The sequence below is a fragment of the Sitophilus oryzae genome, unplaced genomic scaffold (genome assembly GCF_002938485.1).
Source record: "Sitophilus oryzae breed Bouriz unplaced genomic scaffold, Soryzae_2.0 scaffold_576_pilon_pilon, whole genome shotgun sequence".
Classification (NCBI taxonomy): domain Eukaryota; kingdom Metazoa; phylum Arthropoda; class Insecta; order Coleoptera; family Curculionidae; genus Sitophilus; species Sitophilus oryzae.
The window spans coordinates 972866-1117044 of record NW_022147169.1 but is presented as its reverse complement, the minus strand read 5'-3'; the positions used below and the strand labels follow the sequence as shown (position 1 = coordinate 1117044).

The 144179-nt window shown below is 31.5% G+C and overlaps 7 protein-coding genes and 1 long non-coding RNA gene across 11 annotated transcripts in view; 4 read left to right on the top strand and 4 right to left on the bottom strand.

Annotated features, from left to right (window-relative positions):
* The first annotated feature begins 2887 nt into the window (after positions 1–2887).
* LOC115887515 (glucose dehydrogenase [FAD, quinone]-like) lies at positions 2888–28694 on the top strand. The gene is made up of 9 exons (XM_030906980.1): positions 2888–3175; positions 7521–7736; positions 14304–14413; positions 16007–16144; positions 16815–17112; positions 18021–18168; positions 20714–20914; positions 21445–21778; positions 28400–28694. Exons 1-9 carry the CDS (start codon positions 2992–2994, stop codon positions 28607–28609), a joined length of 1839 nt encoding a protein of 612 aa, XP_030762840.1. The 5' UTR covers positions 2888–2991; the 3' UTR covers positions 28610–28694.
* A 14066-nt stretch (positions 28695–42760) lies between these two features.
* On the top strand, positions 42761–126929 carry LOC115887537 (glucose dehydrogenase [FAD, quinone]-like). 3 transcript variants are annotated; one of them, XM_030906997.1, is made up of 8 exons: positions 42761–43082; positions 51332–51547; positions 53592–53701; positions 55891–56043; positions 58389–58686; positions 59800–59947; positions 61286–61486; positions 124218–126929. In XM_030906997.1, the coding sequence occupies exons 1-8, from the start codon at positions 42896–42898 to the stop codon at positions 126916–126918; spliced, it is 4014 nt and encodes a 1337-aa protein (XP_030762857.1). In that variant the 5' UTR covers positions 42761–42895; the 3' UTR covers positions 126919–126929. The 3 variants fall into 3 exon arrangements, with proteins under 3 accessions (XP_030762857.1, XP_030762859.1, XP_030762858.1); XM_030906999.1 differs by lacking the exon at positions 124218–126929 and adding an exon at positions 114808–115040; XM_030906998.1 differs by lacking the exon at positions 51332–51547.
* Positions 69697–103885, bottom strand: LOC115887539 (glucose dehydrogenase [FAD, quinone]-like). Of its 2 annotated transcripts, none has more exons than XM_030907001.1 (9): positions 103737–103885; positions 90663–90878; positions 89433–89542; positions 85921–86073; positions 82980–83277; positions 80145–80292; positions 78018–78218; positions 72949–73282; positions 69697–70008 (listed from the first exon to the last, which is right to left on the bottom strand). In XM_030907001.1, the coding sequence occupies exons 1-9, from the start codon at positions 103786–103788 to the stop codon at positions 69799–69801; spliced, it is 1722 nt and encodes a 573-aa protein (XP_030762861.1). In that variant the 5' UTR covers positions 103789–103885; the 3' UTR covers positions 69697–69798. The 2 variants fall into 2 exon arrangements, with proteins under 2 accessions (XP_030762861.1, XP_030762860.1); XM_030907000.1 differs by lacking the exon at positions 103737–103885 and adding an exon at positions 96099–96390.
* LOC115887540 lies at positions 92749–95085 on the bottom strand. The gene is made up of 2 exons (XR_004051105.1): positions 94721–95085; positions 92749–93107 (listed from the first exon to the last, which is right to left on the bottom strand). It is a non-coding gene; the product is annotated as an uncharacterized LOC115887540 (long non-coding RNA).
* Positions 126930–127208: 279 nt separating the features above from the next.
* Positions 127209–129707, top strand: LOC115887514 (leucine-rich repeat-containing G-protein coupled receptor 6-like). Its single transcript, XM_030906979.1, has 3 exons — positions 127209–127392; positions 128080–128433; positions 128475–129707. The coding sequence occupies exons 1-3, from the start codon at positions 127209–127211 to the stop codon at positions 128957–128959; spliced, it is 1023 nt and encodes a 340-aa protein (XP_030762839.1). The 3' UTR covers positions 128960–129707.
* A 4914-nt stretch (positions 129708–134621) lies between these two features.
* LOC115887462 (U4/U6.U5 tri-snRNP-associated protein 2) lies at positions 134622–141981 on the bottom strand. The gene is made up of 7 exons (XM_030906896.1): positions 141873–141981; positions 141482–141804; positions 141249–141424; positions 140970–141195; positions 140627–140913; positions 140365–140555; positions 134622–134926 (listed from the first exon to the last, which is right to left on the bottom strand). The coding sequence occupies exons 1-7, from the start codon at positions 141914–141916 to the stop codon at positions 134683–134685; spliced, it is 1491 nt and encodes a 496-aa protein (XP_030762756.1). The 5' UTR covers positions 141917–141981; the 3' UTR covers positions 134622–134682.
* Positions 141982–142044: 63 nt separating this feature from the next.
* Positions 142045–143181, top strand: LOC115887465 (ADP-ribosylation factor 2-like). The gene has a single exon (XM_030906898.1). The coding sequence runs from the start codon at positions 142249–142251 to the stop codon at positions 142792–142794; it is 546 nt and encodes a 181-aa protein (XP_030762758.1). The 5' UTR covers positions 142045–142248; the 3' UTR covers positions 142795–143181.
* A 157-nt stretch (positions 143182–143338) lies between these two features.
* LOC115887463 (cyclin-dependent kinase 9) overlaps positions 143339–144179 on the bottom strand; it is a 9167-nt gene continuing 8326 nt past the window's right edge. Inside the window, exon 4 of the mRNA XM_030906897.1 lies at positions 143339–144025. Within this exon, the coding sequence (XP_030762757.1) occupies positions 143729–144025 (297 nt within the window). The 3' untranslated portion in view covers positions 143339–143728. The remainder of the gene's footprint in view (positions 144026–144179) is intronic.

The window sequence follows — 144179 nt, the reverse complement described above, 5'->3', positions numbered from 1 at the left end:
TATTTACACTATGCACGGCAATATTTAATTTATAAATACATATTTGTACATGGTAACTTAATTCCAACAAAATAATCTCTGAATTAAAAGCCTGCAAATAATTGAAATGAAACCGAAAAAAAATTGTTTTTATGAAAATTTGAAGTACTCCACGGGTTTCAATAAACTATCTTTCTCGCGCTTATAGATACTCATAAGACTTTTTTGTCGCGCTCATTTAAAATCTTTAAGCGCGTCTGGCAAGTATTAAATACCATTGAATTCGTCTGACAATTAACACATATTTTTTAATATCATCTAATAAACACGCTGTAAAAATTTTAAAATGCCTAAAGTATGTTTTCCAGGTATAATAATTAAACATATTTGGAATGGTCTGGTTACACTTTAAACCCGAAAAAAAAGTCTGGCACACTTATTTCTAGGTTAAATAGATGCTAAAATTTAAGAATAAACAAATTTCAAGTTGCCTAAAAATGTTTTTTGGATTTATTTTTTTGCAAATGTTATTGGTTGCGCAGTAGCGAAATACCCCCAAACCCCCAGCCAGACTTAGGATTCTGGGTTCACAAGTTATTAAACTTTATTTTTTTTTGTTATTCTAACTTGCCTAAAATCGCTCAGTCGCCAGCTCTCCGACTATTAGTTTACATTGACAACTCTTGTTTATTTGAATTTATCCCTATTTCCTCTTGATTATTTGAACTTCTATTATCTTGAACTCTCTTTATATTGAATTTTTTTCCTGGTCCCTTGAGTTTCAAATTATTGAGAGTCGACTGTATTAGTATAGATTACGACACTATCGGTTGGTTTACTATATTTTTTATAGTATTGCAAATACGATCAATAATTCTCCAATTTCCCCTAAATAATACTGTTCGGAGTATTCTGAATACTTCAGTAAATATTATAGTCTTCTTTCTGGTTTAAAATAGATATTAATTAAAACAATACTGATATATTTTAATAATTCATAAAACTACAAGATAACTAAGTTTAATAACTTTAAGTCAATATTATTGATATACAGAGAAAAATGATAATATGAACTGGATACAATTTAACAGCTCGGGGGTTTAGCTAAATACCGTATGATCGAAAAAAAACGGCGTCCAGCTGGATGGGAAATGATAATCGATGACATTCCCCATATAATTTTACATATAAACACTTTAGTTAACTTTCTTTTACATATAAAGTAACAGTGATTTTTCTTACATAGACACCGCTGATGCTGCTTTACAATTATAGAAAAATTGTAAAATTGAAAACAATACAGTTTTGAACAAGATATTTTTTTGCAATAAATATTTATTTTATATAGTTAATAGCTTATTTTTAATATAACATAAAACGAGTGCTTAAGGGACACTCAACAACTCGAGCCCCAGTAATTTGCTTTGTACTATACAGATCAAAAGTCAAATTTCTCATGTCAAAAAACTCCCAGACACCAATTTTCATCCAAATATTGACGTTACTTCATAAATTATTTGGAAAAAATCGAAATAAAAATGAGAGTTCTACACCCTGTATCTCCGAAACTAAGCATTTTAGGACATACATTTATACGAACTTTTTTACTTATTTTAATCTGCGGAATATGCTGCCGAAGTTTCCGGAATACAGTTCGGACCACCCTGTATAAAAGTCACCCTGAATAATTATACAATACATATACACGTAACAAATCGTAAAACGTAAAAAATCACGGAAATGCATATTTTTTCGCGTAGTAGTTTTATACAGGTACGATCAAAAAGTTATTAATCTTCAAAACAGTTAAAACACGTGTAGGTGGCGCCCCCTACAAATAGGAGTCATATTGACATCAAAATCAAATTTCTCATATCAAAAAACTCCCAGACACCAATTTTCCTCCAAATATTGACGTTACTTCAAAAATTATTTGGAAAAATTCAAAATAAAAATGAAACTTCTACACCCTGTATCTCCGAAATTAAGCATTTTACGACATACATTTATACAAAGTTTTTTACTTATTTTTATCTGCAGAATATGCCGCCGAAGTTTCCGGAATACAGCTCGGACCACCCTGTATAATAATATAATATACACAATTGCTTAATTAAGCAATTTAACTTACATAGCTAACTAACTAATTAGCTTTATCGTTGTTTTTTTTAGTTTGAATGATAAAAATTTATAGGTACCTACCTATAGTAGGTTTTTTTGGATTATTTTGAGAATGATATTTCTACAGTGATGTCATATCTCACATATAGTATAGTTCATATCAAATAAATTTTTAGTCACGTGATCAGCACAGCGTTGCCCACTTTTACATATTTTCTTTTAATCAAAATATTTCAGGAAACAAACATAAGTTAATTATAAATATATAAACAGTTATTATTTATATCAACAAAACTCACCCTCTTAACAGCACTTAAGGGACATAAAGGGCCATTACTACCGCTTTCCCGTTCAAAATATTCTAATAAAGTTGCAATGAGTTTTTTACGTCTATTAAGCTATCTTGTACACTTCACACTAAAAGACGTTCTAAAAAGAACAATGTTTGACTGCAAGGTCTGCTAGTAAAAATTTTTAAGCTTAAATTATCACAATTCATTTAAACCAAAAACTCGTAAAACAAAACTAAAGTGTCAAAACGAATGAAAATGTCAGAAAATAAATAATTCAATGTGCCAATTTGACATTCTTTACAGCAGAGCTACCACCTGAATCCCCAGCGGGAAATTTAAACTCTTGTTAGTCAGCCTGTCGCCGAATATGTCCATAGTTGGCAACAGTGAATTTAAAAATCGCGCCCTCGATTACGCAACTAAAAGTTTAATTGGTATCGAATATAGTATACCATTTTTCTACGTGTATAACGTACATTTTCACATATATTAATATATTATCATCGAACTGTTGTATTAGTGTAAAATATAAGTGATCGTCTGAACAACCACGAGTATTATTAAATATTATCCGCCTCGGCTGGCGGTATATCATAAAATGCGTGTCGTGAATACATCAACCGTATTAATTTTAATAGTTGCGAGGGTCAGTTTTGGATTAAAATATGATAATCTTGAAGATTTCGTTGATATGGTTGAGGACAACATCAACAAAGCCCTTAATTATACAATTTCAAAAGATAATTCAGATATTTTGAATTTGTCTAGTTCTACAGCAAAAGGTAAGATAAATATACAGTACGACCCCGGGTTGTCTTTACAAGAGGAAAAACTTTTTTATTATTGACATTTTGTTTTGTATTTTAAAATGGTTAATCCCGTTTATACTTCTCCAAATTTCCATACCGTTTTAGAAAGCATTAAGAAAAACATATCGCTGAAAGTCCTAAAAATCAAAAGGCATTTCTATGGTAATATAATTTAGATTTCATTCTTTGATAGATGATTATTTTTAATTTTGATAACGCCATATTTTTTGCTGTTCTGAAATGTTAAAAAACACAAAATTTATTTAGTTCAATGCTACGGAAAAGGTGATAATAGAAATTATTGGAAATTGTGATACTTTAACAACAACAAAAAATGTAACATTAATCAGAATTAATAATAACCATCTATCAAAGAATGAAATCGAAATTATATTACCATGGAAACGCCTTTTGATTTTTAGGACTTCAACCATAATGTTTTTCATGTTTTTTTTTAATTTCTCTAAAACGCTATGGAAATTTGGAAGAGTATAAAGGTTGATTCTCACTATACCTTCCATATCAGCTCCCTTCCGTTTACATAAAATATTATATCATGTAAATTAATAGGAAAATGCACACTATCCGTTCCGTTTCCCTTGCGTTCCATATTAGTACGAGAGCTAGCAACGTCGGAAAAACAAGTATTTTAAGACGTCTGGCTCTTTGATATATCTTTTACTACGCTCTCTAGAACAGCATGCGGCCCGTCTGGCTGCCGGTAAACATTGCGTTCCCTACTGCGCATTGAAAGAAGATCCTATATTTTTATTAGTCGTTTAAATTCTAGTATTGAATATAAATCGAACATGTCTCCATAGCGCAGTGCGTAGAGTTTCCGACAACGAACCGATGATTCAGAGTTCGAATCCGGGTCAGGACAATGCCTTTTTTATTTTATTTTCGTTTATATTCTAATAGTAAAGTATTAAATACTTGTTTTTTTTAATCGCCAGATTTATTTAATACTTTATTGTTAGAATATAAACGAAAATAAAATAAAAGTGTTTGCCCTGACCCGGATTTGAACTCTGAATCATCGGTTCATCGTCGGAAACTCTACGCACTGCGCAATGGAGACATGTTTGATTTATATTCAATACTAGAATTTATAGGATTAAATTAATAAAAATATAAGATCTTCTTCCGATGCGCAGTAGTAAACGCAACGTGTATCGGCAGCCAGACGGGCCGCATGCTGCTCAAAAGAGCATAGTAAAAGATATATCAAAGAGCCAGACGTCTTAAAATACTTTCTCAAAAACGTTGCTAGCTCTTAGACTATATCCTTTCCTTCCATACATTTTTTTGACGGACGAAATGAAGCGTATCGGAAACAGCGTTGTCAAGTTCTTTAAAGACCAGCTCTGTTAAAATTTTGCTGATATTTATTTATTCTTTTACCTCTTAATTAAATTTATTACCTTTTTCAAAAGATACAAATTTTTAAAATAAAACTTTTGTAATGATATAAATTGTACAATAAAAAGTATGGAACTGATACGGAACGGATATGGAATGGATATGGAATGGAAACGGAAGGTATAGTGAGAATCAACCTTAAATGGGATTAAGTAGCGTTTTAGGACAAACATTTGCAAACATTTTTATGGAGAATCTTTCCTCTTGTAAAGACAATCAGGGGACATACTGTATACAAACTAGCTAATTGGTTTGCAAACTAAATTACAATATTTGTTTTGGTTGCTAATTTTATAGGTACTATTCTTTTAATTATAAAACCAACTAGTGTAGTTTGTTTGTATGTATAATGACCAGATAAATAATTATGATTTTTTTCTAATATTTATGTTAACACATTATTAGAAATCTGCCCTAGTTTCAGGGTCTATTTTTCATCTGGTCGGGCCCTAAGGCCCAAGCAAAAATTCGGGCCCTTTTTTCCAATAAAATTCAAAAATTCAAGAAATTATGAATATTTTACAACCTTTAATGGGCCCCCCAGACCACCGGGCCCAAGCCCCGGGCCTTATGGTAAAATAGGCCCTGCCTAGTTTTAATCATCCATAATACCCCTATTTTTCGCTAGTTTATAAACTGACAGTATGGATCTTATTTTCTATAGTTTGCTTATGCGAAAATTTATGTTTATTTCTGAATTTATTTATTATACGGTTACTGATATATAACAAAATTTTCGGAAACCTTATAAGACTTACTTCTGCTACTATTATGATGAATAACATAATGTCGCTTCTTTAAATTGAATTATTGTTGATTTTATTATTATTCCCCAGAAACTTTAAGGAGTGTGGGGAAACTTGGGGTACTGTATCAACAACATTATAATTTGAGATATTATGTTAGTCATCACTAAAGTTGCACAGGCAAGTATTTCCTTAACAAAATACAACATAGCAGAAAATTGTATAATAAATAATTACCTATCTCAAGAAGTAACAATGCCCGTATGGAGGAATTTAAGTTCTGGTGGTTATTATTTTCATAGTTTCATTCAGAACCTCGCAATTACTGGTTTCAATTAGCGTAGAAATTTGTTCCTTTAATTTCAATGTAAGCCTTCAGAACGTCAAAATTAGTGGTAGACATTTTCAATTAATATTAGTTTATGAACAATAAATTTTTCATTTCTAACCACCATTTCTCTTGAGGGATGATAATCAAGGGTCAAAGTGACATTACTCGCAAATTTTAAATTATAATTAGTGGAAAAGTTAAAAGTTTGGTAACTTTTTCCACTAATTGAAAATTACTACCACTAATTTTGACGTTCTGAATGCTTACATTCAAATTAGTGAAACAAACTTCTACGCTAATTGAAACCACTAATTTATTCCACTAATTGCGAGGTTCTCAATGAACCTAAAAGTTCATTCAGAGCTAAAAGTTCATTCCTGACCACTAATTTATTCCACTAATTGCGGGGTTCTGAATGAAGCTAAAAGTTCATTCAGAACCTCGCAATTAGGGGAATAAATTAGTGGTTTAAAATAGCGTAGAAGTTTGTTCCTTTAACTTCAATGTAAGCATTCAGAACGTCTAAATTAGTGGTAGTAATTTTCAATGAAGTTAAATACTTCTACCCCTTTTTCGTCGTCCCGCTGGTGTCCAGTTGTCAGGATCTGTTTTGGAAGCCTCTCCGCTGGCATTCTTTGTACGTGTACGTATTCGAATTCTGTTGTTCGTACATCTTTCTCTTCTGGATTTACATGCGGCCCGTCTCCAGAAATCTATTTCTGTCTCTTCCAGGGTGCGAGACTTGTCATATATATTGCCATATATTAGCTGCCATACCTTGCTGACATAGCAAACGATGCTTTTAACCATTGTGCGTTTGTTGGATTTAGAGATGTTACTATCCCACAAGACGCCATTTAACATAGAGATTGCATTTTTTCCCTAAGCATTTTTGTCCCTTCAATTCTTTTTGGATTTTTTTTTGAAATGTTGGCTAGTAGTTATAAATCAAAAGCTTATTATTTTATAAGCTAATTTTTGAGTTTTTTTCTGTGCTAACTTTTTTATTGTACAAGTGACTACCCCAAGCCGTTGCTAGGATTTTTTACTAATTTTAATTCTGTTACTTGAGCTTCATTCAGAACCTCTAAATCAATGGAATAAATTAGTACCTAGTAGTACGAGAGCGAGCAACGTCGGAAAAACAAGTATTTTAAGACGTCTGGCTCTTTGATATATCTTTTACTATGCTCTCTAGAACAGCATGCGGCCCGTCTGGCTGCCGGTAAACGTTGCGTTCCCTACTGCGCATTGAAAGAAGATCCTATATTTTTATTAGTCCTTTAAATTCTAGTACCTATTCAATATAAATCGAACATGTCTCCATGGCGCAGTGCGTAGAGTTTCCGACCTCGAACCGATGATTCAGAGTTCGAATCCGGGTCAGGGCCAAAGACTTTTTTATTTTATTTTCGTTTATATTCTGATAGTAAAGGAATAAAAAAATGTTTTTTTAATTGCCAGAATTATTTAATACTTAATATTTTATACTTAATATTCAACAAAGTAACTGAGAAATTAATTCAACTATAACTGTAAAATATTTTACTAAGCTAAATTGTTTTTGCCGTCAGGTTTCCCGGACTCTTTTCCAAATCCTTTTCCAAAATCCGTACATGTCCGGGTAAATCCAGACTTATGGAAACCCTAAGTATAAAGCATAATAGAAAGCACTAATTTATTCCGCTAATTTCGATGTTCTGAATGAAGCTTTAGTTAGTTTGAATAATTTTTGATTAGTTTTAAAAGTAGCCAAGTATCCATTCTCGCCCTAACATATAAGAAGCAAGATGATACTTTATTTTTTGTTATTTTCTAGATTTCGGAACATTCGATTTTATAATTATTGGAGGAGGAGCTGCGGGAGCTATCCTAGCTAATAGACTGACGGAAATTTCAGAATGGAAGATTTTACTTTTAGAAGCCGGTGGATTACCTAATGATTTTACAAAAATACTTGGCTTAAGTCCTTATAATTACTTTTCCACTCGAAGCTGGGGATATAATAGCACATCACAGAAACATGCTTGTTTAGGTAAGGATATAGATTATTCTAAATTCAAAAAGCTTAGTTTATAAATTCTAAAATAAATAGTTACTACGAGGTTTAAACCTAGCTTAATGCTGTTTTTCTAATGTTATCTTGTAGAATAACACGACTAAAATAAACTTCTAAAATATCTGTTTAATTTAAAAAATTAGCGGGTTATAAGATCTACCCACTAAGGAAAATTCATAGGTATATACAGGGTGTTCCAAGATTTTATAGATATAGAGCTACTACTTATTTTTGAAATCACAATACGTTCAATGGACCCCCACATTTTGCTTCTACAGGGTGTTTCAAAAAACATGTGCCATCTCTCGTGGGGAGATTCCTCACGTAAAAATAAGATTTAGTTTTCATATCAACATAGGTCCGAATCTGCTCTTTTTCGTAGCTACAGGGTGTTAAAGTCTTAATAATCTTTTAGTGATTCGGCTGAAATTTTGAAGGTAAAAGTTACTATAAGTGATACATATTTTAAAGCTAAAAAAGTGTCGATAAGTTCATCAGGGACGTGTATATGGGTTATCACTGGAATATTTATTAAAAAAATATGTGCGCCACTAAACTTTTGAAGGTTTTCGGTGTATTAAGTGCATTTGAATGGATTTAAGACAGTTTTAGTGGACATACTATATTTTTTTAGAGTTTTACTGTACTTAACGTATTATAATTGATGAACTAGATAGTTTTTTAAAATTATTTATCAAATTTTCCTTAAAATTGGAGATAATTCCTACCTGTAACAGCCTATAATGTTCATTATTGTTTTTGCTGAGCGATGTATATGTATAATATTTTTTTTTTGTTTTGTTTCTTATATACTATATATTTTTTTCTTTTTATTCTTGGCTTTAGGCCGTTGGGGTTGCAAAGATGTTACTAGATTTTATTCATTATTTTATTTTTATGACGACGTTTCGACAGTATATGTCTATTTCAAGTCTATTGAACGTAGATTCCTACAGAATTAAAAATTGTTAATAGTTGAATCTAGTAGGATCAGAAGATATGCCAGAAATATCAACCACAGAAATTAAATACGCACTTCAACAAATAAAAAATGGCAAAAGCCCAGGAGAAGATCGTATTACACCTGAAATGCTGAAGATGGGCGGAAAACCATTAGTGGATGTCGTGGAAGTATTGTTAAATAAATATCTGATGGAGGGTAGAATCCCGGACGCATGGAAAAACGCAGAAGTTGTGCTATTATACAAAAAAGGAGATTTTACAAATATAGAGAATTATAGACCAATAAGCCTTCTCTCGCATCTATACAAGCTCTTCACTAGGATTATCAACAACCGACTGTCTACGAAACTAGATTCCTATCAGCCAATAGAACAGGCAGGCTTCGAAAAGGTTTTAGTACCATCGATCATCTACAAACAATTAAAACAGTCATTGAAAAAACAACAGAATACAATATACCTCTACATTTGGCCTTTGTAGACTACCAAAAAGCCTTTGACAGCATCGAAACCTGGTCATTTCTAGCTGCAAGGGAGGACGCGAGAATTGATTCCAGATATTACTCCATTATTAAAAATATCTATGATAGTGCAACCTTCCAAGTTAAATTAGATGATCACCTCAAAACAGAAAAAATACCACTCGGTAAGGTTGTGAGACAAGGAGATACCATCTCTCCCAAGTTATTTACACTGGCACTGGAAAATGTCTTCAAGAAATTAGAATGGGAAAATAGAGGTCTAAACATCGATGGGGTACACCTTAGCCATCTGAGGTTCGCAGACGATATTGTCTTGCTGAGCACCGACATTCAAGGCTAAACACCATGCTAAATGAGCTAAATGAGCAATCCCAGAAAAATTGGCCTTAAAATGGGCAGAAGAAGACCAGATAATGAGCAACAATATCCGCCATTACCGTGGACAACGTTATTATTGAAAACGTAGACCATTATATATTTAGGTCATAAAATGTTGGGCAAGGAAAACCAAAATACGGATATTAAACGCAGGATCCATTTGGCATGGGTAGCATTTGGAAATATGAGCGATATTTTCAAGGATAAAAAGGTGCCCATGAACCTAAAGAAAAAGGCTTACGACAGCTGCATTCTACCTATGCTTACGTATGGCTTAGAGACTATGGCAATTACTCGAAAAACAGCAGAACAACTACGAGTAGCACAAAGAGCCATATAAAGAATCATGTTGGGAGTCACCATTAGGGAAAAAATACGTAATACCCACATACGTCAAAAAACAAAATTAATAGATGTCGTTAAAAGAGTGGCAAGTCTGAAGTGGCAATGGATAGGACATGTGGCAAGACAGGATCCAGACCGATGGCCCCAAAAAATAATCCTATGGAGACCTAGTGGAACAACAAGAAGTGTGGGCCGACCAAAAAAGAGATGGGTCGATGACGTCAGGGCAGTGGCGGGAAGACAATGGATAAGATTGGCTAGAGATCGCGAAGCATGGAAAAACCTAGAAGAGGCCTATATTCAACACTGGATGGAACCAGGCTGAGAAAGAAGAAGAAAAATAGTTGAATCTACGTTCAAGAGACTTGAAAAAGACATATACTGCCGAAACGTCGTCATAAAAATAAAATAATGAATAAAATCTAGTAACATCTTTGCAACCCCAACGACCTAAAGCCAAGTATAAAAAGAAAAATAATAAATTATTTCGACTAGCTGGCGATATTTTAACATGGTAAAAAGCGAAAACTATTTTTTTTTCGAATACAAATATTGCTTAAAAATGTTAAATGTCAGCAAAATTAGAGAAAAATAAATAAATACTTTATAGAAAAACAATTTAACTTGTGTAATTGTTATTATTATTAAACAATTTGTTAATGGTTATTTTAGATATCGCATTAGTTTGGTTTGACTTAATCGCGGCAACTACTCTGATTGGTTCAAAGTTGCGAGGCAACCTGTTTAATGTAATAACCTTGGACAAGAGCCACCTCTAGGAATCAATCAATCTAAGTCAGCTTCGGAAAAATATTTTTTTTTTCAAAAAGCGCGGTGGCGTTTTTTTGGCTGCAAAAAGTGCAGTAAATATTAGAAGGACCATTTTCAAAAAAAAATAGATGTCAAATATTAAAGCGTTTAGCAAAACATAGAAACCTCCAAATCTCATTGAAATCGGAATATCGATTTTTAAAATATCTTAAAAAATGCATTTAAGTTTTTCAAGTTTGTTGTCCTCTAACGGACAAACGAAGCACTTCCACGGAATATTGGGACACACTGTATTTACTCTTGTCGTCAAAAGTAATAAAGAAAACAATATTATTATAATAGTTTAACTAGAACGATACCACTTAAAGAATGTTTACTAGTTACGTCTATTTATTTATTTAATCTATGATGGTGCTGATAAACTATCTATCACTACAATCAAACCAAACAAAACAAAATCACATTTGAAATTAAGAATTACTACCGAATAACACTTAACAAAGTAAATCCGAAAATAAGTAATCGTACATAAGATATTCTGTTGTTTATTAAGAGCTAATGTTACGTATTTACTTTTAGATAATCCACGTAAGGATATGTACACATCCAGCTAATACCCAAATATGCATTTGCATTTTATTTGTCCTTATTAATAAAACTGCGGTTTTGAATCTCCATTGTCTTTATTTTATATAATCCAGTTACTTTTGGGTCGGTATTTATATGTGTGGAAGTAAATCGCATAGGGATCTTATTAAGTCGGAGTGAGAGAAATGCGACGGTGTGCTGCTGCGGCGTTGCCAGTGCGTCTTTCCCTATCAAGTAATGTCACGATCACAAACTGCTTATTTTTAAAAGGTTTTATTTTCGAAAAGATAACTAGATAATATCATTAGATGTGTTTCTGAACATCTGAAATGGAATTATAAGGATATCGTTGAGCCCATATAACACACAATATCCGCAGGATATTCATAGAATGTCGGAATGTCCCATTATAAGACCATCTTATAAAGACATCTATAGGATATCCTCCAGACATCCTGAAATCCTGTAGATGTCTCAGAATAGAATATCCTATGGATATCTCTGTCGTATATCTAATGTACATCCAGCTGAGATATCCAAACATGCTTATGATAATAAAATATCCTAACAATATCGTTTAGATATTTAGGAAAAATAAATAATGTACTACTTTTAATATTACATAAAATGCAATAAACCATACAGATAGATATATATTACGTCAAGGCAACAAAATATCCTGTTGGTATCTTCTGGATAATCTGGATATTTATGAGCTTGGCTCCCAGTAATACAGAGAATTTAAAACGCCCGCGCAAAAAATTTCCCACAATCCATCTCGACAGTTGTTTGTTTTTGCATCGTGTATTATTCAGTTCTTTGATTTAGTGAAATTCGAGGTGAATTCGGTCGTTTGTCGATATTGAATGGACTTAAAAATGACTGAAACTAACAAAACTGGTTGAGTTTGACTTAGTTTTTTCTTATACTCATAATGTGTAGCCTTGTTCTAGCAGAAATTCTATCCTAACCTCAACTAATGTCGAAAAACGACGAACGACTCAGGGTCTCACAATGAAAAATTTGTGACAAAATTATAGGTGAAAATTTGTTGAAAAGCGCTTGTTTTTTATCCCTAAACCCATTTTCGTGTTTGATCTATTCAAACAGAAATCCTATTTTTGTGTTTAAATTGTGAGTTTCTGGAATGTGTAGTGTTAGAAATTATACCTGTATCCTGTGTCCTAACTTTGATGTAAACTGTTGCTGCTAGACATAAACTGCTAGATTCCATAAAGGGTAGTATAATCTGGTATAATACCATACGATCGAAAAAAACGGCATCAGAGGTGGCTTGGAAATGAAGATTGCTGTTATTTTGTATGTAAAATTATATGGGGAATGTCATCGATCGTAATTTTCAAGCCAATTGAACGCCGTTTTTTTTTCGATGGTACAGTATAAATTGAAAGCTCTTAACTCATACAAATAAACTTCTAAATTTTGATGCAAAATTCATTGACATAATATGTAGGTATATTTTAGAGCTGTTAATAAAAATATCCAATGAATAACGTCAAAATGTGGCTAAATAAAACTAAATTGCGAACGTTTTTACTATAAACTAAGGATGAAGTAAGTATTGTCAAATAACAGTCCTCATATGATATCATAAAAATATTCTATAATGCTCCCAACATCATCCTTGTATTATCCTAGAAATATCCCAAATAATCGTAAAAGGCTTGCCTAGGGATGTCTTGAAGATAACTTTTTTTGTCCCATCTGGATATCCCATAAATATCCTCCTCTAGTTTTTGGATATCCCTAAGATATTTACTATATCCTTGGAGAATATCCTCAAGATATCTATAAGATTGTGTTGTGTTATATGGGAGGTGTCCATTTTTTTATAAGGATAAAACTCAGTAATCGCGATAATTTAAAAACTTGACTTTTTAACACATAACATGCCATAATTTAAGAACCACTCTAGATATTGAAACTTTTTTTATTTTGAAGATCGGATCTTTTACAATATGTTTAAATAAGAAAAATTCGATAAGGTTGTTTTTTCCATTCAAAAATTTTAAACAAACCATCCATTTACTTTTAGTGCATAGCAATTTTCAGCTATCGTGTAACTATTTATTTATAAATATTTTCACATATTGTCTGCGAAGAAAATATAGCAGAAGGTTTTAAAAAACTACAGTCAATTATTTTTAATAGATTTCGAGCTACCGACTTTTGAATTCAGAGTTCTAATAGCGCGACCACTGTCGAACGCTAACTCAATTCCACTTATTTTTACCAAAAGTGCAAGTGTTTCTAACTTGAACTTCAACATTTTCAAGCTATAGGAAAACTTACAACGACTCGTTAATAAATAAACAAAGTATCATGAGACCAAATTAAATCGTGAAGCCGAACACATGATGTACATCTTTCCCTAGAACTTTAAGTACTGAGTACTTTATACGAGTAATGAGTACTGAGTAAGTTACGGAGTACTGACAGAGGTACTGATTGGGTTAACCGGTCAACTGCGACATCTGCTATATCCCCTTCCACATCTCTTAGCAATGTGCACAGTTTCTCGGTCGATTTCATACGTTTGGCAACGTGTTTACTGTTCTCTCTTTGTTCAGTACATTATAAACGCCATTGTAGTCTTCTCACATACGGAAATCTCGACCCAAGACTAACCTTTGCCAGCCCTTAGTATGGTGTTATTGTGTGATAATCCATTAAGAGTCAAAAAGAAATTAGATATACATCCAATCAAATCGTAATATTCTATTTAAAATAGTGATGCTCTACATTCAAGGTCTATTCATTATTGCAGAACTGTGAGCAGGAACTTGCACTATTTACCCCAAATATTCTTTATTCTATTTATTTCTATTTGACCCAACGATTGTCTCTCTATTTAAATGCTATGCTTATTTTTACTATACTGTGAAATCTTCAAAAAAACATTTTGGAAAAACTTACTGCTGAAAATTCTAGTAACTAAAGTTCTCCCAAAAACAAACAATACGTATATTAATAATTATAATTTTGTTTTTATTTAGCTATGAAGGAGGAAAAATGCTCGTTGCCTCAAGGTAGAGTTATTGGAGGCGGTACTACTATTAATGCTGGCGTATATGCCAGAGGTCATCCAGAAGATTTTGACAGATGGGTCAGTATTCCCAAGAAATAAAGTAAAGTTTGTCCAACAAGAGAATATTATTTCGACAGACTACATACAATACAAAAAATTATATCTACTCTTGAATGAAAATGTAAGAAAACAATTGTCACTAACTCATATTCTTTCGCTGGATAGACTATACCTACTTGTACGCTATCAAGTGTGAACTGATTACACATGTTATCAGTCAGTGATATATCTGACCAAAATGTGTTAATTTCAAAACTGTGAGTTCAAGGAGATATTTTATTTCATTAACTTGTTATTTCTTTCCTTTTTCTTTCTCTTTGTTAGATCTAATTTCAGATTTAATTAGTATCGTCTATGTTTTGTCTGGTGCTACAATAATATTTTTTTTCCTGTTCAACATATTATACAAAATATAAATAAATATAATTAAATTAATTATTATTGTAATTACGAATTAAGTTTGTTTTTTATTCTAATTTTGCAACCATACTGATCAGTTATTGTTACAAAATTTTCAGCAATTTTCCAATTTAAATTTAATTCAAAATAATTTCTTTTCCGTCAAATGATACAAATACTAGTAATTTCGTAATTATTTCACTGGCAAGCATTATCAGAACACTAGGTATATTGATTTCCAGCAGTGATATATTTAAGTAATTACGAAATTTTGAGACATTAGTTGCTATTATTTTTTTTAAATTTTTTGAACGGAACACCATTTTGCTACACCTGTGCTTTTGCTGTTAATAATGTTTAAATAATTTATATTCTAATAATTATATATTTTAAGCGTCTATCTATTATTTGTAGTTTAATAATAGATAAAAAAACGTATAAAAAATTAATGGTTAGAGATATTTTTATAATAAAAATACCACGTGTTTTTGAAATTTATTGTTTTTTAATAATGGAAAAAAGATTATAAACGATAAAACATGATACTTGGAAATATTACAGATAATTAAAAATTATAATTTCATACTAAAAAATATGTATTAAATAAAACCATTTTATTATTAAATAATTAATTAGCTACCATTATTATCTTGAAAACGAAATGTTTTATTTAAATTTTGAATTCGTTTTAATGTTTCGAATTTATATTTAAAAAAAACATTTTTAGGAATATTAAGACATGAATAAAATTGAATTTTACATCGATCATCTTAAGGCGAATTTGAATGCTGGCATTTACTAGTAAGCTCCAATGAATGCACTAGTGAAAGTTTATTTCAAAATTAGTTGTTAAACTTTTACTGGCTATATTCTAAGTAAAAAAATAAGCAAATAATAAATAATAATAAAAAATAAGCAAATAATAAATAATAATAAAAAAATGATAAAATAATACTAATAAAAAAAAATAAGCAAATGACATGAAACGACATGAAAACTAAAGACTCGCTATAAGTTACAATTATTATTTGTTATGGTTAGTTGATCTTCTTACGTCACTCAAATTCCTTCTTCTGTGTTATTTTAGTGACACTGACATCTTCTGTACTACAAAGTTTAAATTTAGGCTGTCAACAAGAGGTTCCGTGACACTGTCATTTTAATTTATAGGTAAACATACTTTATATTAGTTAATGGTTACTATAATTTTAGTCGAATGTTTATGGTAATCCAGGTTGGTCATACGAGGAAGTCCTTCCTTACTTCAAAAAATCCGAAAACGCTGTTTTTGAACCTAGAGATTCGGACTACCATGGTGAAGGAGGATATTACACTGTGGATATAAATGCTTAAGCACTCCAGAGGTGGTATGTATCAATTAATATATTGTTCAGAAATAATTTTAATACCTATACGATTAGTTTGAGAATCTCGGCGTAATAACAAGCAGCTGAAATGTAAGTGTTAGCCAAACTATCAAGATAATACTTCTTTTATAATAATATATTATCGATTGTCAAATTGTTTATTAAAATATTTTATTTTGTCAATTGCTTCTGTCTTCTACGTTTTATTTTAATATTTTATAAATTATAATTTTATTTTGTGGTTTTCTTTTATTAGTTTATTTTTTTCTAATATAGTAATCTTCATATAATTATGGTGGATTTATTACTGGATGATCTGAGTTTACTGCTATATTATAGGGAATAAACTCTGTAATAAACATAAATTTTGCATTATGTATATTTGTATTCATATTTATAATAGCAGCTTGCATTCACTATTTATTGTTAAAAATTCTATATTTAAATGTTTTTGACTTCTAATGTTACATATTTGCTTGCCGCTTTGGTGTCTAAATATTAGGAGAATAGTCCAAATCTAGTGTTTTTAGTAAGTAGTTTTGTTAAAAGATTGTGAATTGATTAGTTTCCTGTTTAAATAAAAGAAAATAATTAAGATTAATGAAGTAAGTTACAAAAAATACAATTTTTACGATTTGATTTCATTTTATTAGGTAAAGCTATTTAAACCGCTCTTTAATGAGAAGGGTATAGACTTCATTGACGACTACAATGGCAAATACCAAAATGGAATTGCACAAGTTCAAATGTCTCTGAAAGGAAACGAACGCGTCAGTACTTACTCCGCATTTTTGGAAAACTTTACGTCCAGGTCCAATTTGAACATAAGTTTGCACAGTTTTGTTACAAAGATTGCCATTAATAATGCTACCAAAACTGCCTATGGTGCCTATTTTGTGAAGGATGGTGTGAATTATTTTGCGAAAGCCAAGAAAGAAGTTATTGTATCAGGTAAATATATCATAACTATGTTCACATATTAAGATCACATTTTATATATTAAAACAACACACATTTTTGTCTGATGATGCTCGTATGAGCCAAATACTTGCCACAATTTGACAGTTTAGTTTAATTGTTGAGACCTGCACTTTGAGACTTTTTTCTTTTTTTTTTAATTTATAAACCGGATCTTTTTGTAAAGAATGGACGCCTTCTTTAAGTCTCTTATTTACCTTAAGCCCACGAGCCACTTTATCTTAAACTCTAATGTCAAGTATTTACCTATATAAACCAATTAAAAGTAGTAAAATAAAGATTTACATTTAATAAATTGGTGAAAATTAATCGGGAAATATTCGGAGTGATAAGAAATGTATATTTTATACAAGAAAAAAGTTCAAATTTGTTCATACCGCAACATAATTTTTCAGTTTGTGATACTCACTTTATATTTTTGGTTACATTTTGTATTTAATAGTTATTATAGTATTTTTTGTAAGACTTCAACAGAACATATCGTATGATTAAAAAAGAGTGTCACAATGGCTTTTTAATAACACTTTATAATAATTTCTATCAAGCAGATTCAAATAAGTCATTTATAAAGAAACTGACATAAAAACTTAGTATTTAAATGGGAAAAAGTTAAAAGTTCGCAGACAGTGCTAATTATTTAGACGCAAATATATACAGCACAAATTATTTGCACAATCATTTCTAATTGAATAGAAATTAAATAATTAAATTTCTTGTTTAAGAAAGACTATTTTACAAAAGAAAAAAAAACTAATTAGATTTAATAATTATTAATATGTTATATTTTGTACGATTCATTCATTATATATATATAATTTTTTTTTCAATTATCGTTGGTAGTTATTAATTTTATTATATTTGATGTTCCGCTCTTGTTATAGCTGGAGGAATTAATTCTCCTCAGTTGCTTATGTTATCTGGAATAGGACGAAAGAAACATCTAAAGGAATTGAATATACCTCTAGTCAAATATCTTCCTGTTGGTAAATATTTACAAGACCATATACTGTTTTTGGGATTAATAGTTCGGTAAGATTTTCAACAAAAAAAACTTGAAAATGCATTATTCTGCAATTTTCAGGATATTTTGTAACTTTGGCAAATATTTCTAGCAGAGCTGCAACCATAGAAATGCTTTAGATGCACCTTTTTATTATTAACGTTTTGAAAATAAATATATTCTTCGTAAAAGTTTTTGCTTGTTCTAAAATTGTTAATCCCGTTTATATTTTTCCAAATTTTCATACAGTTTTAGAGGAAAAAGGAGGTGTATTGAAACTAAAAGAATTTCGGACTTTTCAGAACCCAGTGAGCAATATTTTGTCACATTTAAGGGACAGTTACGTATCTGCCGTTTTATTCATACGACCAATTGCACACACAGTTTCGAAACTGTTACTTTTACTTCTGAAGCACGCTGACGCAACGTGTTTTATGCAAAAATTCGGAATACTGTTAATGCATGTGTGAACTAATATTTTGTGTTTTAAGACACTTATCACTCTTTTTAATACTACTTATTTTTTTTTAAATTTGCCAAAAAAATTATTCTCTCACACATCGTTGTCGCAAATTATTTCTTACTAAATGGCTTCAAAAGTGTTCCTACTACTGTAGTTCAATAATTACATGCGCCGGAAAATTTTTCGTGTAGTTTTTTTGATATATAAAAGATAGCAACAAGGGCTAAAACACAAATATTATTTAGCAAAAATATTTTTTAATAAATTAATTTTGCTAAAAAAAATTACAATATAACATATCAAGTACGTAAATGGTCCGCGTTACGGGTAGGGTGAATATGTTCATTGTGCATTGTGCATTGTTCATTGTGCCATTTAAGAATTGTTATCGTGGTGGCCGGTGGCATATACGTTATAGTGAGAATCGCGCCTAATATGTGCTAGTAGTAATCCGCACGCTTTACTTTTCTGTAGTAAGAAGAGGTAATTTTATAATATCGCAGATCACACGAGTTTCTTATTTGGCGACGACGTATTTTATATTACACAGATCGAAACAAACCTCTCTTGATCTGGATCGATTAATTTCTATTGTGCGAGTTAACTACTGGTTAAAATGCCTTTATAGCGTTACGCTGAACTTGTGACGGTTTATACAATTTTTGGGCCTAGTTACTGTTTTCCGTGATGTACAAATGAACTTTATAGGTTTAAGAACAAAATTCCTACTATGCCTAACACTATGCATTCCACAATAATGTCTTGTGTTTTTTAAAGGCACATACGTCAGTACGTCATTGTTTTAACACCATTACTACTAAATGTCAGTTATAATTTGCATTCGAGTAACAGTTCCTTTTGTGTTAACACAATTCCTATTTTGTGTAATATTATTATTCCTTTTTTAAGTCAACTTAGGCAATTTTATTTTGGTGTGTTATTTGAAGCAAAAGAAGGGCCTGATGGTAACGTAACAACGACGTCACCTAGAACACATTTCCCTCCATTAGCGTAACTAGCAATTTACCTTGGGATGGGCCTGGGGGGAGGGGGGGCTGGGGTTGAGCCCAGTGGGGGCTTAGGGTCTTTGTTTTCTTAAAAATGAAAAATAATTTTCAAAAACACATTTTTTGAATAAAACGTTTACATGAATTTCTCTATCAATAAATTTCATAAACTTGGTTATCAAACCGTGTTCCCGTAGATTACTTAAATACCTACAAATTTTCTAAAAAAAATAAAAATTAACACATTTTTTGAACACAACAAAATAATATTAACTAAACAAAACTAGAAAACGTCATTTTTACTGCATCACAAGCAAATAAAAATTAATACGTAGCCAAGAATCATAATTCAGGATTTCTCTGGGGGGTGCCCAGCAGGACCAGGGGGGGCCCGGGCACCCCTGTAGTTACGCCAATGTTTTCCTCAAAGGAATAAACTGCTCACTGGGAAGCGTCCTATCAAAACAAGGCCAGAATCATTGAAACAAGAGAAAGAGAGCATCTACCAGGTACGTTGTGAATGCGGTGAGTCGTACATTGCAGAGACTAAACGTCTCCTAAATGTACGACTTGGCTAGCACAAAAAGGTGAAACAATGAAGTCAGGTATTGGGGACCATGTTTGGCCAAAACAGCACAATATACAGTGGTCGGAAGCTCGGGTTGTCCACAGGAAACCTCATTGGAAAAAGCGTAAATTTAAAGAAGCCGTTTTTATAGCAAACAATAATAACATCTTTAGCAATCATAGTACGGAAATATCTACGATATGGCTACCACTGATAAAACGTACCGATGCAGGAATTCTAAGTGGACAACCTCACGTTTAACTGCACCCAAGTTCATAAATGCCTGTTTGTAATATAAAAGCTCAGTAATTTTAGGAATTAGACAGTTTATACTTGATAACACTCAGTGATCCTTCTGACCGAAACGTTTTGTTAATCAAAATAAATAAAGACAATGGAAGTCCGAAATTCTTTTAGTTTCAATAAAATAGTTTTAATGAGCAGGTTAAAGAATGCTCTTAAAATTAACGAATACTCTTATAAAAAAATTAAAAATGAACATTAATAAAAGGATTTTCTTTTTCTGATATGTTTAGGACGAACAGAATATTCTACAATCAAACTATGGCTGAAATGCTGAAACTTTATGAAGAAAATCAGCGCCCTCTCATGACCGGTTTTCAGGTGGAACTCGTGTCATTTACCAATTTCGGTAGAAACCAGAGCATCAGACCCGATATAGAGTATATTATTTCCACACCACCACCAAGCAGCAGTCAATTCGAAATTTTTTTTGGGTAAAAAAATAAAATTACCTTAACATTAGTCAGTATATCTCTGAAAGATATTTTTAGTCTATATATTTAGTCTCAGTATATAAAAGTATACAACTTTTTAATATTCTATTACAACAGTCGGACTTATACACTTTGTATATACTACTAAGAGATACTACTAAGAAAGAAAGGTGCCCCGTGGCGTAGAGGTACAAGCTCTCGTCTACCAATCTCAAGGTGTGGGTTCGATTCCCACACCCGACATTTCATCAGCCGACTGTTTTTATTAAAATAAAAATAGTTTGGGTACCTAGGTCGACTCAGCCTTAAATGAGTACTTGGGATTCACAATCCTGAGGTAATAATAGGCGGTTGAAGCGTAGTGCTAGCCACATTACCTTCCTTGTATACCGAACGGCTCTAGTATAGCAAGCTGTACCTTGCTACTCCCAAGGCGTCAAAACGATATATACGGGAGCTATTATTATACTACTAAGAAAAATATTTTTGTATTGCATCTTTATTGAATTTATCACTGTACGATGTTTCAGCATAAAAGATTCTTACATGGACCCTTTCAACATCAACACCAGCAGTGATATCTTAATCTACACTTGTCTGATGCACCCCAAATCTCGAGGTTCCGTAACTTTGAAATCGAATTCTCCATTGGATAAACCTCTGATCAATCCCAACTACTTGGCCGAAGATGAGGATATAGAAACCTTGTATCGCGGAGTCGAACTCATTTTGAGCATGAACAACAGTCAGATTTTGAAGAATTATGAAGCTTATATAGTGGATGTCGAATATCCAAATTGTGTATCGTACAAGAAGTCTAGTAAGGAATGGTGGTTTTGTGCAATTAGACAATTCACTTCTCCAGTAAGTAGATTAAAAATGCTATATTGTGGTTTTTAAAAATGGGGAGATCAGGCTGTGATTGTATACTTGCATTTCCTTCATTCTTGTAATGTTAAGAATTAAGAACATTGTAAAACGCATTGAATAGTTCATTTAGTTTGTTTCTATACAATGTTTAATGGCTTCGTATAACTGCGATTGATTTTTGAAGATAAACGCATTTTTTTTAATAAAACAATGAGTTAATAAATATTCTCTTTTTTGCTACAGTAGTGGAAAATCTTGAAGTTTTTGTAATACACAGGTAAGATGGTATTCTAAACTCTAATTTTCATGTGGCGGAAGCCTTCATAATGGTTCTATTTTTTATATTTGATGTGATTTGTTAAGCAGGGTTGGAAAAAATCATGATTTTAAAAAAAAATTAAATCGGATTTTTTTGATTTTAATTCAAAACAATATTTAAATCGGATTTCCAAATGACTAGGACTTATTTCCAATTAAATTCCTATCTTAAATGGCTAAAGGCTGATTCATGGTACACCGTGACGGGCCGGGGCCGTGCGACGGTGAAGGCACGGCCAAACATTGTCAAATGTTATTTATACTTATGCATTCATGCTAAGCCGAGCACGGGCCGAGCTTCGCCGGAACGCGTCCGTGCCCCGTCCGAGAAATGTCGGTGTACATTTTTCCTCGGATCCGCTACGGTCCGGCCCCGTTGCGGCAAACATATGAGTCGCCCGGGCTAAATACTTCGTTCGTCTACGGGCCTATAGCGACTGTTTTCTAGCAGTGTTGCCGCACCCAACTTTTAGCGCCGTACCACATTATAAACTAAAAATGTACCACTACAATTTTACAAATTTTTTAAAGCACAACAAAATACATCTGCAAATGACTTTAACCGGTTTGGTCGCTGTGAATTTCTTCATAAATTTCTGCATAAAAAAACTTCCTGGAGAAAGACACAAATCGAGACGAAAAACATGAAATAGAAATTCAGAAAACCCAATTATAAGTATGTATAGGTTGAAGAAATCTAAGTAATTCTAATACTACACACAATACTTGGAAAACTTAAATTTTATTAAAAAAACGCAAAATATAGAAGCATGTTAGAAACAGTAAATTTTCAAGTTTTTTCTTCGGGTTATTTAATATAGGCAACGCTATAGACATTACAACGTTTATAATACGTCGTTAATTAATGCGGATTGTCTCCGAATGGTATCGGTAAGCGCGTTTAATGCAATATCAACGACAATAATTATTAAATATCTATTCATTTTCGGTGCGCGTGGGAAATAATTATTGTACCAAATCATCCTGGATTTGAAAATGTAGTACCACTGTACCAAATAGAATTAAAAGTATCAAATTTGATACAAATGTACCACTGCTGCAACACTGTTTTCTAGAATATAATCGGCACGGACATGATCCCCGTTGTCAACTCGGTGTAGCATATATTGAAGGCCCGGACGTGGCTCGGTGTCTACTTTACGGAACGTGCCCGGCTCGGGTACGGCCCGGTGTACCATGAATCAGCCTTTAGTCTTTATAACTCTGAGCGATACCGATAACATTAACAATTCTACGGCGCGTGTCATTTTTCCACATCGGTCACCAATATTTTCCGCAAAAAAAGTCGCTCGCTTCAGATCAAAAGGATTTTTTTTCAAACGTCTCAAAAGTATTAATTTTTGTCATTTTACCGGCTAGGCATAAAAGTAACGCACTGATACGCTTAAGCACAAAAGTACAAAAATTATTAAACTGATATTAAGTGTCAAATTCAACGAGTGTATAAATTGTTTCTCTATTACTGTTCGTATTATTTCGTATTATTTGCAACTTGATTAAAAAATTATTTGTAATGTTTTAAAAAAATAGTGTTTTATTCTGAGTAAAAATGTACTTTTTGTGTCTCCTTGTAACGTCGGAATAGATAACAATTATAAATTTTCGGGAATGAAGATATAGTCTCTATATCAGAAGAACCTGGTTTTACACTAGTCTGCGAATGATATGTATTATATACAGGGTGGTCCATCCAAAACGTTCCGCAAGGCATAACAGCCAGGGTACTTTTTTTTCAAAAAATCCAAAAACACGTCAATTTTGTTTGTGAGGGGGACAACTTTTGGCCCAAAAATGATTGCAAAATCTTCAACCCTCTAAGCGGGGTTGTCATCCCCCAACTTTTTTCAAATGGGAACGGGGGTAAAGTGGCGCCGCAATAAAAAGGGCTTTCTATTTTCTATATTTCTCCGCTTCGTTTTTAAACATCGATCTAGTCATTTTGAAAATATGAATGATGCAAAAAAACGCATAAATTGAATTAATTAAAAAAAACTTAACTTATTAATGAAGCAAATGCTCAAAATGTTGCCCGTCAACCTCCATACAGTAATACAAATTATTTTCAAACCGTTCTCGAACATTCTGAAGAACTTGCGGGGTCACTTCGCGACAAACATCAATAATTCGTCTTCGCAGGTCTTCTAATAAGGCGGTTGGAGTGCTATATACTTTACTTTTTATGTCTCCCCATAGAAAAAAGTCTAAAGGACTCAAGTCGGGTGACCGGGGAGGCCACTCAATTGCACCCCTTCGTCCTAACCACCGACCGGGAAAGTTATTGTTCAAAAATTACGCACATTTTGAGAGCAATATGGAGATGCACCGTCTTGTTGAAATATTAGTTGAAATATTATATTCCGCTTCAACGTATCCAGGATTGTTCTCTATGATGTCAGTTAGGGCTGGGTCGATGGTATTTTCCAGTAAATCCAAGTACATATCATCTGTTGGATTTCCAGGAAGAAAAAAAGGACCCACAATAGAATTTCCAAAAATACCAACCCACACGTTCAATTTCTGAGGGTTTTGTGTGTGCACCTCGTGAAAAACCCTGGGGTTGTCCTCAGCCCCAGTACCGACAGTTGTGCCGATTAACTACACAACCGTTCAAAAAGAAAGTACACTCATCCGAAAAACACACATTAAATAGGAAATTATTATCATTGGTCACTCGTTCACTCATAGTTTCACAAAATTGCAAGCGACGATCAAAATCGTCTTCGTTGAGTTCTTGTACCAACTGAATTTTGTACGGATGGAAGTTGTGTTTTTTTAATATCCTTTGACACTTGTACGATTCACGCCGGTCATTGACTAATTTTCTTGTACTCAGCGTACTATCCATGGCAACTTGGCCCAATACGAATACCTCCATAGCTTCATTTACTACAGGATTTTCCCTCTGCCTCTTTTTATTCATAACGAAACCAGTTTTTTGCTACTAACTCGCGAACAATTTTGCCATAAACTTGTTTGTCAGGATGGCGTTCATTGAATATCTGCGCAACCCGATTGCCACATTCATTATTTTTAAAATTTAGTTCGATTATTTCCACTTTTTCTGCAAGTGAGTACACCATAATTGTTAAAAAGTTTAACGATATTGAGAAAAACTTCAACGCACAAGTCACAGAACAGCTATCTAGCAACTACCCCACCTGATCGTTCAACCTTGTGGCAAGTGAAAAAATGCGTAAACATCTAGAAATAATAAGAAAAAACAGCAAATTGGTTGAAGGAATTTGTCCTTGTCATTTACTCGGATAAATGTTTAAATAAACTTTTCAAATTTCAATCCTTCATATTTTCTCAATGACTCGACCGATTTTCAAAAACAAAGCGGGAAAGTATAGAGAATAGAAAGCCCTTTTCATTGCGGTACCACTTAACCCCCTTTCCATTTGAAAAAAATTGTGGGATGACACCCCCGCTTAGAGAGTTGAAGATTTTGCAATAATTTTTGGGGCAAAAGTTGCCCCCCTCACAAACAAAATTGACGTGTTTTTGAATTTTCTGAAAAAAAAAATTACCCTGGCCGTTATGCCTTGCGGAACGTTTTCCACGGGCCACCCTGTATAACTCTTATACATAAATTTTTAAATAGATCCCTGCGTTTAGCTGTTTTATGGATTCACACGAAATTACTTCAAAAATCGGTTCAACATTTAAATTGACGAATAGATATTTTTATATAGTTTTATAAAATTTACAATTATTTTTCGATTTATTATCTGTTATATATTATCTGTTATAGAAATATTTTTATAGTTTTCTAAGACAGATTTTTATAACTTATACATTTATTTTTTGATTTATTATAAAGTTTCAATAATTTTTTTTTTATTTAAATCACATTATTAAAATTTAAAAAATCACTTGATTTATATCACGATTTAAATCATGATTTAAATCATGCCAACCCTGGTTAAGACATATGATTTCGGATTTGATGGTACAGATACTTACTTGCCAGGTGTCCTACCCATTGCCATTTGAGGTGTTTTTTTTTCATTTGGTTCCGTGAATGACACCTATTACCGGGGTTATTTGTCCTATCCCCTATCTTTTACGATCTGTCCTGGTTATTCTCGGCATATTTCGTTGCATTGAGAGCGTTTTGCCACTTGCAGTTTCCTTATGATATCCGTTTTAAGTGTCCAGGTTTCGCATGCATAGGTCATGACTGGTAGTACACATTGGTCGAAAGTTTTCTTGTTTAAATAGATTGGCATTCTAGATTTGAATATGATTGAGTTTCTTCCATAATTACTCCATGCTAACTTAAGTCTTCTGTTCATTTCTGGTAGTAGAGATCCAGAGCTTTTGACCAGTTGCCCCAAATATATATATTCTTCTACTATTTCCAATGTTGTGTCATTTATTAGAATTAATTTTATTGCATTTCTTTCTTCAAATTCATTTATTTCTCATCCACTAGTCAAATCTTTCCACTAGTTCGTTGTACAGGGTGGGTCAAATTCGACGCTTTTAAATGGAAACACCCTTTTCTATAGGAGATAGACGAAAACTAATATCGGTGTCTGGAGCTCAATTTTCATCAAAAACATGATGGTGAAAACCGCACATCAATATCTTTTACCGTTTCGGAGGTACGGGGTGTTTTTCAACAATGTGCATTTTTAATAAATCGCTGTAACTTTTTTGCTATGGAAAATTTTGTATTTTTGTGAAAACATTTCCAAAGCACCTTTTTACTTAGAGTTTAATGGTTTAAGTATAATTTTTTTTAAATTAATAATTTAAGAGTTATCAACAGAAAAATTGATTTTTTATTTGGGACACCCTCTATATTTTTAATTAACTGTAAAGAATTTAAAATTACCTTTCCAAAAATATAGCACACAATCCCCTTCGAAATACAGAATTTTTAAAAGTTCGCCACTTTTAACTAGTAGGCTTTGGACCCTTTATTGATGATATGCCCTTAATGGAACTCGAAAATACATTTTTCCAGCAAGACGACTCTGAACGCTGAAGTTATCAGCAAATTTTTGCAGCCAATTTCAAGAATAATTGAATAACTTACCACGATCCCAAACTTTGGCCGTCGAGGGCGCCTGACTTAGTGCCCATAGATCTAATCCTATGGATATATTTGAGGAAGAATAAAGGTTATTATTCCGTATAATCTAGACAAGAATTAGAAATACTTAGCAGTTATGAGAGGGTATCTTTCACCCCCACTGAGTTAATGAATTCCGCGAGAAATGTTCAAAAACTGCCCAGTCTGTCCATAACAGAAGACGGTTGATATTATTTTTATTGTTATTAGATATAGTTTAAATGTGTTGATATTGGTTAAATATATTTTAAATTGTTATAAAATTCTGCATCTCTCAACAAATATTATTTTCGTTTTAACTGATGCTCACAGCTTGAATTTTTTGCATTATAGCCGGTGCCGTTCAAAGCCTACTCATTTAAAGCAAATTTTTATATACTCTATATCTCGAAGAGGAATCGAGCAAAATATCAAGTATGTTATATTTTTGGAAAGGTAATTTTATAATAATAAACTAAAAATATACAGGGTGTCCCATATAAAAAATCAAATTTTCGGTTGATAATTCTTAAATTATTAATTTAAAAAAAATTATACTTAAACCATTAAATTCTACGTAAAAAGGTACTTTGGAAATGTTTTCATAAAAATACAAAATTTTCCATAGCAAAAAAGTTACAGCGATTTATTAAAAATGCAATTTTTGAAAAACACCCCGTAACTCCGAAACGGTAATAGATATCGATATGCGGTTTTCACCATCATGTTTTTGACAAAAATTGAGCTCCAGACACCGATATTAGTTGTTGTCTATCTTCTATAGAAAAGGGTGTTTCCATTTAAAAGCGTCGAATTTGACCCACCCTGTACATTACTTTAATTTTTGCTAAATTCATTTTCAGATCAACTTTATTGCTGGCTGTATTTAGTTCGTTAATTTGTGTTTGTAGTTCTTCAGGACCATTGTCAATTAGGACTATGTCATCAACGAATCTTAGATGGTTTGGTTGTAAGATATGCTCCATCTATTTTTAATCCTTTATTGGTCCAGTCCATTTGACGGAAGATTTGTTTAAGTGTTGCTGTAAACAGCTTTGGGGATATCGCGTCTCCCTTTCGTACTCCTTTGCCAGTTGGGAAATCTGGGGTTGTTTTATATATCATTATTTTAAATATACCACCCCTTTATATTTTAATTAATAATTATACCGTTTTACTCTGTTATTAAATATATGTATTTTAATTTTCTGTAGATTTATCATCCAGTCTCAACTAATAGAATGGGTCCAGATCCAAAAACTTCAGTTGTCAACGCTCACTTACAGGTCCATGGAATGAAAAAGTTAAGGGTAGTGGATAGCAGCGTGATGCCAGAATTGAATTCGGGTCATACCACTGCACCTGTTCTAATGCTGGCTGAAAAAGCTTCGAATATTATAAAAAAACAACACAATAGATATTGAATTTATAACTTGCTATAGTTTAATCACATGTTGAGAAATAAGAAAATATTTATAGATACCATATAAATTATAGTTTAGTGTTTAAATACATTATAATTTATATGAAATCCTTATAATTGGAGTTTTATTTATTAAAGGAGTATTATTATCTATTAAAATAAGTTAAATAATAATAATAAGAATAATAATAATAATGACTTTATTGTTCTAAGTAAACAAAAATACAATTTTTAACGATATTAATTATTAAAAGTAGAACAAGGGCGAAGTTCAGCTCTTACCGAACAGCGGCCGGTGAGCTGCTCTTCCACTTAACCCAACTAGATATTAAAAACAAGAATATATTCAATATATGTAGTAGTATTACACTGCTCAACCCAACATGCTGAACCTAACAAGCTGACATGGTGAAACAAAAAAAAACATATTACAAAAATCCAAATAGCATCCCAATGGTTATCCAAACGTGCGCCTCCTCACCTCTCAGGTACATTGAATCTGATATAGATTATTCCAGCATTTTAATTTAAATTTTGATATACTTAATTTTTTTGTATCATCTGGGACACTGTTGTATAATTTACAAATTTGATAAGTAAAGCCACGTTTAAATAGTTCTGTTTTAAACTGAGGATGTGTGAGCCGACCTTTACACCTTATATTTATATTGTGAACATCAGTCCGGAAAGTTAATTTCTCATACAAGTACGGAGGACACTTAAAAATTAGAAGTTTATGAAAAAAACACAGTGACTGAAGAGTACGTCTGTTTTCCATATTTAGCCACGATGTTTCTTTTAATTTATGCGAAATTCTTTGGAATTTTCGAATGCCGTATATGAGGCGTAAGCATGAGTTCTGGATTTTCTGGATATTTCTTTTAGAATTGGTTGTTAAAAAGGGACCATATACGCAACTAGCGTAATTAAAATTTGACAGTACGAGTGCCTCGCACAACATAGATTTAACAGCAATAGTTAAAAGATCCCTAACCCCATATATAACCTTTATAGCAGCATACGATCGCTGAATCAAAACAGTAATGTGTCTTTCAAAACGTAGTTGAGAATCCATTATTACACCTCAATTTTTTGCTTCGTTACTTACTGGTAATACATTTCCATTAATAGATATTTTCATGTATTCTTTTAAAAGGGACAATTTGTTTTTAGGGCCAAAAAAGATAATATTTGATTTATTTGGATTTATAATAAGACCGTGTCCATTTGCCCTGTTTGTAAATTCTTCGAGTTGTTTATTAACTAATGCAGAGGCAAGGTCTAATTTTTCAAATGGGAAACTATAATATAATTCTGTATCATCAGCATAACAGTGTACTTTACAATATTGACAACTAGTTATAAGATTTGCTGAATATATATTATAAAGGAGTGGGCCCAATATCGAATCCTGAGGAACACCGAATTTTAGACTTAAGACGTTTGACTTAAGATTGTTATCCAGCACAACTTGCTGAGTACGATTTTTAAAAAGTTTTCAATGAGATCATTAGCTTTATCTGAGATACCAATGTACTTAAGGATAGACAATAATAAATCATAATTTATGGTATCGAATGCCCTACTCAAATCTAATAATATTAAAACTGTACAATTACCAATATCAGTCTGTTTTACAATATCATCCACTACACTGAGGAGCGCTGTTGTACAGCTATCATTTTTCCTAAAGCCTGATTGAAATTTTGGAAGCAGGGTTTTCCGGTCCAAATATTCCTTAAGCTGTAACTCCCTTGCGCGTTCTAGAATTTTTGAGAGAGTAGGCAGTATACTTATTGCTCTAAGATCTTTATATTCAGTAGGACTAGGTTTCTTTGGTAATACATGCACAAGAGCGCCCCTCCATGCGGTGGGAAATACACTGTTTATGAGACAAAAGTTTATTATATGGGTAATATATGGAATGACATGTGGGCAGCACAGTCTTATTAATTTTATATTTAAGTCATCAGAGCCAACTGCATTAGTTTTAATCTTAATAATTGTGTTGAAAATAAACAATTCGTCAACTTCTTTAAAACAAAATTTGTTAACTAAAATTTGGTTATTTTTGTAAAACTTTAAGAATTCATCAACACTACTGTCAGTTATAACTGAATTAATAAAGTAGTCGTTTATTGCATCCGGATTCCTCAACTGTTCGGGAATGACGTGTCCCCCCAGGTAAACAACTATTGACTTTTAAAACTTTCCATGTTTCTTTTGAGTTTTTATTATCGATAGAGTTAAATTTATGTAAGAAATAAGCGCGTTTTTCTCTTTTTATAGCTTTATTGACGTAGTTTCTCATATCTCTGTAAAATCTGAAATGTATATCAGACTTGGTTCTTTTGTACTTGTTTAACGCCATTATTTCGTATTTTTATCATTAATTCAATAGTTCCTGTTAACCAGGGGGACATGGGTTTAGAAATTCTAGCCACTCTAATAGGGGCATGTCTATCGAAACGTTTATTTCGTTTTTTTGCACCATTGCATTCCAAATTGTTGTTTAAAATATTTAAAACAACTTGATAAATATCACCATCCTGCGATTCAGGTACACCCTTCAGAAGTAAATCGTTTTTGTAGGAATTTTGTTTTTCGCTTTCTATCGTTTCAGATAGCTCCTCGTATGTCGACAACAAAATATTGATGTCTTTCTTAATAGTACTCAAAGAGTTACTTATATCACTTTCAAATTTTTTAAATTTCTTCTGTATATCCTGAAGAGCCTTACTGTCATGGACCTCGTTCTTCTTGCCACTGGAAGTGGTAGCTTTGGCCAGTTCACTTCTGAATACGTTCAACTCTGCATCTACTGTACTCACTACGTTACTCTGGCGATTACGCAAAGTACGACCACTTTTTCCACGATTTGACATACTGTAAACTGGTCACTGTCAACTAACTGGTACAAACAAAAATAATAACTTTAAATAAAATGAAATAGCCACGTAAATAACAACAATTTTTGCGGAGCTCCGCGATACACGTCTACTCTTCGCTGTGCATCGTACTACTCTCATTTAATCTCTAGTAGTATGTTCAACGAAAGGATATCTTAAATTAGTAACGTGGAAAAACTTAACAGTAGGAAAATTAATATTAACTAAATAAGTTGGTAGGATTTAAATAGTGTAGAAGTGTTTCTAGGGCACTGATAAGCGCAAACTATAAATTTGCAAACTGCAGTCTCTAGCAAAATTTAGTTTACTATCATGGTTTTGTTTTTCTAGTTTTAATTGTTTAAATCACTGCATATTATCTATTTGTAATACTGATAAAGTTTTACTTATTAATCTTTAAAGAATACTTGTTTAACTTTATATGTTATGAAGGCGTGGTAAATAGCATTCATAGCAATACATATTGGAATATGTAGCGGGATTCAATTATCTCGGCAGTTTAATTTCGGAAAAGGCCAATATCGACTTTGAAATTCAGCACAGGATTAGCTGCGCCTCAAGAGCATTCTGGAAATTAAAAGAGAGAGTTTTCTACAATCCTGACTTGAGTACAAAAACGAAATTCGCAATGTACCGAGCAACAATAATTATCAACATGTTATACGAGCCCTAACAACTATATGTTGGGACAAGGTCATATTTTGGAATTATTGCCCTGGTTTTTCAAAATGACTGAAAAATATATGTTTAATTTTTTAAATATAAACATAGCCATATATCCTAAACAACTTGACAATATTTTTATGAATTTGTAAATCAATCCATATTTACAGTAGCGGATTTTGTTCATAAAAGGACAAATTTGCCTGACAACTAAATGTTGGGACAAGTATTTTTAAATAATTAATATCATAATCATGCGGTTTTAATATCAGGCGGCTTTGCTATAAACGTCACAAATGTCGCAAACTGTTTACTTCAGCCTGCTTCAGCATTGACAGCTTGTAAGTGACTCGATACTTTGAGTAGTGAGACTTACTGTAATTATATTTTTTTTTAATTTTCAATTTTGTTAATTTAATCCAAAGAATGGTCCGTGGAAAAGCTACAAATCAAAAACTACGCAAAATTATCATTCGTCAATACAGTACGGGAAAAACAATTCGAAAAATTTCTGATGATTTAAGTATTCCAAAAACCACGGTCTTTAATATAATAAAAAAATACGGCGAATCTAGAAATGAAATATAGTATGTATATACTATCTATGAAAGAGGTAAATTCGGGAAGGCCAAAAGTTGTATCTCGTAGTAAACATTTGCAAGTCTGCGAGGAGAAGTACTCTTCGCGAAGTAACAGTTAAATGGAATACTGTAACTGGATTAAATATATCAGGAGAATGTTGCCGAAAATATATCCATAAATGCGGTCTGGGGTTTTACAAGGTAAACTTTATTTTGTGTGGATAATCAATTACCTGAAGATTATTGATACAAATTCTTATTTAGGCCAAAGAAAAACCGCTACTGACAAAAATTCAAAAGAAAAATCGCTACAATTGGGCAAAATCTAAATTACCGTGGACACAAAATGATTGGAGTAAGGTCATATTTAGCGATGAGTCTAAATTTGATGTTTGCGTTGGAGATCATCGAAAAAGAATAATACGAAATAAAGCAGAAGCCTTTCATAAAGATTGCTTAAAGAGGGTTGTTAAATTTCTTAAGGGGATTATGGTTTGGGGTTGCATGTCAGCAAGAGGTTTGGGCAAATTAAATTTTATAGATGGCACTGTTAACGCCCAAAACTATCAACATATACTTGAGACCTCACTTTTGCCTAGTGCTCAAGAATTGTTTCCAAACGAAAGCTATATTTTTCAACAAGATGGAGCATCGTGCCATTCAGCAAAATCAACTAAAAATTGGTTCGGTAATAATAATCTAAAACTTCTATCCTATTCTGCAAGTAGTCCGGACCTCAATGTTATAGAAACTGTGTGGCATAAAATGAAGCAATATTTAAGAAACCACCCTCAACGAACAATTTTTGATTTGTGGACAAAACTGCAGGAAATTTGGGATACTTTTTCTCCTCAAATGTGCCAATCTTTGGTAAATACAATGCCATTAAGAGTTCAGGCAGTTGTTAAGGCGAAAGGTGATGAAGTAACTCCGTATTAAACAAATTTCTTGTTGTGCTGTCCCAATATATAGTTGTCAGCAAATTTGGCTTGATTTTGGCAAAATAAGCTATTATCAAAAGTGATTTGTTTGCAAAGTTATAAAAATATAGTAAAATAATAATAATAATAATAATAATAATATGTCTTTATTTTAATAATCCTCGGCGAAGTTCAGTAAATAACTGCTTAGTTAACCGAAATTATCTAGATCATATTGTAATGTTTGAATTTAGAATAATAAACAAAATAAATTGAGTCGTTTTAACAAATTACTATTTTTATTGCAAAAAAAGACCTTGTCCCAGCATATAGTTGTTAGGGCTCGTATATGGAAGCGAAACCTGGGTGCCGTACCGCCGACACAGGAACGCATTAAACAAGTTGCAACAGATAAATTTTAGACAGCTCTTAAGAATCCAATCGTACCATCATGTCTCAAACGTATCGGTCCTAAAAAAGCTAACTGCGAGAGTATTGAAGTCATGATTACCAAATCCCGCTTAAGATGGGCTGGTTACGTATGAAGAATGCAAGAAAACCAAAAATTAAAATACAAAAACTACAGCTTAACACCCTCCATAAAGAAAAGCTAACCAAAGCAACCCAAATCCTAACCAATCTAATAATATTTTTGCAAAATCACAGTTAATTATTAAAATATTAAAACCCCAGCTTAACACCCTCCACAAAGAAAAGCTAGCCAAAGCAACCCAAATGCTAACCAATCTAATATTTTTGCAAAATCACAGTTAATTATTAAAATATAAAAGAAAACTGCATGATCCAATGATTGTTTGTTTTGAATCAGCCCTGTTTACGTAAAGCTTTAATAAAAAACAAGAATAAGTACAACATTCCGAGGTACTTATAGTTTACAAGAACCTATATTATCTACAAGAATTGGTTATTCCTCCGAAAGATGTATTACCCCACCCAGCACCCCTATTCGCTCCCGGGTCCCGTAAGCTTCTAAACTGAACAATGTATGAAAACCAAATCGCACAAAATGACATTGACACGTTTCCGCAGGAATTTTTTTGTATTTCTTTGCTCGTAAAGGCTCGTATAAAACAAATATAAGTTCATTTTTCATGTAACTAATTTCGGCTATTCTAAAGTCAAAGCATTTTTTATGTAAAATAAAAATAAAAATTTCCGCAGACACTTTTTTGTGTTTTTATGTTTAGAAAAATGTCTAAAATACACCCCGAGGACTAGTTTTGATGTAACAGATTTCGGCTATACTAAAGTCCGAAAAATGAAAATGACGCGTTTCGACAGGAAAATTTTTGTATATTTGTACTCCTAACGCCTCACAGTGGGGTATTTGACACAGATAGTTGATCGAAATTTTTTTATGTAGACCTTATATAAATTATTGCTATTTTCAATTAAAGAGGAAATAATATGAATAAAATAAAGGATAATTCGTCGATTCTAAAAAAAGAAAGAAAAATCACTGTTCCAGTGTTTCCACGGTCAATGCCACTAATGCCAGTAGTAATATCGCAACTAATACACTAATGCTATGACTGATCCGCGAGCAATGCCCATACCACTAAAGTCGCTACTAATGCCAAATTATGCTATACTGCTAATGGCACTAATGCGATCGCTTTGTACACAACAATGCCATCGCGGTTTACACCTCGCATTAATATATCACTGATTGGCAAATTAGAGAAAACCAAGAATGTTTTTCTCATTTTATCAGCAAAGTCGCAAAAAGTCGCAGTATTTTATTTTACTGTATGAAAGTCCAATGTTTACTAAGTAAAACGTATATAGACAATATGCTGAATTCTTCGAAATGCGCAACTAAATCTCTAAGTATAATAAAAATGTCACAAATTTAATCAAATTTTCTGAACGCCTAACTTTTAGTTGCAAAAAAAATCGTTAGTATAGAGAATATCAAAATAAATAATACGTTTTTGTAGAATACATACCTGCAGCTTGCTGAGCCATTTTTATTCAAAACAACAATATAAACGTAAAAAGAGCACAAGAACAACAACAATTTATAATTTTAAACATAAAATTTAACCAATTACCTCTTATTTGTGAGAAGTAACAACATTGACGTTTCGTTGAACCAAATGATTGCAACTAAACACACTCATAGCAACGCCATTCATGGCAGACATGATTTAATTTATCATTTATCTTTTTTTGGGAAATCTTAAACACATTTGCTTTTTCGAATTTCGATCACCTTTTTCATGCTAATACCCCACCGTGCGCCTTCTAGAACGCATATATAAAGTCATTTTTTATATAACAGATTTCAGCTAAACGAAAGTTGAGCCAATAAATCTACGAACTATATTCAAGAACATTCAAGAGGATAAAGAAAAGCTAAAAAATTACGTCAAGGAATTGGCATAAATTTTTGCCTTAGTACCAGTACTAATCAGTAATTGTGAAAACCTCTAACACAGTATTGCCAACTATTTCAATCATTGTTAATCACTCCGTATTTTTATCAGATGGTTGACTTTCCAAATAATTTTTATTTTTATATTCAAAATATGGAGTTTTCAATGTGTTGTTACTCTATTTTTTTTCTTCTATTAATCGTAATATTGTAGGTGTATTTTCAATTAAAACTAGAAATTTTATTAAAGCATTTCTAATATTCTTGACAAATTCAAGTCAAACATCTTTTCCACGATACGATTTTCAAGTAACGAGATCAATGAAATATTTTTTTTAAACAGACTTTCTTTCGTTAGTGCTAGTTTGAACGCATTGTATATAATACAATCAGACTAATCAAATATAACTTTTTATTATATAATAAATCAAACATCCTTGTCTTTTGTTATGGAATATTTATATTCTTAACCCCATTAAGTCCTCGGGTATATCACTAACCTCGTTAGAGGAATCAAAATAAATATCTAGTAATTATATGAATAGAGATGTAAATATTACCACACACTATGAAAAAGGTTTTATTTGTCGAGACAACCTTTTAAGATAAGTAAATTTGAATTTAACTTCACATTGCAATAGTGAATTGGTGTCCAAATCAAACCAAACCAAACCATAGAGAAGGGCAATAAAACAAAATGGTTAGCTTTTGGTATGATATTAAGTAGGTACTTTGAAGAAATTGATTTTGAAGTGCATTATACAGGGTGTCCCAATATTCTGTGGCCATAGAGCTACTACGTATTTTTGGAACCAAAATAAGTTTATTGGACACAATTTACCTCTATACAAAAGTACTTCGTTTAACCGCTAGAGGGCATGAAACTTTTTTTCAGATATTTTAAGAATCGTTAGTCCGATTTGAATGAGATTTTGGGTGTCTATCTTTTGCTAAGTGGTTTAAAGTTTGACATTCACAAAAATCAAGAAAAAGTACGGGAAGGGTGAAAACTACCCCCCCCCCCCCATCTCTACATAAATGTTAGTAGAAATATTTTCCAACTCAGCCGACAAACGATTTTTTTTTCGTAAAATGGTCCTTCTAGTATTTACTACATTTTTGCCTCTTGTGAAAAAACGCCACCTCGCATATTTTCTGAAAGAAAAAAATATTTTTCCGAAGTTGACTTCCAAAGAATGTATTTTGTCACTCAAGCAATGGAAGCACATAAAATCTACTATGCTCTAATAATCTAGTAAATAATAAAATTATATAAGGATTCTTGCCACTTAACTGCTAATATAGAAATTTAATTATACGCTGTGTTTGTCATAATGCGGATCAACCTGCTCTCACTACTGGTTTCGGAGCTCTACTCCATCATCAGGTGAGCTTGGGAGATCCACAAAATGACAACCACAGCGCAGAGATAGTTAATTCCGACTTGTCGGAAAGTATCGGTTAGATATTAAGTCCCGAACGGGAGATAGCGGCCTGCGTGCAATGGTAGTACTTTCGTACCACCGAGGCGCAACTATCGATAGTAAAAGGATGGTAAAAGGCTGTTTTTCAGGCAAGCCAAATTATAAAATAGAAAACAAATTTCTTGCAGTAGAGGTATATAATAAGACTATATAAGGATTCTTGCCACTTAACTGCTAATATAGAAATTTAATTCTACGCTGTGTTTGTCATAATGCGGATTTTGTCATAATGCGGACGTTCGCCCTACTAACGTTCGGGACTTAATATCTAACCGATACTTTCAGACAAGTCGGAATTAACTATCTCTGCGCTGTGGTTGTCATTTTGTGGATCTCCCAAGCTCACCTGATGATGGAGTAGGGCTCCGAAACTGGTAGTGAGAGCAGGTTGATCCGCATTATGACAAACACAGCGTAGAATTAAATTTCTATATTAGCAGTTAAGTGGCAAGAGTCCTTATATAATCTTATTATATACCTCTACTGCAAGAAATTTGTTTTCTATCTAATAATCTAGTTGACGAAACTAGGGAATTTTATGTTAGTATCACAAATTATATTTGACAATAAGTTTCATAAAAGGCTTTAAAAAAATAATATTGTTTAAAATAACTTATTTTGATTCAAAAAATACGTAGTTGTTCTATGGCCACGAAGTATTGAAACTCTCTGTATATTTTGTGGGGCTGTTTTGGAAAAATAAATCCTCCAGAAAATATTTTCTCAAAAACTATGCGATCTGGCGTTTTTTTACAAGAGACAAAAATATAGTAAATACTAGAGAGACCATTTTACGAAATGAAAATCTGTCGTCGCGTCGGTGGAGTGGTTAGTGTCCATGTTAATTTTACTGACTGATTACTTAATAATTTGATATTATTTTCATTTAAAACTCAATTTTTTACAGGCTTTACATTTGAAAATCATCCCTTCCGTGCTGAAACTACACAATATCATTAAACAAAAATTTGCTAATCCGAAAGTACTATCAAAACCGGAAAATTCCGGTTCCTTAGAGGCATGGTACCGAAATTCCCGGTTCCGAAAAACAGCTGCGGTTCCAAAAACCTAATAAAAATTAATCTCCCACTTAGGGTTCAGAAACGGCAAATCCGATTTTGGAAGTACCGGGATTTCCCGGATCTTTTTGGCCATCACAGAACCGGACCTCGAAATTAATTCGCGGTTCTTTCGGGACTCAATAGTTTAAAAATTATACTTTTGTTACATGAGAAAATCTTTTCATACTTTCTAGCGGTCGAAATCAAACTCTTCTAAATAAGTAGTAATGCTATTATATGCTTATTGTTCTTGCTTTTTTCTTTTTTGAAGTTTCTATAATGTTTATTAGCAATTATTTATGAAGTTTGAACATAGTTCATACCAATTAAACTCACAAGTGACGTATTTAAGCTTGACCGGCACAGCGTTGCCTACTTTTACATATTTTCTTTTAATTAAAATATTTTAGGAAACAAAAAAATAACTGTATTATAAATATCTAAACAGTTATTACATCAATAAAACTCACTTCGTTAAGAGACATAAAGGGCCATTATTACCGCATTCCCGTTCAAAATATTCTAATAAGGTTGCGATGAGTTTTTGAATTGGCTATTAAGCTATCTTGTACACTCCGCACTAAAAGAGGTTCTAAAAAGGAGAACGTTCGACAACTGCAAGAACTGCTAGCAAAAAAATTTAAGCTTAAAGTATTACAACACTGAACACAAATCATTTAAACCAAAAACACGTAAAACAAGACATAAAACAAAAGTAACAGAACGTCAACTAAAAAAACTCTCGAATAGTTGCATTTAAATTTTTTAAATAGTTTTTTTCTTTATTCTTTGTAATTTTTTTGCTTCCGACGATGGAAAGAGATAAACTTTCCGAAACATTAAGCATTTTTATAGTTCGTTAGGCAAATTTGTTCATCAGTAAATTTAACTACTGGCAAGTAATCTCCGTTGGATTAACGCAGCTGTGTTTACAAAAAATAACTATTTTATTCAGTAGATTTTCTTGCAGTTGCAAAATACCCATATAGGATTTTTTGGAGAAATAAATAAATAAATGTGGCAATTTGACATATTTTACAGCAGAGCTACTATCTGAATCAGCCCGACGCCGAATATGTCCATGGTTGGCAACAATGAATTTAAAAATTGCGCCCTCGATTATGTAACTAAAAGTTTAATTGGTATCGCTTGTATATTATTTTATTATTTAGTATAATGTTTAATGTATTAGTTATATTTTATGTTTTAATAGATTATATCTATTTGCATTTTTGATCCAATATTTTAAGGATTCTTTTCTGAAAATTAGTTAAGTTTGTTTATGTTGTTTGGTGTGAATTTTAATAAGCTAAGCCCCACACTCACACTTCGGTACTTCACTTCGTTCCTTCCTCGCGTCCCGTCATCCAAAAATCATATATTTACTATGGGAAAATGTCGATTTTATAGTGTGTTCCTTCCTCCGTCGTCAAAACGCTACTTCGTCCGTTTACTTCCTCGAAACGCTCCTTCCATGTACTGTCGGTTTTTGGAGGAAGTAGCAAAGGAATTATCACGAACACAAAAAAATACTAAAATATATAAATCGATCTTGGATTTCATTCGTAGATAATTTCTTGATTTGGCAGTACGTCTGTACAGGGTGTCCCATTTTCGTGTGTTTTGCAGGGTTTCTCGTTTATGAGTCGAGATACAAAGATGCGGTTTTCACATTACGCTGTTACTTCTTTTATGAAACTAAAGATGCTACATACAGATATGTCCTAGCTCTCTTACTTCCTAAAATACAGGGTGAATCTGAAATTATTGCATTTTTCGATCCCCTTTTTATCATAACTTATCGAAAAGGTGAAAACGGTCTCCCGTACAGTTTTTCACGTAGAATGCAGTGCCTTAACTATTTCTTCGTTGGAATCTGTCTTTTTTAAATAGATTAAAATTTATATGTTTTTATGCGATATTTTGAATATTATTTTATTTTCCTTGTTACGGGCTTTCTAAAATACTTATTTTCATAAACAGGGTAAAAATGCATTATTTAACTTTATTACATAGTCGGCCGGTTTAAATTAGGTAATCAAAACAATCAACTAATTTATTCGACGTAAAATGTTGGTTATTGGCATGTTATTTAAAAGTAGCACGAGTTCAGTTTCCGTGTAGTTTATCAAAATATCACGATGCAAAGCAAAGTTATCTGGTAAAGTTAAGTTAAATAAAATAAGAGTCGTTTAGCAGTTTAGCAGTACCTAAATAAATAAATATAGAGTATATTATAATTTTAGAAAGCTGATAACAAGGCAAATAAAATAAAAAATAATATATAGAGTGTCCTGTTTAAAAAAAAGGACATAAGTTTGAGTCATTTTTCGAAATAGACAGCTCCCAACGCAGAACTAGTTTCGTCACTGCATTCTACCTGAAAAATGAGACACTGGCGGTGGGTAAGTACTCAATGGTTAGAAAAAAACAAAATCAGGGTATCCGGTATATACCTGTACATTTAGATGAACAGTCTAATTTTATAAAAGGTATTTTCAACGACCGCATAGTAAATACCCGGTATAATACCAGTAATATCAAGAATACGAGTATATCTACAATATTCCTTATATATATTGGTATATTTCTATTCCCGGTATTATACCTACCGGTACTATTTACTATGCGGTCGTCGGAAACTCCTTATATTAAAATTAGGATGTTCATCTAAATCTACCAGGTAGGTATATACATATATACCCAGATTTTATTTATCTACAAATTGGGTACTTACCCACCGCCCATCGCTGATCATTTTCACCTTTTCGATAAGTTATTAGATCATCGAGATACAAAGGTTATCGAAAAATGCAAAAATTTTTACTAATCAAAAAAATAAAAAGTAAAAGAAAGAAATAAGGAATAACTTTGAACTAAGAAGGCTAGGATAAATCTGTGTGTAGCATATTTAGTTTCATAATAAGTAGAACAATGATGTGAAAACGGCATCTTTATATCTCTACTCATAAACCAGAGATCCCATAAAACACACAAAAATGGGACATCCTGTACATCTAGCAATCGCCAGTCGATACAAAAATAATTCACACAAAGTAGTCTAAAAAATGGAAGAAAAAAAACAATATTGTCTTCATATTTGTGAAAAAATGCATGTCCATATTTATGTAATCGTAGCGACAAAAATAAAAAAAATAGAAATAGTGTGCATGATGCCTTTACAAAAATATCTGAAGAAATGGGGATTGAGATCAACGTTTAATTAGTATGTCATATTTCATAGTTTCGATATAAATTACATAATAAACTTTACTCTATTGTTGACTCGCCTTGTACATTCATACTGATATACCTTGTACATGATACAGAAATATTCGGATTTATGAAAAAAACATATATATTATTAAAATTAAATTTTTATTTTTGACACGACAAGGAATTGCAGTTTTATAAAATGAAAATTATGCGCCTTTCGAATTTTTTAAAAATTTTAGAGGTTACTAGATATTTCGTAATAAACATGTAGCTGCTATATTAAAAATATTTTGTGGTGTGTTGTTGCATAATCGACTAATTTCCAAGCATCGAATGAACGAAGGAAGGAAGCGAAGTGACGAAGTAACGAGAGGAAGTAACGCGAGGAAGGGACGCGAGGAAGGAACGAAGTGTGAGTATGGGGCTTTAGGTACCTATATTTTTTTTGCTTGTGTTCATGTTAATTTTATCATGACTGGTTACTCAATAATTTGATATCGTTTTCATTATAAATCTCATTTGTTTCAATCAAAATTTGTTAGTACCGAAAGTACTGAAAAAAACGGTTCCTAAGAGGTGCGGTACCGAAATTCCTGGTTCTGGAAAACAGCTCCGGTTCCGGAAACCCTAGTGGTAAGACTGTAGTGGGGACGATCAAAAATGGAGGGATGGAATATGTTAAAATGATGAAAATGCTTGAGCGAATGATCCGGAACAGATACTTGATTATATTACGATTGTCCAGATTTAAATAAACTCTCTGTTCATTTTTTAAGTTTACTCTGTATTGTTTTAATGATAATTACAAAGAGTAAACTGCAATGAACCCACCGTAAAAATTAAATACAAACCGCTGAAATCTAACTATTTTATCTTGTTGACCCAATGACTTTTGACATAACCCGTTGTTTGGCCAAAACTTACGGTACCACATACGCTTTTTTTATTTGCACGCGTATAAGTGATTGTAAAAACTAAGATTATAAGTCAATAATAATATATAAAAATACTAGTTCCCATAGAGATCGGTTATTCCTCTGAGGAATGCTTAAAATATGCGTGTTTCCGGATTTATATTATTTATTATAGTTGCTGTGTTGGTAGGGCTAAGTTCTGGGCTGAAATATGATAACTTTACTGAATTTGTGGCCATGGTGGAAAGTAACATTACAGCTTCGGAAAGTTATGTCATTCCAAAAGACAATTCTGATCTTTTAAATACAACAAACTCCACCGTATACGGTAAGTTACATTCTCAGTCTTGTATAACTTGGTTTTTACTTTGGGTAAAGCTTATAATTAAGCCTTTGATTAAGCCATAGATAAAAGAAACAAGTTTAGATTGGATAAGGCAAATAAAATACCGTATGATCGAAAAAAAACGGCGTCCAGTTGGCTTGGAAATGAACATCGTTGACATTCCCCATATAATTTTACATATAAAATGACAGCTATCTTCATTTCATAGCCATCGCTGACGCCGTTTTTATTCGATCATACGGTACTATTTGGCGCTATTCTTATAACGGTCGCTCTCCAAAGCTTTTGATAATTTCGGAGCGGTTCGGCTTTTTTCCGGAATTATGTCGCCCAATATTATTTATTCAAATTTATTATTTTCTTTTAATTTTTTAAATAAAATACAGTGTGCTGCATATAAGAAACCTTTATTTTATATAAGGACATGTATGAAGTACTATCAAACATTGGAAACCGACGTTATGCCACGATTCACGATGGTTTTTGCAGTTCGCAGTTCACACAGCTTTTTAAATTTTTAATTCCACTTTTCATAATTATCAGGGGTTTGAGTAAATCAAATTTAAATTAAACTCACAAGGTAGCAATAATTACTTTGAAAATTGACGCTTTAAACAATTCGGCAACTTTTGAATGAGGGCGGTTTAAATTTTAAAAGATTTTATAATTTTTGAAGATTCTGACTTTGACAAGAGAAAATTATTTCTATTCTTGTTTGCGGTTGTTCTTACCAACCGCTATAGCAGCGCCTTACAACGTATGCGCTCCAAAACAATTATAAGTTTTGGCTGCAAGCCGAGCATTTCAATCTAAACTTGTTTCCTTTATCTATGTATACTTTGACAAGTGTCAACAAGGCTTTATCACAGCACACAGGCACAAACAGATGCGAAAGAACACCGAATTACGCGTTCAGGTTTCTGTGACCTTCAGAAAGAGTTATAGACAATCCGCATCAATGTATAGTTTGGGTTATTATTTGTTTGGGTGAAAATAATCTGCACCAATATGTTATCGAGGCATATAATCTCACAGTAACTTAATAGATTGCTCGTCATATTATATCAGTTCGTAGGAGATTAGGAAAAAAAAAGATATTTATAGTGTAAAAAATTAATTTATTTAACAAAATTTTATTAAAGATGTGACAAAATAGTTACTTTTCTATTGGTTCTATCGGACTTTTTTCGACTATATAAACTTTTATTTTTTGTAAACTTTAATGCATAAAATATTTTCAATCTAATAAATAATTTAATGATGTAAATAAGAGGAAATTTCTCACATGGGTGGTCAAATTCTATAGTTTTCATTATATCAAACAGCCTCTGAATGTATTCTTCAATGCAAAACTCATCAAAATTTAATATAAATAATTTTTCCATTTCCAGTAAATAAAATGAACAAATTTTTCCACTTTCATGATCAAAGGCTTTTAAATGGGTAAATAATTTCGAGTTATCCAGAGATTGGGATTCTTTTGCAAATTTTAGACAAATATCACATTGATGTATTTGAAGACCCTTTTAATTGATGTAGTCAAACATAATTAAAGGCATTTTGAGTTGAAAACATTTCTCAGAGGCTGTTTGATATAATGAAAACTATAGAATTTGACCACCCATGTGAGAAATTTCCTCTTATTTACATCATTAAATGATTTATTAGATTGAAAATATTTGATGTATTAAAGTTTACAAATAAAGATTTATATAGTCGAAAAAAGTCCGATAGAACCAATAGAAAGGTACTATTTTGTCACATTTTTAATTAAATTTTGTTAAATAAATTAATTTTTTATATTATAAATATCTTTTTTTCCCTTATAAATAAAGACATTTGTATCCCATTTTAAATAAGATATACAAATTACCAAAACTTAGAAATAACAGTTCAAAAGTTCAACAAAAATCCTACACCCGTTTTTAAAAAGAAACATATAACCACGCACTATGTCATTCCAGCAAGCGAATACGACACAGCATAGGTTTCCGGACTAAACGACTGGTGTATTTACACCACTCAATAGGTGTGTGGAGTTTGCCGAGCGGTTTCCGATGCAGTCGCTTTCTTTCGCATCTGTTGTAGTTAATTTGTGACACAGGAAAGAAACTTGTCGTTTCTTTCCTAACCGAAACTTATGAAATATGACATACTAATTATTTTTTTTTAAATAATAATATATATGGTGTACCATTTAAAAATATCTGAGTGTTTTTAATTTTAAATAATTCTTCTTCTTATCACGCCCTCTCCTGCCGAAGGTTGGCGATCCTACTGATCTTTTCTCTTGCACTTTGCCCTCTATTATGAGGCGCAGTATTTCGTATCTATCACCTCTCATCACATGACCCAGGTATTGCATTTTTCTTTCGTTGATGGTGTTTAATATCTCTTTTTGTTTCTGTATGCGCTGGAGTACTTCATCGTTGGTGATCCTTTGTACCCATGAGATTCGCAGCATCCGTCTGTACACATACATTTCGAAGGCCTCTATTCTCTTTTCGATCTGTGAATTTAGTGTCCAGCTCTCACACCCATAGTTAACACAGAGAAGACGTAGTATCTGGCTATTCGAGTTCGGAGCTCCGCACTGAGGACTTTAAATAATTAGTAGTTTCATATTAAAGTATACTGTATGAGTATGGGGGTTAGGTTAGGGGGGGGGGCTATGTTGGCTTAATTGGCTTATAATATATCGTCGAACCTTGCTCCGGATTTTTGTGAACATGATATTTTTCTCCAGTAGCTACGCCATGTTTGAGATTTTCTATCTTCTTTTTTAATTCGTTGATATCAATCCCCATTTCTTCAGATATTTTTGTCAGATATTTTTGTAAAAGCATACACTATTTCGATTTTTTATTTTTGTCTCTAGGATTACATAAACCTGGACATGTATTTCTTCACAAATATGAAGACAATATTGTCTTTCCATTCCATTTTTAAGACTATTATATGTGCTATCTATTTTTATATTGACTGGCGATTGCTAGACGTACAGGGTGTCTCACTTTTCTGTGTTTTATGGGGTTTCTGGTTTATGAGTAGAGATATAAAGATGCCCTTTTTACATCACTGTTTTACTTATTATGAACACACACTACACACAGGTTTGTCCTAGCCTTCTTAGTTGATATTTATTTCTTATTTCTTTCTTTTATACTTTCTATTTTTTAATTAGTAGACATTTTTGCATTTTTCGACCACCTTTGTATCTCTAACAAATATAACTGAACATCCTCATTTTATAAAGGAAGTTTCCGACTACCGCATAATAGATACCCGGTATAATACCGGTATACAGGGCCGGCGGAAGGGAAATATTGAGACCGGGCGAGTACACTATCTGGCGCCCCCCCCCCCTTCCTAATAATTATTATAATTCTCTCTTTCCTTCAATACTATACTTTAGCTACAACTAAGCATATTTTTGCTACTTTAACAACAAAGTTTCACTTAAAGATCCTTCAAAATTCTTCTCTTCGTTCAATCTTAGTCTAAGTTTTTTCTATACTGGGTACTTCTCGAAAGTGACTCACCCCTATAAGTTTTTTTAATTTTTTTAGATAAAAAACGAAATTTGGTATAAACGTAATATTTGGTATGTTAGTATATGACATAAATTAGGATTGATTGACGTATTCAATTGTTTTTGGTCACTTCCTGTTTTACCGGAAATTCCTACAACTTTTGATTATTAAATGGCATCCTCCGTATATTTCTATAACGATAGAAAATGACACTCTCAGTAGAATGATATATCATATGTCAAATCGTATTTTAAATTTCAATCTCGAGTGCTCTGGCTGTTATAAAACCACTAATTTTTAAACAAGGAGCCTTGGAAAAATAGATTTGATCGTCTAATGTTTTTCGTGCTTTGTCCTGGCCAGTTAATAGATGTCCAAATCGTATTTTTAATCATATGTCAATTTTTTCAAATGGAAGAAGGGTGGTTCATTAGCATATTTGGAAAAAACATTTTTTACGAATAATTATTGTATCGCACACTTGATATTTCGAGTCAAATTTTTTTTTCGCGAAAAAACCCTCATAGACGTGTTTCTGGGGTTGAACTAAAATACCAGTTAAAATACTTGCACTTATTTCAGGGATACCCTGTAGTCACTTACTAGCGAAAAATGATTCCACTCTTTCACTACTTTTTTTCGATAAATCGTAATAGTGTTACTGTTAATTTAAGTTCTGCCACAATTTCCATCTAGATTTACTACCTTTATACAAGTATCAGTAGTAGAATAAATAATTAATAACATAAAAAAACCTTAGTAAAGGCTGACAAATCCACAAAATTTCAAATCAAATTCAAATGTGTCAAATGAATCGTCAAACAGAACTGTCAATGATCCCCACCCTAGAGTCCTCTTCCACCCACCATTCATGAATATATGATAGCATTATAATACTCCTTTTTTAATATTTTTATTCAAAGAATAAACCATATGCGAAAATGTCAAAAGTTGACATATGATATGTCATTCAATTCAGAGTGTTATTTTCTATCGTAGTAGAAATATACCGGGGATGCCATTTAAAAATCAAAAGTTGTAGTAATTTCCCGTAAAACAGGAAGTGACCAAAAACAATTGAATACGTCAATTAATCCTAATTTATGTCGTATTTTTTAGAATTAGAATTTAGAATGAGTGGGAGGGGGGTTAATCACTTCGACCTTACAGATCCATTGTGTCCCCCTTTCTTGAATCATAACTCATCATACAGTCCCAGGGCTTTGACAAAAGCCAGTATCTGGGACGGTTTTATAGAGGGTAGTTCTCCATCTCCAATATCAGTCGTACCAAAATTCATGGCGCGAATGGTTGTCGTCTCGGCGCACTCAGTGATGAGGTGTACTGGTGTTTCACCATCTTCCCCACAGAATCTGCATTCGCCGTTTCTTCTTAGTTTCAATCTACTGAGGTGTTCATTGAGGAGACAGTGTCCTGTTAAAAACCCCGTGACAATCCGAAGATTGTTCTTACTCAGACCCAGGAAGATCTGTGATTTTTCTTGATCATAAGCCCTCAGAATTTATGTCGTATACTAACATACCAAATCTCGTTTTTTCATCTGATAAAATAACCAAGTTATAGGGGTGAGCCACTTTTGATCAATTATTTCGTGCAGAATCAGTTTATGATCAGATACAGTTCTGTCGGCTTCAAAATGAGAAAATTCTACGATTCTGCTACAATTTTTCGTGGTATTACTACATATTCAATCCGGGACAATCAAAACCACCAAAATATTGATATATTTTCCCACTACTGTTATAGTTATTAACGTAATAAGGCCGATAAACAACAAATAACGGCCGGGCTGAAGTTTGTGATCCGAGGCGATAGCCGAGGATCATAAGCAGCCAAGGCCGTTATTTGTTATCGGCCGTGTTGCGTTCTAGATTTTTCGTCATACTGCAGATTTTTTAGAGCAATAAACACTACTATTTAATAACAAATTTTATTGAACAATAACACAAGTAAGGATAAAAAATACATAATGTCTTATACTAAAATTCATTTTTCATGATAATGAACATGGAAATTAAAAGTGCACTTGTTGTTCTGAAATCTGTAATCCTTCCCAGGGATTTACAGATTTTATAGAAGAAGATGATGCTACTGAAGAATGGCAAATATTTGTATCCACTAAAGACACATTATTTTGGAGCTATCATGAAAAAGTTGATTTGTTATTTTCATTCTTTGGAAACTGATTTTCTCTATGTAAGTTTCTGCCACTGTTGAAGACTCCCATCCTCCTAGCTCCTTTAGCGATAGTAAATCACCACCATTTTCGGCGAGCATGGTTGCTGATGATCTACGAAATGAATGCCCTGTATAACGTTCTGGATTCTCCAAGTTCAAAAAATTTTGCAATTTCTGCGGTACGCCCCGATGGTATGTATACCGACGATTTGCTTAACACACTTGCCTTCTTTGTAACCAATGAAAAATTTTGGATTGTCAAAGTTACGAGGACGCAGGTTGATGTATTTTTGTATAAACCATAGGCATCAAACGGAAGGCCCGTTTTTGGAATAAGAAATTTCCTATCTTTCTTATTTTTAGTATTTCTTAATGAGACAAGAATATTTTTCTCCGAATCTTCGAAATCATCAACTGTGAGTGACCAAAGCTCGCTGCGCCTACAAGCTCCAAGAATACCAAGCACCAATACAATTTTTTCGAGTAACCAGGTGTAATCATCGGCATCCAGTAGAAAATTATTTATGTCATTCTCCGACAGAACTTTGGCTTTTTTTGGTGAATAACCTTCGTTTTTGCGCCTCAGAAACATGAACAGTTTACCAAATCTATGAACAAATATAATTTAGATGAGTATGATTAAATATCGAAGAATATAATGGCTTTTTACCTTGATATGTCGATGTTTTCATATACTCTCAACGCAAGCTTCAGCATGGATATCTTTGTCCACAGTGATGTAGGAGAATACATTTCAGACATTCTTTTTAGCATAAGCCAGCAATACCGCTTCATTTACGCTGTTTATACTTCTATCCTGCCGCCACTTCAAAAAATTGTCATATTCTGCTGATATCTCTCTCTGGTTATAGTCGGAAGTAAATTTTGAGTAGCCGCAGCCGCTTCCTCCTGTATTTCCAACGGAATTTCTCGCGACATCTCGCTATGGTCTATTTTCCCAATTTTTGAAAAGTCCAACTGACAATAAATAGTCATTGTTGCAGGTGACAGACGTTACGATTACCTTAGAAACTTAACGGCCGCCGGCCGTTATGATAACGTCCGGCGGACGTTATATGCATCTTTTCCATTCTGATTTTGCTTATGTTATAATAATATAACAATATAGTATGACGAAAATAAATTAATTTAATGATAATAAGGATATCGGGATCCTCTTCAGCTTCTTGCGAATGTATATTTGCCTCATATAATTTTTAGGGTAAATCAACCATTAATAAAAAGTGTGTGAATAGTAGACAAAGTGCGATTTTGAGCGGTCAGTCTAAAACTGCCAACCCAAAACAGTTTGTTTAGACAAAATTTATAAAAACAAGAATTATAGCAAGAAGGGTTATTTACAAAAAGTTGATATATTTTGAGTTATAAATAAAATACCACGAACAAATATTTTTTAAATATTTTAGTAGCTGTTGTGGCGCCCCTCGCATCCGGCGCCCCGGGCAGCCGCCCGGGTCGCCCGGCCCTGCCGGTATACAATATCGCATTTAAAAAGAACATATAAGTTTGAGTCATATTTTAAAAAAGACAGCTTCCAACGAAGAACTATTTACGTCATTCTACCTGAAAAACTGTACGGGACACCGTTTTTACCTTTTCGATAGATTAAAAGATAACCGAGACACAAGGGGATCAAAAAATAAAATAATTTCAAATTCTCCCTGTGTTTTAGCAAGTACGAGAGCTAGGACATATCTGTGTGTAGCATATTTAATTTCCTAAAAAAAGTAACATCGTAATGTGAAAACCGCATCTTTTTACCTCGACTCATAGCGATAAACCCAGCAAAACACACGAAATTGATACACCCTGTACAGACATACTGCCAAATCAAGAAATCAACTACGAATGAGATTCAAGATCGATTTATAGGTATACTTTTATATTTTTTTGTGTTCGTGACATTTCTTTTGATAAAATCTACTTCGACCAAAAACCCACATCGACATTCCGGCGAAAGACCGTTTTGACGAAGTAAATGGACGAAGGGACGAAGGAACGAAGGAACAAACTGTCGGATCAAATCGACAATTACCCATGATAAGTATAAGATTTCTAGACGAGAAGGGGCGAAGCGAAGAAACCAAATACGTTTAAAATAAAGTATATGGAGAGTACCGCTTAAATTCCTGTCCCGATATTGAAGGATGGCTATAGAATTTCAATGCATTTCCTACATAAGTCTATCCTTGGTTTGTAGGAGGTTTGACTAAACAAGGATGAACCTATGTCTTGAAACCATTCGACTCGATTTTCTGTCCTCCTTCAATATTGGGACGTAAATCCTCTCATTGCTCTTATGGGGAGGCCGTCGTATATTTTATTTAAACGTATTTGGAAGAAACGAAGTGAAGTGGCGAAGTGTGAGTTTGGGGCTTTATTCAGGAAAGAGAAATCTTTGGATGATTTATTTTTTACAAAAATTAATTTTTGTTTTGATGACTTGCGGATTCAACAATTTTTTTTCTCTCATTTTAGATTTTGGAACATTCGATTTTATAATTGTCGGTGCAGGAGGTGCCGGAGCTGTTCTAGCCAATAGACTTTCAGAGATTTCCGATTGGAATATTCTGGTTTTGGAAGCTGGAGGTCTTGATAATGATTTTACGAAAATCATTGGAATGTGCGTGTACACCTATTTGTCCCCGCTTAGCTGGGGATACAATACGACAGCACAAAAGAATGCTTGTCTAGGTAGATATTTGTTGTGTTTACTATGAATCAAGTCTAGTTACGAACAAACACATTTTATATATATAGATCATACCAAATAAACTTTTAGCCACGTAATTAAGCTTGACCGGCACAGCGTTGCCTACTTTTACATATTTTCTTTTAATCAAAATATTTTAGGAAACAAAAATAAATTAATTATCTATACTAATATATAAAATCCTTAAGTGACTGATATACTGATTAATCACGATCCTGCTCAAACCACTCAACGTAAAAAGCTCAATTTTGGCATACAGGTTGATTCTAGGGTGTAGAGGTTCGATAAGAAGGGATTTTTCGAAATTCCAGTTCCAAGAGGGTGAAACCACCCCTCAAATATTACAATATTTTTTATTTAAAAAACGGCCAAGTTTCCGGAAAACGCTTAAACACGTATGTTTTATTTTGTTTTTTACATATTTTAAGATTTTTTAAAAATGTATACAGGGTGTTTCGAAAAATCTGGTCATTGATTAATCACGATCCTGCTTAAAGCGCTTGACGTAAAAAGCTGATTTTTGGAAAACGGATTGACTTTAGGGTGTGGAGGTTCGATAAAAAGGGATTTTTCGAAACTCGAATTCTAAGGGGGTGAAACTATCCCTCAAATATTAAAATATTTTTTATTTAAAAACCGGTGAGTTTTTCGGAAAAACTCTTAAACACGTATATTTTATTTTGTTGTTTTACATATTTTAAGATTTTTTATAAATTTATACAGGGTGTTTCATAAAATATGCCAATTAAGTAATCACGATTCTGCTTAAACTGCTTGATGTTTAAAGCTGATTTTTGGCAAACGGATTGACTGTGGGGTGTAGAGGTTCGATAAGGAGGGGTTTCTCGAATCTCAAATTCCAAGAGGGTGAAAACGCCCCTCAAATATTACAATATTTGTTATTTAAAAACGGTTAGTCTTTCGGGAAAACGCTTGGACAAGCATAATTTATTTGGTTTTTTTACATATTTTGAAATTTTTTAAAAAATCATACAGGGTGTTCCAAAAAGTTGGGTAATTTCTTAACCACGATTCTGCTTAAACTGCTTGACGTAAAAAGCTTATTTTTGGCAAACGGATTTTTCGAAAGTCAAATTCCAACGAGATGAAACTACCCCTCAAATATTACCAAGTTATATAATGATATCGCCATATTGTTTTTTCTCATGCTGACATAAATGTGAGAAAATTTTATCCAGTTTGTATGTTAATGGAAATTCTTGCTTTGCTTTATCATCACCATTACAAATGATTAATTCGACGCGAATGAAGTCGCTGGTACACGCTAGTAAATATATAAACAGTTATTATTTATATCAACAAAACTCACGTTCTTAACAGCATTTAAGGGACATAAAGGGCCATTACTATCGCTTTCCCGTTCAAAATATTCTAATAAAGTTGGAATGAGTTTTTACGGCTATACGGCTATTAAGATATCTTCTGCACTTCGTACACTTTGTAAAAGAGCTTCTAAAAAGAACAATGTTCGACTGCAAGGTCTGCTAAAGTAAACATTTTTAAGCTTAAAGTATCAACACTATTTATTTAAACCAAAAACTAGTTATACAAAACTAAAGTGTCAAAACGAATGACAATGTCAAGAAAAAAATAAATAAATGTGGCAACTTGACATTTATCAGAGCACTTGACATTTATCACACATCAGAGTTACCACCACCTGAATTCTCGGCGGAAAATTTAAATTCCAGTTAGTCACCCCGGCGCCGAATATGTCCATGATTGGCAACAATGAATTTAAAAATCCCGCCCTCGATTACCTAACTAAAAGTTTAATTGGTATAGTATTTTCAAAGCAAAGATTAGTTGAAATGGTCTTGATCAGGTTTTTTTAAATTATTATTTATGGAAAATGCGATGTAAATAAAAAGCGTGACAAAAAACTGCTTGTCTTGAACTTGTTCTTGGTTTTGTTTTTTGTGCTAGATCATCTTGCTCATCACTACTCTTTGTTTACCTATTATAATTGTGCTACTACTGGCTTCCAATTTTTCTCTGATACAGCTATGCAAAACCAGGAATGTTTTTTGCCCCAAGGCAAAGTTATTGGCGGTGGAACTACCATTAATGCTGCATTATATGTAAGAGGTCACCCAGAAGATTTCGATAGATGGGTAAGTGAAGAAATTTAAAAATTGAAATCAATACACATTAATGTGACTTGGCAGAGATATACAAGTACGCATGTGAATCAAAAAATCAAAAGTTTTACTTAGTCATTTCCGGTGAAACAGGAAGTAACCGAAAATGATTGAATACGTCTACCAATCTGAATGAAAATAAAAATTATATTATTATTATTATATTATTATTATACGGAGAAGACCAGGCTACTAGTAACATAGCAAGTTGCCGGATGAATTTACGTTTACCTAATTTGCGTTCGTACTCGAGATTCACTGCCGGCTAGTCGGCTAGTCAGGCAGTACGCAGTTGCAGTTGTGCTTGGACGGGTCGGTCGTGACAGACTAGGAATACGACGCGAGGAGTGTCAAGTATTTATTATTTTCATTTTAAGTGTTTACGTTCTCTTAAGGTAACATTTAAAATAAAAATACTTAAATATTTATTATTTCAGTGTGTTTACAAGCCAAAACTAAAAATAAATAAATTCTCTAAACCCCAAATAAACTAAAATATTACTCTAAATAAAAAAAAGTTATAACAAGTGTTGAAAAAGACCACCTTCTTGTGCTAGACAGAAGCCTAGGCGGTCGTAAAATCCCCGTCTGACATTGGCTAACATATTAGGGCTAATAGTTTGGAAAGCCTCTCGTATTTTTACTTGAAGCTCATCCAGATTAGTAGCCCTATTATGACCATACACTTTGGGTTTTACATAACCCCACAAAAAGAAATCATTGGGAGAAAAATCTGGTGATCTAGCGGGCTATAAAATAGTTCCATGTCCACTAATTAAACGGTTAAACACTTGCTTTAACTCCTGTTTTTCATTAATCAACACATCAGGCTTTTCGTGTATTTGTGGGGACACGCACCCATGTGTTTCAAAATTATTAATAACTCTTCATATAGTAGGTAAAGATAGAATTGGCCGTTTTACAAAAGTTTGTGGAAAAATTGTTTGTATATCCCGATAAGACCTATTTTGGAAATAACATTTTACAATTTGAATTTTCTCACGAACTTCGTAAACGTTCATTATTTTACTTAAAATAAATTTTACACGAGAACTATCGCGAGAATCTATGTATTCGTTTTGGCTATTAAAACACTAATAAATACCAATTATGAAACATTCTTATCACATATCTACCTATTTTTATTTTATCGCATTTTTTCGCCTGCTTTTTATCCGGCGGACGGGTATACACTAATTCGTCTAGTTCTGCATATGTTACTACTACGGTGGTCCGGTCTGTATAGCATATTTGAAGTGCAACTTCTTACTAACCACTATTAAATTGAAGGATTTGAAAGACATATTTGAAAAAGTGTAGTTTGAAATGTTGAAAAAGTAATTCGCTTTCACAAAAATTGTATTAAAATGTCCGTCTGAGGACTCCATTCGGATACCTCCACGTGCCGAGTTTGGTTCCAATCGACCCATAATTAAAAAAAATTCTGATGATTTCGTCTATTTAGGGGCATCATCGGTTCAAAACGTCGAGGGCGTCGTCCTGTAGCCCGTTCCCAATTATGCCGAAATCGACTCATATTTTTCTTCAATATCAAATCCTTAGTCTCACCCTGATGAAGATGTAAACGAAACGTCGCCGTCGTATCCCAATTTAGACCGTCGCGCGTCGCTCACATAGCCTACCCACCAAATTTGGTCGCGATCGGATGACATCAACTTTTGATGTTTCTTACGTCAAAACTAACTGCCAGAGTGACACGTGTCGTAAACGGTCAATTTGGCCTTGGTTTGGTTCTATCGACATAGGTACCAAATTTCATTTAAATCGGACAATTTTTTGATTTGATTCATTGCTGATGGCGTTTCGTAGTGCACGAAACGTCGTCAAAATATCATGAAAACGAAGAGCCAAATCTACATTCCGAGTTTCAGCTCCATAGCTAACTCAACTTCCTGTTTGACTTACCATTTTTTTTCTCGCTAGCTCGTGTCTCAATGCCGTGTGGTGTCACGACCTTGAATTTTTACTGCCGTCGCGCGTAAAGAAGTTTCACTTCAAAAAGTTATAAAGGTGAGCCACTCTTTAAAAATACTCGGTATAAAACTAAGCCACATTAAACAGAAAGTGTGTCGATGTAGTAGGACTTTAAAATAGTAACTTTATTCGTCTAAAAGAGCCTTAGCAAAATGCCTGTATTTTAGGAAAGCGTTTACGGAAATCCAGGATGGTCATATGCAGATGTTCTGCCTTACTTCAAGAAAACTGAAAATGCCGCTTTCGAGCATGTTGACTTAACTTATGGAGGAGTTGATGGTTATTATACCGTTAATCATTCATCAAGGACGGCTGGATTGGTAAGTACCAATCAAAGAATTTACAGGTGCAGATTTAATTAATACCTTTCTACTACTTAATACTTTTCTTCTTAATTAATACTTTTCTACAAAGCGGAGCATCGAAAAACCGACTGGAGATGGTTCGCCGTTACTGGGGCGCGCGCAACTTGAAAACACGTAATAAGAGAGGCGAATCGGTGCGCGCGTGCCGCGCGTTCGCGGCGCAGCGCGCCTATGCACCTACCATAATAGGCAAATCCGTGATAAGGCTGATTTGATTTCCTCTACGTCTCAAGTGTTCTACGGTGGAGCCTCTACTCGTTCTGCGACTAACGCATAAAACACTCATTTCTCTAGTTCGGCTAGCGAAGACATATCGAAGACGGTGTGGAACTGAAAGCGACAGTGTTGCCATTTTAAAATGTGTAATATCTGTAATACGTTTGACGAAAATAACTTTGGATGAAAAATCCGCGTTTATGTATAGAAAATTTATTTGTGTTAAATATAGAATAAACAACAAAAATAAAAATTCTTTTATAGGTACTGTATATTTCGTATGATCGAAAACAGTCGTTTAGTTGGCTTGGAAATGATGAAAAAACTATTGACATTTACCATAATATTTTACATATAAAATACCAGCGATATTCATTTCCAATCCAACTCTGACGCCGTTCTTTGTTTAATCATATAATAATATATTAAATTGTTTAATGATAGAAAATCGCCCATAAGGTTGCGCATCTTTTTATATCTTCAATCGGTATTATGCAGTATCTTTGACTACCTTCAGTTGAAGATTTGACATATACAGAATTTTTTAACATATACAAAGTGTTTCAAAAAACATGTGTCATCTCTCGTATAAAGATGCTTCACGCAAAAATAAGATTTATTCTGTATATCAACATAGGTCCGATTCTGCTTTGTTTCGTAACTACAGGAGGTTATACTTTATTTTTTACTTTATTTTTTTTTCGATTTTTATAATTTCCTTCCTAAGTGCCTTTAGCGATTCCAATGACATTTTGTAGTTACTATAAACTATAAGTGCTACATATTTTAATGGTAAAAATGTGTTGACAAATTTACCAGGGACGTATATATGGGTTTTCACTGGAATATTAAAAAAACATGTTCGTCACTGACTTTTTTCTTTTGTGAGCAAAATTATGTAGACTGTTAAATTCTGATTAAAAGTTGCCTCTTAATGTTTTGTCGATTTCGGTCTTCTTGATGAGATAATTTTAGTTAATTTGCCTTAATCCAAACAGCAACCTTTAAAAAAATGTAATGTCATTAACTTGCCAAAATGTTTAAGTACTCATTGGTTCCCCAAAAAATATGATAACATTTCCTATTAGACGTTGGTGCTGAAATGCAACTCAAAAATACTCAATAAATCGTCATAATCTCAATTGCCTACTAAATATTCATTTGATAATAAAGACTATAAAAATGTAGAGTATTATTAAAAAAACGCAATACAAATATAGTAATATAATTCAAGAAATTCCAAATGCATCCTTTGTTTAAATAAATATTAGTTTGCTAAACATAGAGAAATAACTTAAAAATGCCATTATTTTTTATTTCAATTAGATTCATTTTGCATATAGGTAGTTAAGTGTAATTCGTTAACGAACTAGTTCCAACGAACCGCGCCTAGCTTGATTTATATGCTTTTATTTCGACTGGAATTTTGTCCGTTCTGCGGATCGGCCAGCGCGATCGTAGCCCGATGCTAGGCGGGAGTGGAGAGTCCCAGCCGTATGTTACATATTCCGGACCGAAAGGACTGAGAGGAACTGGAGGAACTAATTAAAGACTAGTTCACGGAAATCTATTCAGTCCGCAGATCCGAGATATAATACAAGGCGACGACGATGGATTCGGCATTGTGTATGGCAACAGCGGGCGTAATTACCACAGAAAATTGTCATGGATACTGTTTTTGATTTTTAGTTTGTTCTTTAAATATTTTATGGAAATGTTTCACTTTAGGTCCCTAAAATTAAGAAATATCTTATAAAACGAAGTAGATATTCTGAATTTTTAGACAAAAACAAAAAGCTTGAAGTGGGAAAAATGCATTTTTTTCGTAAAATTTTCGTATTATTTGCTCCAATAAAAATGATATAGATCATACTGCGAATAGTTCTGACTGACAACGAAACCCATCAGCAAGCAACAGGGACGTCAATGTTAGCCGCGAACTATTGTGAATTAAAGACCTAGTTCAAGGAACTATTCCTTTGGAGGAACTAGAACTAAGGAATTAGTTCCTCCCAAGCAACTAGAATTCCCACCTCTAATTTTGCATGATCCTATATTTTAAATGTTTCTTTACTAATATTTAGGATGAATTACTATCACCGTCATTCGAAAGTAGTGGTCTAAAATACCTATGGGACTACAATGGAGCTGAGGAAGTTGGATATTCCCCTTTTCAATTTTCGACAAAAGGAAACGAACGTACCAGTACTGCTTCTGCCTTCTTACATGGCTTTACCAGCAGAAGGAACCTAAATCTCAGCATCAACAGCTTCGTCACAAAAGTAGCTATTGACAATGCGACCAAAACCGCAGAAGGAGTGTATTTTGTTAAAGATGGCGTAAACTTTTATGCAAGAGCTACAAAGGAAGTTATTGTGTCAGGTAATTTTCAATTTTATGTGATAGTTTCAGATCTTGCGAGACTTTAGATCGCAAGTGACACTTACTATTTGGGAAAGCAAAACTAGAGTCAGAGAGGCTATGCTTTTATCAAGGACGTGGAAAAACTAGTGCGAGGCACATTGATAGGATGGGAATATGCCACTGAATGCTAACATATACCGGGTGCGTCTCAAAAATGGCTAACCCCTCTAATTTTTTTATTTTTCAGAAAAAAAAAATGAGATTTGATACGTTAGTATATGACATAAATTAGGATTGATTGACGTATTCAATTGTTTTTGGTCACTTCTTGTTTCACCGAAAATGACTACAACTTTTGATTTTTAAATGGCACCCTCGCCTCGGTATATTTCTACTTAGAAAATGACACTCTGAACAGAATGATATACCATGTGTCAACTTTTGACATTTTATTTGTAACATATGTTTGTATTTGTAACATGTAATTGTAACATGCGGTTCATAACGACAATTTGACTCAAAATTTCAACATATGTAAATGAGCCACACTTGTTCCATTTGAAAAAATTGAGATACAATTAAAAATACGATTTGGACATCTCTTAACCGGCCAGGACAAAACACGAAAAACATTAGATCATCAAATCTATTTTTCCAAGGTCTCTTGATTAAAAATTAGTGTTTTTAACAGCGGCACTCTAGATTGAAATTTAAAATACAATGTCATTTTTTATCTAATAAAGTAAAAATATACTGAGAATTTAAAAATCAAAAATCGCGCCCTCAGTATATTTTTAATAATACGTGAATCAATCCTAATTTAAGTCATATACTAACCAACCAAATCTCGTTTTTTTATGTGAAAAAATAATAACTTTCTAGGGGTGAGCCGGTGAGCCACTTTTGAGACGCAACCGGTATACTTCCCTATTTCTGATGGAAATCTTTTCTACTATGCGGCTTGAAATAAATAATATTACGTGCACCTAAATAAAGAGAACACATTATTGATGAACACATTATTATCAGGAAATGAGAAATATTTATTGATTTTTTGTTAAATTGATATTCTTTCTTAAAATCGGTCTATTTCAGCATAAACCTTATGTTCTTAATTTTCTTCTGTTGCAGCTGGGGCAATAAATTCTGCTCAGTTGCTTATCATTTCTGGAATAGGGCCAAAAAACCACCTAGAAGAATTAGATATTCCTATAATTCAAAATTTACCAGTAGGACAATATTTGCAGGATCACGTGATGTTTATAGGATTAACAATAAGGTAAACTCGATAGTTGGACGAAGTGGCGAGTGCGATCGCTTGTCGAACTCCAATTAACAATATTGCCGTTTTGATGCCACTCATTCTGAGACCCGATCCCTAGAGATGGTAAAGTGGGATCACAGCCCGACTCTACTTAACAAGCCGTGAACAACCATTTGGCAACGCCGCAACCAGCAAGAGACTCAGATCGGTTTCTCTAGCGAGCGCGAATGCGCGACGGGCCGTTTTACCGGCTATCAAGGCGCGTATTCTTAAATTAATTTAAGGTTTGCTCAAATTTGCCACATTACTTGTCAAAAACAGTCCCTGTTCCCCAAAAAAGTCCTGCTGAAAGAACCAAAGAAATGCTTCGATCTTGTATTTCTTTGGTTCTTTCAGCAGGACTTTTTTGGGGAACAGGGACTGTTTTTGACAAGTAATGTGGCAAATTTGGAAAGATACTAGGCACTGTATTTAACTTTAGCCTAGTTTTAGTAGGTACCTTTTGAATTGATCCATCTGGCAAGCGATAATATTGCTCCCTAATAATGTCACTTTCTACAAAATGCTTAGCACAAACCACAGAATATGTTGAGGGTGACCATGCCTCCCTAGGAATATTCCTAAGTCATTGGGCTTTAAGATTTTCATCCTGTGGAAAGGTAAAAACAGATACTGCTGGTTCACCTGCATCAAGACGAGTTTTATAATTGGATTTGGACCAAGACACACAACAAGGCCTTGGCATGGTAATTTTTGATTACAACAACAACTAACTTTCAATAAATTGTTTTAAAAAGCATCACAAAATGTTCATTCGCCGCCGAATTTGCCGCCATTCTTTGGAGAAAGCACTTAACCTCGCTTATAATGCGGCGAATTTTTCACCCACGGATATTTGTTTTTACGCAATTCCTACGGAAAAAAAATTGTCCCGGTAACTTACAAATCTCACACAGTAAGACTTTTCACAACTTTAGACTTTAACTAAACAATATTTTCTTTCATAAAAGCGGATTTATTTACAAAAACATAACAGAGCAACAGGTCAATGAACGTAAATCATATGGCTAAACGTGTATCAATCGATCTAAAACCAGGGTTGCCAGATTTTCTTGTTCACGGCTTGTTATGTAGAGTCGGGCTGTGGTGGGATTGTTAAGTGTTTATATCCATTCTAGAATATTTTAGAAGATATTATGAGAATATAGAAAAATGGCATTTATTAGGTAAAACTAAAGAGCTTTTTTTCAATGAAAAACACCTGAACTATCAGTTTAGTTTGACTTATTTTTATTTTAACAAATTTATTTAAAATTTCATAACACGCCTTTTATTAAAGTTTTTAATTTTCAGAACAAATAAAGTGTTGAACAATCAAACCCTTGTGGAAATGCTAGCCCTCTATGAACAGAATTTGAGACCTTTGACATCGGGATTCAATACGGAAGTGATCGCTTTCACTAATTTCGGACAAAGTCAAAATGTCAGACCCGACATAGAATATCTTCTAGCAACACCGTCACCCAGCAGTACCGATGCTCAATTTATCTTCAGGTAAGAAAAGTGAAAGTAAGTATGTAGTTAAAATATACATATACAGGGTAATCCAGTGTTCCGAAAAAGGTCTATATTATTAAAAAGATCTATAAAGATCTTACTAAAAAGGTCTACCGGGTGCGTCTCAAAAGTGACTCACCCCTATAAGTTTTTTATTTTTTTAGTTAAAAAAACGAGATTTGGTATATTAGTATATGACATAAATTAGGATTGAGTGACGTATTCACTTGTTTTTAGTCACTTCCTGTTTCACCGGAAATGACTAACTTTTGATTTTTAAATCAAACCCTCGGTATTTTTTTTACTTTATTCGATAGAAAATGACATTCTGAATAGAATTACATATGATATGTCAATTTTGACATTTTAGCATATGGTTTATTTAACATTATACCTTGCGGTTTGTAACGAAAATTTGACTCGAAATACCAAGTCTGTGGTATCAAATTATTCGTAAAAAAATGCTGTTTCCAAATATGCTAATGAGCCACCCTCGTTCCATTTGAAAAAATTGAGATATGATTAAAAATACGATTTGAGCATTTTCTAACTGGCCAGGACAAAACTGTAAACACATTAGACGATCAAATCTATTTTTTCAAGGCTCCTTGATTAAGAATTAGTGTTTTTAACATAGCCATGGCACTCTAGATTGAATTTTAAAATACAATTTTTTATTAAGCGAGAAAGTCAAAAGTTGTCATATAATATGTCATTCTATTCAGAATGTCATTTTCTATCGAATAAAGTAAAAAAATACCGAGGGTGCCATTTAAAAATCAAAAGTTGTAGTCATTTCCGGTGAAAGAGAAAGTGACCAAAAACAATTGAATACGTCAATCAATCCTAATTTATGTCATATATTAACATACCAAATGTCGATTTTTTTTCTGAAAAAATAAAAAAGTTGTAGGGGTTAGCCACTTTTAAGACGCACCCGGTATATTCATAAAATTTTCTTTTAAATGTGTTCTATAATTTCCCGCATATTAAAAAAATATTGCAGTAAAAATAACAAATAGAAGTCGTGATATGGCAGATTTTTCGAAACACTGGGTCAACCTGAATGCTACTAGTACTAGTGGCAGCCTGTATTGCTTTATTCAACATTAGTGACATCTTTAAAAAACATTAAAATTATTATAACATACGGGAGCATTTTAACATAACCAAAGATTTTAATCGCCTAGTCAGTGTCTTTGTTAAGATTTTGCAGAAAGTATTCGGTTGGCATGAACATGGTTTAAATATAATACCGTATGATCGAAAAAAAACGGCGTCCAGTTGGCTTGGAAATGACGATCGATGACATTTCCCATATAATTTTACATATAAAATGAGAGCGATCTTCATTTCATAGCCATCGTTGACGCCGTTTTTATTCGATCATACGGTATAATAGTTATTTATGATATAAGTGCTAAAAGTGGTATTTTATTTTGTGAGAAGGGAAGATTGGGTTTGGTTAGGTCCCATCCCTTCGAACAAAATAAAATCACTTTTAGCACACATATCATACACTATTTTTTCTACAAGCAAGTTTATGTTCGTATATATCAAGGTATTATTACTTTTTACGTTAATGCATAGATAAATGAAACAAGTTTAGATTGGAAAGTGCCCATAAGGACAATGTAAACACTATTTGGCGCTATTCTCGCAACGGTCGCGACCCAAAACTTTTGAAAATTTCGGAGCGGTTCGGCTTTTTCCGGAATTATATCGCCAAATATTGTTTATTCAAATTTATTATTATTTTCGTTTAATTTTATAAATAAACTACAGTGTGTTGCATACAAAAACTTTATTTTATATAAGGACGCATGTATGAAATACCTATGAAACATTGAAACCGACGTTATGCCACGATCCACGATGGTTTTGCTGTTCACAGTCCACAGCACAGCTTTTTAAGTTTTTAATGCCACTTTTTCACAATTATCACCGGTTGGAGTAAATAAAACTTGAATTAAACTCACAAGATAGCAATAATTACTTTGAAAATGGACGCTATAAACACTTTTCGGAATTTCTTTAATGAGAGCGGGCAAATTTGACAGTTCAATTGTGAGACAAATAAAATAAAAACCGACTATGGGGTAGGGAGCATCCAATATATCGATTTTTATCAAAATCGAACAACTTTGAGATTTTTTTAACAGCTGTCAAATTTCACAGCTCAATTTTTTTTCTTTCCTTTTAACCCATGGCCATCCTATATATAGATTTTTATCAAAATCGGACATTGAAATTTTTTTGACAGCTGTTAAATTTGACAGCTCAATTTTTTTTCTTTCATTTTAGCCCATGGCCATCCTATATATCGATTTTTATCAAAATCGGACAACTTTGAAATTTTTTTGACCTCTGTCAAATTTGACGGCTCAAATTTTTTTTGGCGGCTTGACTTTTAAAAATATAGCCAAACATTTATATTTAAATTCATCAGTTACTTTTCTTCCTTTAGCTGATTTGTTAATTTGTGCAATTTGAATATTAACAAAATTTGCTATGTCCATTGATGGACACAATTTGTACGTAGCCTCTTTAGATTGTTCAATAGATAATTTATTGGGTATTTCTTTAATGCTTGTTTGTAACTCCTAGACTCCTGGCATGTTTTTTAATTTTAATTGTCTATTCTCTAAAGTTAAATGTTTTTCATTTTTACTTTTTGAGGAGTATGCGCGGTTAACGATTCATTTGTTTAGATAAAAGTATTGTGTAAATAAAATTCAGTTTCAGTCAATTACAGTATTTTTTTAATACGACCCTGTCTAGCAATAGTTTATTTTCTGGGAAATTTTTTGATACGTTTTAATCCGGCCCTGACTCGGCACCCATAATGGTGTTTTCAAGGTCAAATTTTATAGAAATTTTAAACAATGGGATCTGGGCAGAGTTAGCCTGCCGTGTGATTTATATGCCGTGGTTATAGCATGATGGTGCTTCTGTGCACAAGTATCACACCGTTAAAGACTTTTTGAACCTCTGTTTCCCAAGACGTTGGATTGGAAGGGAGGGAACTATTGCATAGCCAGCAGGATGTCCTAACCTAGAATATAGAATGTTTAGGAGGGGAGTTAATCACCGTGACCTTACAGATCTATTGTGTGTTCCCCTTTCTTGAGTTATAACGAGTTATAACTCGTCATACAGTCTCAGGGCTTTAACAAAAGACAGTATCTGAGACTAGTTCTATCCCTTGGTGAGCAGGTGAACATCCAGAACAGGAGGACTTTATTTTCTTTGCCTAATTAAACTAAATAAACTTCGAATTGATGGTTACTGAGTTCATCGCGTTTAGAGTTGCTTGACTATCGGACTTTTCGATAGTTCCTATCTAAGATAAATTGTACGCATTCCGATGGCGTAAATTTCTGCCTGAAGGATGCTAGGGTATGTGCCTATTGGTTCGGAGTTTTTATTTCAGAGTTTTCGGCCTAAATACTCCTATCCCTGTCCCTGCTTTGGTTTTGGTAGCATCAGTTTACCACGTTATGGTATGGTCTTTTACATGCTGAGCAAGCGTTTCTTCCTTCCAATCCTTTTTATTGCTCAATACTACAGTGAAGTGTTTTTCAAAGTTGTAAATTATTTGTATGTCATCCACTGGGAGTTGGAGAAGTGGAATATTCTTTTTGAGGATGTTTCAAGCCCCTGACCTGAATATTCTCCCAGCGACAATTTGCAGTGGTGTTAGGTCTAGAATGACCTCCATTGCTGCTGTTGGACATGTTCTCATGGCACCTGTGATGCAGATACATGCCAGTCTCTGTACTTTACACAGGTTTTGCCTTGCTGTACGTTGCTCTATCATGGTATACAAAATATTATTATATTTAATATCAAACCTATTTCCCGCCTCTCTTCTGCATATCATGAGAACCTTTGTGGCTTTGCTGGTAATGTTCTTAGTATGTCCTAACCTAACACCGATGGATTTTTTGTATGGGACTATGTTAAAGAAAAAAATTATAGAATGTCGCGCGTCGGGCAGTCGCCTACTACATCAATCAATTATCAATTAATATCGAAATTTTAACTAGAGTTTGATTGTCATTTTTGCGAAGGCTTAATGTATGTTTACAGAAAATGGTGAAATATTTGAACATTTATTATATTAGAAATAATAAGATAAATTATTTTTAGAACAAATGTTTTTACATAAATAAACGATAAAATTTCGGAGATGAAATGAACGATGCATATCTGTGTAGAGTTCTTGTATTTCAGAATTTCAAATACTAAATTCTTATTAAAATATTTGACAAGTAAACTGGTTTTTTATTACAAATATTTTGCAAATGATATAATATAAAATACGTCAGTTAGTATGGTATAATAAAACGACGATGATATATCAATTTTAACGCTTTTATTTTTCAAGATCAGAAAGTTATTCAATAAATATCGAGTTTACGTATGTCTTAATGAAACAAATAGATTAAAGAAAACTCTGATTATGATACAACACACACGGTGTTTCATTTAAAATAGTGGAAAAAATACAACATATAGTTTTCACTTGGGTACTCTGTATATGTATATCAAACAAGATATGCAATGCAAATATTGTTAGGCTAAATTTTGAAGAAAACACTATTATAAGTACATCTGGTTATTTTTTTTAAATTTTCAAATTTTAAATTTTGAGAGGGCTTTAAATAAGCAGTATTTTTAGTTGAAAAACGGATATATTCCAAAAACCACTCGGTATAGTATTACATTATGGTATTTTTCGAATGAAAATTTAATATTAATAATAAATTTAATAAAAAATATACACTATTTCTATGTAAAAATACAACTTTAATTAGAAAATATATTTGAATCACCCTGTAGGTTGACAAAAATATTTTTAAATGTGGGTTACCATATTTTGAGCAAAAAAAATTAAATGAAAATCACAAACCAAAAAACTAATATACATTAATAATAACCATCTATCAAAGAATGAAATCTAAATTATATTACCATAGAAACGCCTTCTAATTTTTAGGACTTTTAGGAAAAAATTCAACCAAATTTTCATGTTTTTTTTAACTCCCAAACGGTATGGAAATTTGGAAGAGTATAAGCGGGTTTAACCATTTTAGAACAAACAAAAAATTTTATGCAGAATGCAATTTTCCCAAAATGTCAATATTAAAAAAGTTTTTCCCCTTGTAAAGACCGGGGACATACTGTAGAACTTTTTCGGAAGCCTGGGTCACCCAAATCAAACTATTTTTAACATTGGTGTGCATTGAGCAAAAATTATCCCTAGTTTCTGTTCGTTCGACTGTATGTCTTTGTATCTGAAAGCGTTTCGAACCTTTGAAATCAGTGTGATCAATTGAAAAATGAAACTGATAATTTGGCAACCGAATGAAACATTACAGCACAATTGAGTATCTAGTAATAGAATAAAAGGATCAAAACAATATTTTGATGAAAAAAATAATCAAAATATTCTCGAAATGAGATTTTTTTGAACGAATGTATTTTATAAAAAAAATAATATCATAGTAAGTCAAATTAACAGGAGACTTTCCGGTTTATATGAAGTGGAAAGTAACTTTTTTTAAAATTTTAACGAAATCTATAGATATACTCGTATATACAGGGTGGGTCTTAAATAAGTGCAAATATTTTCAGGGCTGGTAGATCTCGATAACAGAAACACATTTTCTCTTTACCATTTTTCAAATAAGTCCAAAATAACCGAATAATTCAGTTTGAATATTTAAAAAAAATTATCTTTTTTGAAAATTTTGAGAGCCACCGGATTTTTTCTCTTTTGCATCCCTTTTAGTGCCGTAACCATGGAGTAAAGCCATAACTATGGTAATATCAGAGATTAAGAAATTATACCGTTGGAAAATTTGCGCTGAACAGGCAGTTCTAAAGTTTTCCAAAAATATACAGGGAAATTTAAAAGGAAATGCACGATTTTCAATATCTTTTTTTGTGAAAAAAGCCTCATAGACGTGTTCCTGGGGTCGAAATATACAACACCAGAAAATATTTGCACTTATTTAAGACTCACCCTGTATGTATATACGTTTCAACGATGCAGAACTGTTACAGAAAGCAAAGATGCATGCTTCAGAACAAATATCTTGAAGACATACGAGAAACATTTTCAAAATATGTTTGTTTTTAATATGTATATCAATTTTTTATTTATATATTTTTTGTTGTTCAAGCAGTTTAAGTAGAATCGTGGTTAAGAAATTACACAAATTTTTGGTACACCCTGTATGATTTTTTAAAAAATTTCAAAATATGTAAAAAAACCAAATAAATTATGCTTGTCCAAGCGTTTTTCCCAAAGACTAACCGTTTTTTAAATAGCAAATAGTGTAATATTTGAGGGTCGTTTTCACCCTCTTGGAATTTGAGATTCGAAAAACCCCTCCTTATCGAACCTCTACACCCCACAGTCAATCCGTTTGCGAAAAATCAGCTTTAAACGTCAAGCAGTTTAAGCAGGATCGTGATTATTCAATGGTCATATTTTATGAAACAACCTGTATAAATTTATAAAAAATCTTAAAATATGTAAAACAACAAAATAAAATATACGTGTTTAAGAGATTTTCCGAAAAACTCACCGGTTTTTAAATAAAAAATATTTTAATATTTGAGGGATAGTTTCACCCCCTTAGAATTCGAGTTTCGAAAAATCCCTTCTTATCGAACCTCTACACCCTAAAGTCAATCTGTTTTCCAAAAATAAGCTTTTTACGTCAAGCGCTTTAAGCAGGGTCTTGATTAATCAATGACCAGATTTTTTGAAACACCCTGTATGCATTTTTAAAAAATCTTAAAATATGTAAAAAAACAAAATAAAATATACGTTTTTTAAATAAAAAATATTGTAATATTTGAGGGGTGGTTTCACGCTCTTGGAACTGGAATTTCGAAAAATCCCTTCTTATCGAACCTACACCCTAGAATCAACCTGTATGCCAAAATTGAGCTTCTTACGTTGAGTGGTTTGAGCAGGATCGTGATTAATCAGTATGTCAGTCACTTAAGGATTTTATATATTAGTATAGACTAGCGTGTACCAGCGACTTCGTTCGCGTCGAATTAATCATTTGTAATGGTGATGATAAAGCAAAGCAAGAATTTCCTTTAACATACAAACTGGATCAAATTTTCTGACATTTATGTCAGCATGAGAAAAACAATATGGTTATATTATTATATAATTTGGTAATATTTGAGAGGTAGTTTTATCTCGTTAGAATTTGGCTTTCGAAAAATTCGTTTGCCAAAAATAAGCTTTTTACGTCAAGCAGTTTAAGCTGAATCGTAGTTAAGAAATTACCCAACCAAATTTGGTTTTTTTTACAAAATATGTAAAAAAAACAAATAATTATGCTTGTCCAAGCGTTTTCCCGAAAGACTAACCGTTTTTTAAATAACAAATATTGTAATATTTGAGGGGCGTTTTCACCCTCTTGGAATTTTAGATTCGAGAAACCCCTCCTTACCGAACCTCTACACCCCACAGTCAATCCATTTGCCAAAAATCAGCTTTAAACGTCAAGCAGTTTAAGCAGAATCGTGATTACTCAATGGTCATATTTTATGAAACACCCTGTATAAATTTATAAAAATCTTAAAATTTGTAAAACAACAAAATAAAATATACGTGTTTAAGAGTATTTCCGAAAAACTCACCAAACTTTTAAATAAAAAATATTTTAATATTTGAGGGATAGTTTCACCCCTTAGAATTCCAGAATTTCGAAAAATCCTTCCTATCGAACCTCTACACCCTAAAGTCAATCTGTTTTCCAAAAATCAGCTTTTTACGTCAAGCGCTTTAAGCAGGATCGTGATTAATCAATGACCAGATTTTTCGAAACACCCTGTATACATTTTTAAAAAATCTTAAAATATGTAAAAAAACAAAATAAAATATACGTGTTTAAGTGTTTTTTCGGAAACTTGACCGTTTTTTAAATAAAAAATATTGTAATATTTGAGGGGTGGTTTCACCTTCTTGGAACTGGAATTTCGAAAAATCCCTTCTTATCGAACCTCTACACCCTAGAATTAACCTGTATGCCAAAATTGAGCTTCTTACGTTGAGTGGTTTGAGCAGGATCGTGATTAATCAGTATTCACTTAAGGATTTTATATATTAGTATAGATTACAGAAAGACCTCTTTTGCTAGACATGTTATTTTTCTAATACTTATTTTATCTTAGTATAATATTTGTTTAATAAATTAATCAAACTCATTAAGATTTTAAATAGTTGATAATGTATATTTTATTAATTGATTAATGTATATTACTTTATACATTTAGTGTCTATTGTATTTTTCTTTTATGATGTCCGAAGCTTTTTCTGCCAGCATTAGAACAGGTGCAGTGATATGACCCGAAATCAGTTCCGGCAACACGCTGCTGTCCACTACTCTTAAATTTTTCATTCCATAAACCTGCAATCGGGCATTAACAACAGATGTTTTCGGATCCGGGCCCATTCTATTGGCTGAGACTGCATGAAAAGTCTAGGAGAAATATTAAAATGAGGTTATTATTGAGATTGTATCTCTTTACAAAATATGGGAGCAACGATTTTTTAGTATACAGGGTGGTCCGAACTATATTCCGGAAACTTCGGCAGTATATTCTGTAGATAAAAATAAGTAAAAAAGTTCGTATCATGCCTGCCACTTCCATGTGTTTTAACTGTTTCGTAATAACTTTTCGTCCGTACATGTATAAAACTACTGAATGAAAAAAATTACATTTTCGTGATTTTTTACGTAAAAAATGTTTCTTGGTAAAAATCGCTACGAGCAACCGTTCTCAAGATATTTAAAATGGAAACAGTCAATACATGACATTATTGACCAAAAATAAACACGTCATATCAACTGTGGATCTAGTATGGATTCCTAGCCATGTGGGTATAAGAGGTAATGAAGATGCTGATAAGATTGCTAAGACTGCAGCAAATGATGGAGATTTTATACCACTTGCATTTTCTATCTCTGAACTTAAATTTCTACATATGTCCACAATAAAAATTGGTATCCAGGCAGAGTGGGAAGTGACAGGAGACTCAAATAAGCTATATGAATGTAAACCTCAATTCTTTCAAGTTTCTGTAGCTCGGTCACTGTCCAGAAGTGAGGAAATCATTTGGAATCGGCTCAGGTTGGGTCACTGCTATTTCTCCCATTCTTTCCTTTTAAAAGGCGACCCCCGCCTAACTGCCCTCACTGTGGCAACCAATTAACAGTGTACCACCTCCTAATAGAATGTCCCTCCTTCAATAACTTAAGACAATCATTTGGTGTGAATGGCGATCTGGCTTCCGTTCTTGATGCTAATAACCTACATTCTTTGTTCCAGTTTATTAGGGCATCGGGTTTGGGTTCATTGATATAGTTTAATTTAACTTTAATTTGATCAATGCCGCTAAATGACCCAGCATCTGATGCGGCTTATATAAAATTCTTCTTCTTCTTCTTCTACAGGTACGGACGAAGTTATTACTCTTCAAACCAGTTAAAAATATGTAGGTGGCGCCCTCTACAAGTAGGAGTCATATTGACATCAAATTCAAATTTCTCATGTCAAAAAACTTCTATACGCCAATTTTCATCCAAATATTGACGTTACTTCAGAAATTATTTGGAAAAAATCGAAATAAAAATAAAACTTCTATACCCTGCATCTCCGAAACTATTTCCTGGAACCTGTTTCTGGAAAACAGTTCGGACCACTCTGTATATTTAGCAACCACGGCCGTACATGAAAAATTTACCTTGATCGGCGGTATTCATAAATATACATGGTGTTTCAAAAAACATGTGCCATCTCTCGTGGGAAGATTTCTGACGTAAAAATAAGATTTATTTTTCATATGAACATAGGTCCTAATCTGCTTTGTTTCTAACTACAGGGTGTTAGTCTTAATAATCTTTCCATTTAATATAATTTTCTTCCAAGTACTCTTAGTGATTCGAATAAAATTTTGAAGTTAAAAGTTACTATAAGTGCTACATATTTTAATGCTAAAACCGTATCGATTAATTCATCAGGGATGTGCATATGGGTTATCACTAATGAATATTTTTCAAAAAAAAAAACATGTTATAAAAAAATATACATAAAAATTGTGTAGGCCCATTGATGCCAATTAAAAGTTATCTCTTGATATTTTGTCGAATCCGGCCTTCTTGATGAGATAAAAGCAATGTTATTAATCACAATTAATATAATTAAAATAAAAAGAAAATTAATAAATTATATATTTTACCTAATTTATTACTAAATATTATTACTATCAGTTATTATTACTAATTAGTCTAACCTACAGCAATTTCAAATAAAAAATAATGGTATTTAAGAGAATTACAAAAAACCTAATTTTAAAAATTTTATAACATACTGTAACCGTAAAACTTTGCATTTCCATACCCATGTTCATAGGAACTTTTTTTCATATTTTTTGATAAGAAATCAATCAGTACTTATTTAAAACTTTCGCAAGTTAAAGATATTAATTTTTTTTAAAGGTTGCTATTAGACCTGGATCAAAGCAAATTAATAAAATTGCGTTTATCTCATCAAGGAGGCCGAAATCGACAAAATAAAAAAAGACAACTTTAATCGGCATTAAACTGCTTACACTATTTTACTGACAAGAGAAAAAAAAGTCAGTGGTGTACATGCTTTTTTTAGAAAAATATTCCAGTGATAACCCATATGCACGTCCCTGGTGAATATATAACACTTTTAATAAACACTTTTTTAGCTTTTATGTCGCATTTATAGTAACTTTTCAAAATTTCATTCAAAACGCTAAAAATAGGCACTTGGAAGAAAATTATAATAAATCGAAAACATATTAAGACTAGTAATACCCTGTAGCTTCGAAACAAAGCAGAATCGGACCTATATTGATATGAAAAATAAATCTTATTTTTACGTGAGGAATCTCCCCACGAGAGATGGCACATGTTTTTTTAAAACACCCTGTATACCGCTAGCGTTAATTTAGCCAGTTTTTTTTTAAATGTTAATTGGGTTATTATTAGACATACATAGTTCTTATACAAATATTGCCTACTAGTTGAAGCCTGGCGCATCCGCTACGACATCAGGAAAAAAATACTTTTTATTTTATTTTTTTAATTAAATAAAAAACAAAAAATCCGGCGACGACAGTTTTTAGAAGAGCCAATTAGTTATCTTTTAGTAAAAAAAGCAACTTTCTAGAGCAAGTCGTTACTTCAGTAGCGAGGACACAGATAAACATTAGCATTTTATATATGTAGATTTTCCTTGTTAAATGATATTAAATGACCATGTCAAATTCTTCAAAATTCAAAATCTTCCACACTTTTTGAAATATTAATCATTTCGTACTTTTAGAACAACTAGTAACTATACTCGCATATATTTAAAAATTACTCTGGAAAACTTAATATACTTACTGAATAAGAAAAATATTTAATTGCACATAGCCACCAATCCTTACTGAACTTTTCATACGATTCGCAATATGGATATTCGACATCGACGATATAAGCTCCATAATCCTTTAAAATCTGACTGTTGTTCATGCTCAAAATGAGTTCGACTCCACGATACAAGGTTTCTATATCCTCATCTTCGGCGAAGTAGTTGGGATCGATCAGAGGTTTATCCAATGGAGAATTCGATTTCAGAGTTATGGAACCTCGAGATTTGGGGTGCATCAGATAAATGAATAAATTGATGTCACTGCTTGTGTTGATATTAATAGCCTCCACGAAAGAATCATTTATACTGAAACATCGTACAGTGCTAAATTCAATAAAGGTTGCTTGCCAAAATATTTTTCTGATCAGGTGTCTCAGTGCACCTGTTCTAATCAAAACGTGAAACCATCTGTTCTATTGAGACGCATAATCAGAAAAATATTTTGGCAAGCAATCTTTATTGAATTACGAATTAAGAACTAAATAATACTTAATCGAATTTCGAGCGTATAAAGTTTTAATCTGAGGTATTAACCGTATGATCGAAAAAAACGGCGTCAAAGACGCCTGGAGAATCGATGATAATTTGGCAAGCTTCTTTCATTTTAATGTACTGGGTGTCCCACTAAGAATAGCTCTCGGCTGTATCACGGAAAGTATTGGCCGTAGGGCTTACGGAAAAAAATATTTATAACTAATGGGGCTATGAGAAACTGGAAATTATTTTCAAGTTTGTAAAACAGCCGCTAGGGGGCGCAACTACTGTGGAAAATAAGAAAAAAGAATTTTTACAGAATTTTTCCTAGATAATGAGTACTATAAATAATAGCTTCATAATCTTCAGTTAATTTTAGATTTTCTTTTTTAAAAACATTTTCCCCTATCTGCTAAAATAAAGTGGTGAGAGAAGGTTAGATCTATCTTTATATAAATGTTAATAACTCCGGACTGGATGATCAGAATCCAACAAGCTTCTTGCTCTATATTGTACCATAAAAATAATAATAATAAGGTTTTGAACTTAGACGCAAGGGGTCGCTTTCTTACAATCTAACAAACATAGCGCGTTTTTTCAAAAAAATTAAATACGAGAATATATGTAATTTTAGCTGATAGTAAAGAGTAGTAAAAGCTTAAAAAATCAGCGAAAACCGCAACTTGATATCTCCTTTCAAACCGAAGATATTAGCAAAATTATAATAAATACCAAAAAATAAGCCCTTAATTACCTTATTTTTACAATACGGTATCAGTAGCCCTGATTATTCCCATTCTAATAAAAAAATAAGATAGAAATAGTTAGTTTATTTTAAAATCGACGATATACCAGAATACCATAATACAAGAGGTATTAATATCTAATAATTAAGATATTAATAACAGTGAACAAGAAACGATAATTCAGTGAAGTCATGGTAGGCTTTTGAAAAAAGTTGCTTTTGACGTAATAGTATAAACGTCAAATTGTTATTAGATCAACATTTTGATAGTCTTCTTATCAGCGTTTTTTATCTTTTAATTGCTTTTTCAAAATGCCTTTATTATTTGAAATAGTTGTAGTTGTTGGGCATAATCAAGAAGGCTACTGATACCGTGTTGTAAAAATAAGGTAATTAAGGGCTTATTTTTTGGTATTTATTATAATTTTGTTAATATCTTTGGTTTGAAAGAAGATATCAATATGCGGTTTTCGCTGACTTTTTAAACTTTTACTACTCTTTACTATCAGTTAAAATTACATATACTATTGCATTTAATTTTTTTGAAGAAACGTGCAATGTTTGTTAAATTGTAAGACAACGCCCCCTAGCGCCTACGTTCAAAAGATTATTATTATTATTGTTTATATGGTACAATATAGAGTAAGAAACGCTCTTTTAAACGAGCCCTCGCTTGTTGGATTCCGATTATCCAGTCGAGAGTTATTAATATTTAAATAAAAATAGATCTAACCTTCCCCCACCACTTTATTTTGGTAGATATGGGAAAATGACTCTAACAAATAATATTCAAAATTTACTGAAGATTATGAAGCTATTACTTATAGTACACCTTATCTAGACAAAATGGTGTAAAAACTCCATTTTCTTATTTTTTGTTGCAGTTGCGCCCCCTAGCGGTCGTTCTACAAACTTGAAAATCATCTCCAGCAATTTCTCATAGCCTCTTTAGTTACAAATATTTTTTTCCGCAGCCCCTACGGCTAATACTTTCCGAGATACAGCCGAGAGCTATTCTTAGTGGGACACCCTGTACATAACATAAGTAAAAATTAAAAACAAGTAAAAGATAATCATGTACAAAAAGTTTGAGGTTTTTTGGTTTGACCCTTTGAATAAGAAGACTAAGGAAGGAGCATATCAAAAATTTTAGGTACACCAAAAGGGTACACCGCGATGGGCCTCAAATATGGCCGACTTAAATTCCGGTTTATCAGTGTCGTTCTAATTTTATTTAAAAAATGTAAAACTGTGATGTAGGGTAGACGTGGGGTAGACTCAATAATTTGTTGTTTTATTTTACGTTGTGAATAAATGTTGGTAGTTATTAAAATTGTTATAAAAATATATAATTCTAATAAAAATAGATAAGTTATAATAAGTATTTATCTCGGTATTTATTAACACAAACATCCGATACGCTACTGAAGCAGGTAAGTCAAATTAACGTATCTAAATTCTTTGACATCTAATCTTTGACAAGTAATAAATAAAAGCTAAAATCAAAGCTAAAATGCAAGAAAAATATATAATTTAGTTAATTTAAGTGAATTTCATAAATGATCGGTTTACTACACGTATGTATATTATAGAGTCACTTACTAGCGAAAAGTTGTTCCATTATTTCACTCAATTTTTGCCGAGATCTACCACACGTTACACAACCAACTATTTTAGAGTCTTTTTCGATAAATCGCGATAGTGTCACTGTTAATTTAAGTTCTGTCACAATTTCCATCTAGATTTACTACCTTTATACAACTATCAGTAGTAGAATAAATAATAAATAACATAAAATAAGCTCCATAAAGACTGACAAATCCACAAAATTTCAAATCAAATTCAGATGTGTCAAATGAATCGTCAAACAGAACTGTCAAGGATCCCCACCCTAGAGAGCTTTTATGGTGCCTTTTCCGCCCACCATGCATGAATACATGGATAGCATTATGCTCCTTCCTTAGTCTTCTTATTCAAAGGTTTGGCCTCATTAAATACTTGTTACCAAGTAGTAATTATTAATTTTGAAGTTTAACTTGATATAAATGCCATTTTAACACATTGAGTGCCAAATGTAAAAATAAACATTACGCCAAGGGGTCCTAAGAGTGTTCCCATAATTCACTTAATGCAAACATATTAATACGTTTGTGATTTATGTTTTTGTATACTTTTTTAATTTTGAGCCTTTTTGAATTTTTTTTTGGTGAACCAAGTATAACTTGATATTCTCCTAGGGCCACGCTTTCAGATCAGTGCAGTGTACCAGTTATATGGTAGTGTCACTTAAACCATTCGGGGTCTGTCATACATAAATGAACGACGTAGACTCTTTGGATAAAGCATTGTCATACATAAATGAATGGAACATGGGGTGACACGTTGCTATGTGTTAACAGGACGTCAACTGTTTGTAGGCTAAGCGCAAATTGAGTCACGTCTATCGCGTGAGACATGACCTAGAACGACGCGAGTTTTTGTAAACAGAAATAAATGGGACAGCGCAAATTGGCAGCACGACGCGACCCGCGTGAACTGACGCGTGCCTCGCGTTCGCGTGCTTTGATTTTGATTATTGAATACAGTAAAATTTACACTTCGGCATCATCTGATTCTGATTCAGAACTAAAGTTTAGTAACAATAATTGTTTCGATGGCGAATCAGACATTTTTTATGCAGCCGTTTTTATACGATAGCAGAGGTAAGTCACTGAAAAACTGCGTCCCAATTTGGCGGACCACCAAGCAGCGCGAGTGCCGCGTCGCGTCATGCCGGTCGCGCCATGTCATGTCAAGTCACGTCATACGCGATACACGCGACTCAATTTACGCCTAGCTTTATAGATTCTGTTGAATCTGTTGAAAAAAACTAAAGTCTACTTGAATAGTTGTATTTAGATATTTTAAATGTTTTTTTTATTTGTTCTTTTTTTTGCTTCCGACGACGGGAAGAGAAATTTTATTGTCTGTTAGGCAAATTTGTTTATTAGTAAATCATTGCTAACAAGTTCGTTGAGAACATTTGTTGAATTAATTAACGCAACAGTGTTTACAAAAATAATTAGTTTATTTGGTAGATGTTCTTACAGTGTAATTGGCGATATACCCATAGGACTTTTTGAAGAGGTGAATCCGCTACAAAGGTATAGATATTTTTTAAATATTTTATGCCGCACAAGAGCCCATATCTCAATATTTTACGTGCAGCGCAGGAGTTATAAACGAAATATTGAGATATGGGGTTTATGCTCTTGTCCGGCATGAAATATTTAAGTATCAAATACACCTATTTAAAAATCGAGGAACTTGAAGTTGAGATTTCGACTTTACAGCGACTATTTAATAAAAATTGACATAAAACTTATCTGAAATTAACAGCATGTATAGGAAGATTAAAACAGAATAAAACGTTTCCAAACACACAAATATTTTCTCAAAAAAAATATTTGTCTCGAATTTTAAACTACACTATTTAAAAATCATTTTACTCAATATAAAAATTAATTACAACCTTCTTAAGGCCAACTGAGTACAGACCAATTAAATAACATCTCGGGCTTAACCTCGCCAAAATTATCATCGATTGTCATTCCCCAACCGTCTTTGACGCCGTTTTTTTTTTTCGATCATATGGTAGTATACCTTACTGGCGAGTTTCCACTCTAGTCAATGTCCAATGTTCTACTCTATTCTAAGTAATTTTTTATTCATTTGTAAAATTGTCAGTGAAATAATTTAAGTTGTTACTCTGCTAATTAACACTTTTAAAAATAATATCCAGACATCAAACTGGCTAATATTAAGTTAATTTGATATTTTTACCCAAAGAAGAATTCGAACTGACTGCCGCTTGGTGGTGGTGTGGAAATCTGATACTCTATATCCGGCCTGATGGTCTGGTTTCTGCCAAAATTGGTAAATGACACGAGTTCCACTGAATAACCGGTCATGAGAGGGCGTTGATTTTCTTCATAAAGTTTCAGCATTTCAGCCATAGTTTGATTGTAGAATATTCTGTTCGTCCTAAACATATCAGAAAAAGAAAATAATTATATTTATTTTTGTTTGTTTAGACCGATCAAGAGAAGGGTTTTCTCATAAATAGTTCATTAAAAAAATAGCATCTAATATACAGGGTGGTCTGCAGAGAAAAATAAGTAAAAAAGTTTGCCTAAAATTATGTCCTAAAATGCTTCTTTTCGGGGATCACTTCTGAGATGCTTTTTTTCACTTTATTTGGTTCAAATAATTTCGTAATTAACGTCGATATTAGTATGACCCCTCTGCTTATGGGGGCGCTATATACCACATGTTTGTTATTCTGTTGTGAAAAGTAATAGCTTTTCGTCCATATCTGTACAACTGTTGTATCCTAACCTAACCCGGCGTCTGTGAGGACGCTCTCTCATGTTTGACTGAAGAATAAAGAATATTTGATCTTTGACTGGCCGAAAGACGGCATTTTTAAATTCATTATTGCCAACCATGGACATATTCGGCGCCGGGCTGGCTAACTGGAATTTAAAATGTCAAGTTGCCACATTTATTTAATTATTTCCTGGCACTTTTATTCGTTTGGACACTTTAGTTTTGTATTACGAGTTTTTGGTTTAAATAAATAGTGTTATGATACTTTGAATGAAGCTTTAAAATGTTAACTAGCAGACCTTGGAGTCGATCATTGTTCTTTTTAGAACCTCATTTAGTGCGAAGTATACAAGATAGCTTAATAGCCATTGCAAAAACTCCTCGCAATCTTATTAGAACATTTTGAACGGGAAAACTGTAGTAATGACCCTTTATAATCCCTTAATTACTGTTGGAGGTGAGTTTTGATGATGTAAGTAATAACTGTTTATATATTTATAATTAATTTATTTTTGTTTCTTAAAATGTTTTGATTAAAAGAAAATATGTAATAGTGGAAACGCTGTGCCGGACAGGCTTAATCACATGACATAAAGTTTATTTCATATGAACTATAGATGTGTTTTAGTCGAAAGTGGTATATTACAATATACACTCACCGGCAAAAAAAAACCGGTCACTAAAAACTAGTCCGTTTGTTTTAAAACAAACGCATCGAAAAAAACTTTAAAAAGAAGTCAAACATCAGAACGTAGGTAAGTTTAACCTGAAAACTAACTAAAACATGAAAATAAAAAAAAGGTAAAGAAATTTTAAGGGACTAATATCTGTGTCCACTTGCCTGGTGAAATTCCCGTTTCCATATGCCGATTCCAGGCATCCTGGACTGTTAAATATACCCAGGGTATCAGAGACATAACATTTACTTCGGCCATCCTCAATTAAAGCCGCAATACGTGCAACATCCGTTACAGATAATGGCATTTTTTAATTTGACAACCGTTTTTGTAATGTTGCAAATACTTATAAATCCGTTTTCACCATGTCGCCTTGATTATTTACACCGAAAACTTTCTGCCTGCGAAGCATTTTTCCGAGACCGTTCATTTTAAAACAGCATTTCTCCTATACAAAAAGAGATAATGTGGTGATTAAAAAAACAAAATGCTCACAAAAGATGAGGCTACAATGTGATTTAATTTAGCAATAGCTACTACCGTTGCTGCACCCTACAGGGTGTTACAAAGTTCGGGCAAAAAACTTCGTCTTATTGTAGTGCCCTGTATATGCTCAAAATAAATTCGGAATAAAAATTTCTGACGTAGCATCCGTCAAAAAGAAATTAATTTATAATTTAAAAAAAAATCATCAAAATCGAATGAGTGGTTCGCGAGTAATTCGACTTTGAAATTGGATCTAGTTTTTAGTGGCCGGTTTTTTTTGCCGGTGAGTTTACATAAAAATATTTGTATATTACATAAACTACACCCTGTGAAAAAAGTTTATATGAATATACGGGGTGTTTTCAAAGAACATAACCGGTAACCCCGCGTAAAACGAGGAACTCTTTTAAAATCTTACCTAAATATTAATCCAATAAACATTACATGGTCTTGTAAATTTTGACCAACAGGAAGATTTTTGACTAGAGGTATATTCAGATCTTTTAGATGTTTCTTTGGTCCTATTCCAGATAGCATAAGCAGCTGAGCAGAATTAACTCCTCCGGCTATAACAAGCGAGAAACATTAAATATAATAAATAATAATAAATACAAACTTAATGAAGAAATTTAGGTGTAATGAATAATAATTCTACAAACTATAATAACGTATTAATAATTATAAAATCTATAATAATGTTCACACTTTTAAAACAGTCTTTCTTAAACAAGACAGGTAATAGTATTATTTAATTTCTATTTTTTTCAAACATTCACAAATAAGACTTATAGAAACCGCTAACTTTTACAACGTTTATAACCAGGAAATATCATCAGATCAAAAAAAAACGCTGATTACAGTAGTCTTTAAAATGACTATTGAAAATTTCTTTTGGTCCAATATGTCTAATTGTAATGCACAGGGTGGCTCGAATTCGCCGCTCATCATTGGGATTTCGGAAACCGTAAGAGATACAGGATCGGTTAAATGGAGGCAAAGTTGCGCAATTGGATGCTCAATAAAATGCCGTATTGCATTTTTGTTTTTTATGTATTTTTTTAGCATAAAATATTTTGGTGATTTTTCTGGTATTTTCTATACGAAACGTCGGCAAATATCAAAGTGACTATATATAGTGTTCTAAGAGTGATGAAAGGATTTAATTAAAATGAAAAAAAAATCAAGTTCGTATTTAAAAAAATTAAGTTGATGATGGTCGCCAGAAGCCGAAAAGTCAGAGTCAATATTTAATCACACAGAGTTATAGAGCAGAAAAAGTGGCCATGAAAATGTATTTTTCATATTTTAAGTTATCTTAACAAATAAAGCCAGGAAACAATAGAAAACAAAATCGAAAATTCCGTTTTTTTTTCGAATATATTCGAAAGTATTCGGAATTTTTCAAAATGCAATACGGAATTTTATTGAGCATCAAATTGTGCAACTTTGCCTCCATTTAACCGATCCTGTATCTCTTGCGGTTTCCGAAATTCCAATGATATATCGTATAGTATATGTAATCTGTATGCCTATATGACTAATTGACATAATTTTTTTTCAAAATTTTATATTTCAGAGAAAAATAAAGTCTCCAGGCCTATTTAAAAAAAATTATTGAATAGATTTGCGTCTAAATAAATTAGCAATTCTGTGGACTTTTTTCGTTTTTCCGATTTAAATATTATATTTTTAGTATTTCTTATGCCAGTCTTTTGTAAATGACGTATTTGAGTTTGCCCTACAGAAATTATTGTCGATTGTTTTTTAAAGTTTATTCATCATACCCCGTATGTTCTAAAGTCTTACAAAAACTTAGTTCAATGACTAAACAAAGGAAAAACAAATATAAAGTGAGTATCATAAACACTAAAATTATGTTGCGCCATAAATATTCTCTGTTCTTTGTTTTATAAAATATCCATTTGATAGATGTACCTTTCGGCAATGAAAATCCATTAATTATATTAATTTTTTATGTTACTACGTATAATCGATTGATATAGCTATATACTTGATATTTCACGACAGAGTTAAAATAATAATGAAAAGTACTTTACAATAAATTGACCTAAACTACAGTAGATTAAAAAAACGTCTTGTGCTTTCATTCCCGATTTAGTAAATTATTTAAATGATTATAAAACAAATGATATAATACAAAACTATAAATTATATGAAAATCATACAAAAAGTTTTTATATAATACCTTATATGTTCTTCTAAAGCCTTGCAAAAACTTACTGCAATGACTAAATACAAGAAAAAATATATATATATGTAGCAGGCGTATCGAATAACTTGTCATTTTGCAAAAAGACTAGGCATATTATAAAACGCCGGCGTTTTTAACAATAGAAGGATATTTGACAACGAGCCTATCTGTTTTCAGTTGCTTTGCAAAATGCCTAATGAAAACTAGTCAGATTGCATAAAACATTTTACGCGGGATTGGTAAAACTAACCTAAATTTATCCAACGACATTTCTTGAACTTCTCTTTCAAAATTAGGAAATGATGGCACAAAAAGTGATAATTCTGTTAAATAGAGTATGGTTAAAGACGATTATTATAAAGGTCTAAATTCATTTTATTCTAAAAGAATAAAAGTTCTAAAAAAAGAAAGCAAAGTTGCAGCTCTGTACACAGAATCAAATTACAGTGTATAATAATTAAATGAGATAATATTAATATTAAGGTTTTAATATATATGGTATTTAAAATTATGTTACTTATAATTATAATTTATGAAATAGGTTTCAAGTTTTTCTCAAAACAGAGTAAAGTTTGGGAAAAATATGGGGTATTTTTATTAAAGCGTAAATTATTAAATATGCTTATGCTCATAGCTGACTAAACTTTGATCATTCTTTAATCTGCCTGGTCACAATTTGGCATTTTGTAAAACGACTGAAAACGGGCACTCTTTTTGTAGAAGTGTACAGAAAATATCGTCATTGTTTAATATGCCTAATTCTGATTAGGCTTTTTGCAAAGTGACTGAAAATAGATAGGCTTTTTGTAAAAATTCCTTCTTTTGTTTGAAAAACCGGTATTTTATAATATGCCTAGTCTTTTTGCAAAAATCCGGATTATTCTATACGCCTGCAACATATATAATATAAAGTGATTATCATAGATATTAAAATTATGTTGACACATAAACATTGTTCATCATTCTAATATATTTATTTCTTTATCTGTCAAATATATAATTACAATATTGCATAATATTTTATAATTATGTTATATTTACCTGATACAATAACTTCTTTTTTGGCTTTCGCAAAATAATTTACTCCATCCTTCACAAAATATACACCGTAGGCGGTTTTGGTGGCTTTATTAATGGCAATCTTAGTCACGAAATTGTTCAAACTTATGTTTAAATTAGATCTAGACGTAAAGTTTTCCAAAAATGCCGAATACGTGCTGACACGTTCGTTTCCTTTTAGAGACATTTGATATTGTGCAATTCCATTTTCATATTTTCCACTATAGTCGTCGATGAAGTCGATGCCTTTCTCTTTAAAGAGAGGTTTGAATAGATCAACCTAATAAAATGAAATATAATCAAATAATTGATTTTGTAACACAGAAGAATATTGTGACGCGTCTTTTTGTACGAGATTATTTTGAAGAGGGATAGACAGATAATGAAGTGAAATAAGTTTCTCACTCGACAAGATAAATGAAGTGAAATAAGTTTTGTAACACGTCAAAGATTGGCAATAAAAGGTTTAGTTTATTAAAACGATTCTACAAGTTTTTATTAGCTACTATTGTGACGCGTCTTTTTGTACGAGTCCATTATTTTGAAGAGGGATAGACAGATAATGAAGTGAAATAAGGTTCTCACTCGACAAGATAAATGAAGTGAAATAACTTTTGTAACACGTCAAAGATTGGCAATAAAAGGTTTAGTTTATTAAAACGATTCTACAAGTTTTTATTAGCTACTTAATTATATTGATCGACCTCTAAAATACTTATTAGAAATCCCTTTAGGCCAGTAAGTAAGTAGTAGATAAGTAAAAATGCAACAGAGTAAAATTGAAAGTCTTTTTTTTGCAATATTTTTGCTATATTTCAATTTGCTGTAGATCTCTTTATTTCGTAGATATTACGTTTTTTTAGTTTGGCTTGCGTGTAAGGACCACCTTCTTTGAGCACTTAAAACCAAAAATCTCGTAGAAATAATGAGTTAAAGACTGTTCAACTATAGAGGTTAATTTGTAGCTAGTGTAACTTCATGCAAATTGATAGTTTTTATTTTTATGATTTTAGTCATAGATTTTGTTGTGATTTTTTTTTCGAAAAATGAGGTGACCATTTTATTTTATCATAACTCCCCGAGTTTTTGAGCTACGAACTTAAAAAGACCTTTTAAAATAGCATTTTAAAGGTCTTTTCAAGAACTTTAAAAACGGTCGTATTCATTTTCTTCGAAAAATGTGTTCTTTCGCCATTATTTTACGGTAAATGGTTGCAATTTAGTTTTCGAAAAATAAAAAATCACATTTTCAGAGTGATAACTCGGCTATTATTGCACCTACGGTAATCAGCATGCATGAGTCGATTGGTTATTCCAAAAACTTCATTTTTACTTTATATGTGTTTTGCGATAAAGCGCAAGGTTCAATCCTAAATATCTCGGAAAATATTAATTTTCTGAAAAAATGTTATAGAACTTTTTTTACTTAGAATTCATAAAATGGGTGATTTATTTTTCACTCCTGAGAAAGGGTGGTACTCACCCCCAGAGTGAAAGCAAACATTTTTTGTTTCTTACCTCTATTCACTGTTAAAAGTTCACTTCAATCGGTGCGGGTATCAAGAATTCGGAGGTAATACACTTTTTTTTATCCTCGCTTACTGGCCTAATTATAAATTGGCGCCCAACGTGTAGTGAAAAGTGCAAAAATCGCAGAGTCGAACCAAAAACACCTTTTACATAAACAGGAAATTAATCAGTTCAATACCTTTTAATGAAAATAGGCTACTAGATGGACCAATCTTCTTCCATTGTTCGATCGAACAACAATCAAATATGTCAAAAATATTCAAATATAGAATTCTCAGAAATTAATAGTAAATAAAACAATTATTAAAAATATAAAATACATATACCGGGTGCCGTTAATTGGCTAACCCTATAACTTTTTTTTTATTTTTTTTATATAAAAAACAAGATTTGATATGTTAGTATATGACATAAATTAGGATTGATTGATTTATTCAGTAATTGTTTTCGGTCACTTGTTGTTTCAACGGAAATAACTACAACTTTTGATTTTCAAATGACACCCTCGGTATCTTTTCACTTTATTCGGTATAAAATGCCACTCTGAATAGAATGACATAAATAGATCAACTTTTGACATTAAATTTTCTCATCTGGTTAATTTAATATACGAAATACCAAGTGTGTGGTACCAAATTATTCGTTAAAAAAATCTTTTTCCAAATATACTAATGAGTCACCCTTGTTCAATTTGAAAAAATAAGACATGATTAAAACACGATTTGGCCATCTTTTAAACGGCCAGGACAAGACGATGAAAAACATTAGATGATCAAATCTATTTTTCCAAGGCTCCTTGATTAAAAATTAGTATTTTTAATACAGCCATGGCACTCTAGATTGAAATTTATAATACGATTTTTTAAGCGAAAATGTCAAAAGTTGACGCATGATATGTAATTCTATTCAGAGTGTCATTTTCTATCGAATAAAGTAAAAATATACCGAGGGTGCAATTTAAAGATCAAAATTTGTAGTCATTTCCGGTAAAACAGGAAGTGACCAAAAACAATTGAATAGGTCAATCAATCCTAATTAATGTCATATACTAATATACCAAATCTCATTTCTTTTATCTGAAAAAAATAAAAAAGTTATAGGCGTGAGCCACTTTTAAGACACACCCGGTATAAATGTAAAATTTACAATACCATGGATTAATCTCAATATAGTATATGACAACATATCCAGATAATCCAGTATAAACCCTCTGTAAATTTAGAGATTACTATATTAGAAAAAAAATAAACTAATACAAAAAACAACAATTTTGGCAACAATTTTGGTTTTTACAAATTTCAATTTACACATTTCCTAAAACTATTTTTTTCATAAAATCTAATAGTAGAAACTATGAGAATTGTTACTGTACAATATATTACGTGATACATACCACTGTTGGAGTACTTAGGCATTGATCCACAGTCCAATATCCCCCTTCACCATGGTAGTACGAATCTCTAGGTTCAAAAAGGGCGTTTTCGGATTTTTTGAAGTACGGCAAGACTTCCTCGTAAGACCAACCTGGATTGCCATAAACACTCACCTGGAAGTCATTAGTAAACATTATATGATATATTTACACTTTGTAAATGTGAATTTTTACAATGATTTTATGCAATTTTATTGGTTTACTTCAAAAATGAGAGCTCATACTTAAATATAATTGGAGATGATAATAGTATCCTGCTAAGAATTTTAATATGTGCTGTTCAGTTTAATAGATATGTGGGAGCGCACAAAGAGTAAGAAATATCAAAATATTTATACGTTATAACTATTGAGGGAAACAATTGAAAATATATCGTAATATGGCGAAAAAAAAGCTGCTATAATGGTTCATTATTTACAGTTTTATTATTTCAATTTAATAGGCTGTAAAAAAGTTATTTAAAATGAATGTAGTAGACGTTGCACTATACTTAATAGTAATCTACAATGATTAAAAAATATACAGCGAATAAAATTATTTTTTTGTTGAAATTTAAAAATTTGAACTTATAAATTTTATAAACATACAGAATGTGGGATAACGTAGGAAGAGGCAACATTGCATTCTCTCGAAGCACTATAAACAAATTTCCGGAAACTGAACAAGCGGCACTCAAATGTTTTTCCGGAAAGTGTCAAGAAAAATAAAGAATTTTTTTCGCAAAAAAGTTAAAAATACTTGTATTTATTTCTGGGACACCCTGTATAGCTTTCCATTCAAAAAATACAACTTTAGTCTGAAAATATATTTTAATCCCCCTGTATATTGACGAAAATATTTTTGAAAAGTGCGCTATCATTATCTGCATATTTTAGAAAAAAAGAATTACAGTAAAAATCTCGATAATAAATAAAGTCAAGTCACCTACATACATATGTGTAAATAATTTATCTGGTCGTTCACCTTAATGACTGATAGAAGTTGCATTTTATTTAACTTTATAATATTCCAAAAAAATGGTATTTATTACAATTAAATTCAAAACAAGTCTTATGTAATTTAAAATTTAAATAAAATATTTGTTTTAATTCATTTCAAAATAATTATTATTAAAAAAATAATTTTGGCTTCTGTGGAGCTGAGACTAGCTTTTTGAAGTAATTGACCCACAATAAAGATATATCTACCAGGTGATTATCTAATAGGTGTTTTTTATTTTCCTATTTTTAGGTTAGGGCTTGAACACACTGACGACCAGGTCGCACCGGCCAGGCCGCTGCTACCTCTAAAACCATTAAATCAAATGATATAGCCGAAGAGCTGGCGACATATTTAGAGAACATATTTTAGGCAAGTTAGAATAACAAAAAAAAATAAAGTTTAATAACTTGTGAACCGAGAATCCTAAGTCTGGCTGGGGGGTTGGGGGTATTTCGCTACTGCGCAACCCATAACATTTGCAAAAAAATAAATCCAAAAAACATTCTTTAGGAAACTTGAAATTTGTTTATTCTTAAACTTTAGCATCTATTTAACCTAGAAATAAGTGTGTCAGACTTTTTTTTCGGGTTTAAAGTGTAACCAGACCATTCCCAATATATTTAATTATTATACCTGGAAAACATACTTTAGGTATTCTAAAATGTTTACAGCGTGTTTATTAGATGATATTAAAAAATATGTGTTAATTGCCAGACGAATTCAATGGGATTTAATACTTGCCAGACGCGAATAAAGATTTTAAATGAGCGCGACAAAAAAGTCTTATGAGTATCTATAAGCGCGAGAAAGATAGTTTATTGAGACCCGTCGGCAGCCGATGCGGCTGACGTAACAGTATTTTGGAGTATGTACTTCAAATTTTCATAAAAACAATTTTTTTCGGTTTCATTTCAATTATTTGCAGGCTTTTAATTCAGAGATTATTTTGTTGGAATTAAGTTACCATGTACAAATATGTATTTATAAATTAAATATTGACGTGCATAGTGTAAATAGTTTAGAATAATTACTGCAAATAAATATTTTAGTAACTACTAATTTCGCTACTAACTACTAAATCACAATGGATAAAAAACATTTAATTGTGTAGTTTGTAAAAACTAGTGACAAAGTTATTGTTTTTGATGAAGGCAGACTACAAAAATGCAAAGAATTTTTAAAAGTGCGTCAACAACATGGTTTAAAATTTAAAGAAGTGGTTTTGCCAGAAAACGTAGTCCCGACAAAAGGGTACCATGTACAGTGCTAAAAATTAAGTATTCTGGAATTTTATTAAAGTACCTTCCATTGTTAATCTTTCTAAATAGATTAAAAAGTAAGTAAAAGTGCTTTACTTTTATGCTTAGGCGTTAAAATGACTTTTTTATATTGTCAATCAGGTCGCAAAAATGAATAATAATATAATATGTCACAAAAGTATAATAATAATTATACTTTTGTGACGTTTGAAAAAAATATATTTTATATTATGCTAATTTTTAAATAATTATTCGTCTTTTTATTCTTTCAGATACAAAATACTTAAATTAAAAAGTCTTCTTATTGAACGGATTTCAATCGTACATTTTTATTAAAAAATGTTTCTTTTTATTTATTCAATATTAGTTAGTTTTTTTTAAGTTTTTACGACTCCAAAATGCTGTTACGTCAGCCGCATCGGCTGCCGACCGGGTCTCAATAAACTATCTTTCTCGCGCTTATAGATACTCATAAGACTAGACTTTCTTATTGCGCTCATTTAAAATCTTTATTCGCGTCTGGCAAGTATTAAATCCCATTGAATTCGTCTGGCAATTAACACATATTTTTTAATATCATCTAATAAACACGCTGTAAAAATTTTAGAATGCCTAAAGTATGTTTTCCAGGTATAATAATTAAACATATTTGGAATGGTCTGGTTAGACTTTAAACCCGAAAAAAAAGTCTGGCATATTTATTTCTAGGTTAAATAGATGCTAGAATTTAAAAATAAACAAATTTCAAGTTGCCTAAGGAATGTTTTTTGGATTTATTTTTTTGCAAATGTTATGGGTTGCGCATTAGCGAAATACCCCCAACCCCCCAGCCAGACTTAGTGAGTTAAAGCCCTTATAAGAGCTGAAACGCACTGATGGCCAGCCAACAACGGCCAGGCCATTATAAGTCAAACGATAGAAAAAAATAAATCGCTGGTCGGCTGCGACTAAAATTTAAATTTAGTCGTCACTAATTAAATCTAAAATAGTATCTAACAAAACGAAAGAAAAAGAAATAAGAAGAAAGTTAATAATTAAATTAAAATAGTTTTTCTTTCTATATCCTTACTATTATTGTTTATTAAAATCTAGGTATAGTCTGTCCAGCGATAGAATATGAGTTAGTGACAATTATTGTGTTGCACTTTTATTGTTTTTTTTTTATGCATATCGTCTGTTGAAATTATATTCTCTTGTTAGACAAACTATATTTTATTTTAAGGTAATACTGACCCATCTGTCAAAATCTTCCGGATGACCTCTGACATATACGCCGCCATTAATAGTAGTACCGCCTCCTAGTCCTCTGCCTTGAGGAAAAATGCATTTTTCTTCATTTGCAGCTAAATAAAAAATCAATATGTATACAGGGTTTTTCACCACATACGACACGGAGTATTGTAGCTAAACGATTACATTTTTACAAATTGTAAGTTTTGGGTTCGTTGAATGACTGTTAGAGCTACAATTTAAAAATATTTTTATAAGATACAGAGTGTCCCAAATAAGTAAAAAATAATATAGTTGTTTTTTTTTAATGGAATACCCTGTATATTATTCTATTTTTAGATTCTACGATTGAAATAAAGGTAAATCTGATTAAAGTTTATCATACTTAAATCTTATCGTTTTTGAAATGTTTTCAATTTTGTGAAATTGCAGTAAAAAATTTAAGGCTTCATTTCTCCAAGGGTATCAAAGTTTTTATTACTAAATATTTACTGAAGTGTATTTAATGATCAGCTATTGTGTTGCAATAATAAACAAAATATGTACTACCTAATACAGATTGTCTAAAAATTTATATCAAATAATTACTAGCTTTAAACGGCAATTTACTTGTTTAATTTAAATGGAACATCCTGTATATTTTACGAGAATCAGATGCACAATTTAATTGTCTATCAAATTGTATTATACCATTTTTAATGGTTACTTAACCAAATTTACCTTTATTTCAATCGTAGAATCTAAAAATCGAATAATATACAGGGTGTCCCGTTTAAAAAATACAACTATAATATTTTTTACTTATTTGGGACACTCTGTATCTTGTAAAATTATTTTTAAATTGTAGCTCTAATAGTCCTTCAACGAACCCAAAACTTTCAATTTGTAAAAATCTAATCGTTTAGCTACAATAGTTCGTGTCGTTTGTGGTGAACAACCCTGTATATTGGGTCTGTTATTTGGAGAACTACAATTAAATTAACCAAATTATAATTATTAGATAAAAAAAAATATGTAACAATCAAAGTAAAAAAGGATTTAGATAAATTACTTTTCGTCTAAAGAACCATTGCAAAATTTGTTTTAGTTATTTCTGTTAAATCTTCTTAGTAAATAAAAATATTAAGCTAGCTAAAAAATATCTTAATAGAAAACTTGAAGGATAGTTGTTTAGAATTTAGTAACAATAATAACACTATACACATATGTATCTAAAATAATCTCTATCTTTACCTAAACAAGCATGTTTCTGTGATGTGACATTATATCCCCAGCTTCGAGTTGAATAGTAAGTATAAGCACTTAGGCCAAGTATTTTTGTAAAGTCATCAGGTGATCCTCCTGCTTCCAAAAGTAAAACATTCCATTCTAAAATTTCCGAAAGCCTATTGGCTAGGACACCTCCACCAGCTCCAGCTCCAATAATTATAAAATCAAATGTTCCAAAATCTAGAAAACAAGAAACAATATAAAATTAAATATAAAGAAATATACAGGGTGTCCCAGGCTGAGCGTGCATTAGAAATTTCTAGAGAATCACAATATCTAGACCGGAGATTATTTGCACATCATTGTTTTACAACGAGATCTATCGATTAAAAATATTTTTAATATGGCGGCACTTCCGGAAATACTGTAAGTTGATAGCAATTTTTTTATTTTAAATGGGTGCCCCCATTTTTTATTACATACTTAAATTCTCTGTAAAATTCTCTGAATATTGATGTTAAACACTTTATGTCTAACATTAACCGTTTTTGTGAAAGAATATATTTAACATTTTTAATAAATAAATAAAATAAAATAAGTTCCACCCGTACAAAATTCAGTAGGTACAAGAACTCAACGAAGACGATTTTGATAGAAGCCTGCAATTTTGTGAAACTATGAGTGAACAAGTGGCGAATGATAATAATTTCCTATTTAATGTGTGTTTTTCGGATGAGTGTACTTTCTTTTTGAACGGTGTAGTTAATCGGCACAACTGTCGGTACTGGGCTGAGGACAACCCCAGGGTTTTTTACGAGGTGCACACACAAAACCCTCAGAAATTGGACGTGTGGGTTGGTGTTTTTGGAAATTCTATTTTAGGTCAGTTTAACGATATTGAGAAGAACTTCAACGCACAAGTCACAGAATTATTTCAGCCATTATAATTAACAGCTATCTAGCAACTATCGCACCTGATCGTTCAACCTTGTGACAAGTGAAAAAACCCGTAAATATCTAGAAATAATAAGAAAAAACAGCAAATTGGTCAAAGGAATTTATCCTTATCATTTTTTTTTATCAATTTCGCGAAAAAACTCTGATAAATGTTTAAATAAACTTTTCAAATTTCAATCCTTCATATTTTCTCAATGACGACCGATTTTCAAAAACGAAGCCGGAAAGTATAGAGAAGAGAAAGCCCTTTCCATTGCAGTACCACTTGACCCCCTTCCAATTTGAAAAAAATTGGGGGATGACACCTCCGCTTAGAGGGTTGAAGATTTTGCAATCATTTTTGGGGCAAAAGTTGTCCCCCTCACAAACAAAATTGACGTGTTTTTGAATTTTCTGAAAAAAAAGTTACCCTGGCCGTTATGCCTTGCGGAACGTTTTCGATGGGCCACCCTGTATGTAAGCTAACCATAGACTTAGAATAAAATATAGACTGAGCATCTCATTCATAAATAGCTGGAAGATGCGGACAGACAACGTCTTGTTATTGTTGTGTTATTGTTTTTGGCTCTAACGAGTGCGACACGAGCGATAGATAGGCTGTCTCCGTCGTAACGGTCGTTTCCTGACGGCTCTGCCGCCCAACACAACACTGTCTTTTTGTTTCTTCAGTGCACCTGCACTCTCCGTATCATAGGCGGGTATTTTTTTAATTTTAATGAAGCTATAATTCAATTAAAAATATATCGTATTTAAACTTTTTATATTATTAAGATTTAGGATAAAGAAAATAGTTTAATATAAAGCAAAGTTTAGGACTTAGAAAAAAAATACGTCTTAGAGTTAAAAACGATAAAAATAATAAAGTACGTGTTATAGAAGAAATTTTAATAATCGAAATTATTTAATTTTTGAAATTGATGATAAATTATTAATTTAATAAAATATTAATTTTAGTCAAACATTTACAACTCTAATATTAATCAAAACAGGATCTATTCTATAGATATAATAGAACAGAAAGAGAAAAAACTTTATAATTGTTTAATTTTTTTTTCCGGTAAAAGTGATGTCTTATTATGTAAATTAGAAAAAACAGGAATCTGTTCCATTAAAGCAAGCTTTTAGGAAGTGAATAAAATGAAAACTACATTTATTTAACTCGTTACTGTCTTTATTATAGAGTAAGTATAATAATGGTAATGGTGACTATACTTTATTCAATGGAAATATGCACCAAATTCAAACAAATATAAAAGGCATGAGTATAAACAGTATTACTACAGTAATATTGAACATTGGTTCAAAAATATTACATTAATATAATACAATATTACTGTAGGTATTACTGTCAACGTGCAAGCTTGTTTGAAGCTTGATGTATTTGTATGCGCTTGGTACATCTTGGCGTTGGAAAATGTATAGAAAATTATTAAGAAAAACTAGTACGTAATGGGGGATATCTTGATATACAGAGTGGTCGGAATTGTATTCAGGAAACTTTGGCAGCATAATCTGCAAATAAAATCAGTAAAAAAAATAGTATAAATTTATGTCCTAAAATGCTTCGTTTCAGAGATACAGAGTGTAGAAATTTCATTTTTATTTCGCTTTTTTCCAAATAATTTATGAAGAATGTATTGATTAATTCGTTTCCAAATATCTTGAGAACTATACTTGTGGCGAGTGTCAACAAGAGACCTTATTAAGTAAAAAACGTTGGAAATGTAAATTTTTCTCAGTAGTTTTATATAGATACAGACAAAAAGTATTACTCTTCAAATAACTTAAAAAATATGTAGGTGGCGCCCCCTATTAGTAAAAGTCAAATTGACATCTAAATCTAATTTTTCATGTCAAAAAACTCCCAAACGCCAATTTTCGTCCAAATATTGACGTCACTTCAGAAATTATTTGGAAAAAAATCGAAATAAAAATGAAACTTCTACACCCTGTATCTCCGAAACGAAGCATTTTAAAAACTTACAAGTTCATTTTTTTAGAAAGCCAATGCAACATTTCTGAGTTTCAAATAAAGATAAAAAACAGTAAAACATATAATAATAATATGTAAATTATTTTCTTGGATACATACATATATGGCAAATAATAACAGATTGTTTTATTAAAGATTTACGTTTTGGTTAATTCTAAAACTATCTTCAGATTATATGTGATATTACTTAAGTGATATTACATTATAAAAGAAAAAATGAAAATTATACCTTATAATCGAAAAAAAACGGCGTCAGCGATGGCTATGAAATGAAGATCGCTGTCATTTTATATGTAAAATTATATGGAGTATGTATCGATGGTTTTTTCCAAGCCAACTGGACGCCGTTTTTTTCGATCATACGGTATTACAAATTAATAATAGATTAACAGTCGAGAAAAAAAAAGAAAAAACTCTAGGTAAGTACTGGATAAATTTTAAAATGGCATATTTATTTTATCTTTGTTTAATATAAAAAAAACGAAATATCTACCTGGTTTACATAACCCTGTATAATTTGTGAAATAATAATGGACAAAAATGCAAGCGGTAAGAAAAATATTTACAAAAAATATGTACTTGTTTACATTTCTGGACCATTGTTCGTCATTTTTGTTATCATAATGGTGACCCTATCATAAAAACGTAGTTATTTCTATACCTGATGTGAAACTATAGGGAAAAAGTAATGTTTGTAAAATATTTTAGTCTTGAAAAAAAATAAGGAATGTTTGGTATTTTAAAATGTTTGGTAGCTTGTAATTTTTTCGACTTTCTCGATTGTTTATAGTTTATAATAAGCCTTAAAAATTGTTGTTTCATAATGGAATATCATTCTGGAATTCCTGTATGTTATTTTAGATTCTAAGGATGGTTTTAGAATAAAAAGAAACACATTTTTCATAAAAAAAAGCATTAAATTAACCAATGCCCAAGAAAATAATGTGTCTACTTCTTATGTACTTAATAATGTATCTACTCGTTATATTAATAACGAGGTTAGTAAGAACCTTTACGTAAATGATAAATATAAAAAATACAGATTTTCCAGGGTTTATAATTTACTAAATTATTATCTAAATAAGCGCCTTTCTACAACGCCACTGACGCCAAAATAGTAAATTTGACTTACCTGTGGAATGTTGTTCCAGGACTTAAATAGTCCAATTTCTTACAAATTTGGCACTGACGAACCATGTTTTATAGTTTTTAAATAAAAAGTAATCAAAATAAACACTAAACCGACACTACACACTAAGAAAATCGAATCCAAAAAAATACAAAATCAAAACATCCAATAAAAACAATAAAATAGCCATGGCGAAACTGTGACAACAAGGTTTTACGACACGTGCTTTACTCTACTATGGCTCTACTACGAGAGAATAAAGAATGAACAGGCGACCCGGCGATTGATGGGTGTTGCCAAATTGTAAAGAATTTGTCATTTTAAATAGTCTCCGACTTATAATTTAGTAGTATAGGGACTATTTAATACATCTTTCTACTATTAAACACTACTTTATTAAAATACAGTTTTAATATCTCAATATATGTGTATAACAACAAAAAAAATATTAATAATATTTTAGACGTGACAACATAGGCTGGAGGCGAAAGACTCAGACGGCCGAGGTCAGCTGCACCCAGGAGTAAACATGTTTACAAAAATTAATATTGGACCGCGCTTAAATGTAAATAGTGTAGTCTATATTTTATTCTAAGTCTATGAAGCTAACCTAACCTAATCAAACTTAATCTTAAATAATTTAAAGACGATTCATTTTAGGTATGGAACATGTATACTCAAAAAGTAACGAATTGGTAAACCTTTTCACTAGTAAAATAAATAAAGTGGGTTTCCATTTGAAAAAAATGATTTATGATATTTTTTAATTGCTTAATTCCATGACAGCTACCGCCATTATTATATAACATTTGAAGAATTTAATTCCTGAAATAGATAACCACATGTCTTCTCTTTATGACACAGTAGGTGTGGTAATCACTAAATTTGACGTTTAGGCTATACACATATTTTTGACAGGCAGTTTTTTTCGTCCAAAAATTTTAACTTTTTTTCTCAAAAACTCACATTAACGTTCAGAGAGTAATCTAGTTTCTTTTTACGAAATATGAAAATGTCTAATCATTAAACACTAAAACTGATTGATTTTTGATTGAAAATTGCTATTTTTTTCACTTTTCAAAGCTTTCAAATATACGAATTTAAATAAATATAATTGAACTGAAAATAATTACTCTGATAGTTTTTTTAGTAAATTTTATGCTCTACAAGAATTCGCGATGTAAATTTTTTTATCGTAAACCGTTTCGAAGTTATGGTACAGATTTAAATGGAAAACTTTGAAGGTCCACCGACACCTTTTAAAAGTGAGCTAAAAATCCTGCCTTCCGAGGATATTTTTTTCTCGGATGTTAGATTCATTTTAACCCATAAATTCCATAGGTTAGTTTTTTTGGCTCACCCTATTATACATATATCTTACCTTTAACTGCGGAACTAGACTGATTCAGTATATCGGAATTATCTTTTGAAATTGTATAATTTTCAGCTGCACTGATGTTGCCCTCTACCATATCAACAAATTCTTCGAAATTGTCATACTTTAATCCGAAAGTGAGAGCAGCAACAATTAAAATTAATACGGTTGATGTATAGATTACACGCATTTTCTGTTATAATGTCAGAAGAAAACTGCCTTCTATATTTTACACCAATTCGATCAGTTCGATGATATTTAAATATTAAAGATGTAATGCTAAGATGTACCTTATATACCCAGGCAAATATATACTATAGATAACAATGTATAGATATGATTGTTAAAATAAAATATATAAATATATATTTCTCAACATGTACTTGTATATTTCAGAATATAATTAATGAACATTTGAAGTGTTTTTCTTAGAATAGGTCCAAGAATCACCCCCTTAAATATTAGCATGTTATTAACGAACATTTTAAAAATATTTTTGTCGATATACAGGGTTGTTCACCACATACCACATACGACACGGAGTATTGTAGCTAAACAATTAGATTTTTACAAATTGTAAGTTTTGGGTTCGTTGAAAGACTATTAGAGCTACAATTTAAAAATATTTTTACAAGATACAGAGTGTCCCAAATCAGTAAAAAATATTATAGTTGTATTTTTTTAAGTGGAACACCCTGTATATTATTACATTTTTAGATTCTACTATTAAAATAAAGGTAAATTTGATTAAGGTTTATCACACTTCAACCTTACCGTTTTTGAAATATTTTCAATTTTATAAAATTGCAGTAAAAATTTTAAGGCTTCATTTCTCCAAGGGTATCAAAGTTTTTAATACTAAATATTTATTGAAGATTATTTATTGATCAAATATTGTGTTGCAATAATAAAAATTTTACTACCTTATACAGAGTGTCCAAAAATGTATATGAAATAATTACTTGCTTTAAACGGCAAATAACTTGTTTAATTTAAATGGAACACCCTATATATTTGACGTGAATCAGATGTACAATATAATTGTCTATTAAATTGTATTATACCATTTTTTACCCATCTCTACAAGTTTCGTATAAAATGCATTTTCTGATAATTTAGACCTCATTTATCACTATACCCATGGAATATTGACATTTTAGATTATTTTTAAAGATGTAACAAATTTTCAAAGAGTACAAATACTAATATTGTCGATTAGTTAGTTTTTTTGTTAAAGAGGACCAATTAATATGATCCCAGTATTCAAACTACATTAATTGGCTGTTTACGTTGATTAATAATAATTGCTCCAAATACTAAAAAACTGAATTTTGTGTGTGTATTAAACAGTGTGGTAAAAAGTAACACCTTATAAATTTTATTTCATTTTTTGACGAATGCTTATTTATAAAAACAGAGACGTTCATTTTCATAACTTATTATTATATTGATGATTTCTTAGCCAAATCCACATTTATTTAGAATACTTTATTAATTAAAACAATTTAAAAGTATTTTATTAACTAATTTTTGGTCGGAAATAATGGTGGTATATTTAATTGGTATACTCCTTTAAAAATATTTAAATAGTTTTTTTGTATACCAATGGGCTTGCAATATTTACTACCTATACATTTTGTACATATATTTTAAAAAAATCTGAAATGTCAATATTTCATGGCTATAGTGATAAATGAGGTCTAAATTATAAGAAAATGCGTTTTCTACGAAAACTTGAAGAGATAGGTAAAAAATTGTATAATAAAATTTGATAGACAATTAAAATGTGCATATGATCCACGTAAAATATACAGGGTGTTCTATTTAAATTAAACAAGTTATTGCCGTTTAAAGCTAGTAATTATTTAATATAAATTTTTGGACACTCTGTATAAGCTAGTAAAATTTTTATTATTGCAACACAATATCTGATCAATGAATAATCTTCAGTAAATATATTAAAAACTTTGATACCCTTGGAGAAATGAAGCCTTAAAATTTTTACTGCAATTTCATAAAATTGAAAATATTTCAAAAACGGTAAGGTTTAAGTATGATAAACCTTAATCAAATTTACCTTTATTTTAATCGTAGAATCTAAAAACAGAATAATATACAGGGTGTTCCATTTAAAAAAATACAACTATAATATTTTTTACTTATTTGGGACACTCTGTATCTTGTAAAAATATTTTTAAATTGTAGCTCTAATAGTCCTTCAACGAACCCAAAACTTACAATTTGTAAAAATCTAATCGTTTAGCTACAATACTCCGTGTCGTATGTGGTGAACAACCCTGTATATCAGAGTAATTAAGACATATTTTCAAACCAAAATTGTATATTTTTAAATGAAATACTACTGTTGGAAAATGTAGATTTAAATACCAGACGAGATATATGTGTGGTTACAGCATGACAGTGCGTCTGTGCACAACCATTATACCGTTAAATTCTTTTTGAACCGCTGCGCTCTTTTCCAAGACGTTGGATTGGAAGAAATTGCATGGTCAGCACGATGTCCTAACCTAACACGGATGGATTTTTGTATGGGGCTATGTTAAAGGCAAATATTTTAGGACATCGCGTCGCCTACTACAGGCGATGATATGAAAAATAGAATATCGGGGGCTTCATACAAGGATAAAATAAAAATAACTATACGGGGTAAGTTTTCTACGATGTTCTCTATGGGTATCTCGGAAACTATTGGAGATAGAAAGTCGGTTAAATGGGGAAAGAATTGAAGTTTTGTGGGGTCATAAATATGCGCCTTTCAGATTATTGAAAAATAACCTTTTTCTATATATTTCCAGAAAAACAAATTTCGGCTATTTTAAAAAAGGTCCCTTATTCCATTATAATCGATTTTAGACAAAAAGTTTTCAGATAAAAGTTATAGAAAATCACGTCCCTAATGAGATTATGTTTTCCAATTTTTTTAGACAGAAAGTTTTCAGATAAAAGTTCTCCGATTTCTCTAAAGCCTGTCAATTTTGACATATGACACAAACATATGTATTTTTTAAATGGAAACCATAGTTGGCAATGACTTCATAAAAAGCGCCATTTTTTAAGATTTTCAGCGATATAAGCTATAATATGTATTTTTTCAAAAATTTACTGAGTTATAGCCAATTCTTAGCCGAGTGTAATAATACAATTACTGCCTTTTAGACTAACTACTATAAATAATTTGGGTCCCATTACTTAAAAAGTTTCTGAAGGGAATTCCCCCCCCCCCCCTTTTTTTAAGAAAAAGTTTTAATTATTCCTCTTGTTAAACTTAAATTGATAGTTACTGTCCTTTGTAATTGTAGTGATGGGTTGTTATTTAACTATCTGTTATTTTATAACAATTATTTAGAAATAACATAACGCAACCGTTACTACTTTTAAAAAACAACAGATATAAAATAACAACACGCTGGACTGTTCGTGAAACGAAGTCGGCGCTCTGCACCGCACGAAATTCGATGCTGCTCATTTTAAATTAATAAAAATAATAATTTTGGAATAAAATATTAATTTTGGAATTGCTCGAAGCAATTCCAAAAAACAACTAGTATATATGGAAAACATGTTATTTCGACAACCATCGATACAGGCGGCGATATACAACGGACAACGGAGTGGGGTATGCGCTACGGCGCACGGTGGAAAGACCCAATATAAAATGTTGGACATTGACTTAAAAATAAAATTTTAAATTAAATAATTTTGGTAGAAGATTTGAATTACTTAAAGTCCAGACCGTTATATTTTATCCAACTCAAAAAAATATTTTTAATTATATGTCTGTTTGAAATGTTTCAAATGAAGATATTACACTGACTTAATTATGGTATTCATTTCTTGTGAAACAACCTAGTTTTATAAAAACTGGCAAAGACATTAATAATTTTTTTTAACCATACATATTAGTGCAAACGATTGTTTTCACTTTAAAATAAAAGATATATATAGTCACAAAAGTTTGGGAGAACAATTGTATATAAGAGAGACACATAAACATTTTTTGCTGCCAAATACTATATTTAGTAGCAAAAAAAAATGTGTATGTAGAAAAATAAAAAATGGCCAAAGTTGGCCAAGACTTTTATATATATCACAAGGTAGATTAAGCCTTTCTAATAACGAAACTAATTTAACATCTTGCCCCAGCTTGCCCCCTCTAAAAATGTCCATTTAATATATTACTAATACATGTTATACTAAAATCAAAAACCTTTTCAATTCCAATAAATTAATTTAAAATTTTTAGAGTCAAATTATCTTTTTTTATAAATTTATTAATATTTAATTATTAATTGGATAAATACAAAATGACGCTAAAATCAAAAACAGATACAGGGTGCTACAAATATATGGAAAACTTATAAACTATTGGAAAAAGAAAGAGGGTTAAAGTGCAGTGTTGAGGTTTTTTGTTTGTAATAAAAATATTCTAGTGCGTTGATTTACTGTTATATTCTTTGCTTATAATAAAGTTATTGTACAGTGTCCCACTAAGAATAGCTCTCGGCTATATCTACGGTGTCCCACTAAGAATAGCTCTCGGCTATATCTCGGAAAGTCTTAGCCGTGAGGCTTGCGGAAAAAATATTCATAACTAAAGAGACCATGAGAAAATGCAGGAAATTATTTTCAAATTTGTAGAATGGCCGTTAGAGGGCGCAACTGCTATAAAAAATAAGAAAATGGAGTTTTTACACAACTTTGCCTAGATAAGGGGTACTATAAATAATAGCTTCATAATCTTCAGTAAATTCTGAATATTTTTTGTTAGAACCATTTTCCCCTATTTGCCAAAATAAAGTGGTGGGGGAAGGTTAGATCTGTTTTTATTTAAGTATTAATAATTCCGGACTGGATGGACGGAATCCAACTAACGGGGGCTCGTTTAAAAGACCGTTTCTTACCATATAAACAATAATAGTAAGCTTTTGAACGTAGATGCTAGGGGGCGCTGTCTTACAAATCAACAAACATTGCGCGTTTTTTCAAAAAAAAAATAAATGCGATGGTATATGCCATTTTAGCTGATGGTAAAGAGTAATGAAAGCTTAAAAAGTCAGTGAAAACCGCATCTTGATATCTTCTTTCAAATCGAAGATATTAGCAAAGTTATATTAAATAGGAAAATATATGTAAGCCCTTAATTACCATATATTTTTATAACACGATATCAGTAGTCTTAGATTTCAGTGGTAAAATCTAAAGCTATTTCTTTTTAAAAGGATCAAAACTAAAACATTCCACGACAGTTTGGCAAAGTTTATAAGCATTTAAAACTTGTAAGATTTTTCCAAAACATACTATATTTTTAGGTCACCCTGTAGATGGTTTGTAACGAGCCAACCACTTTCTTTCATTAAAGTTTAAAATTGTTCTGTTTATACATTATTACGGTATATAAAAATCATTTTTTCGTCTTTTGGATTAAAAGTGTTGAGAAGAAAACCTCATGTCCAACAGCTCCCATAAGCTCGTTCCACTGTGCGGCGTGGCGCGGCGTGTTGGGCTTACAACAGCTTAAAAATAATAGGATATAAAAGAAGCAGCTTTTTTGAAACAGTTGCGGGCATAACGCCTGGCGGTCGAGATAACAGGACTGGGAAAGGAACGCTGCTGCATCGGTCGATTGTCGATGGAGGCTCGCAACGGGTTGGAGAATAACGCATCAGTTGTTTTAGCTTCATTGTTTTTCAACATGTTACAAGCATAACGGGCGGAGGTCGAGATATTATGGCGCTGTATGTTTCAGTACTTGGTTATTAAGTTTCAATATTTAGGTATTTATTTATTCTGAAAAATTTTCGGAATGATTTGATTTTCGGTGTTCCAAAAAGTTGAGTAATTGATTAACCACGATTCTGCTTAATCTGCTCGACGTTTAAAGCTTATTTTTGGTAAATGTGAGAAAATTTTATCCAGTTTGTATGTTAATGGAAATTCTTGCTTTGCTTTATTTGCTAGTTTAAGTGTAAAATTAATTCGAACTCTACTGTGTAGTTGGTTTACTTATGAAGAATATACTACACATTTTCTTATATTGCTATTTTTTGACCGCAAATGGGAAAATCGTAACTAAGAGCTTCTTGCCCGTCGAGTGAGATGCACCCTGTACACTGCTAACGCAATTCAGGATCTACGCGGATCGAGGGGCAGGGCGTAGGTAGATCGGAATGTATAGGTATAGACGAGTGGCGGCATTTTGGCTTTTTTATATCGCAATTTGTAAACAGCGCTTATTTGTAAACAACCACCGTTTTTAGAGAGGTATTTTAGATAACAATCGCTATTTAGAAATGTTATGACACCCTGGAAATATTACCACCGAGCACGTAATTGTTGCAACTTGCAACTGCGTTAATACGCCTGGCGGTGACCGCCTCATACTCTTTCAGTTATTTAGCAATAAAATAAAGAAACCTGTTATTTTTAAGCTATTATTTTAAGCTGTTTTTTATAAATAACTATAACAGTTTCAACTGTTATCTAAAAATAACAGTTTTGCCCATCACTATGTAATTGTAATATAGTACTTTTAATACTCAACTCGGCTTACCATAGCATATCTGTGATCGAATAATTGCATATTTTTTTAACCTTTTTTAACTTTGTTTGTAATTGTATTTTATAACGTGACTTTTTTGTATGATTCTCTCAAAATATTTATCTATTTTGACTGTGATTTCGATTGTTTTAGCTTTTTGGGCTTGATGATGGGAAATAATAACTGATTCCCGAAACATATTGCGCCATTTTTAAACAAAATTATTGTTTGAAATAAACATTTAAAAAGGTTGTGAGGTTTTGAGTCCCCTACCCCTCGTTAGAGGTTTTCACACTGAGTTGGAGAACGTTTAGTTAATTTTTATTGTTTTATATATCTAAGAACACTGAAGAAGATGAGAAGCCATCAAGCAAGAGATTAGATACTACTCCTATTTTTTTATATTTGTTAAATACTTTTTAATTTTTATACCTTTCTTTATTAAGAATTGATAGAAAATATATTATTAATTTCGCAATACCGTATGATCGAATAAAAACGGCGTCCAAGACGGCGTGAGAATGACAATCGATGACAATTTTGGCGAGGTCAATCTCTAGACGTCATTTACTAAAAATTGATATAAAACTTGTCAAAAGTTAATACTAAGAGATTAAAAAAGGATAGAACTTTTCCAAACATACAAATCTATTTCCAAAAAAATAACAAAGTACACCATTTAAAAATCATTTTTACTCAATATAAAAATGAATTACAACCTTCTTAGGGCCAACTGTCACTAAGAGCCATTAAAAAATAAAGAAGAGTATGAGCGAAGTAAATAACGTCTAGGGCTTAACGTCGCTAAAATTATCATCGATTTTCATTCCCCAGCCGTACTACTTTTTTCATACGTATAGTAGTATACTTTAATCTAGCCAGTGCGTTTTTTATTAATTTCAAAAATTGTCGATGAAGGAATTTAAATTGTTAGTCTGTTCATTAACACTTTTAAGAATAATTTTCGAATATCATACTGGCTAATGTTAAGTTGCGATGGTATTTTCGATGGTATGATAGAACACTTCAGTTGTATGCAAAGTTATATTAAACTGGTTAATATTAAGTTAATTTGATATCTTTACCCAAAGAAGAATTCCAACTGACTGCCGCTTGGTGGTGGTGTGGAAATATCATACTCTATATCCGGCCTGATGCTCTGGTTTCTGCCAAAATTGGTATATGACACGAGTTCCACTGCATAACCGGTCATCAGAGGGCGTTGATTTTCTTCATAAAGTTTCAGCGTTTCGACCAGAGTTTGATTATAGTATATTCTGTCCGACCTAAACATTTCAACAATTATTTTTTTACTAAGGTATATATTTTTATTTATTAAAACCAATCATATAATTACATACGAGAAGGTTTTCTCATAACCAGTTCATTAAAAAAGTATGATCTAATATACAGGGTGGTCCGAAAAATAAGTAATCGTGGAACTTCGGCAACATATTCTGCAGATAAAAATAAGTAAAAAAGTTTGTCCAATTTTATGTCCTAAAATGCTTCATTTTGAAGATACGAGATGTACCTATATATTTCACTTTTATTTCGTTTTTTTTTCGAATAATTTCTGAACTAACGTCGATATTTGGAAGAAAATTATTGTTTTCACCGCTAAAAATATTTGCCCTTATTTAAGACTCACCCTGTATAGCTTATATAAGACATGATTTTGTGTGTTTTCAATGAACGTAACCCGTAAACCCTTCGTGGGCCCAGAACCGACACTTAGCGTTCCAAAAAATCTCGCAAGAGACAGGCTATGTGAATGGGCTAGGGGTTCGACGTTCCGGGTCTGGAATGACAGTCCCGGAATAGAACATGTCAGGAAAATCCTAGCAGGGCCATCCAAACAAAGAACAGGAGAACTCCTAAAGGCTGGTAGGAATGAAGCGCGTACACTCACTGCAGTGTACACGGACCACTGCCGGTTGAGATCACACCTACAGAGGATGGGACTGGTGGAAGACGCCGAATGCCGACTCTGTATGGAAGATGACAAAACAATGAAGGCACGTTATGTATACCTGCCCCGCTGGGGGCAGGACCAGGTTTGAGATATTTGGCAAACCCATGCTAGACCCATCAGACCTAGGAGACGTATCACCCTCGGACATAACGGCCTATGTTAAAAGGCTGGGTCTTGAGGGTGAACTTTAGCGCTCTTTGTATATTAAAGAACTTGTAGAAACTGAGCCACACTAGGCCCTCGCGGCCGCAGTGGAGGGTCCCATGGGACCCACTCTTAGTCAATACAGAAATACAAAAAAGAACTCCTGTGTTATTCTCCAATACATATCGTCTTTATTAAAAATGGGAATTATTTAAAATCTTACCTAACTATTAATCCCATAAACATGACATGGTCTTGTAAATTTTGACCAACAGGAAGATTTTTGACTAGAGGTATATTCAGATCTTTTAGATGTTTCTTTGGTCCTATTCCAGACAGCATAAGCAGCTGAGCAGAATTAACTCCTCCAGCTATAACAAGAGAGGAACATCAAATAAATTAATATTAATAACTACAAAGTAATAAAAAATCTAGCTATAATGTATGAAAATTCTACAAAAATATAACATATTATTAATAATTAGAAAATTTAATAATGTTCTTTTAAAACAGTCTTTCTTAAACAAGACAGGTAAAGGTATTATTTAATTTCTATTTTTAGCCTAACCTAACATTAACCACCAACTTTTACAGCGGTTATAACCAGGAAATATCAATACGATCGAAAAAAACGGGATTACAGTAGGCTTTATCATAAATTTCTGTTTGGCCAACCCCTATGTTCCTATTTAGTATTCATTACAAATTTTGACATAAAAGATTTTAAAAATGTAATATTTAATTTAGAGAAAAATCAAAAAGTTCCCAAATACAAACCTGTTTTCAAGAAATTATTTTTATTGAATAGATTTGCGTCTAAATAATTAGGGTTTCTGCAAATTTTTAACTTTTTCCCCTTTCAATATTAGTTTTATAATATTCCTTATGTTAGTTTTTTATAAAAGTCTTATTTAAATTGGTTCAACAGATATTATTATAGATTGCTTTTTGAAAGGTCATTGTGACGTTTTTTTATCATACCTTATGTATCCTTCTAAATTCTTACAAACTTTCTACAATAACTAAATACAACAAAAAACGAAATATAAAGTGATAATCATAAACAGTAAAATTATGTTGCGATATACACATATTGTTCTCTTTGTTCTTTGTTTTATAAATTATCTATTTTATATTACTTTAGATTTTGTGTTTTGTTAACGACAATCAATTGATTAATTTTCATTGATTAAATTTAAATTCTTATTTTATCAGCATATATAGCCATATACTTAACATTTAACGAGAGAGTTAACAGACTAATTAAAAGTACTTAGCAATAACTTGACCTAAACTATAGTAGATTACAAAACGTTTTGTCGCGCGAATAAGTTAGTAAATTATTTAAGCCAATTTTTATAATACAAAACTCTAAATTGCATGAAAATCGTACAAAAAGTCTGTTGAAAAAAACTATTATAAAAAAAATACTAAGAGTCAAAATGTGTTTCATGACAAAACTAAAATATACGAATTATCCCAGATTATTGAATTTGATTTGTTCATCTATCTAATATACTTACAATATTGCATAATACTTATAATTTTGATATACCGTATAATCGAAAAAAAAACGGCGTCAAAGACGGCTGGGGAGTGACAATCAATTTTGGCGGGGTCATTCTCTAGATGTCATTTACTAAAAATGTTTCCAGACACACAAATCTATTTCCAAAAATATATTTTTTCTCGAATTTTAAACTATACCATTTAAGAATAATTTTTACTCAATATAAAAATTAATTACAACTTTCTTAAGGCGAATAGGCCGTAAGCACCATTAAAAAATAAAGAAGAGTACGGGCCAAGTAAATAACGTCTAGGGCTTGACCTCGACAAAATTATCATCGATTGTCATTCCTCAGTCGTCTTTGACGCCATTTTTTCTTCATATGATGGTATTTCTTATGTCAGTTTTTTATAAATGACGTGTTTGAGTATGCTCGACAGAAATGATTATAGATTGTCATTTCAATGGTCATTGATTACGCTTTTTTCGAGCATACGGTATACCTATCTTCCTCTAAAGTCTTACAGAAAATTATTACTAAAATTATAACTAAATACAAAGAAAAATCCAAATATAAAGTGAGAATCGTAGACAGTAAAATTATGTTGCGATATAAATCTACTTCAAATTTAATTATCAAATATCTATTTTATATCACTCTAAATGCGCGTTTCGTTAAAAACAATCAAAATAATTTTTCGCTAAAGAAATTTCAAAACTTGGAGTTTTTTGGAAATTTTATTGGTTTTTAGTTAAAAAATTTAATTTGTTGATAATATGGCAACATATAATATGTATGTGACAACATAGGTAGTAGACTATATAATTGTTAAGCAGAGATCCTTTTTAAAAGTTCAAGACACTAGAGTATACAGAAGAATAGAATGCGGATCTGACCACTTTTTCTTAGGCGCAAAATTACAAATTCCCTTTAAGATAAAAGACAACGAAACAGACACTACAAACACCTCAATAATAGAACAAACATTTTACAATATATAAGAACTTCACGAACCTAGTACAAAACATTTATTTTAGACTCGATTAGATAACAAACTTCAAACTGAATTGCTATCAGGGCGCACGGATGAACTGTATAAACACATCGTTTCCTGCCTACACTCCGCTGCACTAGAAGCTCTAGGAATTAAGCCTAAACACGTGAGCAAACGAAACAACAATGTTACATGGGATAACACACTAGAGGAGCAAAAACAAATAAAACAAAAAGCTTTCAACAAATGGCTAAACTCTAAAGATCCACAAGATAAAAACAACTACAGAAATGAACAATCAAAATTCAAAAACATGATCAACAGAAACAAAAACGACACATGGGACAGGAAATGCACTGAACTGAACACACGTGTGGGGGGTACTAAATCATCAGAAGCATGGAAATTAATAAAATCTCTAAGATCAGACACCACAAACAAGATCAACTTACAACCAATCCCAATCGAAAAGTGGAGATCTCATTACCAAACGCAACTTACCAAAGATCGACAAGAGTACCTCGTCAGCTCACAAGGCGATACAACGTACAAGGCCACTATATCGACGTTACAAGGGAGATAGTATGGAAAGCTGTTAGTTCAATGAAAAATAGGAGAGCAGCTGAACCGGAAGGAATACCTGCGGAACTGTTGAAGAACGGTACTGAAAAACTAAATTTCTTTCTTCGAGAACTATTTAACACACTCCTAAATAATGGGCATCCTGTACCAACTATATGGAAGTAAGGCTGGATAACGCCAATTCACAAAAAAGGAAGATGTGACGAATGCTCAAACTATATATGTATATCCGTAACCAGCACTATGAGCAGAGTATACGGAAAACTGCTTAGAAACAGAATATGATCCACAAGTAATTGAAGAGCAAGCAGGTTTTAGAGCTGTTCGATCGTGCATAGATCATATATTTAGTCTAATCCAACTTAATGAAAAGAAGGTAGCAAGGAATAGAGAGGCTCATCTGCTTTTTGTTGACCTTTCAAAAGCATATGATACAGTGCCAATCTGTGGCCAAATCAAAAACTGTGGCAAGTGCTGGAGAACTCTCCAATTAACAATACAGCGATCAAAGCCATCAAACAGCTATACCACCAAACATTTTCCAGAATAAAGATCGGCAGTAACATATCAGAAATCTTTTATGTGACCAAAGGCCTTCGTCAGGGATGTTGTTTATCGCCAACTCTCTTCAAAATCTACCTCAATGAAGCCTTAAAGAAATGGAGAAGATCCTGCAGTGGAATGGAATATACCCTTCATTTTGCAGATGACCAAGTAGCAGTGGCCCAAGATAGGGAAGACCTTCAATTCATGGCGAGGAGACTTTTTATAGAATACGCAGAGTGGGGATTAACTGTTAATTGCAGTAAAACTAAATATACAGGGTGGGCCACTGAAAACTTACAATGGCTATAATTTTTAAACCAAAAAAGATATCAAAAAAATAAAAAATACCGTTTCCATAATATCGAGGGGGAATACATATGACGTATTTTTTGAACCACCCTGACCTACCCCTTAGGCGGCACCCCTACTCACTTGAAAATCTTAAATAGCAACACCACACTTATGGCGCTTTTTTGGAAAGTCCATAAAAAATGCTAAACGATGATTATAAAGTTTTTAAGGTGAAATTGAAAAACTACGCCTTGCACGAAAAATTAGGTGGACATTAATGAAAAAAGTGATTTTGGGACCCAGCTAAATTAGTCAAATGAGGTATTTTTCAAACCACCCCGACCCACCCCTAGGTGCCACCCCCTCACTTCTAATCTCATCAATGCCATTTTGAAACCATTGCCATTTTGAAGCTAAAAATAACAAATGTAGATAATAAAAAAGGCAATACAAAGATGTTTTACTAATCGTTCAGCCTAATTTTGCGATAACGCAAATTCTTCCTTATCATCTATTTTTTTACTTTTTTGGTATGGACATGTAGAGAGAAAGTAAAATATCTCGGTTATTTTAGATTTATTTAAAAAACGGTAAAGAGAAAATATGTTTCTTTTATCGAGATCTACCGGCCCTGAAAATATTTTCACTTATTTAGGAATCACCCTGTATTTGATTTCTTACTCTATCTAATATACTTTTACAATACCGCATAATACTTTATAATCATGATATATTTACCTGATACAATAACTTCTTTTTTGGCTTTCGCAAAATAATTCACACCATCCTTCACAAAATATACACCGTATGCAGTTTTGGTGGCTTTATTAATGGCAATCTTAGTAACAAAACTGTTCAAACTTATGTTTAAATTAGATCTGGATGTAAAGTTTTCCAAAAATGCCGAATAAGTGCTGACGCGTTCGTTTCCTTTTAGAGACATTTGAAATTGCGCAATTCCGTCTTGGTATTTGCCATTATAGTCGTCGATGAAATCGATGCCTTTCTCTTTAAAGAGGGGTTTGAATAGCTCTACCTAATAAAATGAAATAAAAAATATAGAAATTAATAGTAAATAGATACAGCTATTGAAAGCTATTGCATATTATAAATCACAATCGGACAATCCGAAGTTTTGTTCATTTTCTAGAACTATCAAATTGTTTCATTAAAACTAATAGTAGAAAGTTTGGAAATTGTTACTGAAAACAATAGATTACGTGATACATACCACTGTAGGAGTGCTTAGGCATTCATCTACAGTCCAATATCCTCCTTCGCCATGGTAGTAGGAATCTTTAGGTTCAAAAAGGGCGTTTTCTGATTTTTTGAAGTACGGCAAGACTTCCTCGTATGACCAACCTGGATTGCCATAAACACTCACCTGGAAGTCATTACAAAATATTATCTAATACATATATTTTCGTACTGACCGTAGTGGTCAAACACATGAAAATCGGCACCCAAAATCAGACCGGTATAGTTGCAAAATGAGAATAAATAATCAAACTTTACATTTCAGTAATAATTATAATTAAAATAATTTTTTTGCATAGTGTAGGTTCCACAGAAAAAGAATAAAGCATCTTGTAGCACCAGACAATGCATATAGTTAAATTTAGACGGGTGCCCGATGGCGTAGAGATACAGGCTCTCGTCTACCAATCTCAAGGTGGTGGGTTCGAATCCTACACCCGGCATTTCATCAGCCGACTATTTTTATTAAAATAAAAATAGTTTGGGTACCTAGGTCGACTCAGCCTTAAATGAGTACTTGGGATTCACAATCCTGAGGCAATAATAGGCGGTTGAAGCGTAGTGTATACAGAACGGCTCTATTATGGCAAGCTGTACCTTGCTACTCCCAAGGCGTTAAACGCTATATACGGGAGCTATTATTATTATTATTATTATTATTATAAATTTAGACGTCAAATTATTAAATCTAAGTAATTAAATAATATCTAACAAAAGAAAAAAAAAATAATAAAAAAGTTAATAATTAACAACTAAAAACAATGTTTTTTTTTTCTACCTTGTAATAATATCGTACTATTGGTGTATTAATATCTAGATATAGTCTATCCAGCGAAGAAATACGAGTTAGTGACGATTATTGCGTCACATTTTCATTCAAAAGTAATTAATTGTTCTTGATGCATAGTATATCGTCTATCGAAATCATATTTTCTTGTTAGACAAACAATATCTTATATACAGGATGTCTCAGATTTTAATCGGGAAAATTTAATAAACGATAGAACTTGCAAAAATAAAACAAAAAGTTCATATCAACTTGTAAGATTTAAAGCTTCCTTTTCGAGATACAGGGTACCATTAGAATACCAATTATAATATTAATTGCCAATTAGAATTTATTTTTTTTGCCAAGAAGTAAGCAAGATAGACAAAAAAGTCAGGAGACAAAAAAATAATATTTTTAATTATTAAATCCAAAAATAATATTAAACTTCTAAAAAAGCAGTGGCGTGCCTAGTTTTTCCTTTAAAATAATTTAACAGTGATGCCCCACCGCCGCCCCTGGCCATTAAACTTAAATCTAATTACATCAAATTAAGTCCCATAGTAAGTATTGTAAACGGGTCAAGTTATATCAAAATCGATTACATAGTTTTTCAAATATCTTATTTTATTTTTCTTTTTTAAGTAATTTTAACACCCTGTATCTCGAAAAGCAAGCTTTAAATCTTACAAGTTGATATGAACTTTTTGTTTTATTTTTGCAAGTTCTATCGTGTATTAAATTTTCCCGATTAAAATCTGAGACACCCTGTATATTTCAAGGTAAAACTGACCCATCTGTCAAAATCTTCCGGATGACCTCTGACATATACGCCGCCATTAATAGTAGTACCGCCTCCAAGTCCTCTACCTTGAGGAAAAATGCATTGTTCTTCCTTTATAGCTAAATAAAAAATCAATATAAATATATTGGGTCTGTTATTTGGCGAACAATAATTAAATTAATCAAAAAAGGGAAATATGTAGTAACAATCAAAGTTAAAAAGAATTTAGATAAGTGATTAGTGTTCATGTTTGTAAAGAACCATTGCAAAATTTGTTTTAGTTATTTCTGTTTTTAGAAAATAAAAATATTAAGAATTAGAAAGAAAATTATTTATTAAAATTAGAATATTATTAATTAGCTTAGAATTTAATAACAATAATAACAATACATATATTTATCTAAAATAATCTCTATCTTTACCTAAGCAAGCATGTTTCTGTGATGTTACATTATATCCCCAGCTTCGAGTTGAATAATAAGTATAGGCACTTAGGCCAAGTATTTTTGTGAAGTCATCAGCTGATCCTCCTGCTTCCAAAAGTAAAACGTTCCATTCTAAAATTTCCGAAAGCCTATTGGCTATGACACCTCCTGCAGCTCCACTTCCAATAATTATAAAATCAAACGTTCCGAAATCTAGGAATCAAGAAAAAAAATAAAATTCAATATAAAGAAATATACAGGGTTATTCACCACATACGACCGGAGTATTGTAGCTAAACGATTAGATTTTTACAAATTGTAAGTTTTGGGTTCGTTGAAGGACTATTAGAGCTACAATTTAAAAATATTTTTACAAGATACAGAGTATCCCAAATAAATAAAAAATATCAAAGTTGTATTTTTTTAAATGGAACACCCTGTATATTATTGCATTTTTAGTTTCTACGATTAAAATAAAGGTAAATTTGATTAAGGTTTATTACACTTAAACCTTACCTTTTTTTGAAATATTTTCAATTTTGTGAAATTGCAGTATAAATTTTAAGGCTTCATTTCTCCGAGGCTTTAATACTAAATATTTACTGAAGCTTATTTATTGATCAGTTATTGTGTTGCAATAATAAAAATTTTACTACCTTATACAGAGGGTGTAAAAAATTATTTTAAATAATTACTAGCTTTAAACGGCAATAACTTGTTTAATTTAAATGGAACACCCTGTATATTTTATGAGAATCAGATGCACAATTTAAATGTGTATCAAATTGTATTATACCACTTTTTACCTATCCCTTCAAGTTTTCGTAGAAAATGCATTCTCTTATAATTTAGACCTCATTGATCAATGTACCCATGGAATATTGACATTTTAGATTGTTTTTAAAACAACAAATGTACAAAATGTATAGACTAGTAATATTATCGTTTTTGGTAAAACGATAATATTACTAGCTCATTTTTATTCAAAAAGAAAACTATTCAAATCTTTATAAAAGAGTATACCATTAATTAAATATACCACCAGTATTTCCGCCCAAATACTAATTAATTACATACTTAATTGTGTTCGTTAATAAATTATTCCAAATAAATGTGGATTTGAATCAGAAATCGATATAATAATAAGTTATGAAAATGAACGTCTTTGTTGTTATAAATAAGCATTTGTCAAAAAATAAAATATCATTTTTAAGGTGTTAGTTTTTTTACCACACTGTCTAAAACATATACATAATTCAGTTTTTAGTATTTGGAGCAATTATTATTAATCAATGTAAGCAGTCCCTTAATGTAGTTTGAATACTGGAATCATATTAATTGGTCCTTTTTACAAATACTTAAAAAATTTTTTTATTTTTTAATGACATAAACGAACTATATCGACAATATTAGTATTGTACCCTATAAAAATTTGTTACATCTTTAAAAATAATATAAAATGTAAATATTCCATGGGTATATTGATAATTGAGGTCTAAATTATAAGAAAATGCATTTTCTACGAAAACCTGAAGACATAGGTAAAAAATGATATAATATAATTTGATAGACAATTAAATTGTACATCTGATTCTTATAAAATATACAGGGTGTTCCATTTGAATTACAGAAGTTATTGCCGTTTAAAACTAGTTATTATTTAAAATAAATTTTTAGACACTCTGTATAAGGTAGTATAATTTTTATTATTACAACACAAAATTTAGTAATTAGAAATACTTCAGTACAATATTTGGTTTTAAAAACTTAAATACGTCTAGAGAAATAAATCATTATAATTATTACTGTATTTTGGCAAAAACATAAATATTTCAAAAACGGTAAGATTAAAATACGGTAAACCTTAATCAAATTTACCTTTATTTTAATCGTAGAAACTAAAAATGTAATAATATACAGGGTGTTCCATTTCAAAAAATACAACTTTGATATTTTTTATTTATTTGGGACACTCTGTATCTTGTAAAAATATTTTTAAATTGTATCTCTAATAGTCCTTCAACGAACCCAAAACATACAATTTGCAAAAATCTAATAGTTTAGCTACAATAGTCCGCGTCGTATGTGGTGAACAACCCTGTATAATACTTTTGTATAATGCTCAATGCTTTAGAATTTATTTTTGGAGAATTTTCTCCGAGAACGAATGAGAATGAATGATAATAAACAAGCAAAAATGAGCAAATGTCGAGAATTTAAAAAAAAATCATTTTTTGTTGTTATTGAAGTGTTACATTTTCTTATAACTATTATTACCCTTTTCCTAACATTGGATTAAATAAGTTTTGTGCTCCTTTAACATTTTAAAACAGCAAAAAATATGGCGTTAATTAAAATCTTAGATCTTATAAACTTATAAGAAGTTATAAAGCATAATAATAAGATAATAATATAATAAGATTATTTTCATTTATCTGTGGTTATAAAGTTTTGATCTAAGATTAAAATTTTATCAATAACAATCTATCAAAGAATGAAAACGAAATTACATTGCCATAGAAACGCGTTTTGATTTTTAGAACCAAAAATTCAACCATATTTTTATGTTTTTTTTATTTTCTCTTAAACGGTATGGAAATTTGGAAAAGTATAAACGGGATTAACGCAAAAGTAAGCAAAAATTGGATTAAGCAAAAATTTTATGAAGAATGCATTTTTCTCAAAATTTCAAGAATAAAAAAGTTTTTCCTCTTGTAAATACAATCCAGAGACATACTTATATCAAAAGGTAAAATTTTGTTGTAAATCGATAAAAGTAAAAAATATATTTGTAATTATTTATTATTTGCTTTACCTTTGGCTGTAGACCTAGACAGATTCAATACATCAGAATTATCTTTAGATATTGTATAATTTTCAGCTGCACTGATGTTACCTTCTACCATATCGACAAAGTCTTCGAAATTGTCATACTTTAATCCAAAAGTGAGAGCCGCAATGATTAAAATTAATACGGTTGATGTATAAAAGACGCGCATTTTATGATACACTGTCAGAAGAAAACTGCCTTCTATATTTTACACCAATTCAATCAGTTCGATGATAATATATTGTTAAAGATGTAATGCTAAGATGTACCTTATATACCCAGGCAAATATACTATAGATAACAATGTATAGATATCATTCATCAAAATAAGATTAAATTTATTATAAGACAAAATTATTTTTTATTTTAATATAATTCGTAGGATAAAGAAAATGTAGCAGAACATTGCAAATGACAGTAGCTTTTTGAACAGCTTGCATTATGCATATGACATATCCAAATAAAAATTTGATTCTATTCTTTAGAGATCGGGATGGAATTTCGATCGAATGGAATCGAGTTAAAACTCGATTTAATTTTGGTTCCATCGACATTTCCTCTTGAATTGGTTTCAAGCAAACCGATTATGTCTGAATGAGAGTAAAACAGAAAGAGTTATTTATTCTCTTAAAACAAAATATAAAATAGATTTGTGCACTGTCAGGTTTCTGGGAATGAAATTTGACTCAAAACTGAATTTTGAAAGCAGTGGCGCATCTAGAGATTGACTCTGGGAGGGGTAATCACAGTATTTAAGTACCTACTAGCTAGTACTAGTACTAGTACTATATACTAAAGAGTATATATTCTTTAAACTGTGCTACTAGGTTTAGGTTAAATTTGGGCTAAAAGATATTGTTGCTGGGAAAAAATAAACTTTAATTTGTCTGGATTTTCTATTTTGATATTTATTATATTATTAATTCATCATTAATATTATCAATTTGTTTTGTGACAATTTTATTTTACACCACATTTTACACCTCATTCACTCTGTGCAGTGGAATACTTGTTTGGGATCACTCAGCTTAGGGTCAATCCAGACCAATTAAGTTATCAAGTAGATACAAAAAAACGCCTACAAGGGAGTGGGAATACTGACACTTGATAAACTGATTTATTTTTAAAAAAATTTGAGAGTCACCGGATTTTCTCTGTATTTGCATCCCTTTTAGGCAACTCTGATAATATCAGAGAATCATGGTAATATCAGAGATTAGAAAAATATACCATAGAAAAATTTGCGATGAACAGGCAGTTCTAATTTTTTTCTAAAAAATATACAGAAAAAAAAAACACTATTTTCAACATATTTTTTTGCAAAAAAACTCATTGTTGTTGGGGCATGTTCCTGGGATCGAAATATACCACCCCTAAAAATATAAATTCAAATTCAAATTCAAATTTCTTTATTAGACCCCATTACGTTTTACAGAATACTATTAGTATTAATAAATGCGTATCTAAAGGGATCGCACCCCGATTAAAAAACCGATACAATGGCACAAAGTGCCAGAGTGGTGCGACCCCAAATACAAAATAGAAATAAATTAAATTATAAAAATAAACAGAATTAAAAAAATTAAAATTATTTAAAAAAAGTGAAAATATAATTTTATCAGGGATGAGCGGAGATAAGCAGAGAGGCATAATGAAACACTGTAAAAACCGGAACAGCAACCAGTGACGGGCATATCAGAAGAACAAGATCTCACAAATCAGTCGAACAAATTATAATATTTACGAATTTAGTAAATGATTTTTAATTTGTTTTTTATAATCTGTAAAGGATTGAAATTTAAAGTTATTAGAAATATTATTCCACAAATGTGGCGCTATGAAACTGAAAGATTTTTGGAAGTTAGCTGTTCGGTGTTGAGGAATTTTAAAATAATGCACTTGTTTAGTCGAATGATCATGGTCAACGTAGTGAAACAATGAGAACAAATAGGGAGGCTGCTCTGTAGAAAGTGTGTAAAAAGTGTGTACTCTGTGTAAAAAGAATGTTAAAAGAAAACCGTAGACACGAGTTTTGAACTATTTGGATTTTTCTAGAGAATCTAGCGTTTATGGATGTACCATAAACAACATCGCCATAATCAAATAAAGATAAAATAAGTGTGTCACATAATTGATACTTAGTCTTTGATGGTATATATTTCTTAAGAAACGAAAAATTCTTCAACCGTATATAAGCAGCCTTTAATTTAGTAGTTATATGTGCCTGAAAAGAAAGCTTCGTATCAAAATAGACTCCAAGATTTTTAGTCTCTGTAACAATGGGTATCGCAACATTATCTATATGGATATTCATGTTACCAGCCGTATTTGTAATTTTGTTTATATCACTACCAAATACTATAACACAAGATTTACCGGCATTTAATTTCAAATTATGATCCAGACCATATTTATTAATTTTATTAAGATCGTCGTTAAAATTTCACTGAAATTGTGCCAAATTATTAGTATATATTCTGCAATAAACTGTAATTCCTTATCCATATCAGCTACATATAACGAAAATAAAAGTGGCCCCAGAATAGATCCCTGAGAAACCCCAGAAATCATAGGAATATAACTAGATTTTTGTTTTAAACTTCCCCGTTTCATGACAACACAATTTGATCTATCTTTCAAAAGGTTTTTTATCAATTCTAAAGAGCCGTCTGAAAATCCAAACTACTGTAATTTTGAGTAATGAATGGTCTAGAGTATCAAATGCTTTACTAAAGTCTAGTTAGCTAAGACACGTCATATTTTTATTTTCTTGATTTGTTCTAATATCATTAACCAGCTTCAGTAAACAAGTGGTAGTGCTGTAGTTCTTACGAAAACCAGACTGGCATTCAGGTATTAGTTTATTTGAATCTACAAATGAAAAAATTTGATTATGTAGATGTTTTTCTATAATTTTAGAAATTGCTGGCAAAATACTCACGGGTCTTAGATCGTTGTTATTTAAAGGTTTGGAAATTTTACAGAGAGGTGTTATAATAGCTTTTTTCCATATTTCGGGATAGACATTGTCTAAAATAGAAGTATTAATTATATTTATTACCGCTTTACCACAGTAAGGCATGCACAGCTTTAGTGCTTTAATTGATAAATCACCTTCACAGACAGCATTAGACCGAATAGAATTTAATATTTGATGTAACGATACCTCATCTATTAGTTTGAAATTTAGAACATTATTCCCTATTTCTTCATGCTTATTTTGTCTATAAAAATCTATTTTTTTTATTTGATGTACTATTAATGCAATACTGACAGTTCGAAAAAAAAAATATTAAGCTTATCTACATCCGCTAAGTTTTCAGGAACTTCCGGACTTGATTTAAATGTTAACTTAAGTCGTTTAGCATCCTTCCAGAAGTCTTTACCAGTTTTTTCCGATAAACCCTTAAAATAACTAATTTTTTCTCTAACTATAGCATGTTTTGTAAAATTCCTGAGTTGACGATAATATTGTAATTTGGCTTCAGATCGTTGTTTTAAATATTTTTGATGTGCTTTGTCTCTAAGTTTGATTAATAATTTAATGTTATCCGTTATCCAGGGTAAATATGGTTTATCTGCGATTTTCTTCTTTTGCAGCGGTGCATGTTTATTGAGGAGATAAAAATGTAATTATATAGAGTTTTTATTTTAATATTAATATCCGCTATATAAAAAATATTTTCCCAAGGTAACATGATTGCATCTTTTTTAAAATTTTCCTGGTTATTATGATTATAATGCTATGGGATATTTGTAGAGTAAATATAACATATATCAAACAATGATTAGAAACTGACTCAGATGCAGGGACGGAAGTACTGAAATCATAATTAAAATTATTATTTGTGATCATTACATCAATTAGGCTGCAGGCACCATCCGAAACACGAGTTGGTTCGTTGATAACTTGTACAAGATTAAAAGACTCTAAAATTTTAGATATTTTCAATGTCACAGGAGACTGTTTTAAAAAGTTAATATTAAAATCACCCATAAATAGCACATTATCATAAAATGGCACAGTATAACTCAACAAGTTTTCCAGAAAGTTAATAAAATCTTCAATATTTGACGAAGGAGGCCTATATACATTGAAAAGTAAAATTTTTCTTTGCTTTATAGTTAACTGGACGGCTATAAATTCACACGAATTAGTAGCAATGCCCAAATGAGCAATTTCGTATGATAAATGTTCGTATGGTAAATGCAAATCAAGTGAATGCATATATGTATATTCTTACAATATTCGAATAAATACTGAAATAAAACGAGTTGCTCCTGGATATTATAATTTCAGACCAAATATTTACAACCTATGTCTGTATACGTTACCAGTACTGTTACAAAAATGATCCTTTGAAATCGTCTGTGATTATGTGATGAATTATATGATAAATCATACTTAAATAATGAATCTATACGTACTATTTTTAAAAAATCACGTGTTATTTAGTCGAGAAATTACAAAGACTTTATTTTATCTATTTAACTGTTTTAGTTTTATAGCAGTATGTTATACATATGTGTTCGTATGGGAGTATACAGTATGTCCCCGAATTGTCTTTACAAAAGGAAAAACTTGTTTATTAATGACATTTTGAGAAAAATGTATATTTTGAGAAAAATTTTTGCTTGTTCTAAAATGGTTAATCCTGTTTATACTTTTCCAAATTTCCATACCGTTTAAGAGAAAATTAAGAAAAACTTAAAAATATTGTTGAATTTTTTCGGTTGGTCTTTTTGAATTTTCGGTTAAATTTTTTGAATTTCATTCTAAAAATCAAAAAGCGTTTCTGTGGTAAATTTGGCTCAATACTACGGAAAATGTGATAATAATTATTGAAAAATCTGATACTTTAACAACAGCAAAGAATATGACGTTAATCAAAATTTATTAATAACCATCCATAACCATCTATCAAAGAATGAAGTGGATCGATATTACCATAGAAACGCCTTTTGATTTTTAGGACTTAACAATATTTTCGTGTTTTTTTAACTTTCTCTAAAACGGAAAACGGTATGAAAATTTGGAAAAGTATAAACGGGATTAACCATTTTAAAGCAAGAAAAAAATTATGGAGGAGAATGCATTTTTCTCAAAATGTCAAGAATAAAAAAGTTTTCCTTTTGTAAAGACAATCCGGGGACATACTGTATAATAAAGCCCTATAATAAACTTACTGCTCGGTAATTTAAAAGAATAAATAGTTAATATAATCAATTAGAAATAATATGTTTATTATAAAAATGTAATAATAATAAATGAATTTTTAATAATTATCAAATCCGTGATTCAAAATTAATGTTTTTAACATAGACATGGCACTCTAAATTCAAATTTAAAATACGATTTTTGATTTTATAATTCAGCGAGAATGTCAAAAATTGACATATATGATATGTAATTCTATTCAGAATGTCATTTTCTATCCAATAAAGCCAAAAAATACCGAGGGTGCCATTTAAAAATCAAAAGTTGTAGTCATTTCCGGTGAAACAGGAAGTGACAAAAAACAATTGAATAGGCCAATCAATCCTAATTTAGGTCATATACTACCTCACCAAGTCTCGTTTTTTTATTTGAAAAAATAAAATAGTTATGAGAGTGATCCGCTTTTGAGACGCACCCGGTATTGTTTACAGTTTACAAGGAACACAAACTCATACAATATACAATACCTATTCTGGTAACTGCTAACTACTTATCAATATAATTATTATCGCAGCCTACAGAAGTGTATTACTTCCGTTATAATCAGTATTTTGCAGACTGTAAAACTGGTTATCAATAATACAAAAATGAATGCTTGTGCTGAGCTTTTAAGCTCCGCGCGCACTGCATCAGATCGGGCCGGCGAGAAACGGCGAAGGCGATGACTCGACTATCGTAGATAGGTAGAGGTAGGAATCTGGCCTCTACAGGCCGAAATGTTTTAGTGGACGCCGGCGCCGTCTATATGTACGATGGTCGCAGTCGCTTTTGCTGGTTGGTCCGATCCGATGCAGTGCGCGCGGAGCCTTAGACTAACTAAACAGTGATTATTTTTTTAAATGTATCTTTAATAGACGCATGTATAAAGAAATAATCAGTAAAAACTAAGTATTAGTTGCCTACCCAACAATATTCGTATTATGTTAGGTAAGTATAATTTGCATTTTAAAACATCAAATTCTTAATAATTCCTTAAATTCCTATGTAAGATTGTTCATAAAACACTTTAACGAGAGACATGTTTCAATGTAATATTATTAAAGATGTGTAGGAGTACCTATACGTCCTTTTTGCAATAGTTTTTACTTTCTTCCAGTTAATGAAGGTAAACCCTAATTTGCTGATTTTAAGTTAAACAACCTATATTATATTTTATGATTTTTGGATTATATATAAACTTCTTAACATATTTTTGCTAAAATAATATATACAGGGTCTGGCAATAGTGCGTCGGGCATCTGTAAATCCTAAAATAAAGAAGTTGAAAATTTTGTTTAAGTGCAAACCTAAAGTAGGTATGTACGGGCATGTATTTCAGGAAGATATTTTTTGAATGGAACACCCTGTATACTATTGCATTTTTGGCTTCCTTTCAGATCATTTTACATGATCCTAAGATATGAGTAAATATATTTCGGTAGTTTCAGAGCTATTAGTAAATAAATAAAAAATATATACAGGGTGATTTTTAACCTATACGCATAAACTTGGGAAATTATTGCTTGGGAGATTTGGTATGATAGTATATGACATAAATTAGGACTGATTGACGGATTCAGTTGTTTTTGGTCACTTCCTGTTTCACCGGAAATGACTACAACTTTTGATTTTTTATATCGGTATTTTTTTACTTTACTCGATAGAATATGACACTCTGAATAGAATGACAAATTATATGTCAACTTTTGACATTTTCGCATGTGGTTTATTTGACATTGTAACATGCGGTTCATAACGACAATTTGACTCGAAATAGCAAGTGTGTAGTACCAAATTATTCGTAAAAACATGCTTCTTCCAAATATGCTAATGAGCCACCCTTGTTCCATTTGAAAAAATTGAGATATGATTAAAAATACGATTTGGGCATCTTTTAACCGGCCAGGACAAGACACGAAAAACATTATACGTCAAATCTATTTTTCCAAGGCTCCTTGATTAAAAGTTAGTGTTTTTAACACAGCCATGGCACTCTATGTAGATTGAAATTTAAAATACGATTTGTTTTTAAGCGAAAAAGTCAAAAGTGGATATATGATATGTCATTCTATTCAGAGTGTTATTTTCTATCGAATAAAGTAAAAATATACAGAGGGTGCCATTTAAAAATCAAAAGTTGTAGTAATTTCCGGTGAAACAGGAAGTGACCAAAAACAATTAAATACGTCAATCAATCCTAATTTATGTCATATATATTAATATACCAAATCTCGTTTTTTTATCTCAAAAAATAAAATAGTTATAGGGGTGAGCCACTTTAGTGACGCACCCGGTATATGTATATGTTATCTGTGGTAGAACTTTAAACAGCCTATATGATTTACCATTACCATATTTATAGCAAAGTAAGTACAGACCATCTAAAGTAAATAGTAAATACCTAATATATTTTTGATTTCAGAACCGTTCTTGTATTTTTAATAATATCTTTAAGAAAGACCGAAAAAAATATATTTTTTATTTATTTATTAATATATCCGATATTATCGAAATATATATAATCATATCATATATAGCATCACACAAAATGATCTGAAGGAAGTCAAAAAACGCAATCATATACAGGGTATTCCATTTAAAAAATTATCCCGGTTCACTCACACTTTTTGAGCCACCCTATAGAAGTTAAAATATTTTCCTGAAATACATCCTAGTACATACTTTAAGTTTGCACTTATACAAAATTTATAAGTTGTTTATTATAAGAGCTACAGATGCCCGACGCACTTTTGCCGGACCTTGTATACCTTTTATCTGTTTTCAAAATATTTTAAAATTTTCGACATTTTTTATAAATTTATTTTAGCTGTCTTTTTGAGAAGGCCTTAAAGGCATTGATGTATTTTTCATAATTTTATTCTTACTGTCTTTTTGAAAAGGTTTTATTTTACTTAATTTTTTATGATCAATGTTGAAGTTTTATAAGGAGTGGAATAATTTATTACATAGGATTTGCCATTTAGAAATTTTGAGATTTTTTTTTAATTTTAAGAAGTCGAAATTCATGAATATATTGTGAACACCCTGTAGCATATCTTTAACTATATATATTTTTTGTAATTTCATTTTATAATATCTTTACATATATACTTATCTTCATCTCTATCAAATTTTCCTATCGAATTTCAATATTCCAAACCAAACCAAAACTGACAATAATTTATTTTCCATGCTGAAATATAACACTTTGTTAAATAAATTGAAATATAGGGTGTTATATACATTAAAAAACATGTTATGTGCGTTACACATCTTTGAGCCCCAAAGATGTGTCAAACCTGTATAACAAAAATAATTTTATATAAATATAATATACCAGGTGCGTCTCAAAGTAGCTCACCCCTATAACTTCTTTTATATTTTCAGATAAAAAACGAGAGTTGGTATGTTAGTGTATGACATAAATTAGGATTGAATGACGTATTCAATCGTTTTCTATCATTTCCTGTTTCACCGGAAATGGCTACAATTTTTGATTTTTAAACGATACCCTTGGTATTTTTTACATTATTCGATATAAAATGACACTCTCTAATATGACATATTCACATATGGTTTATTTGAAATTGTAACATGCGGTTCATAACGACAATTTGACTCGAAATACCAAGTGTGTAGTACCAAATTATTCGTAAAAAAATGCCTATTCCAAATATGCTAATGAGTCACCCTTGTTCCATTTGAAAAAATTGAGATATGATTAAAAATACGATTTGGGCATCTTTTAACCGGTCAGGACAAGACACGAAAAATATTAGGCTTTCCTAGGCTCCTTGATAAAAAATTAGTGTTTTTAACACAGCTACGACACTCTAAGCAAAAATGTCAATAATTGACATATGATATGTAATTCTATCCACAGTATCATTTTCTATCGAATAAAGTAAAAATATACGGAGTGTGCCATTTAAAAATCAAAAGTTCTTGTCATTTCCGGTGAAACAAGAAAAGACCAAAAGCAAATGAATACGTCAATCAATCCTAATTTATGTCATGTACTAATATACCAAATCTCGTTTTTTTCTCTGAAAAAATAAAAAAGTTATGGGGGTGAGCCACTTTTGAGACGCACCCGGTGTATTAACATTTTCTATAACTTTTCTATTTAAAATGTTTCCATAATTCTCAAAACAAATGAAATAATGAACTTTGCTCTATCGTTAATTCACCCTGTACTATTTATAACCACTACAACGTTAACTTTTAAGTCGAAATTTAAAATATATTTTTTAATTTATTTCAGAATAATGAAGACTCTATATAGTTTCCTGTCTCTATTATGGCTATGTCCGCTAATAAGAATGAATTGTATTACGGAACCAGGTTGGAATGATAAGTCACAGAGCATAAAATGCAAAAATACTTCGTTACAATATTACACTTATGATATACAACAATTGACACATTTTATTTTTTATTACTCATTTGGTACGAGGTTATCTATTGAAGTCGTTTATTCGAATTTTTCGAATATCAACTATTTACCAAATTATTTTAAAGATATTAGCAATACTAGGGTAGTAAGGTTAAGAATAAGGTATTGTGGAGTACGTACTGTTAGTTACAATGCCCTAAATGAATTTATTGTGTTAGAAGAGCTCGATTTAAGTTTCAACCAACTGGAAACTTTAGCAATTGATTATAGCGGATTATCTCATTTGAGGGTATTGAACATATCCCATAATCAGTTTTTTACGATCGATATAGGGTCTTTTAATAGAATTATATATCTCGATTTAGGTTACAACAAGATTGAAGAAGTTAATAAAACATCATATCTTGGTTCTAGGAGCACATTAAATTTACAATATAATTCCATCAAAAATGTCAGTTGTAATGATGGACCGAATGGTCAGTTAACTGAGCTCAATCTATCCGGAAATATCATAAATTCGACTCTATTCGGCAATATCCTTAAATGTTTTCCTACACGAAAACTAAGCTTAACCAATTCCTCCTTAAAATTAGATCATGACTTTGAACTTCCATATACAGAAACTATCGATTTATCTAACAACTCAATATCATATTTTTCATTTAAGTTTGAACGTTCTCTAGAATCCCTGAATTTGAGTTATAACAGTTTAAGTACATTTAAATCTTCACACACACGCATCACAATTAAAAAACTGGATCTTTCTCACAACCGCATTAAAAATGTGGAAGATTTGGATAAGACTGGTAAATACCATGATTTAAATCTTTCATACAATAACATAACTGAAGTAAAACCAAACATATTTTCTAGATTTAAAGATATGGATCTCCTAAACTTGTCTTTTAATAAACTTTTAATAAAACTATCGAATTATAGTTTTGTAAATGAAATGCAACAAACAGTACCTCTTAAAATTCTGAATTTAAAAAATTGTTCTTTAATGCTTATAGAAGTGCATAGTTTTGTGGGGTTAAAATATTTATCAGAACTTAATCTAGAGAACAATATGTTAGAATCGATTATACCAGGCACATTTGATTCCTTAGAAAAAGTTAAGAAAATTAATTTAAAAGGTAATATAATATCTATTTTAAAAAATAGAACCTTCCATAATCTACGTTATCTGGAAAATATAGATATTAGCAATAATAGGATCAAATTAATCCAATCGGAATTCGTATACAATTTGGAAAATCTGCTTAAAATTGAGATTACCAAAAACAAGATTGAGTCCATGGTAATTGAAGATCGTGCTCTTTGTAATGTTCCAAGACTCGAAGAACTCATTTTAATTGAGAGCAAGATAAGTAACATTAGTTGGAATTTAATTGCTGAGTCTCTAAATAAGAATAATTACGAAGAAAGAAGTAAAACCATCGATATCAGTAAAAATCCTATAACTACTATAACATATGACGGACTTTTAAAGTATCCAAATTACAAAGCCACATATTTAAAAATGTCCATTGCTAGTAATCTAAATGAAAGTAGTTTTCAAAGTATGTCATATCTAAATGAAGTATTAATAACCGATTCACATATACCTACTATAAGAAACGCATCTTTCTTAGGCTTATTTGATCTATTAACACTCGAAATAAAAAACTCGACCATCGAAAACATTGAAACCAACGCCCTTATTGGACTATTCAATCTGAACAATTTCCAGGCCAAAGACATTTTTAGGAAAATTAAAGTTATACCTGGTTTTATCTTTAAAGATATGTTCTCTTTAACAGATTTGGACTTATCAGATATCGGTTTAGTCGAAGTCATGTCTAGAGCTTTTTACGGATTGAAGACGTTAATGAAGCTTCATTTAAATCTTAATAATCTAAAACACATAAATAACGATACTTTCGTTGATATGCAAAGTTTAGAGTTGTTGGATTTAAGCGACAATAACTTGATAAAACTTGATGATAAAAATTTCGAAGGTTTAATAAATTTGAAAGAGTTACGACTCAACACCAACTCAATAAACACTATTTCCATTAAAGCTTTTGAGGGTTTGAATAGTTTGGAAATTTTACGAATCGAAGACAATGAAATTCAAAATATCGCACTGGGAGTGTTTCAGAATTTCCCGCAACTGAAAACCTTAAATTTGAACGGGAATCTTTTGGTAGAGTTTCAAGTTGGCGCCTTTTCAAATTTGCCTCTGTTAGAGAATTTATACATGGAAAATAACAATGTTTCTGCTATTCTTACGGAATCGTTGTTGCCGTTAAGATCTCTGGTTACCTTAGACTTGGAATGGAATCATATAAAAAAAATCGATTATGACATATTAGTATCGAATTTTAATAAACTGAAAACAGTAGGAATTGCAAAGAACAAATTTCCATGCGATTACTTAAAAGGAATGATAGCCAAGTTTAATAAATTTCAAATAAATTATGCCACAAAAAATCCAGATTATCACAGTGACAACATCGATGGAATAGATTGCATAGACGTGTGTAAATATTTGCTTTGTCTAAAAGATTCACATGGTATCAATTAATAATTCTCTTTGTGACTTATAAAATTATGTTTATTAATGTATAGTCTGTCCAACGAGGGGATCCCTGACAGTGACAGTTGTGTCTGTCATTTTCATTTTAATTCGCAAGGAAATTGTCCTTTTTTTGGAAGTCGTCTGTCAAAATCATCTCCGAGTCGTTTGACAGACTTATTATAGTTAGTTATAGTTAGTTATATGGTATGTAATAGTTTATATATTATTATATTTTTTATAACTTGTCCTTTAATAAACTTTTAATAAAACTATCAAATCATAGTTTTGTAAATGAAATGGAACAAACAGTACCTCTTAAAACTCTGAATTTAAAAAATTGTTCATTAATATTCATAGAAGTGCATAGTTTTGTGGGTTTAACATGTTTATCAGAACTGAATCTGGAAAACAATATGTTAGAATCGATTATACCAGGCACATTTGATCCCTTAGTGAACGTTACGAAAATTAATTTAAAAGGTGGGTAATATAATATCCATTTTAAAAAATAGAACCTTCCATAATCTACGTTATCTGGAAAATATAGATGCAGTCTATAGTAATATAGATGCAGTCACTAGCAATAATAGAATTAAATTAATCCAATCGGAATTCGTATACAATTTGGAAAATCTGCTTAAAATTGAGATTAACAAAAACAAGATTGAGTCCGTGGTAATTGTAGATCGTACCCTTTGTAATGTTCCAAGACTCGAAGAACTCTTTTTAATTGAGAGCAAAATAAGTAACATTAGTTGGAATATAATTGCTGAGTCTGTAAATATGAATAATTACGAAGAAAGAAGTAAAACCATCGATATTAGTAAAAATCCTATAACTACTAACTACTATAACATATGACGGACTTTTAAAGTATCCAAATTACAAAGCCACATATTTAAAAATGTCCATTGTTAGTAATCTAAATGAAAGTAGTTTTCAAAGTATGTCATATCTAAAAAAAAATATTAATACCCGATTCACATATATCCATTATAAGAAACGCTTCTTTCTTAGGCTTATTTGATCTATTTACACTCTAAATAAAAAACTCGACCATCGAAAACATTGAAACTAACGCCCTTATTGGACTATTCAATCTGAACAATTTCCAGGCCAAAGACATTTTTAGGAAAATTAAAGTTATACCTGGTTTTATCTTTAAAGATTTGTTCTCTTTAACCAATTTGGACTTATCAGATATCGGTTTAGTCGAAGTCATGCCTAGAGCTCTTTACGGATTGAAGACGTCAAAGGAGCTTCATTTAAATCTTAATAATCTAAAACACATAAATAACGATACTTTCGTTGATATGCAAAGTTTAGAGTTGTTGGATTTAAACGACAATAACTTGATAAAACTTGATGATAAAAATTTCGAAGGTTTAATAAATTTGAAAGAGTTACGACTCAACAGCAACTCAATAAACAGTATTTCCATTAAAGCTTTTGAGGGTTTGAATAGTTTGGAAATTTTACGAATCGAAGACGATGAAATTCAAAATATCGCACTGGGAGTCTAAATGAAAGTAGTTTTCAAAGTACGTCATATCTAAAAAAAATATTAATAACCGATTCACATATACCTATTATAAGAAACGCTTCTTTCTTAGGCTTATTTAATCTATTAACACTCGAAATAAAAAACTCGACCATCGAAAACATTGAAATCAACGCCCTTATTGGACTATTCAATCTGAACAATTTCCAGGCCAAAGATATTTTTAGGAAAATTAAAGTTATACCTGGTTTTATCTTTAAAGATTTGTTCTCTTTAACCAATTTGGACTTATCAGATATCGGTTTAGTCGAAGTCATGCCTAGAGCTTTTTACGGATTGAAGACGTCAAAGGAGCTTCATTTAAATCTTAATAATCTAAAACACATAAATAACGATACTTTCGTTGATATGCAAAGTTTAGAGTTGTTGGATTTAAGCGACAATAACTTGATAAAACTTGATGATAAAAATTTCGAAGGTTTAATAAATTTGAAAGAGTTACGACTCAACAGCAACTCAATAAACAGTATTTCCATTAAAGATTAAAGCTTTTGAGGGTTTGAATAGTTTGGAAATTTTACGAATCGAAGACAATGAAATTCAAAATATCGCATTGGGAGTGTTTCAGAATTTCCCGTAACTGAAAACCTTAAATTTGAACGGGAATCTTTTGGTAGAGTTTCAAGTTGGCGCCTTTTCAAATTTGCCTCTTTTAGAGAATTTGTACACGGAAAATAACAATGTTTCTGCTATTCTTACGGAATCGTTGCTGCCGTTAAGATCTCTGGTTACCTTAGACTTGGAATGAAATCATATAAAAAAAATCGATTATGACATATTAGTATCGAATTTTAATAAACTGAAAACAGTAGGAATTGCAAAGAACAAATTTCCATGCGATTACTTAAAAGGAATGATAGCCAAGTTTAATAAATTTCAAATAAATTTTGCCACAAAAAATCCAGATTATCACAGTGACAACATTGATGGAACAGATTGCATAGACGTGTGTAAATATTTGCTTTGTCTAAAAGATTCACATGGTATCAATTAATAATTCTCTTTGTGACTTATAAAATTATGTTCATTAATGTATATAGTCTGTCCAACGAGGGGATCCCTGACAGTGACAGTTGTGTCTGTCATTTTCATTTTAATTCGCAAGTAAATTGTCCTTTTTTTAAAGTCGTCTGTCGAAAGCATCCCTGAGTCGTTTGACAGACTTATTTTAGTTAGTTATATGGTATGTAATAGTAGACTGTAGAATGTTTAGGAGGGGACTTAATCACCGCGACCTTACATATCTATTGTGTATGTTGTGAAATAGTTTATATATTATTATATTTTTTATAACTTAGAAAAGCTTTTCTTTTAATATTATATTACTTTTTCCCAAACCCACATAACTCTTGTCTCCATTTTACACTAGAGCTGTAAGGCTTATTGTGCTTACTGGTGTTACATTACGGCCATTTCATCAATGATTACGTGGGATGGCACACTGAAGCCAAAGGTTAAGAATTATTACTCTTTGCTGGATCAACAGACAATAAGCGATATTATCACCTACTAACAACATACTGAAGATTAAATGATGTTGTCTTGTACACTGAAGCAACGCAATACTGCCGATCCCAAGACAATATTGCACTTCAGTGTGAGAGATAATATCTGATCTGGTATGTTTGGGTAATTGTATATTTGATCAAGTAATGGGCGATAATATCACGTGTTGTTGGTTGCGTATTGCCTGTTGCTCCTGCGTGAGATCTCGCTTAGAGTATTTTAAACTTTAACCAGAATGATGTTGTGTTTCCATTTATATTTTTTTAAGATTTTACTTTTTAGTTTTTTTTAATAATAAAAATTACTATACTTTTATCACATTTTTACTCATAGACAGCTAGTCAACTCTTTGACCTGCTTACTTAATACTTAATATAACTAAAATAACAATTAAAATGACTTAAATCTAACACGCCTCTCTATTTACTCCGTTTTGTACCGGGAATGACATAAACGACATACGTACGATTGTTAATAAATTTTAATTAAGGTTTATGAAATTAATTAACGCAATTTTGTTGATTAGACAGGTTGGTCCGAATTGTATTCCGGAAACTTCAGCAGCATATTCTGCAAATAAAAATAACTAAAAAAGTTCGTAAAAATGTATGTCCTAAAATGCTTAGTTTGATTTGGTTTGTAAGTTTTAGTTTCCTCAGATTCTACAGAGTGTAGAAATTTCATTTTTATTTTGATTTTTTCCAATTAATTTCTAAACTAACGTCAATATTTGGATGAAAATTGGTGTCTAGGAGTTTTTTGACATGAGAAATTTGATTTTGATGTCAATATGACTCCTACTGGTAGGGGGCGCCACCTATATGTGTTTTAACTGTTTTGAAGCGTAATAACTTTTTGTCCGTGCCTGTATAAAACTACCGAGGGAAACGTTTGTACGACGTTTTTTACGTAAAAAATGTCTGTTGGTAAAAATCGCTACGAACAACCGTTCTCAAGATATTTAGAATGAAAATAATCAATACATGTCATTATTGACGAAAAATAAACACCGTTGAGTAGACAGTTTCACTGAAATAATAAATTTGAGAAATTTCTATTTTTTTAAATTAATCATAAATTTTTCTGCAAAAAATGATGATAAAACAGTTTCTGTTGAACTTTTGGCACAAAAACTTTCAAATTTATGATCTGTCTAATAACTATTTATATTTTATTGTCAATGACAGGTACTGCTAATTTCAATTCTAAATATCTCGAAAACCAATACTCGTAGCTCGTAGCAATTTTTACCAAGAGACATTTTTTACGTAAAAAACGTTGTATATGTATACTTTTTACTCGGTGGTTTTATACAGGTACGGACGAAAAGTTATTACCTACCCTTAAAACCAGTTAAAAAATATGTTAGAGGCGCCCTCTACTAGTAGAAGTCATATTAACATCAAAATCCAAATTTCTCATGTCAAAAAACTCCCAGACACCAATTTTCATCCAAATATTGACGTTACTGCAGAAATTATTTGGAAAAAATCGAAATAAAAATTAAACTTCTACACCCCGTATCTCCGAAACTAAGCAATTTTGAACATACATTATTTATACGAACCTTTTTACTTATTTTTATCTGTAGAATATGCTGCCGAAGTTTCCGGAATACAGTTCGGAACACCCTGTATACTATTTGAAAAAAAGATTTTGCTTTATACTCCAAAAATTAAAGAAGATATATTATATACATTAATTTTGTTTGTATTATTGTAGCGTTGTTAGCAGTTAAAAACCATAAATAAATATGTATTATATAATCAGTGTTTAATCGAAAATAAATGTAGGTATAGTTTTTCCTCGAGTTTTTCATATTAGTTCGTGATTAGAAATTGGCACCGTACCGTGTTCACTAATATTAGAATAATACAGTGTGTGTTCTTTTCATTGGGGGCATCTTCTTATAATGCAAAGAAGACGAATTTTAAATTGCTGTGTTGTAGTAAAATTCAGAAACAATTCGAACAATTGTAGTTTTACCTGTGGTTTTAGTTTCTTGAGATTTCCAGCCCGGATGTGCCCAGGTACGTTGCTAGGTTTAACATAAAATTATAATAATGTTATATTATTTAGTTGCAAAAGTGAAAACAAAACATATTTATGGAGCCGATCGGCCGACTATTTGATTGCATGTGAGCGCGGTACAATAGGAATGTATTGATTACAAATATGCAACTAAATAGTCGGCCGATTAAAAATTGCCTGTCAGCGTATAGCCTAAGCTTACGCAATGCAATCAAATATTGGGCCGATCGGCTCCATAAAAATGTATTATTTTTACTTTTGCAACTAAATAGTCGGCCGACTAAAAATTACATATGTCAGTGCCTACCCTAATTATCCTAAAAAAAACTCACAAGAGAAAAACAGAAAAATACATGTTTCTTTTAGAAATATGTAATTATTTCTTTTATTCAAATATGCGACAATTGTTTTGAAGTAGCATATAAATACTACACATAATACCGTGCTGGCAACTGTTACTTTTGGGTCGGCATTTACATGTGTGGAAGTAAATCGCATAGGGATCTTATTAAGAGAAATGCGACCAACCGACGCGACGCGCGACGGTGTGCTGTTGCGGCGTTGCCGATACGCCTTTCCCTATCAAGTAAAGTAAAGTCACGATCGCAAACCGCTTATTTTTAAAAGACTTTTTTCAAGAGATAACTAGATAAAATCATTAAACATGTTTCTGAGCATCTGAAATGGAATTATAACGATATCGTTAGGGTGTCATTTTTTTTATAACGAGAAAATGTCAGTAATCGCGATAATTTAAAAACTCAACTTTTTAACACATAACAGGCCATAACTCAAGAACCACTTTAGATATTTAAACTTTTTTTTATTTTCAAGATCGGATATTTTACAATATGTTTACAGAAGAAAAATTCGATAAGGTTGTTTTTTCCATTCAAAAATTGTAAACAATCCATCCATTTACTTTTAGAGCATAGCAATTTTCAGCAATCGTGTAATTTTTTTATTGATAAAGATTTTCACATACTGTCTACAAAGAAAATACAGCAGAAATATTAACAAAGTTCTTGAAAAAACTACAATCTATTATTTCTAATAGATTTCGAGATATCGATTTTTGAATTCAGAGTTCTAATAGTGCGACCACTATCGAACACCCACTCAATTCCACTTATTTTTACTAAAAATGCAAGTGTTTCTAGCTTGCATTGCAATTGCATTAAAAAAAATCAAGCTGTAGGGAAAATTACAACGACTCGTTAATAAATAAACAAATTAAGTATCACGAGACGTAATTAAATCGTGAAGCTGAACGCATGACGTACACCTCTCCCTAGAACTTTAAGTACTGACAGAGGTGTTGATTGGGTCGACCGGTCAACTGCGACAAATCTGCTATATCCCCTTCCACGTCTCTTAGCGATGTGCACAGTTTCTCGGTTTATTTCATACGTTTGGCAACGTGTTTACTGTCCTCTCTTTGTTCAGTACATTATAAACGCATTGTACTCTTCTTACATACGGAAATCTCGACCCAAGACTAACCTTTGCCAGCCCTTAGTATACTAAGAGTATTTATAGTTTTTTTTTAAATCTCTATCAAAATCTTCCGTGTCTCGTTGGACAGACGGATATTTCAATAAAATTAAAAAAATAGATTACTAAAACATTGCTTTTTTAAAATAATTTGGTATCTTTTTAGTTTTCTTTTGTTCAAAGAAAATATTCAATACCTTCAATAATAAATCTTAGTTCTACTTTTTTCATAATTACCAATATTTTCTAGCTAATTACTAAATACGCTGTGACTTTATTCCAAATATGCAAAATTTAAAATACGGCCTCTGATGTCTTTCTATCGATATCGCACTTAGATAAGCGAGTATCGAAGTACAACTTAACAAGTATAGATAGAGACGTGAGAAATATAAAAGCTTACTTCGGGTTTCTCTTATTACCGATTCTGAACCGTCCTAGAACTGTGATGCGTATGCGCAGAAGGAAATATGAAGACATTATTTCATTTGCGCATGCGCTGCAGAGTTCTAGGACGGTTCAGAATCGGTAATAACAAGAACCCGAACAAAGCTAAAATAACACGCGACCGATGCTATCCCCAAGTCTCTTCCTATATTTGTACAACTGTAGGTACGAAATGTTCTATGTCGTGAGTTGACTAGCTGTCTATGAGTAAGATGTGCTTTTATTAAGTTTGTCCCAAATAAATACTTTCTGAAGCTCTTTCAGACTTTTTTATGAAAAATTACATTATTCTTGAAAAATATGTCCACTATTTTTTTGACATCCCCCCTGCGTCCGTCACTGATTGACTCAAAATATGAGCATTTTATACTATTGAAACTAAACGTCAGAGATGGCTTTGACATATAGATATAAAATTAATATGGAGAACATCATCAATTGACATTTCCAAGCTAACTAGACGCCCTTTTTATTGGATCATACCGTACTTGAAAGAATTCATATGTATTGAGTTATTATTAACTATTAACTATTTTTGGTTTTTATGTTAATATACATAAACAAAATTACTCCAAAGAAATATCTTGTCAAATTCTATTTACTAAAAAAATATGGGTTTCAAAAATGTCATGATTCTCAACACTTTCGAGGAGAAAAAAAATAAATACAGTTTACTTTTAATACTGGTATATTATAAAATTAAATTATAAAAATCTGAATAATAAATTACATTAAGAACGCAACTCGTATATCTGAATATAGGCCTCTGTCAAAGTAATCATTTGAGGCAAAATATCGGTGACGTGAAGGTCTTGCATTTCATACCACTGCCCAGTAGACTTCTGTAAGATATGCACTCTGTAAGTTCCTTTGCCTGGTTCTCCATCATGCACTATGTTCGCTACCAAATCGTATATAGTGTTTTTGTGTTGAGCTTTGACCTTATCTGACAAGAATTCACCAAAGTCTACATTTCTGTAAAAATGATTTTAAAAGTTAATTTATTATACAGGGTGGTCCAAATCATATTCGGGTAACTTCGGCAATATATTCTACAGATAAAAAATAAGTAAGAAAGTTTGTATAAATTTATATCCTAAAATGCTTCGTTTCAAAGATACAGGGTGTAGTTGGTAGAACTTTCATTTTTATTTCAATTTTCTCCAAACAATTTCTGAGCTAACGCCAATATTTATAATATAATAATATGACTCCTACTTGTAGGTGGCGCCACCTACATATTTTTAACGGTTTTGAAGAGTAATAACTTTTCGTCCGTACCTGTATTACACAACTGAGTAAAAAATACGATGTACTTAAACAGCCGGTAAACGGTAGCCTACTAAAATGCCGTTAATAGATATTGTGACGTCGTTCATGTCGGCGGAAAGTAATGCCGGGCTATCAGCATTTTGCAAGAGCACCTGTGGCTCCGTGGCTGAGACTATCGCTTCGTGAGCGAATGGTCCGTGGTTCAAATCTCACGCCGACCAAGACTTTTTTAAATATTTTTTTGCTTATAGCGTGATCTTATTGCGTTTTACTCTTTTTGGTTGGATTGGTTTAGTTATTTGGCGGGTTGGTTAGCGTGGTTATTTGGAGGGTGTTAATTCATTGTTTAGTTGGTTATTTGGTGGGGTTGGTTGGTTTTTACTAATTTATATTTGTTTTTTATATTTTTTTATCAGTTTCGAGGTTAGTTGCGTTGGTTAATTAGGTTATTTGGTGGGGTGGATAGCGTTGGTTAGTCCTTATAAAATTCCTATATTTCATAAAGCCGTCAAGTGCGTCACATGAACGACGTCATACCTATTAACGGCATTTTAGTAAGCTACCGTTTAACGGCAGTTTAAATACAGCCTAAAAAATATACATTACCGTCATTTTTTAACTAAAAAATGTATCTTGGTAAAAAACTACGGACGTTCTCAAGATATTTGGAATCGAAATAGTCAATACATGTCAAAAATTATAAAAAATTATACATGTTGACTGGATAGCTAGATTAGTCTGAAATACTAAATTTGAAATGTTTTTGTGCCAAAGATTCAACAGAATATGTTTTATAAATATAGTTTTTAAATATGTAAAAATTATTTTGAAATGTACAGGGTAGGTTAGAACTAAGATCCACACCAAAGTTATATTTTTTTCTTATAAAACACCCGGTATTTTATTTCATTTTTGGATCCTTGTACACAAAATAAGGTATTTATTATTAGGGTTAAATACATATGTTTACAAGCTTTGATTTTTGATATATTTAAAGATATTTAAATACGCATGCTATAATAAAAAAAAGATTGTCAACACCCTGTATATTACTTTTCAGAATTAATTCTTGTGCCTGACTTTTAAGCCAGAGAAATAAACTTTACTGAAAAATTTTATTACTTCGTTTAATAAATACAGGGTTGTTCACCACATACGACACGGAGTATTGAAGCTAAACTATTAGATTTTTGCAAACTGTAAGTGTTGGGTTCGTTGTAGGACTATTAGAGCTACAATTTAAAAATACTATTACAATATACAGAGTGTCCCAAATATATAAAAAATATCATAGTTGTATTTTTTTAAATGGAACACCTTGTACCGTATGATCGAGAAAAAACGGCGTCAGCGATGGCTATGGAATGAAGATCGCTGTCATTTTATATGTAAATTTATATGGGAAATGTCATTGATGTTCATTTCCCAGCCAACTGGACTCCGTTTTTTTTCGATCATACGGTATATTATTACATTTTTAGTTTCTACGATTAAAATAAAGGTAAATTTGATTAAGGTTACCGCATTTGAATCTTACCGTTTTTGAAATATGTAGGTTTTTGTCAAAAATACAGTAATAATTTTAATATTCATTTCTCTAGGCGTATTTACGTTTTTAAAACCAAACATTACACTGAAGTATTTCTATTTATTAAATTTTGTGTTGCAATAATAAAAATTATACTACCTTATACAGATTGTCTAAAAATTTGTTTTAAATAATTACTAGCTTTAAACGGCAATAACTTGTTTAATTTAAATGGAACAGCCTGTATATTTTATGAGAATCAGATGCACAATTTAATTGCCTATTAAATAGTAATTGTATTACATATGGTAGTATATGTACCATTTTTTACCTATCTCTTCAAGTTTTCGTGGAAAATGCATTTTCTTATAATTTAGACCTCATTTATCAATATACCCATGGAATATTGACATTTTAGATTATTTTTTAAAGATGTAACAAATGTTTAAAACATTGTGTGACATATACTAATATTGTCGATATAGTTCGTTTAATTCGTTAAAAAATAAAAAAAAACTGTTTAAATATTTGTTAAAGAGGATCAATTAATATAATTCCAGTATCTTCTTTTTGTATACAAATGGGCTAGTAATATTATCGTTTTTAGCACCTGTACATTTTGTACATTTGTTGCTTTAAAAACAATCTAAAATGTCAATATTCCATGATGAGGTCTAAATTATAAGAGAATGCATTTTCTACGAAAACTTAAAGGAAATTTGAAAGGAAACTTGAAACACAATTTGATAGACAATTAAACTGTGCACCTGAATCTCCTAAAATATACAGGGTGTTCCATTTAAATTAAACAAGTTATTGTCGTTTAAAGCTAGAAATTATTTAATATAAATTTTTAGACACTCTGTATGAGGTAGTATTATTTTTATTATTGCAGCACAATAACTGATCAATAAATAAACTTCAGTAAATATTTAGTATTAAAAACTTTGATACCGTTGGAGAAATGAAGCCTTAAAATTTTTACTGCAATTTCACAAAATTGAAAATATTTCAAAAACGGTAAGATTTAAGTGTAATAAACCTTAATCACATTTACCTTTATTTTAAACTTAGAAACTAAAAATGCAATAATATACAGGGTGTTCCATTAAAAAAATACAACTTTTATATTTTTTATTTATTTGGGACTCTCTGTATGTTGTAAAATATTTTTAAATTGTAGCTCTAATAGTCCTTCAAGGAACCAAAAACTTACAATTTGTAAAAATCTAATCTTTTAGCTACAATACTCCGAGTCGTATGTGGTAAACAACCCTGTATAGGGGTATCAAAAATTGCTAGTCTATTTTAAATATTTATTTTACATAAAATCTTCGTTATTTAAAATGCAATACTCTATATTTTTTAAAATAAGTTGAAGCAGATTTAAAGGCTCTTTCAAACTATATTAGGGTTTTCTGTACCTATCTAGCTCAGATTTTGAATTAAAATTTTTCAATAAAATGGCAACCAAGAGGGCTGGTGTCGTCATGGCAAGTTTCTAGTGACAGTGTTATTGTTATTGTGACAGTTTCTTATTCAAAATCTCAGCTACAGGTATAGGAAACCCAAAGGGAAACCCTAATATAGTTTGAAAGAGCGCCACCCTGTATGTGTCACTTCTATTGGATAACACACTACGAGCCCTAACAACTATATGTTGGGACAAGGTAATATTTTGGAATTATTGCCCTGTTTTTTCAAAATGACTGAAAAATATATGTTTAATTTTTTAAATATAAACATAGCCATATATCCTAAACAACTTGACAATATTTTTATGAATTTGTAAATCAATCCATATTTACAGTAGCGGATTTTGTTCATAAAAGGACAAATTTGATGACAACTAAATGTTGGGACAAGTATTTTTAAATAATTAATATCATCATAGACGGCTTTGCTATAAACGTCACAAATGTCGCAAACTGTTTACTTCAGCATTGACAGCTTGTAAGTGACTCGATTTGGACTCGATACTTTGAGTAGTGAGATTTACTGTAAGTAATTTTAATTTTTTTAATTGTCAATTTTGTTAATTATTTAATTCAAAGTAATGGTCCGTGGAAAAGCTACAAATCAAAAACTACGCGAAATTATCATTCGTCAATACAGTACGGGAAAAACAATTCGAAAAATTTCTGATGATTTAAGTATTCCAAAAACCACGGTCTTTAATATAATAAAAAAATACGGCGAATCTGCCAATGTAGACGTTAGAGGTAAAAGTTCGGGAAGGCTAAAAGTTGTATCTCAAAGAGATTTACGAAATTTAGTAAAAATTTGCAAGTCTGCGAGAAGAAGTACTCTTCGCGAAGTAACAGTTAAATGGAATACTGTAACTGGTTTAAATATATCAAGAGAATGTTGCCGAAAATATATCAACAAATGCGGTCTGAGGTTTTACAAGGTAAACTTTATTTTGTGTGGATAATCAATTACCTGAAGATTATTGATACAAATTCTTATTTAGGCCAAAGAAAAACCGCTACTGACAGAAATTCAAAAGAAGAATCGCTACAATTGGGCAAAATCTAAATTACCGTGGACACAAAATGATTGGAATAAGGTCATATTTAGAGATGAGTCTAAATTTGATGTTTGCGTTGGAGATCATCGAAAACGAATAATACGAAATAAAGCAGAAGTCTTTCATAGAGATTGCTTAAAGAGGGTTGTTAAATTTCCTAAGGGGATTATGGTTTGGGGTTGCATGTCAGCAAGAGGTTTGGGCAAATTAAATTTTATAGATGGCACTATTAACGCCCAAAGATATCAACATATACTTGAGACCTCACTTTTGCCTAGTGCTCAAGAATTGTTTCCAAACGAAGACTATATTTTCCAACAAGATGGATCTTGTTAGAAACAGATTTTTAGGTGATTCAGCAAAATCAACTAAAAATTGGTTCGGTAATAATAATATAAAAGTTCTATCCCATACTGCAAGTAGTCCGGACCTCAATGTTATAGAAAATGTGTGGCATAAAATGAAGCAATATTTAAGAAACCACCCTCAACGAACAATGTTTGATTTGCGGGCAAAACTGCAGGAAATTTGGGACAATTTTTCTCCTCAAATGTGCCAATCTTTGGTAAATACAATGCCATTAAGAGTTCAGGCAGTTGTTAAGGCGAAAGATGATGTAACTCCGTATTAAACAAGTTTCTTGTTGTGCTGTCCCAATATATAGTTGTCAGCAAATTTGGCTTGATTTTGGCAAAATAAGCTATTATCAAAAGTGATTTGTTTGCAAATTTATAAAAATGTAGTAAAATTGTCTAGATCATAGTGTAATGTTTGAATTTAGAACAATAAACAAAATAAATTGAGTCGTTTTAACAAATTACTATTTTTTATTGCAAAAAAGACCTTGTCCCAACATATAGTTGTTAGGGCTCGTATTAGTAAAAAAAATACCATTGATTTGTTTGATTTAAAAAGAAATTGTTGAAGAAGACACTATTCATAAAATACTTTTTACAATTGTTTCCATATTTTGGAATAAAAATTTCAAATAGCAAACCATACACATACGAAGAAGTGTTTCCAGAATAAGGATTGCTAAATATATTATTTTTGAAATTTCTCATGTAGTTAAACTATACTCACTTGACTGGAAAATTTACTATAGTGGGATTCTTCTCAACAAAAAAAGTATTCTTGGTAAACCGTTTAATGTACAATATTAAATAAGGGGGCAACCTAGAAATTTCAAATCTTTTCAAGAAATTTTCCTTGTATGTTTTGTATTCCTTTTCAGTTTGACCATTAAATTTTGCCAATAACTGATACAGATTTACCTGCAAAAAAAGCATTAATCTTATAAATTATTTCACACTATTACAAGGGAACTTCAATATGAAAACCTTACTTGAGGAATAATATTTTCCTTAAATTCATCAATAAACAAAGGTGGGGGTGGCAGATCACAAGTCAAATACAGAAACGGCGAATCTGTAACAACTTCTTGATATTCCGTAGTCAACAGCAATGATTTCTTTTGCCTTTCTTCTAGTTCAGTAGGAGGAATCTTTCTAGTATATATTTTCATGTTTCCCAAAAAAGATTTATAAATTATCGAGCTGTCGCGTTTTTTTGTTCCATTTAATGCTTTATGGAGCGCATTGAGGAACCATGATAAAAAATCAATAGGGTCACCTAAAAAGTAAATACTTTTAAAATTATTTCAAAGATATAAAATATTGTTAGGTTGCCTTGTTGAGTGAATTGAAATGTTTTTTTACTCCATAATACAACGGCTTGTAACATTTCATGTGGAGAGACGTGTGCTTTAAAATTTCGCGGATTCCACAACTTTCTCATTAATTCACCATATCTTTGAACTAGTAAATAAGCCGAATCTCCTGGTGGCCTTTTAACTTTATTATAGTTCTCTTCTCTTAAAAAGTAATTTCTTAGAGGTGTTACATGGGATAAAGCCTAAAATAAATTAGTGCTAACAATATTAAAATATAATACTGGATGAAGCATACCTGTAAAACAACATTGCAATAATCATTAGCCTTAATATTATTAAGTCCTACTATTCCTGGCATGTATAATGATCCATCAATAGCCCTTGATAATTTTGTACTACTATCTAGTTCTTTTATGTGACTTTCAGAGAAAGTTGGATTCAACACATATTTAATATCGTCCAACGATGAATCTTTAAAACAGTAAAGGCTCTATTATTTATATTGAACAAGAATATTCAGTAACCAACCTATTATTTCATAATTATCAGGTAAACAATAAAACTTCAAAGTGTGTAAATTTAGATAGACGTGGTGGCTTTCAGCAACCGAATGGGTATAAGCGTGAGTATTGGTTCCTCTTCCTTGAAAATATTTCCCACAAACTAAGCAGCAATAAACGTTAATGCGTGTTAAAGATATGGAACATAATTTTTCAAAATCAAAATCTAAATACTGCCTGTTTATAGTGTCCAAATAGGGACAGAGTCTCGGTTTTATAACCGATACAGTATCAGTCTCGGTTACTTTTTGCTTTTTGGAAGCGGGTTCTTCACTGTTTTCCATATTATATCTGTTATATTTAAAGTATACACAATTATAAAATGATATTAATCTTATTTACTATTTTTTAAAAAATACCTCTCTTTACATAACCTCGAAATCTCGAAAATTCTTCTTTTCATATTTGAAAGTTAGAAACCACCATCATCAGTAAATGATGATGCCACGCCACAAGTGCCACCCACATTCATCATATATTATAAATATATGATTCTACAAAAGCCGGTGCTTTTATTCTGTGGTACATTTGCAGAACAACAAAAACAGCGGTAAGTGACGTTTAGTTTTGACACGCCACATTTTCGTTTTTAGATAATTTTGTGAAATATTTCTTGAACATAAACTGTATTGTTATGACGTGGTTCTATTAACAAAGTGAGATGAAGTTTTGTTAGCTCAGTTACGAATTTACTCTTTGTTACGGTGAAAAATAAAAGTATTAACTCACAATACAATGGGTTTGACCATATCTTCCGTATTTACACGGTTGTTCAGTAAAAAACCCATGAGAATATTAATGGTAGGTCTGGATGCAGCTGGAAAAACTACCATACTATATAAATTAAAGCTTGGAGAAATTGTGACAACAATCCCGACGATAGGATTTAATGTAGAAACGGTAGAATATAAAAATATATCCTTTACAGTTTGGGATGTGGGTGGCCAAACCAGAATCCGAAAACTATGGAGACATTACTTTTCTAATACGGATGGTATAATTTTCGTTGTGGATTCCAATGATCGAGAAGATCGTATTGGCGAGGCTGAACAAGAACTCAGCAGCATGCTTGAAGAAGAAGAGTTAAAGAATTCCGTTCTACTTGTGTTTGCAAACAAACAGGATTTGCCAAACTCTATGACCACTGCAGAAATAGCCGATAAATTAAAATTAAATACATTGAAAAACCGCAAATGGTTTATTCAGGCTACTTGTGCCACACAAGGAACTGGATTATACGAAGGTTTAGATTGGTTATCTAATGAGCTGGCAAACAGATAAACATCAATGCTTTTCATTTATTGTATAAGGTATTTTTTCATTTTATGTGAATCATTAAGAAATTTGTGAATTATAACAAATAAATTTAGTTAAACTTACATTATGTTATTTTTAAGATATTATCATATACCTACAAGTTTGTCTGTGTACTTTAATTCTTTTGTTAAGCCAAGTCTTAGAAAATTATGAAAATACAAGATTTGATTTCATGGTAATATTAAAAGGGATATCAGCTAACATGTTAATATTAAACATTTATAGGACATAAAATCAAATTTTAATTGAACCAGATAAGGCTTAATCAGTTCATAAAAGGTATTTGATAAGATGTTTGAGTTGAATAGTTTATAGAATTTTTAATAAAAAATACAAACGTGATAAAAGAAAATTTAATATTTATTAATTTTGTTTAAACTGTATTTCCCAATTGTATTGTTTCCTAATTGTATATTGTTTTATTTCAATATGCAATTATTCAAATAAATAATATCTATATTAAATTTTAGTTGCACAAAGAGGGCATATAAGAAATTTATACTGCTTTAAACAAAATATTCTTTATTCTTACAATAACAACTAATAATAGAAAAACAATTTATTTATAAGCTGAAAAAATGTAATTTAAAAAAAATTGTGATTCCAACTTTCGAAAAATAAAATAGTTCACATATTAAATTCTTTATAAGTAGACTCTACTGCATTTGTATGTAAAAAATACTTTCATTATGATAAAAAAAATTGCAAAAAATACAATGAACACATTTATTTGTGGTATTTTCAAATCACCCTGTAAAATATAATCCAAAATAAAACCTTAGTTAGGACTTTACATTTAAATTTTAACAGTTAATTTAAGCAAGATCTATAATTTGTCCAAATATATTTCAATTAAATAAATATTCTTATAAACATTATATAAAAATTCCTAAACCTACTAAAAAACCCTATCCTGGTATCCGCTATCCTGTACGGCGGAAGTGGTGGGCCTCGGCATGGAATGATGCCTGCTGATTTGAGTGGCCCTTCTTGGCGGTGCCAGAAACTCGAACATGCTCTGCGTGTGGTTGGCTAACATTTTGCCCAGCTCGCAGGGCATAGGGTCCGTCCAGAAAAAGTCGTGGTTCAAAGCTGTATCGGAATCAGCTCGTTTCAAGGGGTCCAACACTAGCAATTTATCTAGAAGGTCAAGGGCATAGGGATCCTTCATGTACGGTTTGAGACGTTCCTTTACCTAGCAAAAATTAATTTATTAGGTATTTTCTACGTGTTGTAAATATGTATTAAATATTAATATTTTGTATTTTTTAACAAGGAGCAATCATTAGGTCCAATTGGTTATTGAGTAACTAATCATTTAGACGCAATTAAGGTGACTGTATGACTTT

What these genes read in the sequence shown, in the direction of transcription:
- LOC115887515 (XM_030906980.1), top strand. Translation starts at nt 2,992, where the DNA reads ATGCGTGTCGTGAATACATCAACCGTATTAATTTTAATAGTTGCGAGG. An exon ending in ACAGAAACATGCTTGTTTAG is followed by an intron (nt 7,737 to 14,303) that starts GTAAGGATATAG and finishes GTTTTTATTTAG; the next exon opens with CTATGAAGGAGGAAAAATGC. An exon ending in ACACTGTGGATATAAATGCT is followed by an intron (nt 16,145 to 16,814) that starts TAAGCACTCCAG and finishes TCATTTTATTAG; the next exon opens with GTAAAGCTATTTAAACCGCT.
- LOC115887537 (XM_030906997.1), top strand. Translation starts at nt 42,896, where the DNA reads ATGCGTGTTTCCGGATTTATATTATTTATTATAGTTGCTGTGTTGGTA. An exon ending in AACAAACTCCACCGTATACG is followed by an intron (nt 43,083 to 51,331) that starts GTAAGTTACATT and finishes CTCTCATTTTAG; the next exon opens with ATTTTGGAACATTCGATTTT. An exon ending in CATCAAGGACGGCTGGATTG is followed by an intron (nt 56,044 to 58,388) that starts GTAAGTACCAAT and finishes ACTAATATTTAG; the next exon opens with GATGAATTACTATCACCGTC.
- LOC115887539 (XM_030907000.1), bottom strand. Translation starts at nt 96,282, where the DNA reads ATGCGTGTAATCTATACATCAACCGTATTAATTTTAATTGTTGCTGCT. An exon ending in AAAAGAAGTTATTGTATCAG is followed by an intron (nt 80,293 to 82,979) that starts GTAAATATAACA and finishes CGCTTGTTATAG; the next exon opens with CCGGAGGAGTTAATTCTGCT. An exon ending in TTAAATATTTTTCTTATTCA is followed by an intron (nt 70,009 to 72,948) that starts GTAAGTATATTA and finishes TATTTCTCCTAG; the next exon opens with ACTTTTCATGCAGTCTCAGC.
- LOC115887514 (XM_030906979.1), top strand. Translation starts at nt 127,209, where the DNA reads ATGGAACAAACAGTACCTCTTAAAACTCTGAATTTAAAAAATTGTTCA. An exon ending in TACGAAAATTAATTTAAAAG is followed by an intron (nt 127,393 to 128,079) that starts GTGGGTAATATA and finishes TTATCTTTAAAG; the next exon opens with ATTTGTTCTCTTTAACCAAT. An exon ending in AAATATCGCACTGGGAGTCT is followed by an intron (nt 128,434 to 128,474) that starts AAATGAAAGTAG and finishes ATCTAAAAAAAA; the next exon opens with TATTAATAACCGATTCACAT.
- LOC115887462 (XM_030906896.1), bottom strand. Translation starts at nt 141,916, where the DNA reads ATGAAAAGAAGAATTTTCGAGATTTCGAGGTTATGTAAAGAGAG. An exon ending in TCGAGGTTATGTAAAGAGAG is followed by an intron (nt 141,805 to 141,872) that starts GTATTTTTTAAA and finishes TAAATATAACAG; the next exon opens with ATATAATATGGAAAACAGTG. An exon ending in AGGAAAATATTATTCCTCAA is followed by an intron (nt 140,556 to 140,626) that starts GTAAGGTTTTCA and finishes CTTTTTTTGCAG; the next exon opens with GTAAATCTGTATCAGTTATT.
- LOC115887465 (XM_030906898.1), top strand. Translation starts at nt 142,249, where the DNA reads ATGGGTTTGACCATATCTTCCGTATTTACACGGTTGTTCAGTAAAAAA.